General features: G+C 39.9%; 1 protein-coding gene across 2 annotated transcripts; it reads left to right on the top strand.

The window, feature by feature from the left end:
• The first annotated feature begins 56,780 nt into the window (after positions 1–56,780).
• Positions 56,781–112,437, top strand: CXXC4 (CXXC finger protein 4). Of its 2 annotated transcripts, XM_087724173.1 has the most exons (3): positions 56,781–57,563; positions 60,200–61,631; positions 112,161–112,437. In XM_087724173.1, exons 2-3 carry the CDS (start codon positions 60,504–60,506, stop codon positions 112,203–112,205), a joined length of 1,173 nt encoding a protein of 390 aa, XP_087580299.1. In that variant the 5' UTR covers positions 56,781–57,563; positions 60,200–60,503; the 3' UTR covers positions 112,206–112,437. The 2 variants fall into 2 exon arrangements, with proteins under 2 accessions (XP_087580299.1, XP_087580298.1); XM_087724172.1 differs by lacking the exon at positions 112,161–112,437 and having other exon boundaries at positions 60,200–63,420.
• The last annotated feature ends 31,742 nt before the right edge of the window (positions 112,438–144,179 follow it).

The raw sequence follows: 144,179 nt of genomic DNA, 5'->3' as shown, positions 1-144,179 counted from the left end.
TACTTTCAGGGTTCTTCTCATTCTTTTTTAGTTTTAAACCAGTGGTGGGTTGCAGGCAGTACGCTCCGGTATGGGCGTACTGGAACCAGCCCGGAGCACCGGATACCGTTCCGGTACATACAGTGCTCCGGAGGGCCCGCTCGCCCATGCTCCTTACCGTGTTTTAAAGCTGTCGGCGCTGCCACGCACGCGCATGGCACATACAGGGCCTGCACTCCGCTGAGCAGCTGGAGCATCACAGAGGCTTGCAGAAGCATTGTTTCCAGTTACAACACATGCGCACACTGCGTGCACTGTGTGCATGCATGTGGGTGATGCCGGGGCTGTTTCAACTGTACAGATTGGAATGGAATCCGGAACCCACCACTGTTTTAAACTTATGTGTTTTACAGATGTATCTGAAATATAACGATAAAGGGACAAACAATAGAATATGACTGCAAAATATATATGACGCTCAGCAGTAATTAGAATAATGAACTTATGAAAATAATTTATTTCCTATTTAGGCAACACAAGAGATATTAAGATTATGTATTCTGATATGATTACAATGATTACCCATCTTTGCATGCCAATAATACCTGCTGAAATTATGCAGTGATTATACTATTATAGCTTATATGCCTGGCCATCCCATCCACAAATTTCAAGCATCAAAATGCTTGCAGAAGCACAGAAAAGGTAAGTCAAAGGTGGGTTGTTGCCAATTCGCCCCAGATTGGATGAACCGGTAGTGGCGGCGGCAGGAGACACCACTCACCCGCCCGGATGCTTCTGCGCATACACAGAAGCATCGTGTGAGCAAGAGCGCACATGAGCAAAGCGGTGGTAAAATAAATTGCAACCCACCACTGACTTAAGTGCTTGGGGTATGGGTGTTTCACGTTGAAACAAAACAGTTTCTGTGTACAGGTAATCCTTGTCTAAGCAATGCTTGTTTAAGGACTGCAGTTATGACAGTGATGAAAAAGTAACCTTATGACCAAAGGTCACTGAGATGACCTTTGAGGTTTGTAAAGCAAAGGAAAGGTAAAATAAGGTTATGAGCACAGTTGTGGTTTCACTCAGCAACACCTTAACAACTGAGTTGCTGGTCCTAATTGTGGTCACTAAATAAGGATTATCAGTATCATAATACCAGAAGTTGCTTTGCTGCTTTTGCTTTGGGATTACTGTGGCAATGATGAGCAAAATCAGGTTATTTTCTATACATGTTTTGCTTCGGTTGGAATCCAGTACTCACAAATGTTTGCTGCCTGATAAATATTCATAGCACATTAGTTTGTTCTTCTTGTGGGGCTGTTGGTCTCCCAACTGTCACGTTGCTCATGTCCTTTTCTGCAGCTTCTATAATCATTATGCAGAAAGTTTGTCATTTTCTCCCCCCCTCTCAGAAGCGATGCATCTTTGCACAAACATGACAGTGCAGAATTTCAATGGTTGTAGTTCTTCCTATAGCACAGAGAAAATCTGTTTATCTGATGCAGCAACAAAATTGTTCTGGATCATGGAGAAAGATGGGCAATAGTGTTTGCAGATGTACCATGATATATTAACCTGAAAGAGAAGCCCACCCCCCACCCCACCCCGATCTATTGGTACTTGTATTCAAGACATGCTCAACCTGAGATAGTTGTGCATAGTCTTTCCCCTTCTTTGTGCTTCCAAGATCTTTCACTTGGTTGTCTTCCTAATACAAGCCACACAGAGGTGGGTTCCTACCAGTTCGCACCTATTCAGTAGAACTGGTTCGTCAAATCTACCGAACTGGTTATAAGAGGTTCCACCAGTGGACCCGGAAAGCAGGCCACGCCTACAGAATAGGTTCCAAAATTTTTTGAAACCCACCACTGGTCCTTGGATATGATTATTCTACACTATCATGCTCATATTTATAAAACTCAGTGCCTCTGTGAAAGGTAAGGATGACTACTGCATTTGTGGTGCAATCAGAACATTGCGTGTGTTGAAGTTGTTTTAACGCAAACCAAAGATGCCTTTTAAAAAACAAGTTTACATCATATTCTTATGCTTGCCAGTGCTGTGTGTGAGGTAATTTAAGGTGGTTCTGATAAGTGTCGTTGGCATCTTCATATCCAGTCACATGGGCGGCAAGCCACTCCCATCCGGTCACATGGGCGGCAAGCCACTCCCACAAAGGAGGCCACCCCCACAGAGTAGGTTCGAACAATTTTTGAAACCCACCACTGAAGCCACACCTACACAGCTTATTTAAACAAAGTTGAATCTGTTCAAGAAAATCTTATGTTCAAGGAATCCTATGATTTATCATTCTTTAATGAGTTTGAAGGATTGGCAAGACAAGTCCTAGCATTAGATAGAATGAGGCAGTCCTCAGACCAGTGTAGCAGATTGATAATAACTCCAAGAATTAACATCAGACCAACTGTCAGACCTGTCACAGCTTAAACTCCCATATACAAACAGTCCTTGTCTCCATTTTTTTCCAGAAAGTTATAGTTTTAGTTTCACGCTTAGTGGCTAAGATGCTGAGTTTGTTCATCAGAAGGTCGACAGTTCAGAGGTTCAAATCCCTAGTGGTGCATAATGGAGTGAGCTCCCGTTACTTGCCCCAGCTTCTGCCAACCTAGCAGTTCAAAAGCACGTTAAAAATGCAAGTAGAAAAATAGGGACCACTTTGGTGGGAAGGTAACAGCACTCCGTGCACCTTTGGCATTGAGTCATGATGGCCACATGACCACAGAGATGTCGCCAGACAGCATTGGCTCTTTGGCTTAGAAACGGAGATGAGCACCGCCCCTAGAGCTAGAAATGACTAGCACATATGTGCGAGGGAACTTTACTTTTATAGTTTTATTAGAAGTCAAGTGTATTGCAGTAATGCAAAGCCAGAACTGAGAAATGTATGGTAAAAGCCCTAAGTTCAATCCCCCCCCCCAGCTAAGTATCACCTATCCTTGGGCAATCAATGAGGTGCAGGCAAGATATTTTCATAATGGACAGTTCAGGCACAGTTTGGCATGCAGGTGGTATGCTAGTGACCTTGAAGCAGTGTCTTGAGGAGATAAAACACTTACTTTCATTTTCTCCTTCTCCAGCATTCATGGCAGTCTCTCACTGAATAATAGCAAAGCTCAAGCAAGCATGAGGTGACAGCTGACACCAACAATCAAGTAGGAAACAATACCCCCATCAAGGAACTGCCAAACAAACTAATAGTAAACACAGAAATAAGCTCTAAGACTACCCCCCCCCCCCATCATCACTGACAGGACAAGCTACTAGAACAGTGTTTCTCAACCTTGGCCACTTGAAGATGTCCGGACTTCAACTCCCAGCATTCGCTGGCTGGGGAATTCTGGGAGTTGAAGTCCAGACATCTTCAAGTGGCCAAGGTTGAGAAACACTGTTCTAGAATATAAACTGAGAGCAAATCCCACTTCTTACTAGCACTGCTGATGTTACTGAGGACCTTCATTTCTCCCATCTACTCTCAATACCTCTGAAAAGCTCAGGCTCTGTGGCAGATAGAATTATCTTTACCTAAAACCTCCGAAACACCTATTTACGTGTTCTGTTGCACAGATCTACTGCTGGCACTTTTCCAATCTGTGGAAGTGACTCAAATGCCTGTTCTGAAAGCATGTCAAAGTAGTTGTGGGTCAACTGCAAGAGAAGGAGCATCTCCTTTTCTTCTTGGAGCTGCATATTCTTTGTAATTGTATTTTTAGCTCCAAGAAGATCCATGGTGGTAGCATTACTGGAATGAGGGGTTTTTTGTGGGGGGGGGGGGAAGGGCTTGGAGACTTTTAAAATAATAACAGTATTTTCAGAAGCTCAGTGCACTTATTTTAAAGCTCACCTCATAAAAAGGAACAAAAATTGTTGCCCAAATTGTTTTCTTTTTGCTCCAGACTAGTACATAGGTTAGGAGTGTCAAACTTGATTTCATTGAGGGCTGCATCAGGGGGGCCAGGGTGGGCATGGCCAGCTCAACATCACTTACGTCGGGGCACCTGTGGCGGCCTGAATGCTTTACCAGCGAAAACAGGCCCTCACAAGCTTTGTTTTTGGCTGAAGTGACCTCCTGCAAGCCTCTGCCAGTGAAAATGAGATTGAAAAAGAGGGGTGGGAACACAAACAGCCATTATTATACAATTGTATCACAGCGGCCAGTTGTTTCGCTGGATTTGGCATTGGTTACTAGTCGGGCCCCACTCAGGGGTCTAGGATGTCGTAACGTATTTTTGTAATATGCGTGCAGATCCAAGCAGTGTGGCTTTTTGCATTTTACTGATGGTGATTTTGTCAATTTTTAACTGTTTTAAATGTAATTCCAGTGCTTTTGGAATAGCACCCAGTGTGCCAATTACCACTGGAATTACCACTGCTGGTTTGTGCCATAGTCGTTGAATTTCGATTTTTAAGTCCTGGTATTTTGCGATTTTTTTCATTATTACTATTGTTGTTGTTGTTGTTATTGTTGTTGTTGTTATTGTTGTTAATGTTGTTATTGTTGTTATTATTTCTCATATGGCAAATTCACATTATATTTTTTTATTAAAAATATGCCGCCCTATTTAGCCATGTTTTCTAAGCCTCTCGTGTGCGTGCAAGCCACATGTGTGAGCCAAGCACATGTGTGGATGCAAGTGTGCAAAGCGAACCAGTGGTAAACGTATGTGAAACCCACCTCTGACCTTGAGGCATCTGTATTGCAGATTTTACCTTTATAGTAAATCATTCATGCTGCCACGTTTTCAGTAATCCAAAGTCTATGTTAGCTTGTAAGAAAATATCTGTGACACCATTTTCATTGGTGCACATGTTTTAAAGCAGAGTTCCCTCTTTCTTCCGACTCTTTTCCCCTTCTCTTTTTCCTTCTGCAAATGGCTAGCGAGATACGTATTCTGTATATTGTGTCCATTAGTGCTAGAATAAATGCCTGAACTTTATGCAAGTCATATCATTATTTATCTGCAGAGGCTTTGCTTGGCTATATAGTTCAAATTTTAATTTAATTATTTTAATTGGACAAGGTCAATTTCAACTGTAATGCTGGCACGGAATCCCTATGGATTTTTCATAGCAAAATATGTGGGTTTTTTTTAACTATCTGTAGAGGGATCTGCTTCTTATTTTGGACATTTTCAGGAGATTATTGGGCATAGTGAATGGTAAATCTCCATCATCATCACTCCTAATGAAAACCATGAGATCAATTCCTCCTCCCTTTTCCAGTCTTCAAAATGCTTCTGACTGCTCCCCAATCTTTCAAAGTAAGTTTTAAAAGCATATAGCAACTTCACAGGACAGAGGAGAAGAAAAATATTTATTTATTTGTATCCCACCTTTATTATTTTTAGAAATAATCCAAGGCGGCAAACATCCATCACACCTTCCTCCTACTATTTTCCCCACAATGACAACCCTGACAGAGAATAACAGATCAAAGTCACCCAGCTGGCTTTTGTGGCTAAAATGGGACTTGAACACACAATCTCCTGTTTTCTATCCTGGTGCCTTAACTACTTAAGCACCAGTTTTTGCAGTTTTTGCAACAGTATCACAAAGGTGGTGCAGCATGCAGTCCAAAGGGATGGGAAACAAGATGGTTTCCAACTTCACTGAAAATTGTTCTACCAAGGAATCCTTGGTTATAATCTCAAATTTTCCACCATCTTCATCTGGGTATTAGTTTCTACTGCCTTTTGCACTCCAATCCTGTACTCAGGGGTGAAATTCAGCAGGTTCTGGAGAACCGGTAGCGGAAAATTTGAGTAGTTTGGAAAACTGGCAAATGCCACCTCTGGCTGGCCCCAGAGTGGGGTGGAAATTGAGATTTTGCAGTAACCTAGAAATAAGGAGAAATTTTCTTACAGTGAGAACAATCAACTAGTGGAACAGAAGTTGCCTTCAGAGGTTGTAGGAGCTTCATCGCTGGAAGCTTTCAAGAAGAGTCTGGACTGACATCTGTCAGAAATGGTGTAGGGTCTCCTGCTTGGGCAAGGGGGGGATTGGACTAGATGATCTACATGGTCCCTTCCAACTCTGTTAATCTGATGCTCTCAGTTGTCTTACAAGAAACCTTCACCACTCAAAGATTCAGGTGGTGGTATCCAAAGAAATTGCTGATAAAGCAAGTATTACTGCTTTTATTTTTGTGTTGTTATCTTTACATTTGTGCTCTCTATATTTTGTCCAATTTATGACCTCATTCATCATTAAAATATGCTCTAAAACTCAAAAACATCCAGGTTCCACAGTGCTAAACTGGTCGTAGCCCTTTCCAACAGGACCATTAGTCTTGCAGAGAGAAGTTTCTTCAGCACAGACATTGAAGAATCAAACACAAGTTCCCTGGGTCTAATGGATTATACACCTTCCAGGAAGGTATGTCACCCATCTACCTAAATCTCAGGAGGAAATGGTTGATCTATGACAAACAGAACTTCTCACCCTAATTTCAGACTTTTTCCTCTTGGCAAAACCAATTCAAAATGCAACCATGGCACCTACACTGGGCTCTTGATGAATGGTGAGTTTCTCATAGCAGCCCTGAAGTTCTCAGCTGAGCTTATTAAGGAGGCTTCAGGATGGGTATTGGAATCTCCCTGGTCTATAGCTCTTTTATATCTTCCTTCAGGTCAGTTTAAGATTCCATTAGAGAATACAGTACAATGGACAAAGTACGAGCAATACATGGCTTTGTTTCTGCCCAAATATCTTATGTCAATTCTGATGCTAGAGCAAAAGGGTTTCATTGTGGGAATAATGCTGTCACTGGGCAAAACAGCAATCTTCCAATTTCATCTACCTAATCTAAGTAGCATGAACCAGGTAAGTCTTATTATTATTATTGAATTGTGGATAGGAAGGTTATTAAAATCAACCACACATTTAAGAAAAGACTCAATTTTGCATAGTAGTTAAACTGTGACTCCTGCCACAGGTAGAAAGCCATTTGGGTGATCTTGGGCCAGTTACACTTTCTCAGCCCTAGGAAGAATGCAATGGCAAACCACTTTTGAAAATACTGCCAAGAAAACTGCAGGAACTAGCCAGGCGGTTACCAGAAGGTAATGTTGACTTGAAGGCACTACATGCATGTGCTCATATGTTCGTTTGTGCACACACAAACAAACACACAGACCAATTAAAAGCAGTACCAAAAGCCTAGAAGATGTTCTGGCCTAGCAACTTTGATTTTGAGGGATGCATAGTTTTCAAATATGTCTACCTGAAAACCTTTAATTTAAATAAAAGCACATTTTTTCCCCTGTCTCTTCTTTCTTCCTCGTGGAACAAACTGGTGATGATGACGATGACAATGATATTCATTCAGTCATTTCCGACTCTTTGCGATCCTATAGGCCACTGGTCTCTCCACATCTTCCAATCTTGAACGACAACTTTACAAATTTGGAGCAAACTACTACTCCTTTGAGGGATGTAATGGCTCAGTGGCTAAGACGTTGAGCTTGTCGATCAGAAAGGTCGGCAGTTCAACGGTTCAAATCCCTAGCGGAGTGAACTCCTGTTACTTGTCCCAGCTTCTGCCCACCTAGCAGTTCAAAAGCACGTACAAAATGCAAGTAGAAAAATAGGGACAACCTTTGGTGAAAGGTAACAGTGTTCCATGCACCTTTGGTGTTTAGTCATGCCAGCCACATGACCATGGAGATGTCATCAGACAGCGCTGGCTCTTCAGCTTTGAAATGGAAATGAGCACTGCCCCTAGAGTTGGGAACGACATGTATGAGCGAGGGGAACCTTTACCTTTACTTGTCCTTTTAATATATTACTAAGCACCCATCCAAAAATTTTGCTTCCTTTTCTTTATATTTCCTTTTGCAGTTCTAAAATACAGTTAATCTGGGGCTCTGTATCCTGTCAGTTCCTAAAAGTTCATATTCATATTTTGCTTGATTATCTACTCCAGTAAGATCAACATTTTTAAGGTCACATTCTGGATGACTTTCAATATTCAGAACACCTAAAAACCTGGATACAAAAGCTCTTCCAATCTTTCAGTAAGACTGTATTCATTTGTCACACCATTTTCAGCCTTTCCACTAATAGCTCTTCAAATTCTTCATCTGGCTGCCTGCTCCTAATAGACTGAAGAAAGCTCTCACTTGGTTTCCTTCATTTCCGTTTCATTCTTTTTTTTCCACAAAAGGACATTTCCTACTTCAGTGTTTCCTGCCAATCATTCTAAAAGGTTAATTCTGAGTGGGATGTCATAATTAAACCTGCCAAATAGAATAGTACAATACAAGGAACCCAAAAGCTATATTTGGGAAATTCTTACAACTTACTACTTGTATGGCCTGGAATGAAACTACAGAGGATTATTACTGCCAGAGAAAATGTAATGTTAACATATGGCGCGGTTACTTTTATGAAAGTACCATCAGTTTTATACAGCAATTGGCTTAGCATTTCCAGCACAGCACAATAAAATTGCTGGGTTGTTAACTACCTCTCACTTTCCATAATGATTATCCAATCATATAAAACCTACCAGGCCCCACCTTGAGTTAACACTGGAGAATACCCGTGCTGGGTGCAGCAAGAAATGCTCATAAAGTTCCATTTGTGATACCCCATCTGATAACTATTCAGTAACCTGGGCATGTGTTTCTTCAGCACAAAGCTCTGTCCAAAACGGAAAAGAAGTACAGGAAAAGAAGAGAGAGGTCAAGTTTGCTTAAGTTTCATTCTTTCTTAAAGAACAGAGCAGGGGTGTCAAACTCGATTTCATTGAGGGCCGCATCAGGGTTGTGTTTGGCATTGGGGGGGCTAGGGTGGGTGTGGCCAGCTTGATGTCACTGGTGTTGGGGGTGCCTATGGTGGCCGAGCACTCTGCCAGTGAAAATGAGCTCCCAAGCTCTGTTTTCAGCTGAAACATCCTCCTGCAACCCTCTGCGAGTGAAAACAAAGCTGGGGAGAGCCGCATGTGGCCCTCCTGAGCTCTGTTTTTGCTGGCAGAAGCACCATGGGCTGGTCCTTCACTGTTTCCAGGGTGGCCCCGCAGGCTGGATCTGGCCCCTGGACTTTGAGTTTGACACCCCTGAGTTAGAGGGACAATTTGGGATGGGCCCTATCATTAGACAGGAGGAAGTGCCTGCCTCAAAAGTTGAACATTAGGAAGTGGAAAATACGGATAAAGTAGGGATATCTAGATGAGTTTCTATCCACTTCATTGTCTTTGTACCTAGTCATTTCTGTAGTCATTAAGCAATGTTTAAAAATTCAAGAATATAGGTAATACTTTCATGCATAACTTTCCTAAGCACGTAGATTTTGTATACAGTACATCTGTTTTTAACATACACATTTATGCATCCAAATTATAGAGTTGGCCATATCTAATTCACCTTGGCTAATTTTAAAAATGTTAAGTAGGGGCCTGAGATTGGTCATCACCAGAAATTCTAGACTTTTAGTGTATGCTGTATAGCTAAACAAAAAATCATCCTGCAAGAAAGCAATTATAAATGTGTCCACCTCCTAACAAATACTTTTTGGTTGAGCTGAGAACTATGGGATCTTAGCTGTTTCCAAAGCATCAGAATTACTTTTCTTTCTTTCTGTTATTGGTAGTTTCTTTTCTTTTTAATTCATCTAGATGGGTTGGGATAGGAATACTGTGCTCATATATTGCAAACAAAGGTAAAGAAAAACTTATAGATAGAAAGTCATGTACAAATAATATATTTGTTTATTTCACATATTTATACTCATTATTCTCAAAGAACATGAGTTGCCTAACAGGAATAACCATATGTGTGAAATTTAGCAATATCGTTACAGGTTAATACAACTTTTCCAGTATGGTGTCATGGTAAATACAGGAAACTCAATGAGTTTAGGATCATGTTGAGAAAGACTGCTTAAAAATAAAACCTTTCAGAAATTAAAGCATCAAATCAGCAGTAGAAGAAAAATTGCAGTAGCAGTCAAAATATTTAAAATAGACAAAGGAAATAATGAAATACCTTATAATTAAATACAAGTATTTAAAGTTTTTCTGTAAAATGAAACTTTTTAACTTCTGGAAAAATTTTGGTCATTCCTGAGATGTCTTTAGCAACAGAATATAGAAATTTGGATACAGTCATGAAAATAAGCTCCTTTCTGATGGTTAAAAAAGAGGGTCAGGACAGAAAAACACAGATAAGTTAAGAACTGGAAAATATGGTATTAATATTGTGCAATAGGTAGGAATTGGATATGTATATAGCAATAGCAATAGCAGTTAGACTTATATGCGGTACTCAATTGTATCTGTCCGCCCCGTGCCAACTCAATGAAGCGGTAGATGTGATGGGCCGGGGTCTTGAGGCCGTTATGGACTGGATGAGGGTTAACAAGCTTGTGCTCAACCCAGAAAAGACCGAGTGGCTGTTGTGTTTTCCTCCCAAAGATCTTACTAATATTCCATCACTCAGGCTGGGGGGTCAAATTTTATACCCCTCAGAGAGGGTCCGCAACTTGGGAGTCCTCCTGGACCCGCAGCTGTCATTTGACCACCACCTAACGGCTGTGACCAGGGGGGCATTCGCCCAGGTTCGCCTGGTGCGCCAGTTGCGCCCCTACCTGAATCGGGAGGCTCTCACAACAGTCACTCGGGCCCTTGTGATCTCTAGGCTGGAATACTGCAATGTGCTCTACACGGGGCTGCCCTTGAAGAGCATCCGGCGACTTCAGCTAGTGCAGAACGCAGCCGCGCGAGTGATCGCGGGTGCACCTCGATTCACCCGCATAACACCTATCCTCCGCGAGCTGCGCTGGCTACCTGTCGATCTCCGGATGCGCTTCAAGGTGCTATTAATCACCCATAAAGCCCTGCATGGCAGTGGATCTGGATACTTGAGAGACCGCCTTCTGCCAATTACATCCCTGCGACCGATAAGATCCCATAGATTAGGCCTCCTCCGTATCCCATCGGCCAGCCAGTGTCGGCTGGCAACCACAAGGAGGAGGGCCTTCTCAGCAGTAGCCCCGGCCCTTTGGAACGAGCTCCCTGTAGAGATTCGTACCCTCTCCACCGTCCAAGCCTTCCGCATAGCCTTGAAGAACTGGCTCGCCCGTCAGGCCTGGGGACAAGGATAGTTACCCCTCCCGAATGATGAATGTATGTTGCTTACCATTTTATTATATGTCTCTATCTTGTTGTTTGTATTCCCCCCCTTCCCAGTTTATGTGAGCCGCCCTGAGTCCCCTCAGGGAAAAGGGCGGCCTACAAATTCTAATAAACATAAACATAAACATATACCGCTTCATAGGGCTTTCAGCCCTCTCTAAGCGGTTTACAGAGTCAGCATATCGCCCCCACAGTCTGGGTCCTCATTTTACCCACCTCGGAAGGATGGAAGGCCGAGTCAACCTTGAGCCGGTGAGATTTGAACCGCTGAACTGCAGATAACAGTCAGCTGAAGTGGCCTGCAGTACTGCACCCTAACCACTGCGCCACCTCGGCTCATATATCAGTATATGTACTGATAGTAACTACATAATGAAAGGGATTAATGGCTAGGTAATTTGACTGACTACACATGCCTATGTAACGGATATAAACTGTTATTGCTGTAAACTCTATGGAAATGATTATGCCAGAAATGTCACACTATGTCCAACGTTTTTAATATTTACCTAATAAAAACCTCTTTAAAAAGTGAAAATAAGCTCCTTTCGTAGTTTTAAGTAGACATATCTCTGAGTTATTTATTTTATTTATTTATTTAGTTTGCCACTTACGTATAAGATAACAGGAATAAGAATAAACATGAATAAGAACACAGGAAATGGGTACAAATAAATGGGGACATTAGGACAGGGGCGTTAGGCATTTTGGTGTGCTTATACACACCCCTACTGACCTCGTAGAAATGGGGTAAGGTCAACAGTAGACAGTTTAAGGTTAAACTTATGGGAGTTTGAGGATGTAGCAATACAGTCAGGTAGTGCATTCCAGGCCTTGCCCACTCTTTTGCTGAAGTCGTATTTTCTGCAATTGAGTTTGATGTAGTTTATCTTGAGTTTGTATCTATTGTGTGCTGGTGTATTATTGCAGTTGAAGCTGAAGTAGTCATTGACAGTTAGGACATTGTAGCAGATAATTTTGTGTACTACGCTTAGGTCAGATCGTAGGTAGCAGAGTTATAGGTTGATCAAGGCCAAAATTTTGAGCCTGGTGGAGTACTTTTCTCATGAAATACCTCTGGACTCGTTCAATTGCATTAATGTTCGATATACAGTGTGGATTCCAGACAGACGAGCTGTATTCGAGGATTGGTCTAGCAAAGGTTTTGTATGCTCTGGTTTGCAGTACAATATTACCAGAGAAGAAGCTTAGCAAGATTAGGTTAACAACTCTTAATGCCTTTTTGGCAATGCTGTCTCCAATCATTCTTTAGGCATCTGCTAATAAGAAGGTTTTTTGATAATATTGATCTTGGTGTCCAGGACATTTTAAAATCCCTCTAATGATGTATTGATTGTATCACAAAATCCTATTAATAGGGTGATTCAGTTGGGTGCAAAAATCTTGCTAGATGAGAAGATTTCTTCAACTCAATTTGAATATAATCCTGTATAATATAAGAAAAAGTGTCTTGAGAAAATTGCTCCTAATTAAGTGGAGCAATTTCCTGTCCTTGGCAGGAAATCAAGAATCATGGACATCAGGGGGCTGACGTCGTGACGGCATGACATGCAATCTTGGTGCTCTGAGATCACAGTCAATATTTCTGCCGCTGGACAGTCCATTCGGACCTAAACCATCCCGCAGAGATGGTGATTAAGAAGGTCACCTCCTGCTGATATCAGGGACACTGCAAAGTCCCTGAAAGATCCAGGAATAGCCTTTTTTTCTGGCAATAGAAACACAGCTAATGAAGCTGCTGAAGTTGAGACAGCTCTGGAATGGGAAGAAAGCGAAAAGAGAAAGTGTGTCAAATTGGTGAGGAAATTTTATTATTAGAAAAAGAGACTACCCAAAAAAATTAAATTAAAATTGAACATAGAAGACTGTAAGCGGCAAAATTAATGTACATTAAACTTAGAGTGTTATCCTGTTTCTACTTTTTTTTTCATGGATGGAATTTTTGCAAAGGCTCCCTATTTTTTAAACTGAATGGATTAATTTCTTCTTCTTTTTTCACTTTTGCTTATACCTATGGATTAAAATTTTCCTTCTTTTTTTATAATGCTTGATTGGATTGATTGGATTGTTTTTGATCTCCATTTAAGGGTTTTTTCTTTCTTAAGCTTGGAATATAAAGAAGAAAATAAGAAGGATTATAAAGAGGGTTGTAACAACAGGAGGAAAAGCAGTTACACTGCAACTTAGAGGCTGGAGGCTGGATATATTGTTTTTTTTTCTTTCTCTTTGATCACTTGAGATTCAAGGTTCTTTCAGTTTGTTTACTGAGAGTGATAGTAGGAAGAGCACAAGTAGTTTATACAGGTGCTTTTTGGGAGTTCTATCACTAGCTATTGGAGGGAAGACAACATTTTGACTTGAAAGATAATAAATGAACCTGTTTGAAGTTTATTAAAATAGCCTTGAATTCTATTGTTGCAGTGCCTGCAAAATTTGGAACAATGGTGCAGCAGGAAAAAGAAATTGTAACATTGCAAATAATTATGTTTGAAATTCAAAATCTATTAGTTGTGACAGCGAGAATTGAAAAGAGATTGGAGAATATGGAATACAAAACAGAAAAATTTGATGGAAAAACTGAGGATGTTTACCAAATGAAGAAAGTAGAAGACAGAGTTCAAAAAATGGAAGAAAAAATGAGCAAAGATATAAGAAATCTGTGGATACTGACAACAAAGTGAGTGTGGTTGGTAATGGCAAGAGCGGAATATGGAAACAGAGATCGATGGATTGGAACTCTACCACAGACTTCAAGGCAAAGAAGAAGAAAAGAGAGAGAAATTGATGGAGAGAAGGAGAGAACTCTTGACAGAAGCATTAGCGATAACCAAAGATAAGCTGATGGAAAGAGCAGATGCTGGGTTTTGAGCTTTTATGGGTTACCAAAGGAACAACATGTTGCGAAGAGAGATTCACACAAGATTTATTAAGAAAGTAACTAGAATATTAATGTTACAAATGGCAAGAGATATAAGACTGCACTATTACTGAAAAGATACAGGTTGATGCAATGAAAATGTATAATAAAAACTAAGCTAAATTTAGTTTACTAGTAGTATGTATAAAATGAAATGATAATAACTATAGTTAAATAATTATTAATAACGATAACAATACACATAGATATATTAGTTTGATAATATGAAATTTTATATACCAACACATGGAGAATATGAGAGGAGATTTAAAAGCTTTATCTAGAATATGTTATAAAGATGTATTGTGATTGGATGATTTTAAGATGATTTAATAGAATGTTATCATAGAATCCTATTCTAGATTTTGAATATTATATATAAAAGGATGTAAAAACAATTATAGCCAAATTAAGGTTGAGATATAATAATCATGATTTACATGAATATATGTGAATTTAAAATATGCAATTTGATATGGAAAGCAGGTGATGACTATGGAAGAGATGCATGGAAATATTGTAACCAACTTACACATGTTCTACAATTTGTAATGGAAGATGACATTTATATTTTTATGTTTGTTTGTCTTTGTTCAAAAATAAATAAAAATTGTTTATTTAAAAAAAAATCATGGATATTCCAACTGAACAACTTGCTGAAACAAATATTGCAACAGCATACTATTTTTAAACTGTTTTTCTTTCTTTCTACCCTTCACAAAGTTTGTTCTTCTTATTTAATATGTGAGTTGGGTGCCTTTTTCCTTCCTGTGTCATCCTACCTGATGTGAGTATTAAGGTGAGCCTAATAATAGAGATGATGGGGACACGGTGGCTCAGTGGCTAAGACTTGTTGATCGAAAGGTCGGCAGTTCTGCGGTTCAAATCCCTAGTGCCGCATAATGGAGTGAGCTCCCATTACTTGTCCCAGCTTCCGCCAACCTAGCAGTTCGAAAGCACGTAAAAAACGCAAGTACAAAAATAGGGACCACTTTGGTGGGAAGGTAACAGTGTTCCATGCGCCTTCGGCATTTAGTCATGCTGACCACATGACCATGGAGACGTCTTCAGGCTCTTCATCTTAGAAACGGAGATGAGTACTGCCCACTAGAGCCAGAAATGACTAGGACACATGTGCTGGGGAACCTTTACTTTTAATAATAGAGATAGCATATAATCCACAGTAAAAATCAAGAGTTTTGCAGGATGTAAGCTACCTTCAGGTTCTCCAGGATTCTGACCATTGATCTTTAGAACGAGGATCAGGTGGAAACAAATGATTAGCATTTTAAGCAATTAAAGTTTATTTTAACTTGAGCACATTTTTAAAAAAAAAGCAACATCCAGTTTTACTCACCTCTGAATTAGGAAATGATCCTGTACCACAACTACCAACCCAAATTATAGATAGGTCTGAAAAAACCCTTCTAATTCTCATTCTGCAAGGCTGGTCTTTAAGGCACAACACGTGTTTTATACTGACAAGCTGATGTTAACACATTTTTGTTAATAACTGAGTAGCAAAGTTCCTGTAGGCTTGGCATTTTGCAGCTCTAAAATCAGATACCATCATTAGAGTTCATATCTTTCTCTGGGTACCGATAAAACAGATTCATTTTTTTAAAATGCTGAAAAACCTTGGTGGTGCCGTTATACATTTATAAGTTACCTATGGAGCGTTGGCCTTTAATCATTTTTAAGTCTCAGCAAGAGATAGTTTTACGGTATATGGACAATTGTTCCAAAAGCACAATTTGATGCAATTTGTAATGATTGTGAAGTCTTTTGAAGAGGTGCATCCTCTTCTTAGGAAGTGGATGTTGAAGGGTCAAGTAGAGACTTTTTAGAATATAAAATTAGAGCCATAGTTAAAACAATAGAGGGACATTGCCCATGGAGTCGCAATGGGTAGGACATGACTTCACAACTAACAACAAAGTTTGTCTTTTATATACCAGGAAGGAGATTCAGTGGAAAAGAAAAGTATGTGTCCCTTAGACAGATTATACAAATGGATACCAATTGAAATTTTAGATATAGAGTTGTTGGACTGTAAGGGTCCTTGGAGTTCTTTGTCAACTCTGAAGTCATTTTGGAGCATCTTCGGGGGCTGCCACAGCAAGGCTGGTTGGAGCTGTGGGAGTGGGAGTAGAGATAGCTGGAGACCTGTAGCCAAAATAAAATTATTTCTTCTGGGAATCAAGGATGTTCTCACCAGGTGCTGGGGAGACGTGGATTGAAACCAGCTTGGATTGGGACTGTGACCTGGATGGACCATGTGATGGACATGTGGACTGGGGGAAGAAACTCTGAATTTAATTTGGGTGGGGAAAACCTCGGAACCTTCAGAGTCGGGTTTTCACCAGAGATGTCAAAATAACATGCCTAATAAATTTGGACTTTGAGGAGCACCTTGGCCTTGGAGTTTTGATTGTATTCAGTCTGTTGCTTGGAACCCTGTCAGTATTTTAGTCCAACCCCCTGCCTAAAACAAAAGACCTTATACTATCTCAGACAAGTTGTTGTTCAATCTCCTGTTGAAAACCTCCAGGGATGGAGCATATACAAATTTGGGAGGCAAAGCTATTCCATTGATTAATTGTTTTCACTATCAGGAAATGTCTTCTTAGTTCCAGGTTGGATCACTCTTTGATGAGCTTCCACCCATTGCTTCTTGTCCTATCCTCAGGTGCTTTGGAGAATAAATCAGTCCCCATTTCTCCTTGAGAGCCCCTCAAGTACTGAAAGACAGCTATCATATAATCCCTAAACCAATGGTGGGTTCCGGATCCCGTTGCAACTGGTACAGTTGCAACAAAGCTTAGTGTCCACTACATGAACGCGCACAGTGTGTGCATGCATCCTTACCTCCTTGTGATGCCTCCACGATGCTCCAGCTGCTCGGCGGAGTGTCACACAGGCGCCGTTTAGAGTTTTTTTTTTAGAGTTTAGAGTTTTATTGGGATTTATAGGCCGCCCTTTTCCCTGAGGGGACTCAGGGCGGCTTACAACCACAAGGGAGGGGGGGTGCAGTGTCAAAAAAACAAAACAAAATGTGAACAAAGAAAAATAGTAAAAACACAACTTTCGTTCAGCAATCAAACACTCGGGCGGGTGAATTGGAAACCTATCCCCAGGCCTGCTGGGAGAGCCAGATCTTGAGGGATGCGCGGAAGGTCTGGATGGTGGTGAGGGTACGGATCTCAACGGGGAGATCGTTCCACAGGGTCGGAGCTGCAACAGAAAAGGCTCTCCTCCGTGTGGTCGCCAGTCGGCATTGACTGGCAGATGGGATTCGGAGGAGGCCCAGTCTGTGCGATCTAATTGGTCGTAGGGAGGTGATCGGCAGAAGGCGGTCTCTCAAGTACCCAGATCCACTACCATGGAGTGCTTTAAAGGTGGTCATCAGTACCCTGAAGCGCACCCGGAGACCAACAGGTAGCCAGTGCAGCTCGCGGAGGACTGGTGTAACGTGGGCGAACCGCGGTGCGCCCACTATCACTCGCGCGGCTGCATTCTGGACTAGCTGTAGTCGCCGGATGCACTTCAAGGGCAACCCCATGTAGAGCCCATTGCAGTATTCCAGCCTAGAGATCACAAGGGCTCGAGTGACTGTTGTGAGAGCCTCCCGATCTAGGTAGGGCCGCAACTGGCGGACCAGGCGAACCTGGGCAAATGCCCCCCTGGTCACAGCTGACAGCTGGTGGTCAAAAGTCAGCTGTGGGTCCAGGAGGACTCCTAAGTTGCGGACCCTATCTGAGGGGTATAAAATTTGACCCCCCAGCCTAAGCGTTGGTACATTAGCCAAATTATTGGGAGGGAAACACAACAGCCACTCGGTCTTGTCCGGGTTGAGTACCAGTTTGTTAGCGCTCATCCAGTTCTTAATGGCTTCTAGACCCTGGTTCATCACGTCCACCGCTTCATTGAGTTGGCACGGGGCGGACAGATACAGCTGCGTATCGTCCGCATATTGATGGTATTTTATCCCGTGCCTCCGAATGATCTCGCCCAGCGGTTTCATGTATATGTTAAATAGTAGGGGGGATAAGACCGAACCCTGGGGCACCCCACATGTTAGGGGCCTCAGGGACGATCTCTGCCCCCCGACCAACACCGACTGCGACCTGTCCGAGAGGTAGGAGGAGAACCACTGCAGAACAGTGCCTCCCACTCCCACCTCCCGCAGTCGTCGCAGAAGGATACCATGGTCGATGGTATCGAAAGCCGCTGAGAGGTCAAGGAGAACCAGGATGGACGCATAGCCTCCATCTCTGGCCCTCCAGAGATCATCGGTCAATGCGACCAAAGCGGTTTCTGTGCTGTAACCAGGTCTGAAGCCAGACTGGAAGGGGTCAAGATAACTAGCTTCCTCCAAGGCCCGTTGAAGCTGGAAGGCCACCACCTTCTCAACAACCTTCCTGATAAAGGGGAGGTTGGAGACAGGACGAAAGTTGTTTAAAATGGCTGGATCCAAGGATGGTTTCTTCAGGAGGGGTCTCACCACCGCCGTTTTAAGTACGGCAGGGAAGTGCCCCTCCCGAAGGGAGGCGGTCACGACCGCCTGGATCCAGCCATGTGTCACCTCCCTGCTGTTGGCAACCAGCCAGGAGGGACACGGGTCCAGGATGCAGGTGGAGGCACTTACAGCTCGAATGGCCTTGTCCACATCCCCAGAGGCAACATCCTGGAACTCAACCCAGAGATGATTTGCCAAGTGGTCCTCCTGTGTCTCGGCTGGATCTACTGCGGTGGAGTCCAAGTCCGACCGAAACCGAGCTATTTTGTCCGCCAAGAATTGAGCATAGTCCTCAGCCCTACCCTGCAAGGGGTCTCCCGCATCCCTCCTATTAAGGAGGGAGCGGGTTATCCTAAACAGGGCGGCTGGGCGTGACTCGGCGGACGCAACCAAGGCAGAGATGTATGATCTTTTGGCAGTTCTCAATGCCCTAACGTAGTCCTTGGTGCAGGTGGTCAGAAGTGCTCGGTTCGCCTCGGACTTATCGGACCTCCACAGGTGCTCTAGGCATCTCCTCCGGCGTTTCTTCTCCCGGAGCTCCTCGGTAAACCAAGGAGGCCTCCGGGATCCACTGACCTGAAGGCGCCGTGCACTTCCTGCACCTGTGTGGAAGCACCAAAGAGCTCAAATACAGATAAGGAGCTCAGGCGGGTGGGTGGGCCCTCCAGAGCACCATACTGGAAGCACCACTCTTCCGGCCTTCCATAAAGCCACCAAGACTTGGTTGTTCCGGCAGGCCTGGGGCTGTTGATCAATGTCCAGCCCCACCTACACTGAATGGATGATGTGCAATTTTAATAATGTACCTTTATTTTTAAATTTTAAAATGTTTTTTTATCTGTCTGTAAGCCGCCCAGAGTCCCTAGGGAGTGGGCGGCATACAAATTTTATTAAATTGGAAATTGGAAATACCCGGTGCTCCAGGCAGGCACCGGTACGCCCGTACCGGGGCATACCGCCTACAACCCACCACTGTCCTAAACCTTTTCTGTGTTAGGCTAGAGATACCTAGTTCTTTGAAGCATTCATCATACAGTTCAGTTTCCAGATCCCTTGTCATCTCTTTTTCTAGGTCCTGAGCATCTATTTCATATCTTGGTGACCAGAATTGGACACAGTAGTCCAAATGTTGGCTCACCAGTGCACTATAAAACAGTACTACTGGTGTAATTTCTTACGATTTTGATGCTATCCCTCTGTTGATGCAACATAGGACTGCATTGGCCTTTTTGGCAGTTATAGCAACTGCTGACTCATATTTAGGAGGTGGCCACTAGGACACTCACTTCTCTCTCACACATACTATGTCTGAGTTAGGTACTGCCTATGCCAGGGGTGTCAAACTGGATTTCTTGGAGCAGCATTGTAGTTGTCCTCCGTGAGCTGGCCAGGGGGTGGGAGAGGAGGAGATAGAACAGACACCCTCCTGCAGCACCCTGCTGGCCAAAATTGCCCATGGTGGGGGAATAGGAGGTCCACGCATGCCCTGCCAAAAGCTTCTACCATACATGTCAGGTATAATTAAAGAATTAAAAATAAAATTGAAATTCTCTTACCAAGCATAGCTATTGATTAATTGATATACATTGTCAAACAATGTTGAATGGAGTGGGAAAGAAGCATTTTATTTTCAAAAGTGAAAATGTCCTTTCAAGGGTGAAAAACTAGACTTCTAACAGTTATAGTATAAATGAGGTAAATATGCAAATGTGTGCACATATCAGTGGTGGGTTGCAGGTGGTACGCCCCAGTACAGATGTACTGGTGCCTGCCGGAAGTACCAGATCCGTTCCAGTAAAGTGCTACGGAGGGCCCACCCACCTGTCCTCGTTCCTTACCTGTATTTGAAGGAAACAGGCCATCTGTGCATGCAGATGAGCAGCTGGAGCATCACAGAGCGTTGCAGGAGGTAATGATGCACACTGCATCCGTATGCCCGTGTGCTGCGCATGTTCATGTGGGGGCCGCTGGGGCCCTGTTGCAGTGGGATCGCGCGTTTGTTTGTATTCAGCTCACTGTGGACCATAAATTGTCCTTATTACTGATAATTACTCTCAGATTTGATATTGACTGTATTTCCTGTTAATAGTCAAATGTTTCTGCGCACTATCCACCCAAAAGTAAGTCATCTGTAGTACATGTGCCATAAGGAGGTTGGCTGAGCAGGAAACCATGTTAAATCACTAAGAGCCTCCTTCTCTACTGTAAATGTATCAGCGCACCTGTTTAAATGAAGAAGTTCAGAGGTGGTATTCAGTAGGTTCTGACCAGTTCTGGAGAACCGATAGTAGAAATTTTGAGTAGTTCGGAAAACCGGTAAATACCACCGCTGACTGGCCCTGCTTCCATCTTTCTACATCTATTCCCAAGTCCCAGCTGATTGGGAGGAAATGGGGATTTTGCACTAACCTTCCCCTGCCACGCCCACCAAGCCACACCCACCAAGCCACACCCATAGAACCAGTGGTAAAAAAATTGAATCCCACCACTGAAGCAGTTGAAAATCCCTTGAAGTTTTTACAAAATATAAATTCACTGACTTAAGACGCTTCTATATAATTTTTTTTAAATCGTCTGGAAGATTAACTCTATTTATTTCCTCAGGAAACAAAACTGAATACCTTGCAGGTCTTACAGGCTTATTTTGTTTCCTGCTAAGAATTGGGTCTTAATTAACATTGGGTCAAAATCTCTCCTCTTGTTTTCTCAATATTGTCTTCCCAATGAGTGACTCCTTTGTTTTTTTCAGCTTCATTCTCCTGGTGCTTTTCAATTTCCTTTAATGGCATTTGAGCTTATTGATACAAGAAGGAGAAGTGTGGGGTCCCCCCCCTCCTCCATTGCACATTTCACTAGCACTTCATAACCCCTGTCTATCCTAGCTTCCAAATGTATAAAAGCCCCATGGAGAAAGTTCTCTCCTGAGATTTCCCCAGGATTGAGCTGAGGATTCTGCATATTCCTTGGCAGGTGATTGTTCAATTAAAGAAGAGGGAACACATGCTTCAGACATCTCATAGCAAAAGTAAGTGCAAGAACCCCATGAGAGTGCCCTTACAGATAGAATGACTGGATATAATCTGAAGTAATAAAATAAAGCCTAAGAGAATGTCATTGAAATTTTCTTCATTGAAAATATTTTTGAAAGCAATTACTTTTCCGTCATATTGAAGGGGAATGGTCAAAACACTGAGAAAACAACACAGCACTAATACTAGGACCTTCACAGACTTGTTACATCCTTTCACTAAAACGTATTTCATTCTCAATGCTAGGAAAATTTGCTGGTAGATTTACATATGTAACAAGAAGGATTTCCCAAAATCAATTCAGACCAACCTTTTCACAGTAGGATTAGTTGATGAAAAACAAAATAGGGTGAAGATTTATTTGATTCCAATGGAATGGTATAACAGATATGAGACTCAGAGAGGGAATTGTGTTGAAATTCTGTAGTTTACTTCCAGTAATCAACTGTAAACTTTTTATTTGATACCGTCAATTGGAACTTGCTATAAGATGGAAATATTAAATATAATACATAAGAGTACATGTAGCATTCTTTTAATTTTAAAAAACTCAAGGACCTATTTAAATGTGAAGTTCAAGAGTCTGATTTGACAAGCAATTGGGAAAAACAACATCAAATCAAAATGAAAGAAAAAGGGACAGTTTGGGTAATGTTTGTATTATCCTTCAAGATTTCCAAAAGTTTTTGCTCAACTTGGAGATAAATGTGATTATTTGCCATCTCATCCACAAGCCAAAAAAACAGTGTGTGTGCTTTGATTTTTCTTTTCATCCCCACCCCTCAAATCAATATGTGATATAATAATCCCAATTTAGTAGTATTATGTACATATTAATAAGATTGATAACAATAAAAATAAAGCCTTGAAACTATATAATACAATAGCAGAGTTGGAAGGGACCTTGGAGGTCTTCTAGTCCAACCCCCTGCCTAGGCAGGAAATCCTATACTATTTCAGACAAATGGCTATTCAACATCTTCTTAAAGACTTCCAGTGTTGGGGCATTCACAACTTCTGGAGGTAAGCTGTTCCACTGATTAATTGTTCTCTCAGGAAATTTCTCCTCAGTTCTAAGTTGCTTCTCTCCTTGATTAGTTTCCACCCTTCTTGTTCTACCCTCAGGTGCCCTGGAAAATAGTTTGACTCCCTCTTCTTTGTGGCAACCCCTGAGATATTGGAACACTGCTATCATGTCTACCCTAGTCCTTCTTTCTATTAAACTAGACATACCCAGTTCCTGCAACCGTTCTTCATATGTTTTAGTCTCCAGTCCCCTAATCATCTTTGTTGCTCTTCTCTGCACTCTTTCTAGAGTCTCCACATCTTTTCTACATCGTGGAAACCAAAACTGAATGCAGTATTCCAACTGTGGCCTTACCAAGGCATTATAAAGTGGTATTAACACTTCACGTGATCTTAATTCTATCGCTCTGTTTATGCAGCCTACAACTGTGTTGGCTTTTTTGGCAGCTGCTGCACATTGCTGGCTCATATTTAAATGTCTGTCCACTAGGACTCCAAGATCCCTTTCACAGTTACTACTGTTGAGCAAGGTACCACCTATACCGTACCTATGCATTTTGTTTTTGTTGCCTAAATGTAGAACCTTACTCTTTTCACCATTGAATTTCATTTTATTAGATAGTGCCCAATGTTCATGTTTGTCAAGATCCTTCTGTATCTTTAGCCTATCTTCTGGAGTGTTGGCTATTCCTGCCAGTTTGGTGTCATCTGCAGATTTGATGAGTTCCCCATTTATTCCCTCATCCAAATCATTGATGAAGATGTTGAAGAGTACTGGGCCTAAAACAGAGCCTTGGGGTACTCCACTGCATACTTCCCTCCATGAAGATGCAGTTCCATTGAGGACTACACGTTGAGTGCAGTTTGTCAACTAGTTACAAATCCATCTGGTGGTGATACTGTCTAACCCACATTCTTCTACTTTATCTAGTAGTAGGTTATGGTCTACCTTATCAAATGCCTTACTGAAGTCCAAGTAAACTATATCGATGGCATTCCTCTGGTCCACTAATTTTGTCACATTATCAAAGAATGCAATAAGATTAGTCTGGCATGATCTGTTTTTGACAAACCCATGTTGGCTTTTGGCTATTACTTTATTTGCTTCTAGGTGTTCACTAATTTGTTGCTTGATTATCTTTTCCAGAATCTTTCCTGGTATTGAGGTCAGGCTGATAGGTCTGTAGTTTCCTGGATCTGTTTTTTTCTCTTTTTTGAAGATGGGAACCACATCAGCTCTTTTCCAGTCCTCTGGTAGTTCCCTGGTGCTCCAGGATCTCTGAAAGATATAGTTCAGTGGTTCTGAGATCTCGTCTGCCAGTTCCTTCAGAACCCTGGGGTGTAATCCATCCGGTCCTGGTGATTTGAACTCGTCTATGGTAGACAGGTGCTCACTTACCTTTTTCTTCCCTATTTCAACTTGTGTTCCTAATCTGATTTTTATGGTGCTGTTTTTGATAGGTTGGACTGTTTTCTCCCTTTATGTAAAGACAGATGCAAAACATGAGTTAAATAGTTCTGCTTTCTCCCTGTTGCTTGTCACCTTCTTGCCACTTTCTCCCAGCAATGGACCAATTGTTTCCTTAACTTTTATCTTGTTTTTAACATGTTGGAAGAAGCTTTTTTGTTAATTTTTACTTTTGTGGCAAGCTTTCTTCATTATGAGACTTAGCTTTCTAATGGGAAAAAAGCTAACTAATAGGAAAAAAGAAAAAAACCAAGACAGCAAAATAATCCCTCTAAATTCCATTTAAGAATATATATTTTTTCTTTTGCATGGAGCAGTAGCAGAGGAGGCATTTTGAGAACATGAGGGAAAGGTATATAGGTATATCTTCTCCGCATCTGCACTTCGTTCTGTGCAAATGTGACTGGTTTTAATTAATTTATTTTTTTAACCAGGGAAAATGGTACTTTGGTCCTCAGGTTTCTTTTCCAGAATAATTCAGGACACACAAAGAATCATATCCATCTGCAATACAATTTCTGACTAGTTTAAGAAATCACTATGTGTTTTTGATTCTCATTTATCCTCTTGCACCAAGATATTAATTTGAATGTGAGTGTGTCAGAGGTAGGTTCCTACCAGTTCGCACCTATTCGGTAGAACCGGTTCGTCAAATCTACCGAACTGGTTAGAAGAGGTTCCACCAGTCGACCCGGAAAGCAGGCCACACCTACAGAAGAGGTTCCAAAAATTTTTGAAACCCACCACTGGTCCTTGGATATGATTATTCTACACTGTCATGCTCATATTTATAATACTCAGTGCCTCTGTGAAAGGTAAGGATGACTACTGCATTTGTGGTGCAATCAGAACATTGCGTGTGTTGAAGTTGTTTTAACGCAAACCAAAGATGCCTTTTAAAAAACAAGTTTACATCATATTCTTATGCATGCCAGTGCTGTGTGTGAGGTAATTTAAGGTGGTTCTGACAAGTGTCATCGGCATCTTCATATCCAGTCACATGGGTGGCAAGCCACTCCCATCCGGTCACATGGGTGGCAAGACACTCCCACAAAGGAGGCCACACCCACAGAGTAGGTTCGAACAATTTTTGAAACCCACCACTGGAGTGTGTGTTAAAAAAAGTGGAAGCTATATTACATTAACCCATCAACCCAATTGTTGTAAAGTAAGGGATTTTTTTTTTAGAGTTTCAGAGATGACACCAGGGGTGGGCTGCTACGGGTTCAGGAGAACCTGTAGCTAACTTTATGGCCAGTTTGGAGAACCTCCAAATACTAACACCTGGCTGGTCCCGCCCACCCTTCCCCTCCCAGGAGTCTCTACATGGCCCATTTTGGTTGCAAGGTAAGTGCAGAGGCCGTGCGGAGGCTCAGGGAGGGGGAAAAACAGGCATTCCAGAAAGCCTCTGGAGCTTGGGGAAGGCAGTTTTTGCCCTCCCAGAGGCTCGAGGAAGGCCTCTGGAGCCTGGGGAAGGTGAAAATGCCCCCCCCCCAATCGTGGTGCAGGAGGCTGACTAGGCCACACCCACCCAGCAACCAGGCAGAGAACCTGTTGCTGAAATTTTTGAAGCACACCCTTGGTTGACACTTAACAACAGATTCTAGACAATATGTTTGAAATATCCTTCATGCAAAACATATATAGTACACTATCGCTAAGCAGTGGGAATGTTGTTTACTGTTATGAATTTGATACTCTTTGTGGATGTTCAGATGCTCATGGAATGAACTTCCCATCATCCCCCCAATGCTGATCTTTCTTATCAGAAATGCACAGCAAAATCAGGAAAATCTATTTCACGCTATTAAGTTCTTGAATTTGAACCTGTGCTTAAATATTTGCTTAATCTATACATAATATATAAACAGACAATGATTAAAATCTTTCACATATCTACAATTTTCTCTTTGGCAAAAGAAATGCAATGAATGAAGATGTCTTTTCATTTGCGCCATTTGAAGAAAAGAGTAAAATAATGCCTTCATCCAGACAGCCATTGTTGTAGAATCTTCCCTGGGCTTTACTGTCTAGAATCCCATCTGATGAATCATATATTTAGGAGACCTTTTCATCATGAATAAATCATGTGTATGTTTACAATAGTAATATTTTATTTAGCAAAGCTAAACTGTGTTTAAAGACATATAGGATGATATCCTGGATTAATCAAAAATCAATTTGAGCAATAAACAGTTTTCTGAATTTCACTTACTATATATTCACATTTGAATGGAATGGAATGGAATAGAATAGAATTCTTTATTGGCCAAGTGTGATTGGACATACAAGGAATTTGTCTTTGGTGCATATGCTCTCAGGGTACATAAAGAAAAATTAAATAGAATATATTCATCAAGAATCATAAGATACAACTCTTAGTGATAGTCATAGGTTACTAATAAGCAATCAAATTATATTAGGAAACAAATAAAACAATATAAAATTTAAAAATACAAACAACAAGGTTATAGTCATAAGTGGGGAGAGATAGGTACTAGGAAGAAAGAGAAGAATAATAGTAATACAGTCTTAGTAGGTAATATGATAGTGTTGTGGGTATTAGTTGTTTAGCAGAGCGATGGCATTTGGGAATGCCATCACTCCCGAAATATGTAAAAGTGATACAACAGGATGAACAAATGTGCTTTTCGAAACTTGTGCATGAAATTTGTAGGCAGGGCAACTTCTAGAGTTCTTGGCTTGGCCACTAAAGTAGGAATCTGGGAACTGTAGCCCCAACAACATCTGGAAAAGGCCAGATTGGCGAAGGTTGGAATAGCCTATAATGCTCCATTATTTCTCCTTGTTTATCATGACTAACACTGAAGTATAATATTCCACAACTGTTTCTCAGGAATAATAACTCTGAAAGTCCCCTTTGCAGCAATTTCCCCAAGCACCTCATTGCTGCTTCCTCAGTAATTATGAGAACTGCTAGCTCATCCATCATCAATATGAATGCAGCTACCACATTACTCTCGTCTAATTTGCTCCCATAGCTCACTGATAAAGCTATGCTTTTGTGCAGAAGGTCCCAGATTCAGTTCCTGGATTCACCAATTAAAAAGGAACAAAAAGTGCAAGAAAATGGGAAAGATCTCTAAGAGGGACCTTGAAGAAGTATTTCAAATCAATGAAAACAACACCAATCAATGCTGACCAAAGGATTGCTGTGTGTAAGGTTATCCAGCTACAGAGATGCTCCTCCATCACTTGTCTCCCAACTGAGCACTTCCTTCCATCTGTCAGCCAGCAAAAGTGACTTAGAAACAGGCAACCTGGAGCATCAGGCACAAATGAGAAGCTTAATTCCATGCAGTCCTTACTTTGCAGTAAAACATAGCTGTTTCTCCTCTGGCAGTTTTTTGCTTGGAAGGGAGAGGACAGTAAAAGAAAGGCAAAAGTGGATTGCAGCAAACCCTACCTGGAATGGGGAGAAGGATTAATCCCACTCAGTGTTGCCCCACTTCATTTGCAACCAACATTAGATGCAGCTTCAACAGACTGTTTTCTTTAAAAAAAACTAGCAGCATCCAAATCATACTATCCAAATTTGATGGCAAAATGGCCAGTTTCCAGTAGATTATTTTATTTTGTTTGGAAATAAAAAAAAATATGGAAATGGAATTAAGAGGCAAAACTCTCCCATTTCTGTTTTTTTCCCCCAAAACAGTCTGAATTTGCACTGAATTATAGTGCTAGAATCGGGGGCTATTTGGAAGGTATAATTAAGGTGTTTTCCAGAAACAGTCTGAAAAATATTTCCACTCTTTTCTTTTGCTGGATGGAATCTTGAGTTGTGATCCGCAAGTCTGGGCATGCTACCTAGCCCTGATTTAACTGTGGTTTTTGATCAGACCAAAATAAAATCTGTTGCTGATAAAGCTACAACTGAAGAAAAGATTGAGTTGCAAGATGGCTGGAAATACTGGGAATTGTAGCCACCACCACCCTGCCCATGGGAGAAAGCTAATGTGAATTGAATTGTTTAATGTTCTTGCATTAGGACAAAGAGGCTGATGTGCTGGCATACAGATCACTCCTAAAATATGGAAAGGAAAAAAATATGATCCACAGAATTCTTAATATGATTATTGTCTGATATGTGACTCTTGTTTCCTAGGTGATATTATAATCAATAACAAAAAGACTCCAAGAGAATATTAGATGGGGGGTAAGTGCAAGAACTTTTCTAGGGCAATCAATACTAATACCTTGACTAAAGAATTAAATGTATTTAAGGTACCTATTATTCGGGTTCTGGTTCTTTAAAAGAATTACAAGGCAACTTCGACCTACAGAGGCAAGATGTTGTGGCCCCTATCACACTAGGGTTAGAGATAAAGGAACCCCTTTGCAGTAATGAATTCGCTTGCAAGCCCTTGGATCTGATGCTGTCAAAATCTGCCTTGCCATTTTTCAATCTTTTTTTCCCTCTGTTAAAGAGCTTCTTTTTATCATACTTTGTCCTTTGGGCACTGGGGAATTTATTTTAATTTTTTCTTAGTAGTGTTTCTGAACTTACTTGTTGTTAGAAGTCAGTGGTGAGATTGAACCAGTTCGCACTTATTCGGGAGAATCTAAGTTCTAAGCAGTTTGGAGAACTGGTTGTTCTCATTTTGTTTTTCCCCCCACTTTACAGGGCTAATCCTGTAAGGAGGGCAGGAAGGAAACATTCTGGTGTTGTTTCTAGCCTAATCTTTATTGTCCTGCTTACAGACACTGCCTCTCCCGTTAACCCTTATTACATTGGAACAGCTAAGGTGAAGCGCCCATCAACGTGAGTAATGTTGAGTTGGCCAGGCCCACCCAGTCACATGACCACCGAGCCTCGCTTACCCAGCTGGTCATTAGGGCAGAGCACCAATTGTTCAATTATTTGAATCCCATCACTGTTAGAAGTGCTCAGGAGTGCTATCTTATGCCACAGATTTTCCAACCAAATTCTCTTTCATCAAGGTGAGAGGGAATTGGAAGGAAAAACATACAGGAATATTGTTTTGTATTTTGCGCACGATTTTGGACTAGTCATTTTGGACCATTTCCATCCTAACCCATCTTTCACGGATGTTTTGAGGATCTAGAAAAGAGATAATTTCTCTTTATATCCCTTCCTAATTAATAACTATATACAGAGCAATCATGTATGGGGGTGTTTGCAATGGCTTATAGAAAATTACTATGCAACTGCCCTGAAGTAATGAGACAATATTCTTTGGAGAAAAAGTAGACAATAAGATCATAAATACAATGAAAATGGACAAGGGATAAGCTCACTTTCTGGGGTCTATTCTATAGCTAATCATTCGGGGAATTTAGCTAATACATTTTTCAAAGAAAAGTATGGGAACTCAAATGATTCAGCTCTGCTGGATTTCTGCTATGATGAGTTTTAAAAATGGATCTGCCTGGCATGAGCTGTTTCAGCAAACTGACATCCCCGGGTATTCTGTCTTCTGGATCTGTCACAACTTTCTGAGGTGTAAATGGCTTGTTAATAATGATCTTACTGACCTGAAATGTTGTTCATCAAACCCCTGTTGCTTGTACATAAAGCCTTTGGTTGAACCCAAATTCAAGCAAAGTTTTAGAATGCACAGGGGTTGGGGCACATGGGGGGGGTCACACACGCATTGAATTATGAGTGTGGGCACACAGATGCTGTCACGCACACACACACATGCTTTTGGCATGTGATGGCAGAAAGGTTAGCCAACACTGATCTAGACCATGTAGCAACACATTGTGTCATTTTCTCATTTGCCGAACCAAAAATGAAATAGATATCTATTTTTGAAAATAGATAACAAATTTATATCCTGGATAGATGATTTAAAATCAGAACAGTGCCTTTCTTTCCTATTAAGTGGACTTATCCTCTTTGCTATACCCCAGGTTTGAGAGGTTAAGTGCTTCATAAAATGGCAAAATAATATGTTTCAGGAATATAATTCAACAACACACTGAGATAATTAACTATAATATTTCTCCCCAAAGTTAAATTAACATGTGTATTGATCTGAAACCAAAACAAAGATACAACAGAAAAAGGCCACATCACCAAAGTAAGAAATCTAATGCCCACGGTTTTCAAAGAAACTTTGAGGGACAAATGGATGAGAAATAATACTTTCTGATGAATTAATTTCATTTTTAAATCTTGGGAAAGATATCTCACTTTTTAAACATGTGGGCTTGTTTTTTTTTTAAAGGATAAATTCATTGTACTTTCCACAGATCAAATTAGATTGCAATACTGCATTCTAACCATTGTGCCTCCACCGCTCTTAATCATCATCATCATCACCACCATCATGAATACCTAAGTTAACTGTTAAAGGTTGACTCAACCTTTCATCCTTCCGAGGTCAGGAAAAGAGGATTCAGATTGTTGGGTCAATATGCTGACTCTCTGTTTAGAGAGAGCTGTAAAGCACTATGAAGTGGTATATAAGTCTAAGTGCTATTGCTTTTAAGAAGAAGGCTAGCAATTCAGTCAGATACACAGCTAGAATAGTAGACTGGACTCAAGTAGAACTAAAAAGCCCTGGATAGGAAGACCAAAAATATAATAACAGTGAGTTACGTCCTTCATCCATGCAGCAATCTTGACCCACTCTACTTACCAAGGAAAACAGATGGGTGTGGAATGTTGCAAGTACATCAGATAGTTAAAGAAGAAAAAAAGGACATTGGAAAAATATCTGAAGGACAGTGAAGACGATATACTGAAGCTACATACCATGAAGGCTTACTGAGTACAGTAGAGAGCAAACTGGGATATAGGAAAGACTAAATGAAGAATAGAAAAGAGTCAAGGCAAGGAAAAGTATTACATGGCCAGTACATTTAAAAGAAAATAGCAATCATAACAGATAGTACGTCAAATGGCTAAGAGCATTAAAGTTTAAGGAAGAGATAGGAGGTATAATTCTGGTTGCATAAAACCAAGACTTAAGAAGAAATACATACAAAGCCAGGATTGAGAAGACAACAACAGACAGCAAGAGTCACATTTGCAAAGATGCTGAAGAAACAGTGGACTACCTAGTTAGCTGCTGCAAGAAGATTGTACAGGCTAACTACAAACAACACAGTGGTGGGTTCCGGCCGGTACGCCCCGGTACAGGCATACCGGTGACAGCTGGGAGCAGCGGTCACCATACCGGAATGGTGTTTTGGAGGGCTCACGTGCCCGCCCACATTCCTTACTTGTATTTAAGCCAACTGGGCCATTTATGCACGTGTGTGCAGAGTATGGCGTCTGCATGACCTCCGCTGAGCAGCTGGATCGTCGCAGGGTGGTAGGTGCACATGCATGCACAGCGCACGTGCCCGAGGTGGACACGCGGCCCCGTACCAGTTGCGACGGGATCTGGAACCCACCACTGCAACAACAACTTGACAAAGTAGCAGCAAGGATGCTTTGGAATACCTGCAAGAAAACTATTTGCCTGAAAGCAATTGGTGAGACTACAAAATATACAAAGTAGTAGAAAATGAAGAAGCTAAAATGCTCTGAGACTTTGGAATCCAATAGGCAAGCTACTGTCGCTTAACAAATTGAACAGTTGTTAATAAGAAAGAGAATCTGGATGGTATATATGGCAATCCCAGGAGAGAGAAGAATAAAAAGAAAAACTGGAGACCTTCACAAATACAAAGACCAAAAAATAGAGGTAGAACAATGGTGGCAAAATAAAACAAAGATAATACCAGGTACATTGGATGCAATCCCAAAACATTTGGTGTGCCACTTGAACATAGAAACACTCACACATAATTCCTCTTCTTAAAGTATTCAGAAGTCCTTTGGGTAAATATTCTATTAATTTAAAAGGAAACAATCAAATTACATTAGGGTGATCTTGACATTTGCAATATATGTTAATAAATTACACAAAAGGGAAGACTTGGGAAAAGAAAAGTGAAAATTACAACAAGACTATATTTTGATTAAAAATGATAGTCAAATGTAAGTATATACACTAGAGAATAATCTGATTAATTAAGGTGGGATTTATTTCTTAGTAAGTGCATAGGGTTATGCTATAAATTGCATAAATTATTACTTTCTCTGAGTTTGTTTAGAGATTATTTATATGTTTTGTAAAATAAATGTATACCTCCCCCCATTTTTACATTACACCCCCACCCTACCCCACCCCCACTTCACCCTGACATGCACACCACAAAATGTTATGCCAAATGTGTTAATCTTTATGATGCCACAGGATTCTTTGCTTTCTTTTGGCACCCAACAAATATGGGTTATTTGTCTGCTAATTATTCTTAGTGTTTATTCGTATGTTTATTCTAATGAAGGATGCCTAGAAAATTAATTTGATATGTGACATATAAATTATATATATACATACATACATACATACACACAAAAGCAAGGGTGCTTGGAGGAACAGCTTACAGAAGCATTATAATACAATCAACATGTTTATAGCAATAGATGCTATTTGCTCTGTAAATCCCCTCAGTCTTTCTAAGTTTCTAAGTTAGTAGCTACCTATAATGTTGGTACTAAAGTATAGCAGATAACAGGGCAGCTATTGTGACTTCACGTTTGAGATGGTTTGAGGTATGATGTGAACATAGGACCACATGTTCTTACTGGCTATGTAGAAGTCAGGGACTCCAAACAATTGCAATTGAAATTCATCTGCAAATATAACTGCTCTCCTGGTACTTTATGTGGCCTGACATTTTCCAATGTAGAGTATAAAATCATTCTACCTTTTCAAATTGTTCATATCTCAGAATATAGTTTGGGGGGAAGGTGTTGAACACAAGATAGGGTAAAAAACTGATCTGAAATGAAATCTGTAACACTTGTGGTCCTACTTGGTCCTGAACTCAAAGTCATTTGTACTATGGATTTTATTTAAGAGAAGCATAAGATACGGAGCAATAGGACTTATATACTGCTTCATAGTGCTTTATAGCCATCTCTATGTGGTTTACAGAGTCAGCATATCCCTGTAATCTGGGTCCTCATTTTACCCACCTCAGAAGGATGGAAGGCTGAATCAACTTGAGTCACTCAGGATTGAACTCCTGGCAGTAGGCAGAATTAGCCTGCAATACTGCATTCTAATCACTGCACCACCATGGCTTGGTGTTCTACATCAGCAGATGTAAATATCATCAGAGGCTCTCCTTAATGCAATATAATTGAATTGCATGGAACTCTTTAAATGTGTATTAATATGTAGTTTAGAGATTATAAAAAAAAAACAAGCATTCAGTGCAGGATCTAGTCCCTCCCACCTACTGATTTTTTTTAAAAACCCTTTGTGCATTTCTGAGCAGGGTCCAAGTAAAAAGTAAAGCCAAATTCATTTTCCTGCAGAGGAAGTCAAGGCAAATTCAACTTGCCACTTCTGACAACCTGGCTGGAGAACGATACAAATATAGAGGTTGGTTATCCTGGACTAAGATCAATCTGGGTTGCTAGAACAGTTGCTAAAGGGGTTTTCCAGTTTGTTGTTTTCAGTGTAATTAATGTGACTTGTCATCTTTTTTTTTCTAACCTAACCTCTTTCAGCTACATTATCCTACAACTTTTACTTCTCTCCCCTCACATAACACCCAGGGAATGATGGGAATTGTAATCCAAAGCAATTGGAAAGCACCAAATTAGGGAAGGCTGTTACAAGCATTTAATATGGCAAACAACTGGATACCTCTAATGCTATCTAGAGCAGGGGTGTCAAACTCAAGGTTCCGGACCATCCATGGGCTGCTTAAATCAGGCAGGGCTGGCCCCAAAATATCAATGGACCAGCCACAGTGCCTCTGCCAGCCAAAATGGGTGGTGTGTATTCCCCACGCAGCCCGTTTTTGGCCTTCCTGGCCTACAGCAGCATGCTGCTGGCCAAAAATGGGCTGCACGGAGGCCTGGGAGGCCTCTACATGGTCCATTTTTGGCCGACAGATTGCTGCTGGAAGCCATAGAGGGCAAAAATGAGGCACAGGGGGCACACATGCCCCCCCCTGTGCCCCACTTTGGCTAGCAGGGTGCTGCAGGATGTGTCTGTCCTGTCTTCCCCCACTAGCCCGCGGAGAACTACAATGCTGAAGAGTCCTTTGAAGAAATCCAATTTGACACCCTTGATCTAGAGTATGAATTAGCCTGCAGCTTGGCCCGGAGCCAGATTCCAAACAAGTACTTTTTCATCTTCCCAGCATGGGAACCTTTGAAAAGCGTCGCTTTCTCTTACTTTGCAATGTTTGTATACTTTCATGGTGTGATGCTTGTACTCTTTTGTAACAAGGGGTAACGTTAGGTGACTCTCACAGGCAAATCAGCAAGAGCCAAGTGTGACAATATAATATCGTCCAAAGTTATGGCAGATATTTACTGCTCATATCAATCATCTCTCTGAATTAGCTTTTTCTTTAGTCACCTTCAATATGTAGTTTGCTACCAAGATCTGCTTTTAGGAAAATGAAACAATTATTCAATCTTTCATATGAAACATGAATCCAGACCAGTGGTGGATTCTGGCCAGTAGGCCCCGGTACGGGCGTACCGGTGCCTGCTGGGAGAAGCAGGCACCATTCCGATACAGTGCTTTGGAAGGCCCACCGCCTGCCCACTTTCCTTACCTGTATTTGACCCAACCGGGCCATTTGCGCATGCGCACGCAGCGTAGGGGCCTGCGTGATGCTCCACTGAGCAGCTGGAGCATCGTAGGGCTGTGGGTGTGCATGCGTGCACAGCGTGTGTGCATGCACATAGTAGACACCTGGCCCCATCACAGCGTACCAGTTGTGATGCGATCCGGAACCCACCACTGATCCAAACACCAAATTGGCCTAGACAGAGAAATCTTATAAAGCACCTTGTACATCTGATCAAATATTAGAACAAACAGCACAGTTAATAGTTTCTGATGGCTGCAAAGTGAGGCCACCAAAAAGCCAGTTTAAACATCACTGCCTTAGGGCACCTCTCAGCAGTGCAGTAATGAATGCCATAAAAACAGTATTGTCATTAATAATCATTTGAGGGAATAGAAGGGCGCGTTCACAGCAGGCTATAGCCCTTGCTGTTAATGGTGGGAAGACATTCAGGCTTATTTAGAAGTGTCTGAGTTTGATTCCAATGTAAACATTAACAATTTGGCTGATGCATGCAGTGCAAAGAACATTTGTCTTAAATCAGGGGTGTCAAACACGCATTGGCACAGCGTCATCACATGATGTGTCACTTCCCCCCCCCTTCACTAACCTGGGCATGGGCATGGCCAGTGCATGGTGCATCCGGCCCATAGGCTACAAATTTGACAGTCCTGTCTTAAATTAATAATGGCTCACATTCTTCAGAATTCCATTATTTTGTCTGTAGGTCCACTCTGGTTGGCAAAGTTGACCTTAGTTCTCTTGGGCCAACATGCCTTTTCTCGTTCCTAATTCCATGTCCTTGGGTTGTTCTACTGTATGTTCCATAGTCATCTGAGCAAGGCATATGGCAATGAATATGGAAACTTGTGTTGTTGCTATGTGTTCCTCCACCTGTTATTTCTTAACAGGAAGAGCTTCCAAGTGTCCTACTAGAAGTGTTGAATTGAGTTTGGCCCAAGTGGTCTTTTGAAATTCCCCAGTGAATGTGTGGATTAGAATACCTGGTTGGTACTGTTTTTGAAGTTCTTCAGAAGAACATACCCATCAAGAGTAGGGTTCTCCTTTAGCAGTGACAGTGGTCTGGTCTCACTGATGCTGAGAAAGACCCATGAGAAAGTTCCTGCCTGAAGTGTCCTCTTAGGTTTGAACTGAAGTACGGGAAGGCAGTTAAGACTCCAGATCACTGAAAAATGAGAAACAAGACTGACACCTCCTACACACATTGAAAGTAAATATATATGCATGACCACGTTCCATTCTGAAAAATTTATCTGAAATGCTCTTTTCTCTCTTCTCTCTCTTTGGAAGAATTTTGAAAGCAAATGCTTTTCATCAAATTGAATGACAACTTGTGGGGGAAATGCATATTTTTTCCTCTGGCACCAAGGAATAATGTGTTTAGAATAGCAATAATAATGTGTTAAGGGCAGCTCTTATTTGACTAGTTGCTTAGTGTTTCACAGTTGCTGTAGCTGCCTTGCTATTGAACTTAATACTGGGTGTTCTCTGCATTAGTTTAATGTTTTCAGTTAGTAATCTGTCTTTAGCTACTTTTAGCTAGTTGGTGGTAGGGTTTTTTGGGATTGAACAAATCGAAGACTCATACTGTTAATATGAGAATGAAATTCCAAGTAGGTGCCCACTAGTTTGCAACTTTCACCTAGATCTCCCAAGTCATTACACACTCAGCAAACCGCTAAATGAGCTGTAAGCAGAATGGCTTTGTGTGGTGAAAACTGTTTGCAGCTTATGCAAGACAAACCATATTTCTATGCATTGAACTGTACGTGTGTCATTCTCAACTACCTACTTCATTTCCTGTACCATTGTCCATAATTGTTCCAAAGGATTAATTTAACTCTGGGCGTTCTCAGCATTAGTTTAATGTTACAAGAACAGCTTTTCAAAGCCAGAAATGGGAGATGGGGGTGGAGATGGGAAGAAAGTTAATTGGGAAAAAAAAATATCTGGTGTTTTACCCGTAGAAACTGAAGTGCTTTCAGCCACCACAAAGCTGTCTTCACATAAAACCTAAGGGTACTATTTTTCCAAAGTTCTTACTTGAATATTAATCATGAGTGAGAGAAGCAATCAAGACCAACCTCACTTTATTAAAAGTGCATGTGTGACCATGATTAAGGAAAGGGAACATTAATTAAGAATATAAAGTAAAATTCTACTTTTAAAGTAAATAAAAAGGATTAAATTCAGTGTATTTTTTTAAAAAAATGACACAGCTAGAGAATACAACTTATTTGTTGTGATTCTCTTGTGCAAAATTGTTATTCCACGGTTGTGAATCTGAATAGCCTATACAACTATTGCTAAGAACAGAGATACGTTGATTACTAATTTGCTCCTAAGTAACATCTCACTGTGCAGATAATGAAAAAGACTGGTCGTGTGGATTGCATTAAATAAAACATTTAAAACATGTTCCACTGTATTCGGCATTAGTTACCCCTTTAAGAGACCTATGCATCCCGTTTGGCTTTACACAAGGAGGTGAAGATAATGCAGAAAAAAAGTGAATATTAGGTGAAGCTGGTAGCTTTAGTTTGTTAATAATATTTGACTCAGATAATCACAATTAAGAATGAGATGGAATGAGGAGTGGAGGTAGGGGTGAAATCCAGCAGGTTTGGAGAACCAGTAGTGGAAATTTTGAGTAGTTTGAAGAACCAGCAAATGCCACCTCTGGCTGAGTGGGGTGAGAATGGAGATTTTGCAGTATCCTTCCCCTGCCATGGCCACCAAGTCACATCCACCAAGCCATACCATGCCCATCAAGCGACGCCCACAGAACTGGTAGTAAAAAATTTTTGAATTTCACCAGAGTGGGGGGCTAAAGCAGAAATCCTGATTTTATCAACAAAGCTATCAACTGATTAAGAAATCATATTTGATTAATTTTAAGCGGCTTTCCTCCCTGTTTTATTATAAATAAATGCCACTCTGTTTTCATTGGCTCCAAGAGGCTTGTGTTAAGAAACAATATTAAAACATATTATAATCCAAGAAACAAATATTTTCTTCCTTGTTCAGCTCAGCAAGTATTAAGCAATTCTCATTATCCCAATGCTTTCCTGAGAGCAGGGACGTGCAGTCAGGGGATGCAGGGGAGGCGTGGGAGGCGGGGTCTCACCAGTGTCATGAGGAAAAGAAAAGAATTTTTTAAATAATTAAAAAGGCCAAGGTAGTTGCTGCCAGACTCCAGAGTCACAGTGACTCTGAGTCTGCTTAGTGCTAACTGTAGGGGGAGGCGAGAGAACTATGGGCCTCCTTTGCATAAGGAATTTTTCACCTTTTAACCCTTGCTCAGAGTTAAGCAAACATACTGTATAAAAGATAACAGATATAAGTATAAACATAAATATGAACACAGTAAATGGGTACAAATAAATGGAGACGGTAGGAAAGGGATGGTAGGCACGCTGGTGGGCTTATGCACGCCCCTTACAGACCTCTTAGGAATGGAGTGAGGTCAACAATAGACAGAGGTTAAAATTATGGGGGTTTGAGGATGTAAAAACAGAGTCCGGTAGTACATTCCAGGCATCGACCGCTCTGTTGCTAAAGGCATATTTTCTGCAATTGAATTTGGAGCAGTTTACATTGAGTTTGTATCAATTGTTTGTTCATGTTTTATTGTGGTTGAAGTTGAAATAGTCATTGACAGATAATTCGTTGTAGCAGATAATTTTGTATACTACGCTCAGGTCAGACCGAAGGCAGCGTAGTCCTAGGTTCTCCAAGCTCAAAATTTCAAACCTAGTGGCATAAGCTATTCTGCTGTGAGTAGAGGAGTGGAGTACTCTTAGGAAAAGGCATACTTTTCTTTGTTTGGCAATGTACTTAACTATGTGGTTGGTGCCTCTCCAGAAGAACATTTATTTCTATATTGCAGGGTGTTTTTTCTAAGGCGCTTCTGGCCCTCGACATCTTTCATGAAATAACCGAAAAGACTGATTAACCTACCTGATTAATTGGGGAGCAACTTTTTCCATAGTTAAAAAGGAGGTCACTTGCTTAATCTGGTCAATTAATCAGTGGAATGTGGCAACCCTTCCAATAATAGCTCTGGCCATTTCCAGTGTGGTTTTTATGGATAGCCAAAGGGCAAGAAACAATTTTATCTCAATCACATCTTTTTTGAAATGCGAAAACAAAACACAGCAGCATTCAGTCTGGGGTGACATGGACACGCAGCCAACTGTCTCTTGCTATGTTATTTTGGAAATAAGTAATGTTTGCATAAGGGTACCCTGTGGAATATATAGAGCTGTTAAAAGGGAAAGGCTGGGATGAGGTCTTGGAGAAGAGTTTACACAGTCCAAAGACTGAGCTGAGGTGTGAAAAAGAAACCCAAAATAACCTGCCTTGATTTTGTTTCATAAGAGACAGTAAACTTAAGACAGGCTTTCAAGATTGTGGCAAGCTTTTTTGAAGTAGGCCAAGTCAAGAAAAAAAGGCACCATAGGGATTGAAGAATGCTATTTTATTGTTGCAGGATTTGATAACGGTATCTTGAATCTACCTAGCGTTGCTACGTAGATCAGAACCAAAGAAGCTTAATAGCCTCTATGAACTGAAATTTGATCAAGGTTCCAAACTGCAGACAGAAATTTCAGATGTTGAGCAAACAACTTCTCCCAGCTGGGAATATACGTAGGTTAGCAAGATCAGCAAACCCAGCCCCTCTCTTCCACATGGTTTTGATTTTGTACAAAATGGCCAAAAGTGTGTATTATAGAATTGATTCAAGAGAGAATACAGTTCAGCAATGTCTTCGCATGAAGTAAATTTTGTTATTATGTATAAAATTGTATGTGGAGATGTTGCAAAAGACAGTTCGATGTTCAGTTTCAAGCAGTTGGCCATTCTTCTTCATCTGAGTACAAAACAGAATCCCCACCTTGTTGATATCAGAAATAAAAGTTTTGAGTTTGGTATGTTTGTACATCCTCAAAGCCAGGTATATTTGCAAATAATTGACTTGCCTTCTGCATCCATGCAAATGCTGCTATTTTCTACATAAAACATTTATTGTGTCTTAGTTTAGGGCAGGGGTGTCAAACTCGATTTCATCGAAGGCCGCATCAGAGTTGTGTTTGAGTGTGGGGGGGCTGGGTAGGTGTGGCCAGATTGGGTGTGATGATCTCAATGCCATTCATGTTGGGGGTGCCTGTGATGGCCCGAGTATTTTCCCAGCAGAAATGGAGCTCTGTTTTTGCTGGCAGAGGGTTGCAGGAGGCCATCACAGTCAAAAATGGAGCTGGGGAGGGCCGCACGCAGGCCTCCAAAGCTGCATTTTCTCTGGCAGAGACACTGCGGGCCAGTCCTTCATTGTTTCCAGAGCAGCCCTGCTGGTCAAATCTAAGCACCCTGTGGGCCAATTCCATGGTTTAGGCCAGTTATGGCTAACCTTGTTGTCCTCGGGTGCTGAAATCGCAGACACACAGCCCCCACCCGTGGGCCATTTTGGGCCTAGCAGGCCTCCCTGAAGCCTCCTGGGACCAAAAACAGACTGCGGGAGGGGGGCACTACTCCCTATGCCCCATTTTGGGCCTAGCAGGCCTCTCTAAAGCCTTCTGGGCCAAAAATGGGGCATGGGGGGGACAACCCCCAACACTTCCCCCATATGCGCACCTGACTGCCCCGCCATACATGCACACATTTCCCGCATGCACAGCAGACCCAAAGATTGGATAGCCTGCGGGAGGTGCACACGGATGCGCGATAGAGCCGAGCTAGGTGACGGCTCACGTTCTGGAAGAGAGGGTTCCACGTGCCACCTGAGCATGCGTGCCATAGGTTCACCATCATTGGTTTAGGCTAATCAGAATAGCAAGCAAAATTGCCCTTTTCTCAAAATGTAGTTCTGCAGGGCTTTATTAAAGGAGAAAGCGGTGTGAGCACACAATAATCCCCATCATCTGCAATACAAATGAGCGGCAAGGCCTCGGTGAGCACATAAAGAAAAAAGAAGAATGTAGTGGTTCTGATCTGGAATATTATGGTTGCAAAAGCACTTCCAAAACTCTTTATTGTCCTAATAGGACAATGGTGACTGGGAGCAGAATTGTTTCATTGTGTCAGCTTCGTTCAAAACAATTTTTTTTCTAGAGATTAGCAATTTGCATGGAAGCCTCTGACTAGAATACTTAACAGGGTGGGCAGATAGTATTGAGTCTGTATGGATGCCATCTTTCATTCTACTTTACATTGTTCAACTGATTGATGTTGTATTTTTTGTACATTAAGGCCTGTTACTATGGCACGAAATTTGTTTTGTAATGGAAATATTATGGTTAGATATATATTAATGCAGCTTCTTTCTGGACATTTGCTTTAGGGATAGGTTGGGTTTACGTATTGTGGAAGAAACTAACTTGTTTGGTTTTGGTTTTCTGTCTTGTGTGAGTCTGGCTACAATGATCGATGGTTTAGCACCATGATGGTGAACCTATGGCACATGTGCCAGAGGTGGCACACAGAGCCATTTCTCCTAGCACGCGGAGCCATCACCAGTTGCTCTTCTGGGTTCAGGCGCAGCAGCCAGCTGGTCTTCACGCGCATTGGCATGCCAGAAAGCAGAAGAGAAGCTGCCCGGTACACATGCGCATACCAGGAAAATGATCTTTTTGTTTCCAGGGTGCACATGCGCATTGGCCATTTGGTGATCTGGTTCCTGGCGCGCATGCACACACAAAAACCAGCAACGGGAAGAGCAACGGCTGCACGTGCCAAAAGACACAAAGAGGAGCCATCGCTTCTTAGCAGAGCAGAGCTGTGGTTGGGGCTTCCCTCCCTCCCCCCGCTCCCGAGCAGGTTCCTTGCGTGGCCCCAGCTTGGCTCATCTGCTATCCAAAGTGCCTGGCCAGCTCAGGGAACCCAGAAAAGCAGCAGCAGCTACAGGGGGAAGGGCAGGAGCGACCGGGCAGCCACCGCAGCTGCTCCCATGTCAGCGAGCCAGGCCCTCAGCAGCATCTTTATGCGGGTAGCTCACCTCCCCGCCAGCAGCTCCTCCAGCATCCCAGCTGGAAGCAGCAGCACAACAGTCGCCATTACCAGGGGCGACAGGGTGGCGGTGGCGAGAACGGGAGGCCACTACCCCTTTGTCCCTTCCCCAGCAGGGGCAGCATCCCGGTACTTGGGGTGAAAAAGTGGCAATGCTGAGGATGGGCAGGCCCTCTCTCCCACCCAAGCAGGCTTTTTGCACAACTCCAGCCCGTGGCTCTGATGAGAATCCGTGGTCCGGAGCACTGCTGCTTCTAGCCAGGATGCTAGTGGAGGAGCTGTTGGTGGGGAGGTGAGAACCTGGCAGAATATATCCCGGCTGGAAGCGGCAGTGCTCCGGACCGTGGATTCTCACCAGAGCCACGGGATGGAGCTGTGCAAGAAGCCTGCTTGGGCAGGGGGGGGAGGGAGTGAAGCCCGGCCCCGCCCATCCTTGCTGTTAAGTTTGATGGGTGGCAATGATGGAGGCGAGACAATGACTCAAATAACAAGGCTTTATTACACACAGCTAATGCAACAGCAACTCCAGAACCAACAAGCATAGAACAGTTCCCGCTTGACAGCTATTTATAAGCAAGCCATCCGCAGGGCAGCCAATCACTGCTCAGTAACTCTCCCACTCTCACTGCGCGCCTCGACCAGTAGGCATGAGTCGGAGACTTTGTCATGTCTCCGAGGCTAAGACATAACACCCCTTTCCACCAGTTCAGTGCATGCATAATACTGCAGATATGCAGGGCGTCTGTCTGTCTGGCCAGATCTTCTTGGCTTGGCTGGAACTGACGGAGGAGGAGGAGACATCTCCAGGGGAACTGCCCGAGACTGCGCTGACTCTTTGCCCGGCAACTTCAGAGGCAGCTCTGATTCCCAAGGTAAGTTCGGCACTGGAACGATGGACCATCTGGTCAGGCAATGCGGCATTTCTGCGGAGGTGTCAGGGACAAACAGGGGGTCGATAGGACCAACTTGGGAGAGATCAGTTGGCGTCTGCGTCGAGGCCATCCACGGTCACAGCTGATCAATGTGGTGGTGCCAAATGCACCCATCACTCAGGCCGACCCTGTAAGAGCAAATACGGTCCAACAGGACATGCGTGGTGATAAAATAGATAAAATAGAGGGAGTTTGTCTAACGCCTGCCAATAAGCCCAATAAAGGCTTATGGTCTTTCACCAACTCAAAGAAGCATCCGTAGAGGTACTTATGGAATCATTTAATCCCAGCTACCGCTGCTAATGCTTTTTTGTCTAATTGACTGTAATTTCTTTCCAGGGCGGATAGAGTCCTCGAAAAATAAGCCAGAGGTGCCTCAGACTCATTCAGAAGCTTGTGGCTCAGGACAGCTCCTACCCCAAAGGCGACACATCACAAGTCAGCATCAAGGGAAGGTGTTCGCTATACTGCACAAGGACAGCATTGGATGTCAAAAGCTCTTTCACAGCCACAAAAGCGGCTGCTTCTCTGTGATCCCACTTCCAAGTGGCCTTACTATCTAGGAGCCGATGCAAAGTCTCTGCTACAGAAGCCTTATGGGGCAAAAGAAATTTAAGAGCCCCAGAAAGGCTTGCAATTTGGCCTTATTGGTAGGAACAGGAGCCTGCTTAATGGCTGCTATCTTAGAAGATCCGTTTTTGACTTCCAGAGAGCCTCTAGGGGGTGGGGAGGCCATTTTTGCCTTCCCCGGGCTTCAGGAAAGCCTCCGGAGCCTGGGAAGGGGTGCATGCGTATGCACGGGGGTGGTGGTCACATGCGCATGCACATGCACAGTTGGATAGAGAATTGAGTGGGCAGGGGGAGTGCAATAGTGCGCGCACACGCAATTCTGGGCACACCGTAAAAAAAAAGGTTCGCCATCACTGGTTTAGCATATTGTATGAACTCAGTTCTGGTTAAAATCAATAAGCCACAGTGTAACATGATACGTGAACTATGTCACGAAGCTGATTTCAGCCAAATAATTAGTTTGGTGATTTATATATCTGCAAAATCAGAAAAAGTAATGTTGGATTTCATCTTGAAATGTTATCTTATTCTTTCATTAAAAAAAAATACTTGTTGGGTGAGGTCATCTGAAGGGCTGGAGTTAACTGTCCTCACCGTTGATCACTTTCATGATGAATTTCAGTCTGGATACAATCACTTCTAAGAATAAACAGAAACTTAAAATGGAAGCTGTTGTGTAGATGGAGTCCTAAATATGATCTTCATGCTGTGGAAAACCAAGCTTACTCTGAAAATCTGTAATATTTATATGTCGAGTTTCCCTTGAGAATGACATTGAACCTTCAATTGCTTCAGAATTTTGCTACAGTAATGTAATTTTGACAGGTTTAAATATGTGAAACATACCAATTCTTCAAGATTAATACTACTGTTTCCCGTGGTGTTATTCAACATTTTTACTACTGGTTCTATGGGCGTGGCTTGGTGGGCATGGTATGGCTTGGTGGGCATGGCTGGTGGGCACGCAGGGAAAGGATACTGTAAAATCTCCATTCCCTCCCCACTCCAAGGGAAGGATACTGCAAAATTCCCATTCCATCCCAATTAGCTGGGACTCGGGAGGCACAGAATAGATGGGGACAGGGGCAGTCAGAGGTGGTATTTACTGGTTCTCCAAATTACTCAAAATTTCCACTACTGCTTCTCCAGAACTGGTCAGAACCTACTGAATACCACCTCTGTACTGCTCCATCTTGAATATTTGCCAAAGTAGGAAGGGAAGTTATAACCTGAATGAATGAATAATAAAAGTTATTTACTCATTTCTGGCCTTAATTCTGAATTTTCCTCTATGGTTCTAAACATATTGGGATTCAAATACTGTTCTAACAACCCCTAGCTGATAAAATATATAAGTTTATTCAAAGAAAGGTTTTCTTTAATTGGAGTATATCCCCTTTTTAACAACTCCCTTTTGTATGTTTTCATACAATAGCTAGAGTTGGTTGAATGGGGTTAGTGACAAATATTGTAATAAACTAACTAAAATCTGTTGGGATGAGAACCTGCCCACAGATTCATTCATGAACTGAGTAAATCCTATGACTCTCTATGGATCTTTTATGATTACTGTACATGTATTTGGAAGTCCTATTTTATTGCAGGTCTATTAGATGGCAAGACCTCCAAATCATATGTTAAGCATTTTATGAGAATAAGGACATTTGTTAGACTATTTGTTGATCTATTTTTACTGCCAATTAGACAATCCGTAACCCCTTGAGTCATCCTTTCAGAAATATTTCCTTATCAGATTTCTCAACATCTTCAACAATGGTAGAGGTTCAAATGCATTGACTTCAGAGCTGGTATTCAGCAGGTTCTGACCAGTTCTGGAGAACTGGTAGTGGAAATTATGAGTAGTTCAGAGAACCGGCAAATACCAACTCTGACTGGTCCCGCCCCCATCTCTTCTCTGCCTCCTGAGTCCCAGAAGATTGGGAGGGAATGGAGATTTTACAGTATCCTTCCCCGGCTACACCCATCAAGCCACACCCACCAAGCCATGCCTTGCTCACCAAGCCACCTCAAAACCAGTAGTAAAAATTTTGAATCCCACCACTGATCAACTTCACTGGAAAAGATGGGACATATTTAGAGATACATTTGTGTTGAAAACAGTCCATATTGTATACCACAGTCAAACATGTATGATATTTGTATTATGTATATTATGTATTTTGTATTATACCATAAACTGTTTAATATTTTTATGTTATAAAATGCTTTATAAAATATGTCAAGTTTCAGTTCTATGGGAGTCACGGGTCCAGGATTTTGAATACAAAATGTCCTTTGGGTCTCAGTCCTTTTCTCCTTACTGTCAACAATGAAGTGCTGTATGAGTTCTTATATTGGCACGTGTGAGATATCATCAATAAATGGATGATACCCAGTTATGCATTTCTATCCCTGGTGAGACAGGTGATGTGATGGAGATTCTGACTTGATGCCTGGTGTCTAGTAAAATCTGGATGGAGAACAAACTAGGACTGGATCATAGAAAGACAGACTGGCTATGAGTGCAGAGACTTTTGGACTCCAGAGATACATATCATCTTTAATACTGGATAGAATGATGCTCCCCATGATAGAACTGGTTTCCACCTTGAAGCTTCTGCTGGACTCACTCCTTCTTTTAAAGCAGCAGAATTAAGACCTTGGCCAGGAGAGCTTTTGCACAATTACATCTCAGGTGCCAATTGGAACCCCTCCTGAATCAGAAGCTTTGGGCATAGTTATACATGCCCCCATCAACCCCTCCATGATTGGACTATTGCAATTTGCTTTACCCAGAGTTTATACCTGAAGACCATGCGGCTTAAACTGGTTCAGTTTTTTAGTGGCTCCGGCAGGGTGGTGATTTGAGATTTACCATATTTTTCGGACTATAAGATGCACTTCCCCCCACCCAAAAAAAGTGGGTGGAAATGTTTGTACATAGGTGGCAGCAGTAATGGGTGCTGATGGTGCCAATGGGCAGAAGCGATCACTGCTGCCTGTAACAGCTGATCGGTGTTATTCCAGGAGGCAGATCCAACCGCCAATCAGCTGCTCGTGCTAAATCAGGCTGTGCTGAAGCTGACCAGGTTGTTTACTGTTTGCTGCAAGGAGGCAAATTGTTGGAAGATGGAGGAAGATTTTTTTTCTTGTTTTCCTCCCAAAAGCTATGTGCATCTTATAGTCCGTAGCGTCTTATAGTGCAAAAAATATGGTAATTGTATAACACCTCTATTTTGAGAACTCCACTGGCTTCCAGTCAAATTCTGGGTGCAATTCAAAGTGCTGGTTATCATATTTAAAATCCACATTACTCAGGGTCTATAAAATGCCTGGTTAGAAGTGAATCTGTCTGTCCAATAAGAGGCTCTGTTGGACAAGATGTCCCGTTAAAGATCTATGAAGGAATGTCCTTAATGGAGACTTTCATAAAAGTCTTCTCAGTCATACACTCCTCCTATGGTACAATTTGTCCTCACTTATAAGAACCATTTCCTCCCTAATGAGTTTTGCAAAGAAATAAAAACTTGGCTCTAAGTGAGCATATTTGTGGAAATGTTAGGGTTTTTTTTTTAGAATCACTCCTGCTGATTTAGTGCTACATTAATGTACATTTTTTATTGTTCTTCTCTTGTTTACTTGTCGTATGTCACTCACAGTTGTCTGGAGTACAGTGGCATAGAAATACTGTGTCAATAGTAAATAGATTTTAAAACTGACAAAACAAGAAAAGATCTCAAACTTTTAAAAATATAAGCTTAACTTTTTTTAAAAAAAAAATGATATTTTAAAGAATATATCAGTTTTCATTATAGTTCCCTTCTTTCCTGAAAGATAAAGATTTTCCTTTCAAATAAATAAATGAATTATTTAATGAGTAACATAATTTTTACTCAGCAAATGAATGACCATGAACCCATCTCAGGAAAAACCTGCACGTAAGTCCCTGTTCTCTTTTAACTTATTATTTAAATTGAGTGTCGCTGAAAGTGGCAAAAAAGATAATTACTTGGCTGTCCTTCCCAACCCAAAGACCCCACTACATTTAGTGAAACTGCACAATATCTATTGAGTATTAGTCATTTTTTCATCCAGGTTTCTTGTAAAAACATGATGCTTAAATGATGAAACTGGTAATTCTGGATTTTTTTGGTCTAGCTCTGAGGAAGAAGAAGCTTATTGAAGAAGTGAAACGTCTTCGAAGAAAAACCAGAAAGTCCAGTTGCCTCTTTAAAAACCACCTTTGGAACAACTATGACCCCATAGACATAGTGAGGTGAAAATAAATGTCAATCTCTTAAAATCTGGAGATCTACCGTCTTTTTCTTCTTCTTTCTTGGAACCAACTGTGGAACCAACTTTCTTGGGCGGCATACAAGACCAATAAACTCAACTCAACTCAACCAACACACCTTCTTCAGCTGTTATGTTTTTATGGAATAGCTTATGGATTTCCTTTGATGACAGGTATATCCAGTGAGTTCCTTCCAATGAGGGACTTTCTAACTTCAGAGAAAGTTGTTAGGAACTACATGGTTTTTGCTTCTAAGTCCTTCTCCTCTTTCTTGTCTCCAGCCACTTTCTCTTCTTGGCATTCTGTGCATTATTCCTTGCTGTATCTATTTCAAATCCCGAAGTCCTATAGAGCAGTTTGGACCAGTTCGCCTGAACCGATAATAAAAAAGCTACTGGTTTAGCTGGACCGGTAGTAAAAAAAAATGCTACTACTTTGGGTGAACTGTTATTTCCGATGATCAGCTGCGACACGCGATTTATATTAGCAGGATTTCCTGCTTTCTAACTAATCTTAAATCACGTGGCACAGAGGATTAATTCCCCTTGCGGTTCTACTTACCTTTTAGGTGTGCTTGGTAGCAGGCTCCGCCCACCCGCCCAGACATCATCATGTCCATTTTTGATGCTCTGCGCATGTGCGGAAGTCCTGTGCATGCACGGAGGTGGCGCATGTCCTCACATTTGCAAACCGGTAGTGAAGGTAAATAGATTTCACACCTGCTACAGAGCCACCCGTTCTAGATAACTCTAGTATTTGCATGAAGTTGACAAGACGTAGAATCAGTCTTTGTATTATGTTCCACTTTTCTTACCTTCAAAGGGGGAGTGTGTTATTTTGATTGTAGTTCCAGTTCTAATCTGTGCTTCCCAGCAAGCTTCAACGATGGTATGAAGCAATTTACTAGCAAATGTTTGTAAAGGAAAGTTGTTAATGAATGTCTTGTCTTCTAATGCTTGCTCTTTGGAGAATGATTCTAGACCTGTCAAATTTTCCAGCAATTTAAATAACAGTAGTCAATCATTGTGATCAGAAAAGAGCTCAAGTTAATGCCAGGTCTGACTTCTTCATGCTCAGTGAATTTACTGAGGAGAAGGCTGGTGGAAGAAGAGGCTGCTGGTAGTGAATTTTTCAGTGCTTGTGCATTTCTTCTTGCTTTAGTGGGAATGCAGTAAATGTTTAATAAGCTTGTTGTCCTCTTCAAAGCTCTGATGATGCTTCAATGTCCTCTACTAAATGCTTGTGGTACTGATGGCAAAATATATTTTGAATCAATGCACAATTAATACTATTTTTTGCAAAGAATACTTCATTTCCACTATTTCTATTATTTCTCTACATTCAAAACTATTTTTTTCCAAACAGATCAGGATGGTGGGAAGTTCTTCCCTTCTTCCCAGCACAGATTCAGCTAGTGTAGTTTATTGATGAATGGGGGATTTAAACCTGGCTATCCGTAAACATTTGTTGTTGTTAGTTGCGAAGTCTTGTCCAACCCATCGTGACCCCATGGGCAACGTTCCTCCAGGTCCTCCTTTTCTCTACCATCCTCTGGAGTCCAGTTAAGCTCATGCCTACTGCTTCGGTGACTCCATCCATCCACCTCATTCTCTAATGTCCCTTTCTTCTTTTGCCCTCCATCCTTCCCAGCACGAGGCTCTTCTCCAGTGGGTCCTTCCATCTCATTAGGTGGCCAAAGTATTTGAGTTTCATCTTCAGGATCTGGCCTTCTAAAGAGCAGTCAGGGTGGATCTCCTCTGGGACTGATCGGTTTGATCGCCTTACAGTCCAGGGGACTCCCAGGAGTCTTCTGCAGCACCATAGTTCAAAGGCCTCAATTTTTTGGTGCTCAGCCTTTCTTATGGTCCAACTTTCACAGCCATACATTGCAACTGGAAAAACCGTAGCCTTGACAATACACACTTTTGTTGGCAGGGTGATGTCTCTGCTTTTTAGTATGCTGTCTAGATTTGCCATATCAAGCATTATATATGTGCTTCAATGGTTTTTTTTTAAAAAAAATCTTAACTTTTACCCGAATAGAAAACTGATCTATACATGTCTGCTGACAAGTGAGCAACCTGAATTGTGCAGTTTCATACAAGGTGACCACTAGGCCAATCTTGCATATATTTATACAAATGTCTCATTGTTTAAGGGGTTTATTCCCAGAAAATGTGCAAATGATTACAGTACAGGCTAAATTACATAATTAGGCATGGGAATAGGTATGGGGGATGAATACATTTGGTCCCCACCATTCCTATCTTTATACGAAAACTCTCCTGTCTGTAGGCATCAATTACCCAAAATGGTGCATCATAGGATAACAGTATTTGAATTAAGGTACCTAAAATGTGATAACTTATTTTTTTAATAGTATTATTAGTTTATAACACAGCATACAAAGAAAATACAAAAGTAAATTGTAGGGAAAGTAGGGAAGGAAAAAGGGAAAGGAAAAGTGAGGGAAAGAAAAGGGAAAAAGGGATAAAAGGCATTGACTTCTGACTCCCTTTAGTGTAGCAGAATAAGACATTAACATCAAACCTCAACTTTCTACTTTTACATAATTGTATTAACTAGACATTTCTATAACAACAAATCTATCTAATTGGTGAAATCCAAAATCAAAGTTTCATTTTTTGCCCACCTCAAGCACAAAATCCAAAGCACTTTCCAAGTAGAAATAAAAGTATTTGTATTTTTTTCCTTGATCAAAACAGTCAATTTAGCCATCTCTGCTAACTCCACCAGTTTTTGCAGTCCATTGTGGGGATCGAGGTGACCTTCCATTTGCGGGCACAAAGTAGTCTTGCTGCCATCAACATACCGTATTTTTCAGACTATAAGACTCATCAGAGTGTAAGACACACCAAGATTTTGAAGAGGTACATTTTTTAAAAAAGTTTTTGCACTTTTCAGGCCTCCCAAACCCTCTGCACGCCTTGATTTTTGTGAAAAATGGGGCATGCAGAGTGTTTGAGAGGCCTGCAAAGTGCTCCTGGGGGCTGCGGGGGTAAACACAAGCAAAAAATGGCCCTTTTTTTTTTTGCAAAAAACAGAGCATGCATAGGCTTTGGGAGGCTTGTAGAGTGTCCCTTTGGGGCCAGGGGAGGGGCAGAAACGAACAAAAAACAGCCCATTTTTTGCTCATTTTTTGCTCTCCCAGCCCCCAGGAGCACTTTGTAGGCCTCCCAAACCCTGTGCAGGTCCATTTTTGTAAAGGACATGGGGTTTCGGGAGGCCAAAAATGCTCTATTCGATGTATAAGATGCACCCAGATTTTCACCCTCTTTTTTGGAGGGAAAAAGATTTTATTCTGAAAAATATGGTATATAACATCAGCATTCTGAATCCCCCCCCCCCCAAAGATCTTTTTCCATTAGACCTAAAAGAATAGAGTCTGGTTTTCTCTTTCTATTCACTTTAAGAATTTTCTGTATTAAAATATGAATCCTACTCCAATATTTATTTGCTTTATCACATGTTTTACCACAAACGATAAAAAGTATCTTCTTTACATTTCCAACCTTCCTTCCTCCCTCCCTCCCTCCCTCTGACTTTGCTTAGCCATCTAGGTGTTGCCTCTTATGAGGCTGAACTTTGATGGCATAACTTGGGCTTTCAGGATTGTTTCTTGGGCACCTCCTGCCTTTATTCCTACCCCTATTTTTTGGGAAGAGAACACCACAGATGAAAAATCACAATTTCGGTAGTGTAATTTCAGGAGCCTGGAGGGCTGCCAACAGGGTGATGATGGTCTGCTGACTCCTGATTAAAAGCAAACAAAGACCAGGCCAGCTAGAATTGCAGGAAAGTGGGCTATAACTTGTACGAATAAATAAATTACTCAAAATGTAGGGCAAAAGTGGAGTGCTGGGGAAAAAATGACGAACTGAAGGTGGCTCTGCTAAAAGCAAAGCTGACAACCATAGCAAAATGAAGAACTGGTTCTTCCTAATTCCTCTCCAGATAAAGAGAGAACTTGAGATCCCCCATAAGTGTTTCAGACAGTCGCTTCTTGCAAGGAAACTGCAAGACAATGGTTTCCAGCGGGTTTAGGACACCGGGAGACGAGGGAAAGCCGTTTTTGCTCAAATGGCAGTCCGCACCTCTATGGACACTGGGTTTGCTTATTTCCTTTTACAGTCACTTCTTGAAATTGCTTGTTAATGGCTTTTCAGGAATTAGAAACCTTTGGATTCACAGGTTTTACAGCACCAAGTGTGTTTCCTTTAAACTTTGGCCAAAGAAGTTTTAAATGCAAGTTAACAGATTTTTTAGAAGGTTTTTTTTAAAAAAAACACAGATAAACAGCAAGAGGATGATTAGAATGTTGATGTCAGGCCTGCAGCCATCTTTTCTTTTGGATCTTTGGCCTACCACACTTTCTATTATTCTACTATACATTTTCTATTGTGGGAAAATGGGAAGGGGGATTGTATGGAGTTAGATGCTACGTAGGCATAACAAAATTCTTTCTAGAAAGTCAAGGTCATCCTTGGTCTTTGCACCTCTAAACCTGACCGGAATGCGATGGGTGGAACTGCCAGCATGGCAGTGGAAAACTGGACCATGTTATGGACTTGTGGGTGTGGGGGCAAGATATTGAACTTTCAACTGGGTGGGGAAAACCGGGAAGCTTTCAGATTCTGGTATTCCCAGATGTGCCAACATGGCTCTCTTAATAAATTGGAACTTTGAGCAATACTTTGCCTCGGACTCATTTATTTTTGGATTCTATTTGGAACTCTGACAGTTGATTTTGGATAGTTACAAATGGATTAAGAGTTCAGGTAGATCTGGAAAAACAGTATGATGTTAAATATAAAAATCCTTCTAATGGAAAAATCCTTTTTTCTTTCGAATTCTTTTAAAAAAAACATGATAGGGTGAGACTTTGAAGGCTGGAAACTACAAGGATTCAAAAGGAACTAAAGATTACAATTAAAAGAGAACATTCAAAACTAACTTAGTGTACAAAATGGAGGAAAGTACTTTTAACATTAGACATACCAAGGATATTTTGAACAACGAACCGACAAGTTAATTTTAAAAGCATCTGTCATTGTAGATAGACTGTGTTCAAAAAATATTAAGGAAACGAACAAGATATATCAGACAAGACTGAGACATCTGAAAAGTAGATTTAAAAAATATAGGCTACAATAAAGATATGGAAAAAATATTACACTGCATATAAAAATGAAACTAGCTGATGTCTTAATAATTAAAAAGGATATGCAAAGAACAAACCAAAAAAAGTGACCTGGATAACTTTCCTATACTGGATTTACAAAAAAGATCTATTCAAGCTTCGAAGAATTTTGTGAAAAGTACAAAGAAAAGTGAAACAAATGAAAAGAAATCAAATTCTAGGATATTATTTGAAGGACATAAATTGAAGGACATTAGTTGAAGGGATTAAAGAGCAAGATTGTTAAAAGGAAGGAATATAAAGTTTACTTATTTGACCAAGGTTGAAGTAGATACATTATCATCTCTGGTGACTCTTCATGGACTTTGCTAATCAGAATGAGGCTCTAAGGATTTGTTTACAGATAAGAGATGACATATGGGAAAAAGAGATCATTTGTTGTATTTTAAGAAATGAGAAGTTACTAAAATTGTTTATCCTTGTTATGGTGAAGGAAAGTCATTTCTTTACATATCTATTTTTTACTATATTTTTTATTTTCCATACTTTCTATTTTATTTTTTAGCTTATATCCATTTTTTATCTTTTTAATTGTAATGTTTAATAAAATTACTATTAAAATAATGTACCGTGGAAGTAAAATGAGACAGAACAGCGCATAAAAATGTTTTCCTCAATAAAGATAAGATCTTAAAGATCAATCCACTAGCTGAGATAGTGAGAAGCACAAGTTGAAACTACAGTATCTAACTTATCTTCCCACCTTGCTGCCTGGCTTCCATATTTTATAGTGAAAGGATGGACAACCTTTTGACTGTTTGTTGATTAACATCTCAAAAGTCAAATAAAATAGCTTGAGTGTATTAAATACCCAAAGTCTGAGTAATCATGGTAGACTTTAAGAGTAATTGGTAAGGTCTGCAGAATTGCACTTCTCCTAATGAAATCTGGCCAAGAGAAATGCATGTGTCTGGGAAAGGAAGATAATGAGACAATGATAGAGAATGGGGTGAGAAATGACAAGCATGGGAAGGCAGGTTTAATGGGGGGTTATGGGGAAGGGTTTGAGGACAAAGATGGAAGAGTGGAGGAGGCTAGAACACGAATGAAAAAAGGAGATCTGAGGAAAAAAACAAGAAAGCAGAGAATTATGAGAAACGTGAGAAATTACATCTGTATATGGCATGTTCATTATAGGTCAGTTTCATCTTGAAATCTAGAAATGAAAGGAAAACTATTACAGGGAAAGAAAATATAACTAAGGTTCTAGGTTCAAGGTAAGAGGAGAGAATAAGAAATAGATGAACCCTAGAATCTTGAATAAGAACAAGATCTTACATGAGAGGAGAAAGATTAAAAGCATAATTTTGGGTTAGCAACTCAAGAGCAGCATCTTTGTAAAGTGAAGGAAGCTGCCTTAAGCCTGGGAATTAAAATAAGTGACAATGGAGGTCCATGGGAATCTGCGGAAAGAATCATTCCCCCCCCCGCCCCACCTACTGCCGTGATGGCGAACCTGTGTCACGCAGAGCCCTCTCTGCGGCCACATGAGCCATCGCCCCAGGTCAGCTCCTCCGGGCATGCATCCACACCTGCCAGTGAGCTGGTTTTCAAGTCTCTGTCACGCATGCACGGGGAGGAGCATGCGGGAGATGCGTGAATGTGCATGCGGGGTGTGTGTGTGTGTGACAGGAGACTTCAGGGAGGCCTACTAGGCACAAAATGGGGCATAGGGATTGCGGTCCTCCCCCGTTTTGGTTCCAGGAGGCTGCAGGGAGGTCTACTAGACCCAAAACAAGGTGCAGGAGGTTCATACATGTACATGCACATGGGGAGGGGCGTGCAGGGGGGAATCGCATGCACATTGCATTATGGGTGCGTGTGCACACGCATGCTTTTGGCACACAATGAAAAGATTAGCTAACACTGACCTACTGATTCCGTGAGTGTTACTACTAAGTGTATAGTCATGGCTAATGGTATGTAACAATCATTTGGGTTATTATCGCATGATACTTTGCACATTTAAGTCAAATTAGAAAGACACCAGACAACCTGCGATTCATCTTTTCGGAGATATTTCCTTATCTAAACAGAGAAACAAAAAGACCATGAGCAAGCAAAGAATATTAATTAGTGGTCGCAGGAATGACTTCCAATTTCCTGCTGGCTTCCACATTGCCTTTCTCAGAAATCATGCTAACACAACCTGGTAACACAGCTGATTTCAGCAGTGCCCACCCGTTTGCAAAAACAACTGGTATGAAGTTGTTGCCAGTTGTATAGGTGCAGGGACCATGGAGAGGTGGCGTGCCACACAACCTACAGGTTTCAGTGAAGTGTAGAGAAGATGGTTCTGAAACAGCCACCATTTCCCCAAATTTCATTCCTATGGGATAAGGGTCAGCAACCTTAAACACTCAGAGCCATAAAAGTCCTTACCAGAAACCACCCATTCAATTCTAGAGACTGGTTCCCCCCACCATAGAGTCTCCTCCTAGCGCAGCATCCTTTTTCCTCTACCTGTCCTAACCGAAAGCCCTATCAATTGTGGAGTCCACCAGTGACAGGGAGCCACAGCAGAGGGGTGAAAGAGCCACACGCGGCTCCTGAGCCACACATTGCTGACTCCTGCTATGGGAGACATGTAGTCCATGTAGTCTGTAAATTAGTCCATTTGAGTTACCTTGCTTCAACATTGTATGCCCTATTATCTTCCAATTTTGTCCAACTGAAGGCTAGAGGCATAATATAAAGATTAGCCTATGAAATGCTGAAATCAGTTTGTTTTTGCCTTCCCTATTAATTTTTTTTAAAAAAAATATAGAAATAACTGACTAGTATATCAATTTAATTTAATTTGCATTAAAGCTCAGGAAAAGCCTCCTAGGCATTCAATCTGACTGCTGATGACTTCCTAATACAGAAAGTTTGTCCTTTGCCTTCTGGACTTTTATTTTTCAGCTCCCTTCCTAGCATACTGTCTTTAATATTTTCTGGAGTTCTCCATCCACATACTAAGCAGGTCTGACTCTGCTTAGCGGTCAGTTGTCAGTCATGGTTATCTAAACGTTGTCAGGTGGCTTTCAACAAGGGGCATACAATAAAACCCAAATCTTAATCTCTGTGGTTTATCATATTCCTAACCCTTCTCAAAATTAAAGGAAGTTTCAGTGAAACCATGAAAACAGCGAAACTCATTTGAAGAGACGAAGGCGCACCTTTGAACTACCAACATAAGCTGTTTATTGGCTAATAAACTTGGCTACTTTTTGTCTTAGCAAGGGTCACTATCACCTTCTCAACTTTCGCTTCCCAATAACTCGCCGCGAGACGGCTTTGCATTTCAGGCTGGCTGAAACGTTTAGCCTTTGTATGTCAACGGCAGCGACAAAACCAGCAGGCGAAACAAAAAACCCTTTCGCGTTTAAGGTCGCGCTTTGCCTTCTCTCCGGGTGCCAGGTGCCGCGGGAGTCTAAAAACACGCCTTTGGCACAAAGCGCCCGCCGGGGAAATCTCCTTTTCCTTGCTAGCTTTCCCTTCCTTTTCCCGCGCCTGGAATTCGGGGATTGTGGAGAGCTTTTCGGAAGAAGGCTCAGGGGGGAAGGAGACTCCGCGCTCCGACCTCTCCTGGTTTGTTGAAGAGGCGCCGCTTCTCCTTCCCGGAGGCCCCCAGCAAATAGTTGCGCGGGGAGCGAGGCGAAGAGGGCGCTCGCAGAAAGCATCCTTTGGCGGAGCAACAAGGGCCTCCCCGCTCCCTGGGGTCGGGGGGGTTCTCGCCTCTCTCCCGCCCAAGTCTTCCCTCGGCAGCCACCCACAGCACACCCTTTCTCCTCCCCCTCTTCCCCTCCCCGCCCCGGCTTCCCTTGCGCTCTCTGCACGCACGCACGGAGGGAAGTGAATGGGGAATCAAGAGGCTGGAGTGCGCGGCAAGTGGCTGCTCCTTACAAATGAGCCTCCAGGCAGCTTTATCTCCCCACCCTCTCCTGGCCGAAAGAGGAGGGGCAGCCAAATGTGGCCGCTCGCTGCGTCGGAGGGGAGGAGAAGAGAGGAGGGGGAGGGGATTTGTGGTGGGGAAAGAAGAGCAGTGGCCCGTGCGCGCCTCTTGTTCCCGGTGTGATTTGCAGCCAATCATCAGTAGGTGTCCACATCCCCGCATCCTCCTCACCTCCTCGGCGCTGCGGAGCCTTCTCACTCCTCGCAACCCCCCCTCCCCCTTCCCCTCCGCCTCCTCGCTTCCTTCCCCTCCTCCTGCAACCACACACACGCAGGCACGCACAAACAGCGAGGGGGAGAGCGAGTCCCCCCGGCTGCCACCCTCCCTCCATCGCACACAGCGACAGGAGAGACGGACGGAGCGCAGCGCGCAGGGAGAGACCACCGAGCACCGCCGCCGCCGCCGCCGCCAAGCGCTCTCACACATTCACGCGCGCACACACACATACACACACACATTCAGTGCCTGCTCTTCCCTCTCCCCCCCTCCCTTCCCCCCTCCTTTCTCTGCTACCAGAAAAAAAGAGGCACTTACAGGTATTTGCTTAGTGGATCGGAGTCCTTATTTCTTTCCCACCAAGCCTCCCCACCCCCCCCACCCCCAATCCGCATCACCGCCGCCCTGTACAGTTTGTTTACAAGTATCAAAGTTGTAATTTGAGGAGCGGCCAAAGAAAGACACCTCGGGATATTTTTCTTTTCTGTGGTTTTTTTTTTTTACCCTCTCCTTTGTGTTAGGGAGTGATGTGCAACTAAATAAAGACCAAACAGGCGGGTTAAACGTCTGCAAATCCAAGCCCCCAGTTCCCCCCCAAAAATACAGAGACTGGTAAGTGATTGTTTTTGGTTCTTTCTTCCTTCCTTCCTTTCTCTCTTTTCCCTTCCCCCCCTTCATGCGCGCTCTTTCGCTCCCTCTCTTTTCCGCCTCTTGGACCGCTGGGATTGTTAAAGTAGATGAATGCTAAGCTTCAGCAATAAAAGGCGCTGCTCTATTAATTTATTAATTAATCTGCACCAGCCCCTCCTCCTGAATGTTAAATATGACCTTTGATCTCTGTCTGTAGCAGAACAGAAATGCAGTATTGAACATGAATAGTCACATTGATTTAAACTGAGAAAATCGTGGATTCGGAGCTGCTTTTAATTTTCTTTTTAATCTGGCTATAGTTTTAATATTGAAAAAAAAATCAATAGCTGCGCTTTAGACTACTCTCGCCCTCTAGAGATAACATCGATTAAACAATAATGACATGGTTGGTGGCACCATTATATCCCCCCTCGTTTCTGGTAGCCATAAACCTTGCAATATTTGGTGGTGGCAGGGTAGGGGTGGGCTGCTGTGTGAGGGAGAGAAAAGGTTGGAATGGTAGGAAAGAGTGTTTGTGAAAGCAAAGCCACTTTAAGGCTATGAAAAATTGGACATCAACGTACAGTCTCCATAGCCTCCCCCTCTTTGCATTCAATATTAGAACCTTTTACCAATCTAGCACTTTATCCTTAACCAACAAAGCAACTTCTATTAAATAGCTGCTAGTTTCCTTTAAAATAGTAGGTTTTTTTAAGCGTGGTTTTATTATGCGTGGTGACCTGTTTGTGTGTGGGAATAGTAGGATTTGCCACCAAATCCCTCCAGGAAGCAACACCCCCCCCTTTATTTTTCCTGCTGTGAAAATGCAAAGGTGGCTGTGTTCTCATTAAAGGCTTTTAGCATTCAAGGGTGCAGACTGACCTCCTAGTCTAACAAGACTGAGGTGCGTTTACCTTACCTTTCCTTCCCTCTTGATTAGTTTCCCCAACCTTAGGTTTTTAGTAAGGTTCAGCTAGATGACTGTGTGCTTTTGTAGCTGGTAGGCTGGGCTAGAAATAGTTCATTGGTCTAATTATGCTAGTAATTAGTATAATTGATAAGTACTTTTCACCTGTAGGAATGGTGTGACAACTGTTTTAGGCCCTCCAGACTGTCTCTGCATTTAATTTACAATACTGCAAAAATATCCTGTTTTTTATACAAACATATCTACAGTATATTTTTAAAAATTGGATTTATGTATTTTATATATTTTATATAGATGTAAAATCATATATATACATACATACATACATACATACATACACACAAACATACTATATATAGTATTAAACTGGGTTAATGCTTATTTTACTTTCTAAGTATTGCAACTTGGTCTGATCTGCGAACTCAAATCCTCCCAACAATTATTTTAAGTATGACTTGGGAGTGATAAACTCTGTATCTTCCACTGAACAGGTAACGTTCAGCCTTCAAAAACCTTAAGAACAGCACTTCCAGTCTCTATGAGGTGGCATATGCATATTTTGAAATGAACATAAACCTGTGTTCCATGCTTAACTTGACTGATAAATTAACCCATAAATTACTCAAAACAGTTGGGTTCACACAACCCACAAGGCCATAATTTTTCTAAAATCAGGGTTAAAGCTAACAAAACTTTTCTGACCCTGTTTATGTGTCATAAACATACAAAGTTATTTGTTATGTACATCCACAGGTATGGACCTGTGCAGAGAACAGAGTGCCTTGTCGTCTGCAGCCTTCCTGACGAGATTAAACCTGCTTAGAACAGATCAGGGTTTCGTGGCAAGGCAAAGAGATTGGCCCCTGAGAAATTGTTTCCTTATCTATTCTCTGCTGCCCCCCCCCTTTTTTTTACTCTGGCGCTTAATTCCTGGCTCAGAAGGGCATCCTTCACCAAGAGCCCTGCCTTTGAGACGTCTCTTGAGCCAATTCTGCTGAGATCCAGACCCCAAAGGACAAAGTGGCAGCTAACAAATCTCTCCAGCTTCCAATATATCAGGATCTGTGCAGCTATACCCAAGTGGGGAGGAGGAGGGTAAGGCTCCGAGGGGTACAGAGGAGCCTTGCCATACTTCGTTATTTTTAAACCCTGGAGAATACTCTCCCCCTCCCTTTCTGTAGTCTATTTGATAATTTCCTCCTCCTCCTCCTCTCTCTCCAGCAATCCGGCTTGTTCCCACCTTCCCTAAGGTTCAGAAGATGCCCTCCGGTTAGAGGATTTGGAGCCTTCTCGCTAACCCATCATTTGCATGTGTTTAGCCCTCCAATTGCCCTTTCTCCCTTGGCATTTGTCGGCCCTTCCCCTCCCTTCCCCCGCTATTCTCAGCTATTAAAAGCGGGCGAGAGAGGGTAGCCCGCCCGCGGAGGGAGGAGGGGGGAGGAGGCTGCGGTGGCTGGATCTTGTCTTTATTGATTGTTATGCAAATGAGTTGCAATGACTGATGTACGCCTCTTCTCTGCGTGTCTTGTGGATCTGTGTTTTTTTTTTAACCGAACCAAAACAAAAGCACACAAACGCAGCGGGTTCCCCCCGCCCTCTCCCCAGCCTTCCTCCTCCTCCTCCCACCACCCTCCCCCTCCCCCTTTGGCGTAGTAGACCTTTTTTCCGAAATGACTCTCTTTATTTCCAGTGGCGACGGTGCCCGGGCTTGAGAATGCCAAGGAAGAGCCGGCTGCTTGAGACTTCGCCGTCTGGAGAGATGCCCCCGCAAGAGGATTAGAGGATACCGCTTCCCCCCTTTCCCTCCCCCCCCTCCCTTCGACCCCCCCGGCCACCCAGCTCCCGCCTCCGCCCCCCCGACGGCTCCAGTGGCCCTCCTCCCGGCCCTGCCCTTCCCTCCCCTGGCCCTCCCCGGACCCCCCTTCCTCTCCTCCTCCTCCTCCTCCTTCCCTCCCACCCTGCTGCCCCAAGCCCACCCGCACCCCTTGGGCACCATGAACACCAACGTGTGCGTGGAGACGGGGCCCAACCCGGAGGCGCCGGGACTGCCCAAGGAGAACCACCTGCCCGACGGCGCCCTCAACAGCCTTGTGGATTACAACTCGGAGATGGAGCGCTACCGCTCCTTCGCCACCTTCTACAAGACCAACGGCGGGGCCTTCCCGCAGGCGGCCAAGATCGCGCGCATCACCACCCCCATCTTCCCCACGGCTGCTGCTGCCGCCGCCGCCCGCATCGGCATGTCCCCCTGGAACTGCGACACGGCCACGGCGGCCGCCGCCACCGCCATGCTGTGGGGCAGCGGCGCGGGAGGCGCGGGCGCGGGCGTCGGCGGGCCTAACCCGGCGGTCGCCGCGGCGGGCGGCGTGGCCCGGAAAGCAGCTGCCGTCGCCGCCGCCTCGTCGGTCGCCGCGCCGCCGCCGGCTTCCTCGCCCGCCTCTTCCCTGCACGCCGCCGGCAGGAGCGGCGGCGGGAGTTTGCACCACCGGAATGAGTCTCAGCGCCTCGGCAAGCCTGGCTGCGCGCCAGCCGAGCAGCCCACGTTGCAAATGGCCAATAATAATTTCCTCTCCACCTTAGCCCCGGAACACTGCAGACCTTTGGCTGGGGACTGCATGAACAAGCTCAAATGCGGCGCCGCCGAAGCAGAGATAATGAATCTCCCCGAGCGCGTGGGGACTTTTTCCGCTATCCCGGCTTTAGGGGGCATCTCATTACCTCCCGGGGTCATCGTCATGACAGCCCTGCACTCCCCCGCAGCAGCCTCGGCAGCCGTCACAGACAGCGCGTTTCAAATTGCCAATCTGGCAGACTGCCCGCAGAGCCATTCCTCCGCCTCTTCGTCGTCCTCCTCCTTGGGAGCCGCCGGAGGAGGAGGGGGAGGAGGCGGGGGCGGCGGTGGTGGAGGAGGAGGGGGCGGCAGCGGCGGCGCGGGAGGAGGAGGAGGGGGCGGCGGCAACCCAGCCAAGAAGAAGAGGAAAAGGTGTGGGGTCTGCGTCCCCTGCAAGAGGCTCATCAACTGTGGAGTCTGCAGCAGTTGCAGGAACCGCAAAACGGGACACCAGATCTGCAAATTTAGGAAATGTGAAGAGCTAAAGAAAAAACCTGGCACTTCGCTAGAGGTCAGAGGAGATGATTTCTTTCTTCCCAGCCTCCCGCCGTCCCTCGTGAACCCCCTTCCCCCACCTCTTCAGTGCTTCTTGTCTAGTTTCAAGATGCAGCATCCCTTTTCCGAAGCCTCCTTCAGGTTGTGAGGGGGAGGGGAAGAGCCCCTCTCCTCGCCCCCCCACTTGGTTGTCTCTCCGTAGTACTGTGCACAAAGCATAAGCCACACGTCCTCAGCCTGGGGGGTGGTTGGGTGGGGTTGGATTGGACTGCTCTGTCTGGACCCGGTTTTGGAGGAAGGGGAATGAGGAGGCCGGTCCTCTGCAATAAAATCCCTGGCCGGGGCCTTGGGGCGGTTTTCTTTTTGGCGGGGCAGGGAGGGGGGCTTTTTCGACAGGCAGGAATACCCGGAAAGTTTGTCTAAATGGGATTTGGAAAGGAAAAAAAAAATGCCACAAGATCGCTCAATTCCCGAGGGGATTCCCCCCCCCCCCTTTTGTAATCATTACACGAAGATTTCTTCTACTTTTTTTTAAAAATACACATTCCCAAGTTGTATATTACAAGTAAATTGATTGGAATCTATGGTCTATATTTTTATCTGTTACTTCAAGGTGTGTTGTTTGGTGACATGTAAACTTTTTACTTAATGTGAAAGTAATGGTGAAGGGCATTTTTTTTTAAAGAAAGTCCAAACTCTTTAGTAGTCATGAAACTTTTTAAGTTCTAAAATAACTTTGGCAAGTATAGTGGATCCTTTCCTTCCTTATTTGCTGTGTAGATTTTGCTTTTGTTTGAAAATTAGAAGAGTTTACTTTTCTAAAGCTGATTCCACATCTTAAAATGGTCCTACATTCATCTAAAATGAATAACTAGATAATTTTGGGGTTCGGTTTTTTTTTTGATAATTTATTACAAGAAAACAATTGGTCGTGAAGAAGTTAGCCAAGCATACCAAAAGTAATACTTTGGATCATGATACATCCTTACCAAAAATAGCCCTTTGTAGTATATTTTGCAATCTGATAAAGAATATGAGTATTTGTGCTTGAAATGTATATGCATTTATTTTTAAAAACTCAGAATTGACAATGTATCATAGACCAGAAAAGGTATTCAAGTTTAGTAGACTTTTAAAAAGTAAAAGGGATATTCTGGATTTTCAGTTCGTGTATTTAGTTTAGCAGTCAAAGAAGAGAAACATGTAAAATGATTTATAGCATTATTTTTAGATGGAAGAAAAGAGAGGAAATACTTGTAATGATTTAAACCTTGTGATTATTAAAACTATAGTATTACCAGGTAGATGAACCTATCAGATGAGTGTGTTTGATTTGAGAAATAAAGTTCTTTATGGAACTTTAAGATGTAAGCTGAAATTAGCAACTCAGAGTTGCACCTGTCATGAACAGGAGTTAACTTGTACAGGGATTTTTTTTAAAATTTGTGTTAATGTTACTACTAAGTTTACAATTTCATTTAGAAAAAAATAGGGAGGGAAAGGAAAGCACTTGAGTGATACTAATTTTTTCTTCTTCCCTTGCAAAATTGAACTATCCTTTTGGAAAGTTTAATAACTTATTCCGCATATATTTTCCATAGCTGCTTATTGTGCATATATGATAATACAATATCACATTGATGCAACAGTCTCTACAGACTATATTTCAGCTGGTAAAAACAGTTGTATATAAATGTACCTGTTATTTTTGGTTGCAAACACTCCTGTTTATTTCATAGAACGTTACCAAGAATGTATATTGTGATTTTTACAATAAACAGTAAATTCTGAATTTGAACACTAAACCATAACTAAAAATGATAACTTTTTTCTGTTCCTGGGTGCATTAAGTGTACTCTCCTGCACAATTTTCCAATACTCCTCCTTAAAAACCAATCTTGATTTTGCTAACTAGTTACAAACAAGGAAAGACTGCAGTTCTCAGCATGTTTACCAGGGATAGATTTCTTAAAAATACTTAAGATATACTTGAAAACTAATTGGATAAGATAAAACTGACTGCCCTGTTCAGTCTTAACAAAACACTATCTTGTGTTGCTCTAAACAGATATGCCACCTTTGCACAGAAGTAAATTACACTAGAACTGTTTTCATGACTGCACTGCTAACTAGCCAAGCATATTTTACATTAGCTGCTTGCATAGACCAAGGCTATATGGTTAGTTTATAGTTCAGTTTATTATACAAATCCAGACAATGAGATTAAGTCATTAAACCATAACTTAATTTACTGTGGGTTAGTGTCTTATGCAAAGTGTTTACTTTCCAGCAAGTTAGTGCCAGATTTCAACCTTAGCAGTTAACTTGATAATTTCTGAGCAAATGGCATGTTTCTAAGCTTGTATTTGCTGAGATCTTAAAATTCAGGAGAGAAGAAAATATTTACCAAAGAAAACTTCCTTCATCAACTTCTTGCAAATATTGTCCTTCTGTCCATTTAAGGGAAAACTAGCATTAGCAGGAAGTCTGTAGAAATTCTCAGTCATCCAGGTCATGGTTGTCCCAAAGATGCTTTTTCAGCAGGCAACTGGACTTTCATTCAAGAAGTGAAACATCTTCAAAAGAAAAAAAAAGTCGAGTTGCCTCCTGAAAACGCACCTTTGGGATAGCATTGGCAGGCAAAATCTGAAGAAACATTTGAACCTTCTCATAGTTCTCTGCATGTGTGCCTTTGATTTGGCTGAGATGCTGTGTTAGCCTTAGATCATCTCTTTCCCTCCTCCACTGCAGCCTATAGATTGATGGAGTTGATTAGTTTTTGTCTGATGCGATATAGCTCCTATATCCTTAAGAACTTTGGATTGATTTCAAAGTTCATTTTCATCAGTGCATCTGTTTTTTGCAAAGCATCCTAACATATACAACCCTGTTTGAAACAAATACTAAAATCCTGTTGACTTCCACTCTGCTTCTCAAAAAGTAAGTTAGACTCGTAGCTGTAAAGTGCAATGATTAAATAGTTTTTGATAATGAACATACAGACACTGCCCTGACAATAAAGGGGTAAAGGGGTGGGAAAGAAATATATGTAAGAGAAAAGAGCATTCATGAATGACTCTAAGCACATTTTTCCTGATAAAGAAGTGCTGCATCTTTAAACATTTCCTGGGGGAGGGGGGGGAGAGGTGTATGAGATAATTGCACCACAGTTGTGGCCAGCAAAATACATATCACTACATTTGAAAACATCCTCACTTTAGTTACTTGTTTCTTTGTTATATACAAGTACCTGTGCAGGTATAGGTAATTCATGTAATGTAGCATCACAAAATAGCAACTTCAGGTTTAGCATACATTAATGTGCAGTTTTGGAGGTTCAACCAAATTGTTGAGCTAGTTATAGACAGTCTATAGCTAGCTCAACATCTTGTGTGAACCTCCAAAACTGAATCTGTTAAGTCAGCTGTAATTTAGTTAAATGTGGGGAACTATGTTGCAGAAAGACAAATCTTGAGCTGCAGTTTTCCAATTTTGAAAAACAGATCTCTGCAGATTTCAATCTATTTCAGTCTAAATAATGGCAGTCATTTTCAAGTTAGAAAGAAGTCCAAATTTAGCCATTGTCTGTTGAAATTAGGGTTTTCAACCTATTGTTTCTTTTCTTTTTCTACCCATTTTTATTGAGCAGTAAAGACAGAGCACAATTGTCCAGGGCACATAAAGAACTATACATCCAATGTTAAAGCAATAAATTGGAAGCATGTCGAAGATTGGAAGAGCATGTGTGACTGAACTGATGCTTCCCTTGTTTCAGACAGGAAGAGAAAGTTGGAGTGACTTGGTGTCTCTGTCCACAGCTAGCCTGGTAACAAGTCATCATAGCCTAGAGGGGCTCCTGATTTGAACAAATTCAGAACCAGAACCTGTTCTCTTCCTGTTCACAAATATGAACATTTTCTTAAAAAATAGTAAAAGCAATTCTTATTCTGGGTAGTCCTTTACTTAACAACAGTTCATTTAGAGACTCTTTGAAGTTACAACGGCACTGAAAAAAATGGATTATATGACACTTTTTCACACAACCATTGCAGCATCCCCATGGTCATGTGATCAAAATTGACTCAAAATATGGCAACCAACTCACATTGATGATGGTTGTAGTGCCCCAGGGTCAAGTAATCACCTTTTGCAACCTTATAACAAGCAAAGTCAATGGGAAAACCAGATTCATTTAACAACCATGTTACTAACTTAACAACTGCAATGATTCACTTAACTGTTTATAAGAAAAGTTTATAAAATGGGGAAAAATTCACTTAAAAACCGTCTCATTTACTAACATAAATTTTGGGCTCAATTGGAGTTGTAAGTTGAGAACTACTTGTAGTCACAAGCCAACAAAAATCAGATACTTGATGTCTCAATTTGAATTTGAATGAAATGTTGCTTGCATCCTAGCTTTTTTTTAAAAAAGAACACTGCTTTTTTCTTATGTGAAGCTCACCCAAAGAACATTTTGATCACAGTTTTTTTTCCATAAAAAGACATTCTATAACAATATAACAATATAAAAAGTCCATGCATGCGAGGAATAGTAATAAATATACAAACTAAAGATTGATGTCACACACAGCTCTATGTATTCACACCCATCCACAGCATTCATTTAGATTTATGGTAGGTTTAAAAAAGCATAATCATTATTTATCCAGGGAGAGTACTTATTTTTTCCCCATTAGTGTACATTAATATAATTCCTTCTGTAAATTATAGACTATGGGGCATGGCTCACTATCGCCTCTTTCATGAAGTGAAAAACCAAAGGGGATTTTGCATAAGGACATAACATCCATCTTCATGCTTTTTGCTTCCCAAACCCATTCCTATGGAGCAGAGTCAGGCAATCTGGGCTTGGTTTTAAATATTTCAAAACTGATCTCTGGAACTAAACACTCTTCCTGTTGAGCTACTATATTAAATATAGCTTAACTGTCCTACTCTTTAGTTTCCATTTCATTGGACCTCATTACTGTTATTAAGGCCTTCACCATGACCAAATAGTTATATACTACAATTTATTTTTTTGTTCTCATACTGAGGAGAAGTTTCATGTTATCTTCCAGATACCTTCCAGTGATCCATTGGTACTTAGCTTTCAAGTCTGAATAGAAATTCCTGGGTATTGTGTGTGTGTTGAAATAATGTTAGTAGTTATAAATTATCCTTAAAACTTTCACACTTGAAGGCTGATGACTAAAATTCAGCTTACTAAGAAATGGAAGCAGCCATAGAATTTTTCCTTAAGAAAAGGACATCAAAAGAGGTTGGCAATGGACTGTTTTTCCTTGGAAAAATAATGTTGACAATGTGAGGCCACTGAGCTGTGTGGATAGTGATTAGTTATAAAGAGACATTTTCAACTTTTGGTTTTCTGTAATTGTAGATTACATTGTTCCATGATACTCTGCTATATAGGGAGATAGTTTTATGAATAATGCACTAGTAATGTGATTAAAATAGCTACTGGAAAGTCAGCAGAAAAAAACTGATGTGCTCTCTGGCTCCTGTTCTATTGGATACCAAGAAAAATAATCAACCATCATACTCAAATTAATTTTTTATCTCATATTGTATTACATACAGCCATATAATTGTTAAGTTATTAACCTATACCCATAACCTTATGATTCACCTTACCATAACTTGTTCAAATCGATAAAATGCTTTATTGGGGGAAAGTGTATTTCTGTCATTTTTGGGATCTGATTCATTCCGGAAAGGGAGGGGTTTGTGTTTTTATTATTGAAGATTAATAAGTGCCATAAAATTTGCTTTTATTGTTACTATTATTATTTATCAGTCACAAAGCAAAACTGTGTTTTCTGTTGTGCATTTTAGTTACAAATTTTATTGTAACTTGAGGTAAATGGTTTTTCTTAACAATGTGCTCATTTTTCACCAGTATACATTATACATTATAACAATACATGGCTGCTTAAATCAGAGGTAGATGGAATTATTTCAGATTTTACTAAATGTGTGCACATCTTCCACTTCAGTAGATATTCTTTTTTAAAAAGTGTGATTTATTCACCCTAAACTTTGAACTTCACCCAAATCTTTACTCAGATGTTATGGAGCCATGAGAATGCATTTATAGGTTTCAATGTTCTGAAGTGTGGGGAGAATTGAAGATTTCTGAGGGAGGCAGCTGGCAATATCAGACCAAATAGATTAAGTGACAGGAAAAATGGGCCTTTAAATTTTAACATCTTTAGAGAACTTGGTATCCATTTAAAGAGTCTCCATTCCAGATACTTTTTAACCTCAACAATGCAATGTTTATTGTTTAATTATCTACATAAATTATACTAAAAGTTTAAAATGATTAAAGCAGTTTTACCATAAAACCATTCTATATTTAGCCTTTTCTAATACATCTACAGAGCATCAACCTCAGGAGAGCTAATAAAAAGAGTGTAATAGTTAAAACCAAGCCCCAAATCTCCATACCTAAGGCACCTTTACCCATTTCAGGTAAATGCCATTGTTTGATAACAAACACAGAGAAAGAAAGGGTAAACACAAAAAGTTTGTAGTGAAGAGCCACGTAATCAAACTTCTTAAAAAGCCTATGGAGATTCTCAATCATCCAAGTCATAGTTGTCCATGTTTTTTTCAAAAGGCAACTGGACTGTTTCTCCTTGAGGAAGAAGACATTTTGCTTCTCATCCAAGAAGCTTCAACAGTTGTGACTGTATTGTGGGGGGATGGTAGGATAGGTTCTGACAGAATGGTGGTGAGGGAAATAGAAGGACTGTATCTTTTTGCAGAAATTTCTTAAAAAGAATTTTTCAACATGGGAGTTATGGCCCTCGCATCAGATTTCTCTACTGTGAAATAGAACAATCCATTAGATAATCTGACCCCCAAATCAGCTAAGTTAGCCCTGGTGGTTAGAGTTGGGCATAGAAATGCAATAGAAACGGATACAGAGGTAAATAATGCCAGATGATATGACTGCCCACCCCAAACAACACCTGAGCAGCTACATTTGGCTCTCGTTGAATCATCTTCGAAAGCTATACTGTGAAGAGCATGTTATAATATTTCAGTTTATGCATGATACTCTTAAATAAAACCAGAGAAACAATAGACTGCATACTGATGCATGTGGTACATATATGTTAATTATATGGGTATGATCACAGCTATACAAGAGATAATATATCAGAAGGTTTCCCAAATAAATGTCATTGGAATATAAAAATAATTCAACAACATCATTGTTTTCTTCTATTTTCAGTTTCTTTTGTCGAAGCACAATCAGGATTATGCTAAAAATAATTTCAGACTTCTTTTTTCATCCCTAGGAATAAATATGCAATTGACTATTAAAACTCGTGGGACTGAATGGTAGTATTTATACCTAATAATAAAAATCAATAAATCGATTCAACAGATAAGATCCTGAAAAGTTAATAGTGCATAACAATTTTTGCTAGCTTTACTACTTGTCTAATGGCACATATCTTAGAATCATTTGTAATGTATAAATATCCTGAAAAAAGTAGGCCCAACTTATGTATTGCAATATTGAAATGAAATAATTTCTTAGCATCTCATGAAACATCATGTCTCTGCATTAAAATATAGATAGCTGAACTGCTCCAAATTACCAACATTTACTTGAAAATACATGATAAATCTGCCATAGGTGACATAATTTAATTTCATAAAAGATGCTGATAAACTTGAAATTTAGATTTCTAAATTTAAAATGTCTGTCTACGTAGTCTGCTTCTTTGTCAGTCATCTCTTGATACTTAGATAGTTAAACCAATAATTAAATGGTCATGGCAACAGTTGTTGAAAGGGAAAGTAAATGGCAGAGATGTAGAGTAGAAAATTTTATGATTACTTTCAAAAAGAATAACATCAGATCATCCTGTCCAAATGCCTCAGGAGCCAACATCAATGATGATAACATGTAATGTGTCAAGCTATATAAAATATTGTATAAAATAACATCAAAACTGGCTGTTTGAAAAAGGACATCTTAATGAGCCATGCAGATAAATATTATTATTAATTATTAGGCACAATCTGTTCTTGCATTTTCCCCATGATACAGTGATCATGTTAACATATCCTGTTAATACCCACAGTTTAGTTATCTCTCTATATAACTAATAGTAAGATTAGCTTCAGATGAATCTGCTAGTTTTATAGCAACTTTGTGAATTATGTTCACTGACTGTCTTGGGGTGGGGGAAGGGAGGATATTAAAAATTTCATACAATTTTAAAGTTTCATTCCAGGTTACTGTAAAACTGACATGTATTGTTTTTTTTTAAATATTCAAGTTTAGTTTTCCACGCAAATGGTGGACATTTTAAGAATGTCTTGTGAATTCCAGTAAAATTTGCTAACATATTTTCCAGAGGGGACTGACTGTTGGCGTAATCCCAGGCAATTAGTTGTGGCTATATGGAACTGAATGTAAAATGTGTAGTTTTTAATCTAGCTGATTTTGTACACCCATTGCATATATGTTATGGAGCCTGCCATTAAGTAGGTTTATAACAAAATAAACTTTATTGAATTCAGTCATGCATGCTGTCAGGGAAATATGTATAACATCACAATGTGGGGATGAGCTTGTTTTGATTGTTAGGAGTAAATTTCTTAGCTTCATGTGATATTTTTAGGATCCTGCAGAAAGTGGATTAATGTTAGGAAACAGCCTTTTGCCTTTCATATGTAAGAAGTAAATAAGATATTGTGGGTCTAAGTTGGTATTCCACTAGTGGATATATCCTTCCCATTCACAGAAGATTTGTTTCGAGTGCTAAAAGAGCATGGTATAAGAAAATAACCTGAGATATAGATGGCTGTTACTGGGATTATTTGAATCTTTAGAATGCATATACAGCGTGTATCTTCCTTATGGATCAAGTACAACTTCCAAAATATCATGATGTCCAAGTTGAGAAGTTTCCTTCCAGGTTGTGTAAGAATTGTAAATACCATTAGCATAGTTTATTTTTTCACTGACTTCTTTGGATTTGGTCAATGGTATCCTTAAGAGTACTTTGACTAGAAAAACCAAGATGTACATGTTGAACTAAAACCTGTTTCATATGCCCCCATGAGTGACTTAAGCTAATTCATTTATTTATTTGAGTCAATCCTGTTTTCTTCAATTGGACATAAGTACGGTACTTATTATGAATCTTGTATTATGAATCTTTGAAGTATAATAACCAAATTTCATTTAAGTGTGGCAGAACTCCCTAGCTCTGTTTTTATTCATTAAGCCCTTTAGGCTGCCCTCTGTTTTATAGGTATAATTCCTACTGATATGTTTATGGGATATTAGACCAGGATGAAGCTTACAGCTCAAGGAGTACAAATATTCATTGAACTTCATTTCCCTATTGCATTAAAAAGACTTCTATAAGAGAAGATAACTTGATTTAGCAGTATTCAGAGTTTATTGACTTGTCCAAAAATCAATGGACAAAAAAAGAGCTATGCCCTACCTGTCATATAATGACACAAGAAGTCTTTCATAGTCTTAATAAATTTACGTGTCTTATAACAGAGGTTATAGAGGTCAGAGTTGTGAATAGGACTAATATATCTATATTCAAAAGATCTTCATGACCACTAAATATTGTAGTGAGTTGGAGTTTTCCCTTTTTGCTCCCATCTGTGGGCCATGTTCATGTTTGCAGTCCAGATTTGATATTAGTCAGAAAAAGGACCAAGGTAGGAAATGAAACTTTCTTCTAGTTAATTATTCATTAGATCGCTACCTAAATGTATACTCTATAAATTCTAATCTGGCCTTGAAATTGAAAAGGTTGATTATAGGCTGAACTTTATAGAAAAGTATATTAACTTATGTATCACCTATGTAACATAAATCTAATATGAAAATGAGTAGGCTTTTCAAAAAAAATCATGTAGGGAGATAAAAGGTGAATGTCCATTCATTTATCTTAGTTCCCATGACTGCTGTATACCTAACAAAAATTATGCATGTTTAGTAGCATTCACACATGATATGACATCTAATCCAATTGTATAACATCATAGGAGGTCCTATAATAAACAATAATTCATAGTTGGCTTTTAAAAAAAGTTAATATGCCTCTATTGTTTCCAATGCAATTACAATTCAAGGTGATTTACCCTACAAATTATTAGAATGAAATAATTAAACAATAGTTAAAAGAATGTAAAATATTCATTTGAGAGTGGTATAAAGACTATTCAGATTTGAAATGCTATAGGAAATAGCATTCTAAAGTATGAGGCCCACAACATAATGTTCACTTAAGATCTGCTTCTACCACATTGTCTAGTTGACATAAGAACTGCCATAAAGAGTTCTCTGTTCTCTCATACCTCTCTTCCCCATAAGAAATATTTCCACAAACCATAGAGTAAGGCAGAGAAAGTATCCTTTAAGAATGTAAACTTTCATAAATGTGATTAATAGGATTAATAGTCTTAAACAATCTACTGTCTTGCTAATATATGTGGTTTTTAGCTCTTAAGAATTCCAATTCAAACTGGAATTGACAAAGCCAGTACTTGTAGGGAATTCTGGTAGTCAGATATGTATGGAGGTCACCAAGTTGAAAAATAATAAATTTTAAATACTCATGCAACTATTAAGAATTTTGTAAATAGTTCTCCAGCTATTATGTAGATCTGGGGCCTTTTGTACTTAACTTGCACTTAGTATCTATTTGTACTCATCCAGATATAAAGCAAAATTTTACATAAGTAGTTTGTCTTCAGATTCAGAACATCAGCAGCAACAAAACAAAATTTAAAAATTGTTTGTCTTGACTGTTTGTGCAGAAGATGTATCACTTGCTCATTGTATAAATTCATTGCCAGTATAACTTTATAGGATTTTAGATACATCTGGGGCATTTTGGAAGTTATTGCATACCCAACAACTTTTGGTGCAAATTACTCATTGGATCATTTTAAGAGTCTGGGGGTCTGTAGTCTGTACTCAGGCATTTGAATCTGGGTTAAATTTCTAATAGAGATATTCTGGTAGACCTCAGCTTTTACCTTCCAACTTTGTATGTCAGCAGAAACATCTTCAGAAGGATTATAAACCCTGTTGTTTGAATGAGGATATGGACTCTTATGAAGTTGAGGTAAATGCAGCATTCCTAATTTTGGAGAAGTGTAAACATGCTAGATGAATGTAGTTACAATTCCCTGTAAACTGCAGTTCAGAATGAGGTTGGGGGTGATGGTGAATGGGGTTGTACATCCTTTGCATGTACATTTGTATCTAGAGGGCATCAATCTATTCTCCAAAGAAGTAGGAAAAGAAGCAATGGGTGGAAACTAATCAAGGAGAGCTCTAACCTAGAAATAAGGGGAAATCTTTTGAAAATTAGAACATTCAATCAACTTGCCTTTAGAAGTTATGGATGTTTCAGAATTGGAGGTTTTTAGGAAGAGATTGGACAGCCATTTGTCTGAAATGACATAGGGTGTCCTGCTTGAACAGGGGATTGGACTAGAAGACCTGCAAATTCCATTCCAAATCTGTTATTCTATTCTACATTTGAAGGTAAATAAAAAGTCCTTTAATACATATAGTCCTTGACTTACAACAGTTCATTTAGTGACTGTTTGAAGTTACAACAGCACTAAAAGAAGTGACTTATGATCATGTTTCATACTTACTGGTTACATGATCAAAATTTAGCCAATTGACAACTTACTCCTTATGACAGTTGCAGTGTTCTAGGTCATGTCATCACCTTTTACAACCTTATCAGCAAAGTCAATAGGGAGGGTAGATTCACTTAACAACCATATTACTGACTTAACAACTGCAGTGTTTTGCTTAACAAATGTGTCAAGAAAGGTGAAATAGTGCAAAACTTACTTAACAAATGACTTGTTTAACAACAGAAATTTTGGACTCGATTGTGGTTGTAAATCTAGGATGACCTGTATCAGATTTCAACAATCATTGATTGGCTTCTAGCTCAATGCTTTATGATTTACTAGTCCTATATTTCAGGAAATAGCAGATAATTTAAATAAATTCTATTGCAGTTATTAGCACAAAGTCTCCCTGCATTTTCCACAGATAACTCTTAATTTCTTTTTTGTTTTAAAACACTTTCCACTTGTTCTAGAGCTGTAATGGCAAACCTATGGCACGTGTGCCACAGGTGGCATGCAGAGCCATATTTGGTGGCATGCCATCCTTCAGCTCCAGTGCGCATGCGTGCTGGCCAACTGATTTTTTGCCCTTGGGGAGGGCCAGGGAAGGCCGTTTTCACCGGCCAACCGTTTCTGGCTGGGGGAAGCCGTTTTCACCCTCTCCAGGCTTCACAGGAAAGCCTCTGGAGCCTGGGGAGAGGTTGCGCATGCATGCTCAGGTGGGCAGGGAGATTGTGTGGGCACATGCATGCATGCAATAGTGGGTGCGTGTGCACAATAGCGCATGTGCTCTTTTGGCATATTGTAAGAAAAAGCTTCGCCATCACCATTAGCAAGACTATAATTCCTTGCCCACTTGCTGTGGATCAGGAAAATTAGAAAGCTAGATGAATAATTCTGGCCTCGATCTCCTGCCATGATGGTTTCCCACCTACAGAATTTTCCTTCTGAAGGAGCAGTGACCAATATATCTGTCATTTAAAGTAGTACAGACACAAGCAATTTCAACAGTGATGAAGTCTTCAATTAGAGAGGTGGACAGGGAGAAAGCATTAGAATGCTACTGTGATAATACTTTAATCAGGTAGGAAATGTCTTCTAATAAACAGTTATTAAATGCATAAACTACAATAACTGAAGAGAACTTCCAGTGGGTTCCCTTCTTTACAATCGTAATGATAACAATTTCATTAAAAAGATCTTGCTTCCTTTATTTTTATGAAATGGATATAGTTAGAATTAGACAAATTATATTTATGGTAATCTTTTTAGCATAGCAAACAGGTAGAGCAAATGTAATCATTCCCCTTGAACCCTAGTCACAGCTATTGCCACAGTATATATGACTTACCATATTTTGTCCCGATAAGTAGTTTTGGAGGCAGTAGGCCAGGCGTCACAGTTACCATTCAAGACACATTTCATTGTTTTTAAAGCTTTGTCATGCTAATAATTTATATTAGTTGGATTGTACATTCAGATGGAAAATATTTATCTCATAGCTTCAGTTGTACAACTTATATCACTGTTACATGGGATTAAAATGCCAAATGTAGAATCTTCCGGAACGTGCTTATAGACGAAAATTATGTACTAGATTAGGGAAAGGATGCAACTAGATTTTATGTATAAAATCTGTGATTATACTGGCTCTCAGTGTAAAATAATTCTAATTGTTTTCCTGCACAATCTTCCTCGTTGAATAATTCTCAGAAATTATTTGCTCCATGGAAAACATGTTATAGCTAGGAAAAATGAATACTCTGCATTAGAATATTAGCTGATTTAAATCAATATTTTCTGTACCATTTTTTCAAAGCAACATCAAGAATTCTAAGCTAGGCTAGTTAAGACTAGGTTAAGCAAGGCTGGCCTAGGACTGGAAGTGGTTCTCTAGGATTCCAGATTTTTTTCCAATACTAAACCCTAAACGTGATGTTGCAACACTGAACTATAAGAAGCTGGTTAAATGTTTGCCAATGAGGCAAAATCAAGTTTAGAATGGCTAGTGTAATGGGAGAAAAATTAGTTGATAGGATCCTTTTGAGACATTATTTTCTTGATCTGATTCTCACTCAACTATATATTGTGTATATGATAAATCCATGTGATTAGATCCATCACATCATCTTGGGCTTGAATGTTGAAAAGAATTTTGATTCTGCAGAAAGATTTGAATCAAATGCAACAGTCATCTAAAGCTAGTGACAATGACAGAAAAATGTTAACACATATAGATAATGCCATGGTGCAGGTCCTGATCTTTCACAGTTGCATCCTTATATGTCAAATACAAATATATAAGTTGTAAAGTTTATATTGTGATATCATGGCACGCATTCACGACGTCATACTTGTTGCCCTCATGAATGTTTCTGATGCCCACATCACTTGACATATTCACCTAAACAGCTCAGAGTGGCTTAAATCATGTGACTTGGGAACAGCTTTACAAATGTAAGGTACCATAGTTTTGTTTTAGGAATTTTGGACACTTCAACTCCTTTATTAGCCAACTACCACGTTTCCAGGATTTATTACATTTATAAGGATAGACAATAAAAATGTTGCAGTACAGTTGTGGTCTGTAGGGCAACTGCTGTCCTCCACTAGATTAAAGCTTATGTTTTGGCTGTGCAGTAGAGCTCTGAGCTAAGGAAGCTATACAGAAGTCCACTTATTGGGAAGTTTTAATTATTTGCATCTTAGGAGCTGGTAAATATCTCTGAAATGAGGGAGGGAGGAAAGGGAAGGGAAGGAGGAAGGGTTTTCAATGCCACTAGCTTCCACAAGAAAATTCAATGGGGAAGCCAACAAAAAGTTGGAAATTGCTCCCACTCAATAATTTTTTTGCCTATGTTTTTCAATTTAAGATAGAGGTATATGTCTGAAACATAATCCAATGGGTCACAGGCTATTTAGTATCCTATTAAAGTTGGCTGCTGCTTAGAAGACATAGTTATTCTTCAGTTAAAAGTATTTTATGTGATTGTGAAAATGCACATACATTTTAAAATGCTGTATGTTTTGACAGTTTTGTATATCAATCATCTACAACCTATTGTCCTACAGACAAATAGCATTTGTAGCTATTATTATCTGAAATCATCTGGAATTGATTTGAAGAACATCAGGTAGGGGAAATCTGCTGTATAGAATCAATAATAAGACCTAGTCCTATAAATATAACTTGGACTTTTTAGGTATCTCAGCCCTTTTGATTTTAAATAATAAACCTTTCTTTCTCTGTCTCCTTTAAATAATCTAAGATTGCTTGCTCAGAGAATTTCATCCAGAGATGTTCTGAAGAGTTGTCATTTAAAAATATGCAATGAGAAGGAGATTCCAATATAAATGTGGAAACAATTTTCAGCTTCTATTAAAATCCAGATCATTCATTTAGTGGACAGTTTTAAAGAGCTTGAAAAGAGTTTGCATTCTCCATTTTTAATAAAAAGCTCTAAGATAATTCAGCATATGTCAGGTGACATATGGAAGTAAGTATATGGAAATCATTGGAAGAAATAAATAATAGCATTTTAACTGATGCTAAATTTGACAGAGAATCATCTTAATTTTCCATGGTGTTTTACTTTGCTCAACAAACCATGTGTCCATTGTGTGACTTTAGAGCAGTTGAACCAATGAAATTCAGAGAGATAATGATGCATAAGGGTCATCATCAATACCTTTGATGTCACAAATGGGCTTGCAAGCATACGGCCAAGCACCAGATGCACTTAGTAATAGGGCCAAAGTTGGCCATATTTCCAGCCCATTATATTCTTTCTCTCTACCAGTGCAGCATATAAGACTTTCTGAAGTATCCTGATTTTAGATCCTTATTTGTTCTTTTAGCAATATGGTTTCTAGTATTTGTAAACCTGGGTGTTATCCTTTTTTAATTAAAAAAAAAACCTAATGAACTGTATATTGCTTTGAAACTAATGTATGCATGTTTATCAGGGGTGCGATCCTACCGGTTTAATAAATGGTTCTCTTTGTGCACATGCACTTGACATGCCTGAGATGTGCTGTGCGCACATGTGCAGTTCACAGGAAAACAACTGAGGCATGGCAATCCACTCTACTGCACCTGTCAGCTGGGCTAAAAAACAAGGAAATATAGATTGAGTATAACCTACCTGAAGGTTGGAGCAAACCGGTTCACTCTCAGCTGATCTTCGGAGCTACCGCTACACCCAAACTGGGCTGATCTGGTAGAATACCACCCCTGATGCTTATTAGTATTTTCTTGTTTTTATTTTATATTTTCTCCACATTGCTATTTTGTTTCTGTTTCATGCAAACACCTGTCCTGAAATTGTGCAGGGTAAACTGATGCTCCCCCTTCTGTATCATATGTTTTCCCTTGTTTATTGAGTTATGTTCAGCCATACTTCAGATATGACAGCCATTTAATAATCCTGAAGCTGTAGCTCTGCAGGGGCTAAAAAGATCCCAGCAGGCTTGTTAACTTTTGCTCTGAAACATTATGGGAAATATTTTCCTGTCCTTGAAATCCATGGGCTTCTGATTAATTTATTTTAAGGCTGTAAAAATCCATAACCAGGTATGTGGGAAGCATATTGAATTGCTCTTCCCATTCAGTTATTTAAGTTCTCTCTACCCATTCCCAGGTTTTACATAGCCATTTAAATTCTTGCCATGTTGTAAAAGTAGCATTGACCAATATGACTGCATCTCACAAATGTCTCATTGAAAAATCCGCAACAATATTTAATTGGGTTTGGGTTTGTTTGTTTTTTTAAGAAAAGTGTTATGTATCATTCCTGTCTCAGGAGAAATATAATCTAAACAGGGGAGGGCTTCAAAATGTTTAGAAAGGGGTTCTCTGCCTGGTTGCTGGGTGGGTGTGACCATGGTGGGCGTGGTGTGGCCTAGTCAGCCTCCTGCACCACAGCGGAGGGGGTGTTTTTGCCCTCCCTGGGCTCCGGAAACTTTTTTCGAGCCTCCGGGAGGGTGAAAATGACCTCCCGATGCCCTCTGGAGACTGGAAGCAGGCCCTTTTCCAGCCTTCCTGAACTTCCGGTAGGCCCGTTATTCGCCCTCCCTGAGCATCCAAAACGGGTGGCATGGGGACTCCTGGGAGGGGTGGGGAGGGATGGGGAGGACAGCCAGGAATAGGATTTGGGGGTTCTCGGAACTGCACAGAATCTTAGCTAGAGGTTTTCCCAAACCCCTGCAAGCCCCCAGCAGCCCACCCCTGAATCTAGACATTTTTATAAATATACTGAGGTTGTCCTTGTTTAGATTCCTTCAATAAAAGAAGTTATTTAAGTACAATCTTTATTGTCATTGTACGTAAATACAATGAAATTGGTTCAAATGGGATATGAATCATATTCCAGATGCAGTGAAAACCAAGTCAGTCTTTAAGGGAAAAGAACACTCAAAGAAAAAGTTGTTGAATCGTAATCCCTACTCCACCCCAACCGTGTTTTTTGTTTTTTTTTTGAGAAAAAAAGCTGAAGGAGAAACAGAGTCAGCATTTCTGGTAATAAATTACTGTGGGTAGAAGTAATGGGAAACAGAAACTGTTGATATGTTATATCAGACAATTATAGTGTACTGTTTGTCTAAAAAACTCATCTCAAATGAAAATCTACTATAGAATACATTCTACAGGGTTATTTAAATGCATGCCAGGCAGCATGTTTTCCACATGCTGCTCAATTAGCCAGCCTTATTATCAACTCAGTATTTCACTTTGGAATAGAGTTTGGGAGCCTGGTTCACAGATGAATCTATCATTCTCAGTACTTGTTGGGTACATGAATGTCAATCAACTTCACTTCAGTCGGTCAATGAACCCATCCTTTTGGTCGTGTGTGTGTGTGTGTGTGTGTGTGTAAAATGTATAGATATGTGTATGTGTGTATTTACGTATAGGTGATCTATTTAGAAATGACATGAACATTTTATTCAGGAAATTATAAAGCGATCATATTCATGATGCATCATTCTATACATGCAAGTGTATAGAATATAGAACCCTAAACACTCACAAATCCTCAAGTGATGAACACGCATTTGTGAATTAGATCACACTGTGCAAGTGAGTGATTAAAGAATGGAATAGGGTCATCCTGTATTGCTGTGCAGGATGCAACATTTGATCCAGTGGTGGGTTCCAAATCCCATTGCAACCAGTAGAGTGCAACGTGGCCTGGCATCCACCACATGAACCTGTGCAGCATGCGTCCTTACCTCCTGCGATGCTCCACGATCCCTCCGTGAGGCTCCAGCTGCTTGGCGGAGCATCGCATAGGGGCCATACGCTCTGTGTGCATGTGCAGAAGCGCCGAAGAGCTCAAATACCAGTAAGGAGGTGGGTGGGTGGGCAGCCCCTGGTGTTCCTGGCAAGCACTGGTATGCCTGTACCGGGACGTACCGGTCGTAACCCACCACTGATATGATCCCTAGATGAGTTTTGCAAAACTTCATTTTCTATTTTCAGCTATCAATGGGCTCTAGGAAAAAAATGAAGCTGAGGTAATGTTTTGTCAGTTACTGTATTCATGTGAACTTAAGAATATATGGTTCTGATGAACCTGAAAGCTTGGTCATCATTTTGTGTCATTTAAATGATTCTACTCAAGGTCCTGTTGTAATTTGGATGCTGGAATTTTTCTCATGACCTAACATTTCTGCCTTTCAATTTTATGTATTTTGAGCATGTTCATACTGCTCAGGAGGGAAAATAGTATTACATTTACATGGGAGAAGCTGATGATATTGCCACTGCTCTCGAAAGCAAAATTATTTCCATTAAAAACTGAAAGGAGATGTGAGGGAAGAAAGGGATATGGAATTTCATCCCATATTACTTTTTGAAGGGCAGCAAAAATAATCTGAATTAAGATTTTATGTATTATTTGTAATATGGTCTGATTAATGTTTGTTCTCTCTCTCTCTGTAAATAATGTAATGATTAAAAAGCTGAAATAGGAGTAGAGAAATGTAGGTTCTAGTCCCTCCTTGGACATCGATAACTGAGATGTGGCTAACTTTGTGCCAGTCAGTTTGCTAGGAAGTTAAATTAAGAAGTCCAGTTAAATTAGGAAAGGGGTGTCAAATTCGCATTGTCACGGAGGCATCACATGATGTATTGGGACTTTTGCTAAACCAGGCATGGCGTGGCCAGCGTGTGACATATCCGGTCCGCGGGCCACGAATTTGACAGCCCTGAACTAGGAAATCAAAAAACATCTACCTATCAATCCACATGTGACAAACATGGTAGACTATAAATAGAGCTTTACTTGAGAGGATTGATTTGGGATGATGATGATGATAATAAACACACACACACACACACACTTATAGGGACAATGGAAGGTAGGAAATGATACATAAAAATGTTAAACAAATTAAAAGCGGACTGTATTATAGAAGGGAATAATGATAGCAGTTGGAAAGACATCAATACTGTAGATGCTGTCTCATGAATTTTGGAAAGCATGCAGGAGAACTGAAGGATAATCAAAAATCCACGGGCAAAATGCTTGGAGCACAACTTTATTACCAAAGACTTTGATCTTTGCAGCAAAATTGAGGCTTGAGCTGCTGAGGATAACTGTGGAATCACAACATGAGCCTGTGGGATTTAACCGGAAAATAGACCTGCCACAGATAAATTTCCATAGAGGCAAGTTATGGTACACCAAGAGCCACACTAGCTAGGAGCAAATAAGAAACAGTAGGGAAAAGGGGGCAGCCTGGTTCAAGAATACAATGTTTTCTCAAGTAAGGAAGGGGGAAAAGATACTTAGAATCAGAAAAGAAATAATTTATCATACCTAGGAAATTGCTATTATTACCTCTTATTTACTGTGTGGAATGGGTCATGTTAGAGAACAGAAGATTAAAAAAATTGGAGCAATCTTATATAACAGGATCTATTTTCTGTGGTTTTCTTATAAATTCAGGTGCACCTTTCTATGACGGGGAATATTAAAATTTAAGTACTAGGTGGCATACATACATTTAAATAACTAGGCAAGTAAGGGAATTTAGTACTGAGATTACAAATATGAACCAAGACAAGGATTTTGAGCACGCTTCACCCAATATAAATCCCAGTGACTTTTCTCAAATTATTTAAAAAAATCAAGTGTAAAATCTAAAGAGGTAGGGAGGTTGCTTGAAGAGAAAAAATCAAGGCGCCTTAGGCTCTTAGTAGATTGTTTTTCTAGAAACTATAGTCAAGGCCAAACATTTGACAGTAACATTCCTTGCCTTCTCTTCCCCCATTCCTTCTTTGTGGTGTCAAAAAGTAACTTAATGACCAATCCTTGTATTTACAACCTTCAAATGTTTGGAAAGCAAAGGTAAGCTGAAGTAAGACTGTAAACCCAGTCATGGTTTCACCTAGGGATCACTTCCCTTAACCACTGAGTTGAATATTAAATGGGAACTGTCTGTACTATACATTCAGGTTACATGACTCAGGTGATGTTCACTGACAGTAAAAGTGGTGAGTATTGAATTGTTTAGGAAGGTTGTTTAACTTGGGTCAAACTTGATAAGATAACTCATGTATTAATAGAAAGCAGAAGTGTGCTCCTTTAATATTGATCTAGATGCAGGGGGGAGATAGGTCTTTAACAGAACTTCATGAAATTTACAAAAGTTTAAATTTTTCTTATCCTGCCAGGAACCTTAGCAAAATCCTATCCCAAATCTTAATGTTAAACTGTTTACAATTTCCATCTAAAAACTTTCTTTAGCTCAGTAACTTCAAGGAGCCACATTGCCTGCTGCTGAATCTAGTTATGTGGTTACTTAGTTTGATCAGGATCATCTGAAAGTGCTGATTCATATCTCTTCTACTAAGATTAAAATATTTCTTTGCTGCTAGCTGATATCCTAGTGGCAACGTGAATAAAGGTTCTTTGTCTATGTGTACGTGACCAGCTGCTGTACAGCTGAATACAGAGTAAACAGGTGGCCACTCAGGTGTGAGCAGCACCTGTCTGAGGGCCCAGTTGCGACATGAATGTCTTTTAAGGTGAAACAGGATAAAATGCATGCACATGTGTTTGCTTGTTTGTATATTCATTACTCTTGGGCATTCATGTTGGAGTATCACATTTTTCACAGAACTCTTATCTTTTAAGGAGATGGTATTTAAAGTGTATCCCGGCTTCTTCGTTTAAGAGATTGGATGTTCTTATAACCCATACATCTGATTTAGAGAATTTAGACAACTTAAATTCTATGTATCTGGATTTTGCAGCAAGTGAAAGATCTTTTTTTTTTAGTGATTGAGAGTGTTGTCCTGTTTGATTAGAGCGCTTTAGAGGCAGAATAATTACTGTAAAAAATCCTACCCTGATCTAACCCCTGCAAAAGAAAAGCTTCAAGACAACTTGATCATGTTGAAGGAGGAGGAGGAGGAAAAATACATTCTTTAGTGTGTGCTAGGTTTGTTTTTAGTTATGCAAGTTCCAAGGGCTGGAACTTGGAATTAAAAAATGAAAATATAGGGGGACACTGTCGATCAGAAAGGTCGGCAGCTTGAATCCCTAGTGCCGCATAATGGAGTGAGAACCCATTACTTATCCCAGTTTCTGCCAATCTAGCAGTTCGAAAGCATGTAAAAATGTAGGTATAAAAATAGGGACCACCTTTGGCGAGTAGGTAACAGCCCTCAGTGCACCTTTGGTGTTTAGCCAGCCACATGACCATAGAGACTCTTTGGACAGCGCTAGCTCTTCTGCTTTGAAACGGAGATGAACACCACCCCCTAGATTCGGGAACAACTATCATATATGTGCGAGGGGAACCTTTACTTTACCTCATCTTTCTATTTATGTAAATTAGTAAGACTCATTATATGATGGAGGAATTTAAATCCAGCATTTATGGAACAATTTTTTTTAAAAAAATCTAAATTTGGTATATCCATTTTTCTGTATAAAAACAAGTTTGCCATACTACCTTTTAGAGATAGCTGTAACTAAACACAGTTATCAATCTTTTTCCAGTATCATTAATTTATTGAGGATAGTTAGAGGGCATTGGTGGGTTCCGGATCCCATTGCAACTGGTATGGTGCAAGAGGGCCCAGCGTCCACCACATGAATACGCGGAGTGAGTTCAAATACAGGTAAGGAGGGTGGATGGGCCCTCTGGAGCACCATACTGGAACGCTACCTGGTGCTCCCGGCAGAAATTTTGAGTAGTTCGGAGAACTGGCAAATACTACCTCTGGCTGGCCCCAGAATGCGGTGGGAATGGAGGTTTTGCAGTATCCTTTGCCCACCAAGCCACGCCCACAGAACTGGTAGTAAAACATTTGAATTTCACCACTGATCATCAGCATAGAACAGAGTTCCCCAACCTTTCTGGCTTTGCAGACTGGCACCGGGGAGCGGGGGATGAATCCGTGCAAGTGGTGGTGTGCGGGCGCATGTCTCACCCGCCATTTCTGCAGCTCGATTCGCTGACAGCTCATAACCTGATGGTGGGCCATGGCTGGAGATTGGAGACCCCTGGCATAGAAGATTACTGATGACTCTCAGTTCTATTATGCTTCATTATCCATTTCCAGAGAAGCAGTGTTCGGTTTCCTGAATATATGATGAGGGAGGAGTTTCTGAAATTAGAAGAGATTGATGTCCAGTCTATTTTGGGATTGTCATCCTCCTTCCTGGAAGAACAATCTCATGTTTTGGTAGTATTCCTTGTGAATCAGTGGATTCAAGATGGTGATTATGGTGAGGAGCAGCTATGTACAACGATAACTAATAAATCGCCTATTTCTTTTTTTCAGCAGGATTTATTTGGCAGTGGTTATCCAGGTTTTCTTTGCATTTCATTCTGATTGCTGCACTGTAATACTAGGTGCTATTTCTGAAAAGGTTATAGGATTATACTGCAATATCTGTACTGGTTCCTAGTTACTAAAGGTCAGTTTAAGGAGTTGATATTAACCTTGAAAACTTATGTAGTTTAGGACCTGAGTTCTAAAAGGTAGAATTGCAATTATGAAATAGTCCAGTTAAGATCTGTAGGAAAGTCTCCTTTGAAGATGCTTCTGCTGTCTGATTAATCTTTCTGGCTTGTAGGAGGAGAGTTGTATTTGAAAGAGAAATCTGCGAAGACTGATCTCTTTCTTTGGGATTGAGGTTATATTAACTTTTTAATGTTCTACTTTAAATACCTGCTGGAGTAGAAATTTGGTGTAGAAGACAGATAAGTAAATACATCTGAATATGAAATTCATGAGACATTCATATGCTGAAAATTATCCCATTTTTTAAGGCTAGTAGTTTGAACCACCAACGCATAGTTTCATTTATTTCTGAAATATGCCAACTTTGCAGGATAGGGTATTTCTAGCAGAATAAGGATTCTTGGCTTCATGAATTATTCCACCTACTCACTCATCTACAGTATGCTATTTATCTGCTTGATTTGGCCAAGAAAGAATCTAAACATCCCTTGTTGAGGCCGGAAAATTGGCGGTGCAACACAATAACATAACAGGGTTTTGGCCAGCCATCTAGATCTGTTGCACGCTTTTCTTTTACACTTTTCCCCTTGGTTATTTTTGGAACCACTTGGGCCTGGTTCATACTTGCCAAGATGTTCCTTAATCTGTCACTTCTTGCTTACAGGAAAGTTGATGACTTACAGCTCGGTGTTTGAGTGGAAGTGAAATGATGGTTAATATAAGCCTCTTGCACTTGATGTCTAATGGCTCATCACACACATACTCTCAAGAACTGAACATGAACTGAACATGTGTGTGCAGGGTTCAGGTGCAATTACGTATCATGAACCACTGTTTAAATAAGCCATTCACTCCCAGTGATTTTAATGCAATTGTCTAAAATGAATGTTGGCTGTCCATGGAATTTAGAGAATTAGGGATGAGGAACTGATACAAAATTCTTTGATTTGCAACAGCAGCCTAATGTTACTTTGATATTTTAATTCAGTTTTATGCAACTGAAAATTCTGTTTTCTTTTCCTTTTCCTCTCCCCCGTTCATGTGTTTTAAATAAATAGATAAATAGACATATAGAACTCAGTGGGAACAATTGTTCTGGCTTCCAGTTTGACCATGAAAGGCAATCTTAAGGAAGAAATGATATACTTTAATTGGGTGTTTAGGTATGCTAGAACTATTTATCCTCCTATATATTGTCTGGCTTTTTCTTTTGTCCTCAGTGCAGAATGGCAAAAGATTCAAGTGAGTATAAAGGTTTTCCATTGTAGGTTTTCAGCAGGTTTCCACTGGTATATGACTATGTTTGTATAGATGGGTATACATATATACACATACAACAAATTACACAATTTGTATTAGAATGCATGCTATAAATTATTGTCACACTTTTGCCAACAATTAATTAGCTTGCTAATCGGAATGTCATGAAAAACTATAAAATGCAGTGGTACCTCGGTATACAACTGCTTCAAAATTTGTCAAATTTGGTACTTGACACATTTTGACACGAAAATGTCCTGATACTTGTTGTTTGCGTGGTACTCAATGTGCTGCAAAAGGAAAAAGGGGGATGGTTGCAGAGAACGGACAGTAAGTTGGCCATACTGGGAAAGTCATTGCAAAAGGAAGAGAGGGATGGCCACAGAGGGCAGACAGGAAGTCGGCCATGCTGGGAAGGAGACCGACATAGAAAAGGGGATAGACAGGAAGTCCTTCCTGGCTGAAACAAAGGGTCATATGGTAAGACATGTGGTTTGATTGTTGCTCATTTTTAATACTCGTTGCGCCTCCCAGAACCAATTAATGATGTCTACTGAGGTACCATTGTACTTTGTTGAGAACACAGTAACTTATGTCCAAAACATTTCCCCAATCTACTATAGTTTTACTTGTTCAAAAAACAAGATTTGTTTCAGATAGATTTATGCTTTCTTGCAATTTCTAGTAATCACTGCTTTGTTTTAATAAAAAATATGGTGAGATGCTTACAGATCAGCCTCTTTTATCAATATAATTTTTACCTTTTCATCCCCTTTACATTTTGTCTGTCATTCTTACCAGATCATATGTTTTTCAGGTTTTTTTTTTCACTGTGTAAATAACTTCCACATTGTTTCTTTATGCTGCTAAAAACTGTTCCAAGAAGTTGGTTTTGTGCCTGATTAATATGTCCGGGCCAGTCCGGACTGTGCAAATCCAGCTTGTGGCAGAAAGCCAAGAACAGGCACATCCCGAGTATGGAATTAGTGCAAGAAGACTGTGTATATGTCAAACAACATCAAACTTGTTTCCATAGCATGCTCTCTGATAATGTAGTTATTTATAGTATGTAGTAGGAATATTTCTAATGCACCCAATACCACAGATTTCTGCACAGATGACAAAATTATTTAAAAACTTTATACATTAAAATCTGTAAAATTATAAAAAGAATTAATGATACAGGGAAATCTTTATACCTATGGTACCCTGTTTCCCAGAAAATAAGACCTCCCCAGATAATAAGCCCAATCGGTCTTTTGAGCACATGTGCTAAAATAAGCCCTCCCTGAAAATATTGCAAAACAGCAGAAGCCATGAGGTGACCACGCTCGCCGCCTCCTGCACCTCAAAAATAATAAAACCTCCCCAAAAATAAAGCCAAGTGCTTATTTTGGGGGTTAAAAGAAAATAAGACCCTCTCTTATTTTTGAGAAAACATGGTAATAAAATCAGAACTATAGAACCAACCTGCTGTAGGACTTTGTTAACAGAAGCAATTCGACCTTTAGATATTGATCTTGAGAAAAAGTTAATCTTAAATTCAAGGCAATGAGGCTTGCGCTAGTTACAGAACTATTCATTTTGAGCATGAATACCTTTGTATTGAATGGAATATTTAATCACTCTACATGCCACGTGTTCACAATAATGTAACATATTCGGGGAGCGGAGCCAACCCTGACCCCCAAATCTGATAACTTTAGAGAAGTTAGATAGTAATAGCCCTTTGTTTCAGTTAGCACTATATTATTATTAAGTGCTTGAAAAAACAAAGTCACCTGACTTTCTCCATCTCAGCTTGAATTTGAGCTTCTTAAGATGGAAGGCTGTTTATATTGGTAACAAATGTTGGTTAGTCCAGTTTTTTCCAACTTCAGATCCATCCTATTGAAAAAAATGTATGCCAAAGTGCAAATTTCAATCCGCTGGGACATCTCATGCAAGTATCTAATGAGTTTGCTTTATAAATGTTATAGTGCCACATTTAGTCCCATGGAATAAAAATTATATCTTCCCAAATTCTCAGCCAGCAATTCAGCCATCCATTTAGGAAGTCTGGGAATTGCAGTCGGAACACATTTGGAGAAAATGTTTAGGAAAGCTGGATTTTCCTCTATGAGGTAATTTGTTTTGAGACTTATTTGGATTTGTCTGGTGGGGGGAGGTGAGAGAAGCAGAAAGGAAAGAACAGAGAGAAAGTTAGCTGTGATCTAACTTTCTTGGGGACAGATTAGAGAACGCTCTAAAGGAAACAAGGCCAAGATTGAGATCATGGCACAGGAAAAGAAATATTGATTCTCCTGTGCTATTTAGTATTTCCTTCCAAAGCTGCTATTTGTCCTGAAACTCCCTAGGGATATGTGTTTCCTATAAGCTTTTCCCTGCATGGCAAACATCAACTGGAGAAAATTTATTTTAAGGAGAAGAGTCGGAGATTGTTCTATATTGGGGTGGTTGCTTTCCAGTTTAATTACGTATATACACACAACGCACCCCTGACGCACGCGCACAATAGCTGCTACATAAAGGAAGAATAGCAAGACAGATCAAATTACTTCTCTGCAATGGTAATTTATTTATCTATTATACTGACTTCCCAAATAAAATAGGCAAATGTTGAGAGCTTTTTTTGTTTTTACAGTTTCTGTATAATTACGGAAATCAAGAAAAAAGTCTCATGTTTGCATTGAAAGATATTGGTTTGTTCATAAAGCAAGTGGAATTCTATTGTAAAACTAAAAGTAGCCCTCGACTTACACATATTCATTTAGTGACCATTTGAAGTTTCAACGGCTCTGAAAAAAGTGACTGAGGACCATTTTCCACATTTACTTACCGTTGCAGCATCCCCATGGTCACATGATCAAGATTTTGGCCACCTATCAACTGGTTCATATTTATTGCGGCATCCCAGAATCATGTGTTCACCTTTTGCAACCTTCTAACAAGCAGAGTCAACAGAGAAAACCAGATTTACTTTGCAACTGTGCTACTAATGTAACAATTACAGCAATTCACTTAACAACTGTGACAAGAAAGGCTGTAAAATGGGGCAAAACTCACTTGCTTAGCAAGAGAAATGCTGGTCTCAGTTGTGGTCGTAAGTCAAGAACTACCTGTAAAAATCAACCGATACCACAAAATATAATGTTTTGCAATGTCATATCTCCATTGAGTACAATTTTAATTGCAGTTTTGCAAGTCACATTTTTTTAAAATGTTGCTCTGATAACAGGCAAATTGTTTTCTGTCCTACTATGGATGTGTATTGTTGGTTATCTTTTGATAGATTTGGTATTCTTGTCTATAGGAAAGACGCAAATGGAGTTTCAGCTGGTCTTACCATGCAAGTGTTAAGAGGGATTGCTAATGTGAACTGAATAGGGCAAGGTTGATAACATGAACTTGTGGGCTGCATGTGAAAGCTAATTATGATACCAAGTTTTTTTAAATTTCAAAAATATTTATTTTATTTCAATATTTGTGTTTTTGAATCTTTCGTATTGTAAATATCCGTTTTATCTTTTGGTTGTAAACCACCCAAAGATTCATATAAGATGGGTGGCTATAAATAAATAAAATGCAGAAAACTCTCAACTTGCTCCAATGATCTGATATCTTCTGCATTTTTATAGTTCAAATATAGCAGCCCAATTCTGATTTAGTTTCAGTGAGAATGAAATATTCAATTAAGGTCTTGTTTCTGATGCCAGATCACACTAAATTATTTTTTTTAACTAAGGGGGTACTTCATGTTAGATTTTATGCATCGTGCTAAGTCAGAATGTTGCTTGTTTGGTGTTGACTTGTCAAGTTGTATAAACCACCAATTGTGTTTTCTCCCAGTAAACTATGGTTAAAGGATTTCTGTTTTAGTACTAGGTGTAATCCAGGCTATTGACTTTTCTATGTCTCCTCTATTAAATTTCTTAATGATACTTCTTTTTTTGTTCTCTAACAACAAGCCTGGACAGTCTGGGAAATTAAAGCAATGTGTGGTTGCCAGATTATTGTTTCAACTCTTGATGCCTCCTTTTACCATATCATTCATTCATTCATTCATTCATTCATTCATTCATTCATTCATTCATTCATTCATAAATTTTATTGGCCACCCATCTTACCACAAGGCAACAGGGTGGCTTACAATCCTAAAAATCTATTCATATACATTAAAACATAAATAAGTTAAAATCAACCAATAAAATCTAATAGTTAAAATGTTTAGGGGATTTGGGAAGTATAGTTGCCAAAAATTGGCAATGTCTGTTGCAGTAACCTAACATACATGTATGAAAATTTCATAGGCTGTCCCAAGATACATAATTCGCAGGTTCTTAACTAGGAAACACATTTTGCAATTAGATCAAGAACTGCTGCATTGCCTGGTCCCCAGAAAGCTGCCACCGGGATATCACAGCCAATTTAAACAGTCTGTTGTTACTCCTGTGATCTGATGGGTTGTATGATAGCCTTAAATGTATCCTGCTTCTGTCAGATATAGTTCACAGCTTTCCTCAGTGTGAAGCCTTCCAGAATTCATATCCGGGATGGCTTTTCGGAGTTGTAGTTGTTCACATTTTGAGAGCAGCTGGTTGGAGGAGAGCTAGTGTAGAAGATTTGATAAGGGTGTTTATTTTTCAGCACTATTAGAACTGACTTGAAAAATGAGGTTGATCATATCCACTTTACATCATTAATATCATATGAATCTCTGCAAGCTATTTCTTTTATGACAGGAGGTTTATATGTATTTTAACAGCAACCTCCATAGGAAACGGCAGTGATTACATTGCATTATGTCTGACAGCATCTTTCTGTGACTTTTACCCATTGTCTAATAGAAACATGTAACTTGCAGTGTTTGCAGTGTGATGTGTCACACATTTTGTTATTCTTCATATAGATGTTCATTATCTTAGCTGGATAAAATAATACGGCTATTGTTTTAGATTGAAATCCCAAGGTTACGATATTAAAATTTATCAGCATCATCACAGTGTTAATGTCATTTAGCAATTAAAGTTCTGCATTCATATCGGAACTCTGAAATTTAACTCTCCCTGAAAATCTTAAAAATTATTTAAAATTGTTAAGTAAATGAAGACTGGGAGCTAGGTATCCCTTGGAAGTGGTTCATTGTTTGTTCCAGACATCTTAATTTCATGCAGATTTGCGAGTAATCCACATTCTTATCATATGACGCATTGTGCCAATACTGTACCAAACAGAAGAAACCATTTCTTAATAATGGTAATATGCACTGAAGATTACGACACTGAAGAGTAGAGCAATATAAGCCCACAGGATATTACAGGACAATTAAAGAAATCCTATTAGAAAATTAACAGCAAACAAGCCTCATGAAAGCATTTATGAGAAATGGTCTGTGTCTTGTGTTCTTTTTATGGCAAATAATTCAAATTTTATATTTAAAAACATTGTAATTTACAAAAGAACAGAAGTATGCGGATCAGAATTAGTGTGTACACATTTCCTAGTTTTTTACAGTGTTCTGTATATTTTCTAGGGCAAAGTGCTGTTGAAAAGTTGAGTATTTTCCAGACAGAATCCTACTTTGGTAATTGCAAACTTACTTCAGGAAAGAAGGCTGGCTTGTTTCTTTTTTAAAGCTGAGAGGCATGGCTAATATTTTAGAGGAGAAAGACAAGGTTCAAAACATGATTGAGTAATGGGCAAAATAAATAGGGTGGAATTTAACGAATGTAAAGCTCTGTATCAGGGAGGAAAAAACAAGAGGCACAAGAATAGAAGCAGTGGGGGACCTATTATTGGCACTAGTATGTAAAAAAAGATCTGGATGTTCTTATAGACCACAAGTTAAACATGAACTAACATGATGCAGCTGCTGAAACGGATTATTTTAGGGAGTTTCAACAGGAGTCCAGATTCTTACTTGGCCAGATTCCACTTGAAAGGTTATGTCCATTTCTAGGCACTCTAGTTCAGAAGGAACAACGGCAAAATGGACCAACTTCAGAGTGTTCTGACCTAGGCTTCCCAAGAGCATGAAGCAAACAAAAAACCCTTTTATTAATTTACTGTGAATTTTGCTCATTCACACCCAGCAAAATTTTTCAAGGGAGGATTTGCACTCACAGACCTTATCTGGCTTAGAGAGCTGCCAGGCCGATATTTGCAAAACTTGGTAAGGAGTCTCGGAGAGTCACAAACCAATTAATCAAACTAATTGTCTCCTGAAAACTCCACTCTCCTTTCGCACCTCTTTATTTCCTCTGGGAGGAGCTAGTCATCATCCACTTGAGGCCTTACTCCCAAGTCAACCCCTTATTTAGCTGTTCCCTTCATCTGGCAACTTTGCCTATGTGCACACTGGGAACAGGCTCCAGCTGTTAGTCTGCCTCTGAAGGCAGCTGATAACTGGCATATGGCTCTGGCCCCCTCTCTGCCTCCAACACAGAGCCCTCATCAGAGCCTTCCCCAGACTTCAGGACTGGCCATGTTCCTCCCCAACCTCCTCACTGTCCGAATCTACTGCCAGCTTTTCTGGCCACTATCGGGCCACAACACAGAGGAGAGCTACCATTACAGGTGTCTGGAAATAAACTCTTTGAGGAATGCAGTAAACTTAGCCATAGAACAAATTATTGAGGGAAAATCAGGTAATAGTCTTCAAATATCTAAAGGCTTTTTAATAGAAGAGGGAGTGAATATATTCTCTATTGATCCTGTGGGCAAGACTAGAAATAATGAATTAAAACTACAGGTGAACCTTGACTTACAATTTTCCAATGATAAGCAAGGCTGTTAAGTGAATTTTGCCCCATTTTATGACCTTTCTTGCCACAGTTACTAAATGAATCATTATAGTTGTTAAGTTAGTAACACGCTTGCCAAGTGAATTTGGCTTCCTTGTTGATTGTTGTTGTCAGAAGGTCGCAACAGGTGATCACATAACCCTGGGACATTGCAACCATCGTAAACACATGCATAGTGATATGTGTCCGGATTTTGATCACATGACCATGCGGGTGCTGCAACAGTCATAAGTCACTTTTTTCAGTGTTGTTGCAACTTAGACCAGTCACTAAACAAATGATTGTACATCGAGGACTATCAGTATAAGGATGAAGTTTTTCCATAACTATTCCTGTGGCCTTGATAACTAATGTCCTGGCTTCTTCTTTGGTAATCATCTTTTCCCGCAGCTTGTCAGGCTCTCATCCTGTTGGATCCAATTCTTTGTATCTGTTTGCCATCTGGAACTGATCATATTCTGGAATGAGTCCTAGGTTATAACTCATTAGGATTGGATATTTCCTAATTCTTCAGCCTGATACCTACCAGTGATTAACAAGTGGTCTGATCCACAATCAACACATGACAATGTTTTGCAGTTCACAATGCAATTTTTCATCTATCTAAATAACATATAATCTATTTGATTATGATGTTATCCATTTGAAGACATCCAGGTGTAGGGCCATCTTTTGTGTTGTTGAAATTGTGTTAGCAACACATTTTCTATATAGAAGGGTATCAGTTGTTCTCCAACATCTTTGTATTTTTTTAATGCATGGGTGAATCATATTAGAAAGTTTAAATGCATTAATCTTTTGGTATGTCATTATGGTTTACTCCTGGAGTGGGTTGCTGCAAGGGTTACTGCCAGTTTGGTGCACACGTGCTTTGTTTGCATGCACAGGACATTAAGAAATGCTAAAAAAAAATCATGCTGCGGCGACCAGGGAACCGGTTCAGGGACATGGCGAGCCTGCTGTCCCTACTGATTCAGCGACCCAGTCGCCAATTTCCACAACCGGTTTGCCTGAACCGATGCGAACTGGTAGCAACCCACCTCTTTTACTACCATATTTTTCAGAATATAAGACGCACCTTTTCCCTCAAAAAAGAGGCTGAAAATCTGTCTGCATCTTATACACTGAATACAGCATTTTTTGCCTCCCGAAACCCTGCCCCCTTCACAAAATGGCTGTGCAGAGCCTGTAAAAGGCTTTCAGACAGCTCCTGGGGGCTGGGGAAGGCAGAAATGAGTGGAAAATGGGCTGTTTTTTGCTCAATTTTGCCCCCTGCAGCCCCCAGCTCCCCTAAGCCTCCTAAAGGCTATGCATGCTTATCCCCCCCCCCACCCAGGAACACTCTGCAAACCCCCTAAAGGCTATTCATGCTTTTTTTGTGGGGGGGGAACGGGCCCATTTTTGCGAAAAACGGGCCGTTTTGGGGAGGTTTGCAGAATGCAAAAAAAAATTTTTTCTTTAATTTGCCTCTTCAAAACCTTGGTGTGTCTTATACTCCGGTGCATCTTATACTCCGAAAAATATGGTACCTATTAGATGTGATTTAGCCTGACAAACTAATGTTAACAATGGTTTAATTAGTAATAGTAAATAGTTTGGTGAACTTTCCGTCAATGAATATGTTTAAAATCATGGCCATTTCGTTTTGGAGATCTGCAGTGAAAGAGGATTAGACACAGTATCTAGCTAGTCTTTTCCAACCTTGTAACTGGATCCAGATCACACCACTTCTCAATTTTTCACTTTTCCCAAGCGTAAGGTTCTCAACAGAACAGTGGAAGATGATCAACAGCAAAAAATAAACATTAAACCCTATCTCAGTCTCCACAAACAATCATGTATTCTTTTTGCTGTGTCAATAATACTGGTTTACAAGGAGAAAGCCTCGGAAATGAAACAAGCTTAATTTTACCAAAATTGGTTTACTAAGAAAGGAAAACTAAGTCCTGAGTATTAATTGGCTCCATTTTCTAAGATACAGCTTCAGGTCAAAATTGCATCAAAATAATCCCAAATTTTAAGGGGCGATGTGCGATTATGCTCCATAACCTGACACGCTCTAACATCAGATTAAACAACAAGGTTCCATCTTTTTTTGGGATGTAAACTGCGCTTTTTGGCTTTTCTCTTGTGAACTGCAGTAGGATCGTCCCTGGGGAGATTCCAGCAGTAATCAGCAAGTATGGACGGACTCCATTTCCCTTGGTATCTTTTCTCCATGGCTGCGATATTCTGGTGGAATCTCTCCCCATGCTCACTACACCACAGTTCAAAGGGAAATATGGTAGTCTAAATGCAGATGTAAGAAGTGAATTTTCAGTGGCATGTTTGCACTAGGTGCTTTATAGGACCTAAGTCAGTGATGGTGAACCTTTTTGGTACTAAGTGCCCAAACCAGAACGTGCATGGTATGTGTATGTGCTGGAGTGCCGGAAACCCGAAGACCAGCTTGCCGGTGCACGCATGCCTGTTTTTTGGCTGTTTTGCGGCACCCCAGCACCCGCCAAGACCAGTTCCAGAAACTAGAAGAGCGGGTGCAGGTCCACAGAGAGGGCTCTGCGTGCCGCCTAGGGCACACATACCATAGGTTCGGCATCACGGACCTAAGCAACTTTCCACGTGTTTTTCATACTCATCTGCCTTGCTGTTCTCAAAGTGAAGATAAATTTATACACTTTCATTTGGTACCATTTTCACTGTTCTACCGTACTTTGTCAAGAAGTTATGAGGCATCATGATCATTAGATACTTCCTTGTAGGCAGATATACTCGCCTATGTAGAAATCTTTATTGTGAAGCAGTGGTGGGTTGCAGGCGGTACGCCCCAGTACAGGCGTACCAGAGCCTGTCCGGAGCACCGGGTACCGTTCTGGCATGGTGCTCCAGAGGGCCCACCTGCCCGCCCAAGCGCCTTACCTGTCCTTTAAGCCTTTGGTGCTTCCGTGCATGTGCATGGTGCGTATGGCACCTGCGCGATACTCTGTCGAGCAGCTGGAGCATTGCGGATGCTTGTGGAGGCATCGCAGGCAGGTATGCTGCATGCACGCAATGCGCGCGTCCATGTAGCCAACGCCAGGCCCATTCCAACCGCTATAGTTGGAACGGGATCCAGAACCCACCACTGTTGTGAAGTATCTTGAAAACTTTAGCCAACCATCCCCTTTATTACTTATTTTCTAATTCATCTAATCAAAATATGTAAAATTAATACATTTTATCTCGGAAGTCGATAATTTCCCAAAATTTTTATACCAGTCTAATCAATGTTGAAAACCACGCAATGGGTATAGATTTATTTATTTATCTCCTTGTTTTTCTTGGTGGAATATGTGTTTGTGTGCTTTGAAAATGATGTTAAAAAAATAAAAAGAGTGCTTAAAATGTTCCAGTTTTTCAGCGCTGCTGCTGTCGGTTTTTCTCTCTCTGTATCTAGTTAACTGGAAGAGAGCGGTTTTATCCAAAATAAACCTGTGATTGTTTTGGAGTAAAACTGACCTTTTCTTGCCTGAGATTTCATGTTTGGGTGACGCACAGCTTCTCTGACCTCATTATGAAAGTCACGTGAGCAGAATCTATCCTGTGAATCTTTTGTGAATCCAAAAGGCATTATTTAATCCAAATGGGGAGAGATGCAAAGTGCCATTCTATCTCTCCCGTGTTAGAAGTAAAGTCGTTCTGTCTCATAAGATACTGCACTGTAATCCCAGCAATTTAGTAAAGGGGATGACCTGGCAGCTGAAATCTGCTATGCAGAATACCTTTTTTCACACAGCATTGTGAAGTCTTTGGCCTCCACTATTTCCTTTGAGGTTCTCTTGACAGTCTCGTTTTGTTCATATTTATAACAACATAAGGTTGAATGCTGAAAAAGTCACACCCCTCTGCAATGTGTTGCCCAAGGCAATTTCTTTGAATCGTGTTGTGGTGTGGCTGTGACAATAAGCTGTTAAAGTCTACCAGTGTAAAGAGCACTAGGTTCCAGATGTGTTGTCCCACCAGGGCTTGTGTAGTCAGGCTCATCAAAATACATTTGCTATGATTAATTCCATTAAGATTTATTTAATACCATGTTGCTATCTGTGTTCCAATTTCAGAAAGTTTTCTTCAGCTGTAAGTGAGGATTACCGGTAGGTTTTCCTATCTCACACTGTTTTCCTATCTCTTTAAAATTAAAATAGAATTTCTTTGAGGGAGAAGTCAAAACCCACTTTTTCTTGTTAGATGAGGAAATTGATTTTTAAATACAGAAGATTTTTGTTGTTGTTGTGATGTTAGTTTACTGATATCTTTGACTATTTCTTCAGAGTGCACGGTTTTCAGATGAAGGCTTAGATGTTACGGCTTTAAATGCATCAGAATTGCTGTACATTTTATTGTTCCATATAGGAAAAAAGAACTTTGACACTATTTCTAAATATTTGCCTGCAGTTCAATGAAACAAGTATATGTGTCTCTATAGTTATTATATATGATAACCTGCATACTTTTCAGTCCTTTTCATTTAAGTGAGGGGAAATCACATTTGTAAGATATTTAGTCTAAAACTAGAAGTGTTATACTATATAGCAGCATTGGCAAACCTTTTCGGCATTGAGTACTGAAACGGGAGTGTGCACGCACATGCACATTTCATTTCATTTACATTTCATTTATTATATTTATATGCTGCCCTTTTCCCCCGAAGGGGACTCAGGGCGGCTGACAAATCAAATCTGGGAACGGAGGGGGGGGGGGGTACAGACAAAAAAAAAAATGCACCGGGTGGCTGCTCTTCTGATTTCTGGCATGCACATGCGCACCAGCCACTTGGTCTTCTGGTTTCTGGCACGCATGCATGCATGAAGACCAGCTGGCCGGAGTGCATGCTCATGCCGGAAATTAGAGCAATAGCCACCTAGTGCATGCATGCTCACCAGGCAGCTGCTCTTCTGGTTTCCGGCGCTCTTGCGCATGGGAAGACCTGCTGGCCAGCACGCCGGAACCCAGAAGAGCAACGGGCGTCGGCTCGCGTGCCTGGAGAGATGGCTCTGTTTTCCACTTCCGACACGTGTGCCATACATTCATCATATAGGGTCTTTTAATGTCTTTAATGCAGGTGATTGAAATAAATTTATGGGTAAACGAGAACTATGTAGTGCATTCCTGCCATTTATTTTTGAGTATGTATTTCTGCATACACTGTTATTATCAGTACATATCTGAAACACACAGCTCTTTTTCTGGGTGCTATTTATTTATAAAAATGTAATTAGTAGTTTCCATGGACTTACACAACAACCCTGCCTTTGAGCTATGCTTATCTCATTTATTTTATACAAATCATAGGCAGCCCCTGTGATCCTTGACAATATTAAATGAGCACTTTAAAAATTCTTTATACTTGTAACAAAATAACCATGCTATTTTAAATAAAACCTATATAGAAGAACATCAAATGTTTGTGTTGGTGTTAGTGTGAAAAGGATAACTTCAGCTATTATAGGCATTATTAAATAGAACAAATAGAAGGAATTACAGTAATTTGATAATAGAGTTCCATGCCTGAATTGGTATGCTATGATTTGCTCTGGGTCAATACAGAAATTCCCCATTTCCCCAAGTCTTTACTATTGTACAGATATAATGGGATAATAACTTAAAAAGAGTCTAGTCAATTGCTAACTGGGAATTCTGGCACCTGTGAATCTAGTACATTTGAAGGGCAACAGGTTGGCTGCTATATATCTGAACAGCATATTAAAAAGATTGTGCAATGGTCTACTTACATTCTTCTTAATATGGTGCAATGCATTGTATTTCAGTATAAATTATTTATAATGCAACCTTTAAAAATATAAATTAGAATGTGCACATTTCATTCAAAATAGCCTCCCCTTTTCTTTAGTAAGGAGTGTGTGTATCCCTGTCCTCATTATCCCACAAAAAACAATTCCAGTCCAAAAATATTCCTGGGCACATCAAGTTGCTATCTTCCTGACTATCATTTTAAAAATAAAAACATTACATATTTAAAACCAATAATTGACTTAGTGAATTAATTTTATCATAAGCCTGGTTACAGTACGGAAACTGCTTTGGTCGCGCTGATTAATGATCTCTGGCGAGCCAGGGATAGGGGTCACTCCTCTATCCTAGTGCTTCTTGACCTCTCGGTGGCCTTCGATACCATCAACCATGGTATCCTTCTGCGACGGTTGCGGGAGGTGGGAGTGGGAGGCACCGTTTTTCGGTGGTTCTCCTCCGACCTCTCGGACAGGTTGCAGTCGGTGTTGGTGGGAGGGCAGAGATCGACCCCTAGGCCCCTCAATTATGGGGTGCCGCAGGGTTTGGTCCTGTCCCCCCCCTCCTATTTAACATCTACATGAAGCCGCTGGGTGAGATCATACGCCGGCACGGGATTAAATATCATCAATATGCGGACGATACACAATTGTATCTGTCCGCCCCGTGCCAACTCAGTGAAGCAGTAGAAGTGATGTGCCAGTGCCTGGAGGCTGTCAGGGTCTGGATGGGAACGAACAAGCTTGCACTCAATCCCGACAAGACTGAGTGGCTATTGATGCTCCTCCCAAGGATGGTCCAGCTATTCCATCTCTTAGCCTGGGGGGTGAAATTATACGCCCCTCAGAGAGGGTTCGCAATTTGGGAGTCCTCCTGGATCCACAGCTGACACTAGAACATCCCCTGTCGGCTGTGACCGGGGGGGGCTTTGCCCAGGTTCGCCTGGTGCACCAATTACGACCTTATCTGGACTGGGAGGCCTTTCGGATAGTCACTCATGCCCTCGTCACCTCAAGACTGGATTACTGTAACGTGCTCTACATGGGGCTGCCCCTGAAGAGTGTTCGAAGACTTCAGCTAGTCCAGAATGCAGCCGCGCGAGCAATTGTGGGTGCACCTAGGTACACCCATGTTACACCTATCCTCCGCAAGCTGCACTGGCTTCCCATTGGTCTCCGGACACGCTTCAAGGTGCTAGTCGTTACGTTTAAAGCCCTACATGGTATCGGACCTGGCTACCTGAGAGACCGCCTCCAGCCAGTTACCTTCCAAAGACCTATTAGATTGCACAGACTAGGCCTCCTCCGGATTCCATCTGCCGGTCAATGTTGGCTGGCGACCCCCCGGGGGAGGGCCTTCTCTGTAGCTGCTCCGGCGCTATGGAACGATCTCTCCGTTGAGATCCAGACCCTTACTACCCTTCTGCAAAGCGACCAAGACCAGGCTGTTCCAGCAGGCCTGGGGCTATTGAATTATCCAGCCCCATCTTAAGTTATGAATGTTGTTGAATTTTTAATTGTTGTGTTTTATTTTTATATTCCCCCTCCCTTCCCTTTTTATTTGTAAGCCGCCCTGAGTCTTCCGAGAGTGGGCGGCATACAAACTAATTAAATAAATAAATAAAATAAATAAATAAACTTTAGGACTTGAAAATGTTAACACCAAATGTAATTCCAATAGTTCTTGGGGGGAAAAATGGCATGGATGCACAAATAACAAAATGCTATGTTATTATTAAATTTACTGTGGCTGTTATTATATTCATTATAGTCCCCAAATTTTCTTCCCTAAACAAAGGGTTTTGTTTTCTATCCATTTCTCGTGTCTTTAGAATATCTTTATGTATCTAGAGGTATTTTGTACTGTGTTTTTCCTTTGTTTCCACCGTGCCTGGTTGCTCCTGGTTCCTCATCTAAAAAGTGAAATGATAATTATTTTAATAATAGGAAACCAGAAAGACTAAAGATTGCTGGATTATTGATTGTACCAGAGACAGGGTTTATGTTCAAAAAAGTAGAGGTACAGGCCATGATCAGAGACAAGAAAGACATGTCATTCACATGCATCCTTTCAACCCTCTTGTAAGTCAGGTTTATATGGAAATTATAGGCTCCACCAGTGGTGAAATCTATTTGTTTTTACTACCGGTTCTGTGGATGTGGCTTCGTGGGAGTGACTTGGGCATGGCTTTCTCAGCAGCCCCCATCCCCCTGTTTTGGCATGGCAGGCATCAGGGAAGCCTGCTGGTAGCAAAAATGGACCCCCACTCCAATGTTTCCAGAGAACCTATAGTTAAAAAAAAACATGCTTAAAAAGTTAAAAAAAATAGTTCCAAAGATCAGCTGTGCGATCATTGGAACATTTTTTTAAAAAAACTTTTAAAAATATTTTTTACTACCGGTTCTGGCAAACCGACCCGAACTAGTAGCATTTCACCCCTGGGCTCTACCCTTGAAGAGTTCACCAACATTTTCTTCTGCTTCTTTCAATAACTTTTTGATGTGTTTTTTGTTCCTCATCAGCTTGAATGGAACTGACAGAGTAGGGAGAGGAAGTATAGCACCACTATATACGCTTGCCGATATCAAGTAACTTAACAGTGATATGGCCAGTATATAAATAAAATAAATAAATAATAGATAATACTTGCAAATATGCAAAAAAATTTAGGTGCCAAAATGCACCCCAAAATTGGCTTTGGCTTATTCATAGATAGGCTTATCTGCAAGTAGATACAGTAATATATTTTTTAAAGGACCCTTATTTCCCATATATTTTTGCAGATCAGCCACTCCACAGATAAGTAGACCCTTGAATTTTTAACCAAAACACCATGAAAAATGCAGGTTGGCTTATCTGTACATGGCACATTTTTCATGGTATTTTGGTTCACATTTCAAGGGTAAGCTCATCCACAGAGGGGCTTATTCATGAGTATATATATGGTAATTATGTCGTATTGCTACCGCATCTTTTTCTCTGAATTGTGGAGTGAACCCAAATCATTTTGCCAACAATTAGAGCCTATGTTGGAATGTAGTTCCAATACAGCTTCCTCTGATTTTCACCTTCAGGGAAGATGCCCTTTTTCATTAAAATGGAAAAACAAAGGGGAAAAAAATAGAGCAATCTTTCTCAACTTGGCATCTCTGGATGACAGGGGACTGCAAATCAGCACATCTGGAAGATGGCAGGCAGGGGAAAGCTGACAGAATCAAAGGCTTAAAGGTTATCAAGCTCACATTGTGCTAAGTTTTCTAGAGTGCCCACACTTTGCAATGTAACCGAACAGCAGGATGGTTGAGTTTCCTTTGGGGAAGGAGTCCGCTGTTTGTCAGTATTTGCACCTGCCGAACCCCGAAGGCTGCTTTAAACAATGCTGATCAATTCCAATTTTATTCCTGGTTTCCCTCCCCCTCACTTCCAGAGGAATCTTTCTTTCCTGTCACTCAGGATAATGATCCCTTTGCAAGCGTAGCCCAGAAGCCAGAAACTAACTGTAATCTCATCAAGACTTTGATTCCTTAGCGGAGACTGGTAAATTTATACAATCAGAAAAATGGGGCACCTTCACATCCCATGTTGGTTTGCTCAGCCACCAAAGTGGGTAGATTTTCTTCTCCTTTCAATTTTTAGAATCTGACATTTTCCTGGGGAAAAAAATCAAATAATTTGATGGCGTGAATTGAGTTTAAATGACCTCATTGCTTCCCCCCCCCTCCTTTTCCTTTGAATCTGGACGTTTACTGTTGCTACTTTTAAACTGAGAAAAGAAAGCTATGTTCAGTTTCAAGACCAAGAGTTTTGTTATTATTAATAATAAACTCTGCAGAGTTTTGGAGATGCTGTGTGCCTATTCCACATTGTGTGTGTGTGTGTATGTAGGTGCATGCTGCTAAAATAAAAAGGGCCTTTATGTATTTAATTGGGTGCAAAAATTCAGTCTGCAAAACAAACATTCTAATACTAGCCTCTTAGAAGCAAGTCCCTTTTATTACTGTGAATAGTGTAACCTTGTAGAGACCCATATGGAATTCAACTTCTTAACTGACTTATTTTAGTTTCTAGATGAAAATAAAGAATGGTAACCGATTTTCAACCAGCCAAATAATAAATCAGGACAGTCATAGTATGCACCAGAGCAACTATTTTAAGCTGTGCTGTGTTGCAGCTGTTATGTGGAAAAACTGTATCCGTGCTGTATGGAGTTTCATCCACAACTCCCTAACTTTAGACTACTTTGAAACCCCATCCTCCATGTTTCTCTTGTGTATAGTCTGTTTCTATTTATCCAACCTAGTCAATGAGTTAATGGGTATGTCCAGAAACCCTAACAATTTTGCATTACTCAACTATTTTGACCATCTTTTCCTAAGACATTGTTCTTAAAAGTAAGGGGGGACATTTTAATATCTCTAGAAGCACTGTAGATCATCTGTACGCAGTAAAAAAAAATACTGTATAATTCCACATTAACAATCTCTGAAAGTTTGTACTGGATAAGGGATTTTTGCCTGTATCTTTTGGGTCATAGAATACTGCATTCAGTTTTGGTCACCACGATGTAGAAAAGATGTGAAGACTCTAGAAAGAGTGCAGAGAAGAGCAACAAAGATGATTAGGGGACTGGAGACTAAAACATATGAAGAACGGTTGCAGGAACTGGGTATGTCTAGTTTAATGAAAAGAAGGACTAGGGGAGACATGATAGCAGTGTTCCAATATCTCAGAGGTTGCCACAAAGAAGAGGGAGTCAAACTATTTTCCAAGGCACCGAGGGTAGAACAAGAAGCAATGGGTGGAAATTAATCAAGGAGAGAAGCAACTTAGAACTGAGGAGAAATTTCCTGACAGTTAGAACAATTAATCAGTGGAACAGATTACCTCCAGAAGTTGTGAATGCCCCAACACTGGAAGTCTTTAAGAAGATGTTGGATAGCCATTTGTCTGAAAGGGTATAGGGTTTCCTACCTAGGCAGGGGGTTGGACTAGAAGACCTCCAAGGTCCCTTCCAACTCTGCTATTGTATTGTATAATGTAGCTTTCTTTAGCCTGATGCATAGATATTAGATTTGTTAGACCACATCCCTTTTGGTTTAGTGTGGCTAAGGTTCATGGAAATTCAGTCGTATAGAACCTTTTATTAGTACTCTCTGTGGGTACCAGGTTGTTCTGTGGCTAAGATGCTGAGCTTGCCGATTAGAAAGGTTGGCAGTTTGGTGGTTTGAATCCCTAGTGCCGCGTAACGGAGTGAGCTCCTGTTAATTGTCCCAGCTTCTGCCAACCTAGCAAGTAGAAAAATAGGAACTACCTTTGGTGGGAAGGTAACAGCATTCTGTGTGCCTTTGGTGTTTAGTCATGCCGGCCACATGATCACGAAGACATCTTCGGACAGCACTGGCCCTTTGGCTTTGAAACTGAGATGAGCACCGCCCCTAGAATCGGGAACTACCGCGCATGTGCGAAGGGAACCTTTGCCTTACTCTCTGTGTGTACTGTATTTCTAATCGTATAATCCCCCAACTATATGGGAGGCAATTCTAGGTACTGCACCACAATGTATCTTAACAGGGTGTTACAATAAGACTTTTATAATTCCTCATGTTGATAATAAGCCTAGATTTTGTGAAGCTCTTTCCGTAGAGCAGAACACATCAGAGCTTAAGCAGACAACATAGCTGAAAAGTTTCCAGCTGTCACTTGTGATCTCCAAGCCCCTGCTAGGCATGCTTGAAACTGAGGGTGGATTATCAAGAGCTAGCAGGCCCTGCTGCGTTCTCACAACTTGCTGGCTCTAGTATGTTGAAGAAGAAAAGAAAAAGAGCTGGGAAACTAAGAATTTACCATGCAAAAGTTTTGGCAACTGTGGTCCTTTGGTTTTGCTGAGAGAATCTAATGGACGAAGTTTGTCTTTTTAAAACAAAAACAAAAAATGAGCAACATTGTTTTCATGGAATATTTTTGTTTTTCATGTTTGACTTCTACTTATAAATTGGAATATATGTTGTAGGTAGAGAATTGTAAAAAGAGAGGGAAAATGTTGTTTCAGAAGAAAAATGGAATTTTTAAAAGATATTTTTCAATAGCTTACTGCAATAGTGGTAATTATGTCTTTGAGTCCTTCCTTTTAGAAGTCTCTTTGGATGCATCGAAATTGCTGTGCATGGTTTGAAATGTAGTCTCCTTTTATATACAACTTCCTGATAAATTATATACCATATCAAAAGTGGATTGCTCCCGGTTCAGCCCGGGTTGGTCAAACTTGGTAGTAGCAGTGGCAGGAGGCTCCGCCCACCTGCCCAGATGCTTCTGCGCATGCACAGAAGTGTCACGTGCACTAGCGAACTGGTAGTAAAAATAATGTAAACTCACCACTGACCCATATATCTTTTTTTTATCAGTAGTCAACTTACAGTCTCTGCAATGTTGAACATATATATACAGTATATACATCGTGTTTTCCCAAAAATAAGACAGGGTCTTATTTTCTTTTTACATACAAAATATGGCTTGGGCCTTATTATGAGGGGACGGTTTATTGTTTTGGGGTTGCCGTGCGGCTGTTGCAATAGCGCAACACAGCCATTCGCCCATGAGCTGTGCCCGGCTCTTTGGGAGCCCGCTCGCAAGAGAGCAGCCGCCCAGCAACCCCCCTCTTCAGCTGTGCACAGAGCCACTCACCAACCTAGCGGTATCCCAAAGGCGCTAAACAACGCAATCACCTTTGCCTCCCTCCCGGTTCCTGCGGCTTGGCACCTTCTGGATACCACTAGGTTGGTGAGCGGCACTCTGCCTGACCAGAGGTGGGGGGTTGTCCAGGGGGCTTATTTGCGGGGGAGGGCTTATATTTTTGCCCACCAGAAAAATGTGGCATGGCCTTATTATCAGGACATGTTATAATTTCAGGGAAACACTCTGTGTGTGTGTGTGTGTGTGTTTGTGTGTGTGTGTATCATGATCCAAATAACTTTGCAAGGCATCTTTATTTTGTCACCTGCAACAGCAAAGAACAGAAGTAGAGAACATGCATCGGCAGCTTGTATATTTGGCTCGTGTACTAAAGAAAATCCTGAGGTTCAGAATATAATTAAAAGGTGGCTGAGACAGTGTCTTTGGAAAGTAATTCATTAAGATATTTTCCCCTTTCTATTTAACCAGAACAGTAAATCTATCGTGTTTCCCCCAAAATAAGACAGGTTCTTATTTTCTTTTGACCCCCAAAATAAGCACTTGGCCTTATTTTTGAGGAGGTCTTATTATTTTTGAGGTGCAGGAGGCAGCGAGCGTAGTCACCTCATGGCTGCTGTTGTGTTGCAATATTTTCAGGAAGGGCTTATTTTCAGGAGAGGGCTTATTTTAGCGCATGCTCTCAAAAGCCTGATTGGGCTTATTATCCAGGGAGGTCTTATTTAAGGGGAAACAGGGTACATTTATTATGAAAACCATACTATTCACGAAAGGCCACTGGTCATTAAAAGATCCATAATAGCACAGTGGTTGGAATGCAGTTGTATAGTCTAACTCTTCATTCCACTGCCAGGCGCTTGATCCTGACTGGATCAAAGTTGACTCCTATCCTTCTGAGATCGGTAAAATGAGGACCCGATTGTTGGGTACAATATGCCGCCTGTAAACCATTTAGAGAGTTCTGTAAAGCACTATAAAGCAGTATTACAAATCTATTGCTATGAACACTATCACAGATGATTCTGTAGGATCAGTTTGTGGCTGAAGAACAAATAATACAATAACTTTCCTGAATATCTCTATGAATGGCTGCCGAAGGAGAGCATTGCCAAGTTCTTACACAACATGCATTCATTATAGTGGAGCTTAAGCAAAAAAGCTTCCTGATATATTGTGTCCATGTTATTATCCTGTAATTTATTGCTGTCCATACGGATGAACAGTGAAAATCTTTTGATATCAGCCCATTTTGTGGGAGTCAGACTTCCTTTCAAAGATCAAATTCTCAGTTTGGGAGTACGTCTGGCAGAATGTTGATTCCAGAAGTTCTATGATTCAATTTAGATCAGACCTGTCAAACTGATGGGGCGCAGGTCAGATGCGTCATGCATAGGCCACGCCCACCTCAGCTCCGCGAAAGAAAAAACCATGATACATCACATGACACAATTGAGTTTGACACCTGTGATTTTTACTAACTAGCTCAATTTCTGAGAAGACTAAAACAGCCATAATACATATGCTTCAGGTCTTTTAAAACTAAAGTAAAAATGGCAATGGAAAATCTCTTCTATTCTGCCAAACTATATGTACATGAGTTGAATTTCACTGTAGAAAGGTTTACCTTTACTATAGCATGCTTTGCATAGATTTGTCTAAAAGAGACTAGAAATTTAAGTTAACATAAAATGCATATTTGAGAGACTTCACTGATTCCAGAGTTTTGTAGTATAATGTCCCATTGTTGGACCAACTAATTTACTTTTAGTTCACACAGTAAATGAATTATCCTGCAAGTTACTCTTGTGATACGCAAGGTAAATATTAGCAGAAAATGGAAGTTCTTTTATGGCAGAATATGAAACTTCTTATCATAGATATATATTCTTCTACCAGTTTATGTTCTTGGAAGAAGATTATTCTATATTTGGTAAGTTTTAATTGTTTCTTTGGAAGGGTTCTTACAATATAGAATTATGAATGGATTTTTCCATTTCTTAAATTTTTTTACTAAGCAGACTAATTTAACTGCTTCTATTTTGGAAGCAGAAAAATAAGAATAAATCCCTTAAGAACTTTTTAAGAAACCTTGTTCATTAGTTTATTGCACATTACATTAAGGAGTAGACATTTTTTTTTTACTTCCTAGGTTTATTCAGATATAATACATATATATATACTTTGGTAATGTAATGTCCCTCAGCCTATTACAAACTTCCCCAACCAGCATACCCTTCAGATTCAGAATTATTTGAACTTTAACTCCCAGGGTTATAGACATGCTAAAAGGGGAATCCTTGGAATGGAGATTTTCATCTTTTGTGGATATCTGCGTTGCAGAAAGCTGGCCTGAAGAACTTTTGGCTCAAGCACTTTTCCATTCCCTTTTCATGTTCTTTCGTGATTTCCTGCCATCTAATCTTGATTTAAGGGATGTGGTGGCTCAGTGGCTAAGACGCTGAGCTTGTCAATCAGAAAGGTCAGCAGTTTGGTGGTTCGAATCACTAGCGCCACCTAACGGAGTGAGCTCCCTTTACTTGTCCCAGTTTCTGTCAACCTACCAGTTCAAAACCGTGTAAAAATGCAAGTAGAAAAATAGGAGCCATCTTTAGTAGGAAGGTAACAGCGTTCCGTGCACCTTCTAGGTTTAGTCATGCCGACCACATGACCGGGGGACGTCTTCGGGCAGCACTGGCTCTTTGGCTTTGAAACAGAGATGAACACCGCCCCCTAGAGTTGGAAATGACTAGCACATATGTGTGAGGGGGAACCTTTACCTTAATCTTGATTTGTCATTGGGGAAAATTGTTCTTTTTTAAATACATTTAGGTTCAGTTGATTTTAAAGAGGAAAATATATAAAATATGACTTATGAAGTTGAGTCGGATGTGGGAATTAGCTTTATTAAGACAACATCCTCTGATGTTGGTTCTCTGGTAAATCAATGAAGCACCACATATCCAAAAAGGGATGTTGCTTTTGAAACGTCTATTAAAAGTTTATATTACACATGCTTAGATACTGGCAAGACACTTATTAAAATACTTTTTGTGGGCTATCATCTTCAACAAGCAGTTTAACTAATAGTGCAATCTTAACATGAATTTATTCTGAGATAAACTCTTTTTAAGTCAATGGGAATTATTTTGCATTCTAATTGTTTTCATTTGTAAGTTGATATAAACATCATTAAAGATTTTGGAAGTAGTATTATATGATTGTTACTCTGCTTGTTTAAGTATTCTGTGGCAAATTACTGCATATTCATCACCAAAAAGTTGTGATCGGTACTTCTCCAAGGTATTTTCTAGGTAAGGGGACTTAGAGTTGCAATTATGAGACACAAGAGGCTAAAATTGAATTTTTTCTTCCCACCATAGAAAAGGTCTAGTTAAGAGGTTCAAAGCTCTCCAATGAGAATTTATATAGAACAAGAAACCTTTGATCTTCTAAATATTGCTGACTATGTTGATTTGATCAAACAGGAAAGTTATTTTGCTAACATTTAGAAGCCTTCAGATTCCCTATCTAAATTGGCAACATTATTGAAATTGCATTATTGGAAAGATCAGCCTCAGACTTATATCCACTATTTGGTCTATGACTCAGATAGAACAAATATTTACCCACTCTTCTGGATGCAGAATTCCCAACACAATGTCTAGCTTTTTTGGTGGTCTTTAATTGTGATGGTAATAATCTTCCTAGTACCGTGTTATACAGTAGAACCTCTGGTCACGACCATAATTTGTTCCATAACTGATCACAAAATGATTTGGTCGTGACCCATACCTAATTTTGGAAATTTGGGGCTTAGAAAAAATATGGTGTGGAAGGGGAAATCAGCTGTGGGGGGGAAAAGTGAATTTTTTGGTCGGAACCCGATTTGGTCGTGGTCAGAAGCGTTCATGATCAGAGGTTCCACTGTAGTTCCATTCCAGAGAAAATGCCCATCTAATACCTTGTCCCACTTAATTCAGTACAAATACCCTATTGCCCTCCTCCTTCTTAAGAAGGAACTGAGGAGGCTGTATTCAAACATATCTGAAAAATACTGGGATAAGTTGGTCTGCAGTCATAAAAGAGAGCATTTTTTTTTTGCACATAAAGTGTGTGTTCTGTTTACTATCCTTATACTCTCGCAGCGTAAATTTAAAAAAAATGGCTTAGGAGCAGAATGTAGGAGATCAAAGTTCTGCCCCATTTATATCAGGCCCTTTGTTCAGTCCATGTTAAAAATGGGCAGGGCTTCCATCACCCAGACACACCTGCCATTTTGGTGTTGTTGATTGCTCTATTACAGGGGTCACCTGGGCAACTTTAAGACTTGTGGACTTCAGCTCCCAGAATTCCTCAGCCAGCTTTGCTTTCCTCTCTACACACAGCAGTTATCTCTACACATAGCAGTTATCCTGTAGTACAAAACAATATTGGCAGTTAAGCCAATCAGGAGGAAACAAAGCTGTACATAGATAGCAAGTGAGGGCCTCTTAATACTTGGCAACCAGTAGGAGAAAAGGAAGGCAATTTACAAAGGGTTTATCTTTGAGCACACAGCTAACTAAAAGGGATGTCATTTGAAGTTTAGGATGAAGCAAAAGTTGCTTCTGAGCTAAACTCTTTCTGGCAACTGAAACCACATTTTGCTAGCTGATTTCAAATGCTGCCAGCAGAGAGATCTGTCAAGAAGAGAGAGATGCCCCTCCTCCAGAGATAGAGAAGATAAAGGACAAAAGGAAAGCCAAATCACACCCCATCATTCACCTCAGAAGACACCTACAATGACGTACAAAATTACTCCATGCTAAGGATAGTCCTATCAGTTTTCCACAAACTGGATTTAATGGAATCTTAAAAACTGCCCCAAAGCCCCCACCACTTTGGGATTTGGTAGAAGTTCAAGCAGCCAAATCACAGTTTCGTTTAAATAAACAAAGAGAGAGTCAGAGATATAGTGGCTAAGGTGTTGGATTAGGAGTAGGCAGATCCAGGAACACCCTCAGTCATGGAATCTCTCTGGGACTTGAATCTAGATGCTGTTTATCAGTTCAACCTACATTGTTGGGTTGCTTCAGTTCAATTCAATCTTTATTGTCAGTGCATACCATGTGTACAATGAGATTGGTTGAGCCTCCCTTAGTGCACCCCTACCCAACATAAATACATATCACAGTGAAAGAAAGAAAATCCCTAACCCAATAAATCATACTAACAGCACAACAATATACATATATGTGCTTAACATTAAATTATAATATATTGCACCAATATGAACATGTTGCACAGCCCTGCAAGTCTATCGTACTACATACATATGATGTTACGTTGCATTCAGGAGTCTGACAGCCCACCGATAAAAATTGTTCTTCAGCCTGTTTGTACGACTGGCTATGCTACTATATCTCCTACCTGATGGTAGGAGAATAAAGAAGTGCTGACCACGGTGTGAGTCGTCCCTGAGGATTTTCCTCACTTTCCTGAGGCAGCGAGTCCTAGCGATTTCATCTAGTGACGTCCGGGGACAGCCCACGATGTTTCGAGCTGTGCTCATCACCCTCTGTAATGTCTTTCTATCTGCAGTTGTGAAGCCAACATATCATGTGAGGACGCTTTATATTGTGAACCAGTAAAAGGAGGTCATCAGTTATTCCATCTTGTTCTTCCCCAAGACCCTAAGGGAGTGTCTGTTGGGCTTTCCTGGCCGCTTGGGTTGTGTTGTTTTTGCAGATGAGATCTTCTCTAAGATGACTCCCAGAAATTTGAAGGAGGGGACTCTCTCCACACAGCCCCCCTCAATGTAAAGTGGGGCAGGTTCCTCTCTCTTCTTCCGGAAATCCAGCACCATCTCCTTTGTCTTGCTGATGTTCAGGTGCAGGTTGTTTCTGCACACTCTATGGATAATTTTTGAACCTCCCCCCTGTATGCTGCTTTGTCTCCACCTGTAATGAGGCCCAATACAGTGGTATCATCCGCAGACTTGATAATCACAGTGGATGGGTCAGAAGATACACAATCATATGTGTATCAATTAGTACAGGTATGTGCTGAGCACACAGCCCTGAGGAGAGACAGTGCTGAGCTTCAGGGAGGAGGATATGAAAGACCCAGCCCTCACAGTTTGTGGCTAGTCCATTACAAAGTCTTTAATCCAGTCATAGCTGGAAGAGGGAAAATTCAAGTCAGTCAACTTTTCGATAAGGATGCTCGGCAGAATGGTGTTAAAGGCCAAGCTGTAGTCTATGGAAAGCATTCTGACTTATTTTTCAGGTTTCCCTAGATGACTCACTATGGAATATAAAGCAGTAGCTATGGTGTCCGTCTGTTGACCTATTCCCCCTCTAGGCAAACTGGTATTGGTCAAAATCTGGTGGGAGGCTCTGGGGAAGGATTGGAATAAAGTTAGGAAAAATAAAAATCTATCAAATAAGTTAGAATGATTTTTTGCTATAAACCAGCCGCCTTCTACCTGGCACCTTCAAAATGTCTTGGGACTATAATATATTCCCCAAATGCTAGCAAAATGGACTTCAACTGACTGGGAATTATAATAACAATGTACCTTCCCCAATGGAGAAGCTATAGATTAATGGGGGAAAGTAAGTTCTGTGTACCTCAGATATGAACTTTTTAGACAGAAAATCACGCCTTGAGCTTTTTCTCATTTTTCTTGCAAAAGTGTTCTACAAACAAGAAGGAAAATGGATTAGAGATTTGGATGATTTTCTATGGATTGCCAAAAAATTTCAGAATAATAATAACAATAACAACAATAATAATAATACTGCAAATTTGGGGAAAACATTTCTTTCAAGAGTGGTCTTATGTTGATTGTTTATATGTCATAACTTTTATGTTATTCAACTGTAAAATATTGTTGTTTATTGTTGGCAAGATATTTGTGCCATTTTCTTTTTGTGTTCAAAGTGTTTACCTCATTCTATTGTAGATTTGTGCCTGAATATTCAGGTCAACTTAGCCTATCACTCATGGATTGATATAAATAATTGGTGCATCACTTAGGCCATGATATCATTGGCTGATTCCACTTGATAAACTTTAGACTAACAGCAGGTAAAATATAAAGATCTCTTCCATGCATATTTACCACATGCTATAATTGCCAATAGTTCACCCATTGATGTTTTAAAATTCAAAAAAGTCATATATTGCTAAAATGACTGTTTCTTTAATTCATTAATCATCAAGAAATACTACATACAACTGGGACAATTAAAAGCACAATTGACGTGAAAGAAAGCCAAAAAACAAAACAATTAATAGAAACAGAAGAGCACATTTTGCAATGCAATGGAAAGAAAGCTTAACTTGTTTTCTTGCTTCTTTTTTGTAGAGAACACCTGTTCCCAGCGCTGAAGCATTCCGATGGTTCTTTTAAGCAGTAGCATATCTTATTTTCAAGGCAGCCTGAAGTGAAAGGCAAGCTAAAGTCTTGTTTTAAGAAATCGCTTAGTCTACCACTGAAGAATATTATTTTCATTTATGTATAGGGGTTTCCTCAAAGAAAAAAAATCATAACATAGAGTGGTCTCCAGGTAAGAGGGAAGACAGTACATTTGAAGAGGCTGTATCTGATGAAGCAGAACCTCCCCCCCCCCCATTGAAATGCCTGAACATAAGATAGTACTGTTTTATTTTCTGTCCCATCATATTCACCGTCTGACAGCATGTCCTGTTGTGTTTCATCTTGTTTAGACAAAACTTCTGCCATTTCTTAGCAGCTGCATTCTGGGCATTAGTTCCTCAAGTCTTTAATGACATTCAGTTTCCTCTTGAAAGGCCCTCTTAGACAACATTCCATATAAGAGAGCAATTAACCAGCTTTTGAGAGCTACTGTCTTATCCGGAGACCACCATATCTGGGATCCTGACAATTGGCCAGTTTGCTCACATTCAGTACACCAATTCTTTTGTTGATGTAATTTAGCTATAACTAGTGAACTTGTTGTCTATTTTTAAAGTGGCTGTTAAAAACAAAATTATACGTTTGGGTAAACCCCTGCTATAAAATAATGTATCTTGACAAAGTACCATATCTCTACTTCATTTTTCCAATGATATGTGTTTTGGTACTGTAAACTGTACAGATAGCCGCTTGTATTTTGTGTGTTTAGACACGAGGAGACAATCACATCTGACCAACTATGGAGATTAACCCTTTGTTCACATCAGTGTGCTTCTGCAAATTAAATCTGGAGCAATAAATTTAAGCATTAAGAATCTTCCTCTTTTACTCCCCCACATTTTTTTGTTGTTGACAGCTGTCCAGTACCATCATCAGCAACAGTACAGCTGTATTCTTACCATACACTCTGCTATTACTACCTGGAACAAAGTTGTTCAAAAGATTTAATAATGTCTCTTTCAGATATTCCCAGGACATCCTATTGTATGAGTGGGAAGATACAGACAGTAACAGTTAATCTTCATAAGCATTATTTTATAGGAATAATTATGCTCGCCCATTGATTCAGAAAAGTTTAATAAAAATCAGTAAACTGCACTTCCTATAAAATAAGTTTTAAAGCAGGGATAGGCAACTGTGACCCCTAAATAACCTATGAACTTCAACTCCTAGGCTCAGGAATTCTGGGAGTTGCAGTTTACAGGTCATAAAGGGGCCATAGTTGCCCACCTCTGATTTAAAGTATAGGCAGACATACAGTTTAAATGTTGCAGAGCTACCACAGAATGTTATCCAAAATGAAAACAATTTCATATGTTGAGAGGAACAGGAAATCTCTCAATGTATTTACTTACCTCCAGAGGTAGGGGTGGGGAATGGTGGCCGTTTTATGACTTGTGGACTTCAACTCCCAGAATTCCTGAGCCAGCCATGCTGTTGAAGTCCACAAGTTATAAAGGAGCTATTGTTCCCCATCTCTGTTCTAGAGGTTGCTTTATAGATCTTTTATTAGGGGAAAAAGATACCTGAAATTATTTTTCTCAGTTTATAATATTTAGCTCTTAGACTAGTTTGTAAATGTAGGTGAGGTTACTTCTTTTCTTCTGTCTGAAAGACATGAAACTCAGAATGTCTTTTAAGTTGTTTTTCAAATGTTAGCACTTTTAATAGAATTGAAAGTTGAAAATAGATTGTGATCTTTTTCTCTTCATCCTGATCAGACATTTAATTTATTATTACCCTATTCAGAAATAACACACGTATGTGGGACAGTTAAAAAAATATCTATGCAGATTTCTTCATGGCTATAGCCATCTCATCAAAATTTAGACTTGAAAAGTAGTGGATTGGCAGAAAAAAATGTGATAGGAAGAGTGCAGTGTTAAGGGAATTGCATGGCTTCAATTTGCCAGCAAATAATTTCTTTTTATAATTTTTTCTTTTAAAAAAATCTGTCTTTTGTGATTGCCAGAAAGATTGACTTGAAAAGACTGGCAGTTTACCAGAGTCTTAAAACATAGAAATTGTTGAGAATACACATTTACATTTTTTGTTCTTTATTACTAACATTACCTTTCCCCAACATACTTTTCATTTGTTCATAATTGCCCTGCCATATTTAACAATTGTAGATTTTTCTGACTTGCAACACATAATACGTTGGTGAAGATTTCTTTTTTAATCCCATAATTGCAAGTACAGAAATAGGATCTTACTGGACATCCGTTCTCTCTATGTGCAGTTCCTTATTGAGTCTTTATCTTTAAAACCGAAACTATATTCCAATGTTTCCCATTAGAAAAATACACAGTTGAAATGTATGCAAAGCTTAGGACTTTGCATAATTTATTCCACTTGTGGAACATCTTGTCACAGAATATGAAATTTTCAATGCATAATTCTAATGTACACAAAGATAGTAATAAGATGAAACATCTACATAGCATTTTTCTTTCAGCAGTTTGTTATATTTCATTTTGTTTTGTCACAGACCAAAGACGGAAGCTTGAAGGTACTTTGGCCAGTAGCAGAGTATTACAATTTAAAAGAAGCAGAAAAGGCCATTACTATGAATCATTTCCCTCTCTCTGACTTGTTTTCAACAAATACATTTTTTATCATTTTTACTATCGTTTAACTTAAGATAGAAATATTTGTGATCTAACAGTAAGAGAATATCTGATTCTCCCCCCCCCCCCAATACAGCAAGCCCATGAGGTATAATTCTGAGAACGTGACACCTATGGAAATCCCATTGAAACTGCAGAATTTAGATATTCAAAAGATGCTCTTCAAGTGCACAGATTTTTATGAGTTACATCTTGTTATTTTTTCAAGGCAAAGACCACGCTGTTTCATATTCTTTTTCTTATGGTACTTTTTAGCTTTTTTGGAAAAACTTATTTGGGTTTTCTATTGTTTGAATGAATGAAATATGGTGTTTCTGTGAAGATCTGTTACTATATAAAAGAAAGGGTTATTTATAACGCAAGGAAATTGATTGAGAGAATATTCTGAAGATATCTTAACTTTCAGAGGGGTTTTTACCTTTTCTTTATTTTTTTTCTTTTGACATGCAAACACATGCAAATACATATGTACACACTGATTTGTGAAGGATTGGGAGAATGACTAAAGAACTGGCAGGAATTATTAGCAGAATAAAAATTGAACCAAGTTTGAGTGATATTAGAAGGGATGATATTTTTTAAAAAATCTTTTAGATGATAGATAGTTCTAGCCGTATAACTGCAGAAAATAATTCATTTTTACTGTGAGGCAATTGATTATATGACTATTTTATTCCTGATGTTATTTTCTTTAATAAGTTCTGGCCACTATTCTTCAGGAAGCTTTAGGATACAGCCTCGAAGCTTTTAATCCCTAGAATTCGTATCTGATGTCTCTGTTGGCCCATGCTTTTGTCTCTTGTGACGTAAGAATTTGGCTCTTCAGATTGGCTGCACCTCACAAACCACGAGTTGTGCTCCAGCAGCTTTTACTCTTGGCCAAAGGGAGGATGTTGGACTACATTTAGCATCTGCTTCCCCCTCCATTTGTAGTTGACATGATACAGAATATCCTGTGCAATAGGTAGGCTTTCCAAAATACTCATAGGGATGTCCATTTGGGTAAAATAGTACCCTTTCTTAATTTTAAATCATCCTAGATGAGGTTTTTTTTCCATTCCAAAATGTTAGGATAATACCTTCATTATGCAACCTCATGACTTCAAGTAGTCTGAAGCGGAATCAACATGATGGTTGTTTTTCCTTTTTGTCATTTCAGGTTTTTCTGTGCTAATTATTGAGCAATTGAGTTATATGAGGGCCATTCTCTCCCCCCCACTTTCAAAATAAATTTAAAAAACAAAACTAAGTATCAGTATCGTGAATGGTGGCAACATCATTTCCCACCTCAGTGTTCAGCTGGCCTTGTTTTGAATAATTTTTGTTTCTACTGTTAAGGAGGAGAGGGACAAAATATCAGTTTAGGTTCCTGTTGGTGTACAATGATTCATAGCAATGTACTTAACTGTTTAATATCCAGATGTTGCATGTGTCAGTATGGGGTTTTTTGGGGATTTTTTTTTCATTTTTATTTTTAGAAAGCTGATGAATTTGTATATTGTAATTGTGATTTTTTTTACATGTCAAATCTGAATTGTTAAAAATATCAATTGCATAAAATATAAATACAATTATTTCAATTCCCACAAATTTCATTTAATTAGGTAGTAGAATTCTGCAGCTTTATTAATATTTTTTTTAAATTTCATTGAAGCAGCATTTGTATGTCATTGTGCATTAAAACATTTTGGTTGCAAACATTTTGAAAAAAGAAATAAGTTTTCAGATTTTTTTTTCCTCTTCTCTGTTTACTAACAAATTATTTGCAATGTTGATTATAGTTAAAGTTTTCAATCTTATTTCTGTTTACCACACAATGTCCTTAAGGCTGCAATCCTGAATGCAATTACTTGATGGTAAAATGTATTGAAATCAATGGAACGTCTAAGTAGACCTCAATAGGATATGCTGTAAATAATTTTAAAAATATATGATATGAAATGCAGTACCTTGTGGTAGAAAAGCAGGGTAAAATATTTTAAGTAATAAATTTCATATTTTTGCCAGAGTACTCCTTTACTTTTGAAAAGGGGACAACTTTGCAGGAACCAGTGATGGAATTGCCAAGATTGTTACTCTACTGAAGTGAGAAGGGAAGCTTAACATAATTTGTGCAGCAGTTCTGTGTCTGCCTAACAATATTGATATGCTCAGGATATAGTCAACAGGATATACCTGAGTATCAGTTATGCCAAATTGTATCATAGCCCAGGTAAACCTGTACCATTATCCATAGACATTACAAGAATGAACTACAGTCATTTCTATAAGAAATTTCTTTTTGTGTTCCCTCCACTCCACCCCTTTAGGTACCTCATAAAATTAACCGTAAAAAGGAATCTTTAAATTGGCTATATCTATAATGAATTAATAAGAAGAAAAATAATTAAATGAACGTTCAATCCAGGGTAAAATACATCCAGCCAAATCAACAATGGGTCTTTGATCATAGCTGGATGCGTAGTGATACTGAAATGGTTGGTTATGTGTAACAGCTAAATGTTTCAAATATTGTTTTGATTAAATTTGGCAGTTCCACACTGAGGTTTGCTGTTTCCTGATGCATAAAACACACCTCGAATGTGAGAAAGTATTCCATATTCACAGTTACAGAGAAATAGGTTTACTTTTTTTTCTCGTGCGAAGAAACGTAGACCACAAAAAAGTTCACAATTCACACTGTTCTCCTATTTCTGAACTGTGCAGTAATCTATTAAATTTTCTAATAGATCTTGTGTAAAGTGTATGTATGCTTGTGCAATTATGAAAAAGCAGTTTTGGAAAATGGTGTATTTATTTCAAATCACTTATGGGGCATGTACAAAACTGTATAAAAAACATTCAATTTGCCCAGTAAAGTTGTTTTTGTGATATTTCTGTGTTGTTAAATAAAGGAATTTAGTACTCTAAAATCTCTTTTTTCTTTCACTGGACAGATTTGTAGTAGGGATCTTAAATAATCAACTTTATATTTTTTGAGAGCCACCACAATAAAATAATTCAAAAGGTTCATATCTAATTCAATAAATGCAAGATATCTGTGGTACAATATTTGTATAATGTTTTTACTTTTTATTGGATTTGGATGAATGTTTGGCATCACCAAAAGTCTATAGAGATTCTCAGTCATCCCTGGCTGTCCCAAAGGTGCTTTTTCAGGAGGCATCTGGACTTTTTTGTTTTTTCTTTGAAGACGTTTCACTTCTCATCCAAGAAGCTTCGTCAGCTCTAACTGGATGGTGGAGAATGGAAGGATTTATACTCCTTGCAGACAGCTAGTCATTTGCATCATTTTAGAGGGTCGTTGAAGTACTTGGAGATTTATCTGTATCCTCAGGTGATCTGAGTAGTGCTCCTGGTCCCTATAGTCTGCAATTTTTTTCCTCTGGAAATCCGTTCATACTCCCACACTATTTGAAGGGATATGTGTTCATCTCAAATTGGATAGCTAAAAGTCTAAAGAGATCCAGGTCATGATTGTCCCAAAAGTGCTTTTTCAAGAGGCAACTGGACTTTCTTGTTTTTCCTTTGAAGGTTTTATTAATATAAATCCTTTCATTATCTACCATCCAGTCACAGCTGAAGAAGCTTCTTGGATGAGAAGTAAAATGTCTTCAAAGAAAAAAACAAGGAAGTCCAGTTGCCTCTTGAAAAAGAACCATTGGGGCATCACCAAAAGATTTCTTAGAAGTACATAAAGTTTTAAACAAAGCTTTGCATTATAATGAATTTATTGATCCAGAATCAAGAATCTAAAATTGTCATATAATTAATCACACAAAATATATATGCAGATAGTTGGTTTTCTTGCTTTATGATAATGCTATTTAGACAAATGGAAAAATATAGGCATTTTTTTCTCTTAACTTTTGGTTAATGATGACACTATTCCAATAATAGTTTTTGCATCTGTTTTACTGCTTCCTAGTTCAAAGTCCTATTTACTTGCTGGCTTGTAAATTTCAAGAAGTAGAAAAAAAACAGGTTCTTCCGCTCGTAAATCCATAGTGTGGTCGTTACCAATTTCACATGGCTTAATGTTTTCATATAGGGACTCAGTGGCTAAGGCGTTGAGCTGGTTGATCAGATTGTCGGCAGTTCAACGGTTAGAATCCCTAGTGCCGTGTAACGGACTGCGCTCCCGTTACTTGTGCCAACTCCTGCCAACCTAGCAGTTTGAAAACATGTAAAAATGCAAGTAGAAAAATAGGAACCACCTTTGGTGGGAAGGTAACAGCGTTTCATGCACCTTGGGCATTTAGTCATGCCAGCCACGTGACCACAGAGACTTCTTTAAACAGTGCTGGCTCTTCGGCTTTGAAACAGAGATGAGTACCGCCCCTAGAGTTGGGAACGACTAGCACATACGAGGGAAACCTTTTCCTTGACAGTCCTTGATCTACGTCATGGGTGTCAAACTCGTGGTCACATGATGTTTCGTGACATTTTTTCTCTTCACGGAGCTGGGGTGGGTGTGGCCTGCGCGTGACACATCTGGTCCATGGACCACCAGTTTTGACACGTCTGATCTAAGTGAAGGGTCAATTTGGGGTATATCTTTCAGGGGTCTGAAATCCCATGACAGCATATTTTTTTGTCCTTTTGGACAGTTTTTGACTCCTGGACCCACCCACCCCCCCCCCCCCCGGGATTTCTCCCTGCAGTTTTCTAAACAAAATTTTTCAGAAGTAGTTTTCCATTGCCTCCTTCCTAGAGCTGAGAAAGAATCACTAGTCCAAGGTTACCCAGTTGGTTTTATTCCTAATTAAGGGCTAGAACTCAAGGCCTCACCACTTCTAGTCTGATGCTGTAACTATTATACCAATCTGTTGTTATTGTTAATTTAAATTATGATCCCATCAAGTAATAAAAGCAGCAACTGTTTGTTATTAAAGGTTTAGACAAAGATAACATGATTCAATTATTTTTCTTTAATTCTCAACATCTTTGAAGTAAACTTAAGAATTTTTTAAAATGTTCAGTAAAAATAAAGGCATATTTATGTATTTATTTGAAAATGTTGTCTTGCTACCCATATGCCCATAGTATCATATACAATAACCATAGACAGCTAACAATCAGGAACACAAAAATAAAACACAACAAGTTACAAACCCTTATGCACTACCCAATGCCATAACGCTATCTTCTCAAAAACACAAACACTAGACTCCCAGGGTCTTACAGTTTACATTTTTTGATCTTTTTGGAGGGATCAATGATTTGGTGGATTTTGTAGTTAAGCAGATGTCTGGTACTAATTTTAAAATGCTTAATACAGTCTTCCAGAAACAGATGTAACCTGTTTCAGTTCCTATAATACCCCCAGCCCAGGGGTGAAATGCTATCAGTTCAGACCGGTTCGCCCAAACCAGTAGTAAAAAAAGCTACCAGTTCTCCCAAACTGGTAGTAAAAAATGCTACCAGTTTGGGTGAACTGGTATTTCCAACGATCAGCTGTGCCATACAATTTATATTAGCAGGATTTCCTGCTTTCTAGCTAATCGAAATTGCATGGCACAGTGGATTCCCCCCCCCCCGCTGTTCTACTTACCTTTGCAGGCACATCAACAGGCTCCACCCACCTGCCCAGATGTCATCCCGTCCATTTTTGACGCTCTGCCCATGCAAATCGGTGGCGAAGATAAATATATTTCACCCCTGCCGCAGCCATATGGTCCAATTCCAGCATACCTAGAAAATACCAAGTTGGATGAGATATATTAAGAAAACTGTAGGATACGAGAAGTATGAGTCTAAAAAGTTTCATTTTTATTATAGAGGTTAGTGTAAGTCAGAAACATTTCTTTACACCCATGCTTTACACCCTGCCAGTTTCATCTAGATAAATTGTCAGTGCTAATAAAAATTATCTATTTCAGTTTTTTCGGGGGGGGGGGCACAATATGAAAAATATACTTAAAACAATATACCCCCAACTTACCCCCAAGTCACCTTGGAACAAGCAATAGCAATAGCAGAGTTATATACTTAGACTTGTATACCATTTCATAGTGCTTTACAATCCTCTCTAAGTGGTTTTACGGAGTCAGCATATTGCCCCCAACAATCTGGGTTGTTAATTTACCGACCTCGGAAGGATAGAAGACTGAGTCTACCTTGAGCTGGTGAGAATTGAACTCCTGGCAGTCTGCAGAATTAGCTTGCTATATAGCATTCTATCCACTACGCCACCACAGCTCATATCCCTTGACAGCTCTTAACAATGAGCCTGGCTCCAAAATATGCTAAACATCTGTTTTGCCATGCCCTATGGAAAGATGGGGAACTTTCTTATGGTTAAGGATCAAACTTTTTTTATCTTATGGCAACTGCAGAAAATGTAGCTAATGATGTCTCAAGACCAAAATTGATTCCGGAGCAAGGGATTGATTTGGGGAGTTAGGTAAAATGCCGCTGCATGTAACTAGGGCCTAAGGAGGTAGCTCAGGCTTGGTCATTAGACAAGACTTCTAATTTTTTTAATCTTTGACCAGAGGTGGATTCCTCCTAGTTCTCAGAACTGGCAGCGACCCAGGCCTGCTACACCCCTGAACAGGTTCCCTTGCCGCCGCTGGGCTGCCGCCATTTTGGTTTTTAGTGACTGCGCGTGTGCGAAGAACAATTTACATTGAATAGTGCACAAGCACGAGTTGCGATCCGGTAGTAAAACTGGCAGCAACACACTCCTGTCTTTGACCGTCTTTCCAGCTTTTAACATAAGGATACAACCACTTAGAAATAGTTAATGGACTAATGACTGCATCAGAGGCAGTTTGGTTTAGTGGTTAAGGTATCAAGCTAGAAACCAAGAGATTGAGTTCTGATCCTGCCTTTGGAAAGCCAGCTGGATGATCTCTCAGCCCAGCCCATCTTCCAGGTATTGTTGGGGGGTAGGGGGAATAAGAGGAAGGAGGTATATTTTCCACCTTGAGTTATTTATAAAAATAATCTTTTCTTTATTCCTGTCAGAAGCACCTACAAATTAGAGACATAAAACATTCAACATTTTACATGTGCTATATTTCCTTGATCTGTTTTATACCTATTTTATTCACTCACTTTTGAATGTTATAAAAATAATAAAGGCAATATAAATAAATAAAATAAAAATAAAATCCTGTTCAAATAATCCCTTGACTTCATTTTAACATCTTTCATTGTATTGCCCATTTCATTTTCTCCTGCCCAGCTAGAGCTCTTAACGATTATTTTTATCTGAACTTCCAATGACTACCATTCATTAGGACTTTGATGCCAGCTTCTCCATTTGTCATCATGGCAGCAATGATATTTGGTTTACATCAGCTGTTTGGTTACCAAGGAGGAGTTATCCCCAGGGACACTGGGATGCAAGGGACCTCTCACTTCTTTTCAAGCTTTAAATGTCAAATTGCTTCCTGGGGTGAATATCTCTAGCCCTGCTGAGATTTTTATGTTGAAGATTTGTGTTTAGGTTAATCATCCACAGTAATCAGAAGGGTGTTGCGTCTTTTTCAACTAATATATTTTGTTAAACAGGCATAAGCTTTCAAGAATGTCAGCTCACTTTGTCAGATGCATAAAATGGCTACACTGGTGTAGAATTTAAATTGGGGTGATGTAGGGTAAGGGAAAGGAAGATGGTTATGGAGATGCAGGTTACATGTGAAACAGTTTATACATACCTGATCAGCTAACAAGTGCAATGTGTTAAGTGTCTTGAGACCTTCTGGGATTACCTGAAATCTTCTGATGTATGTGAGTTCATCAATCTCTCATTTAATGGTGCTGTTAAACTTCCACGTTCTTCAAAGCAGTCACCCTGAGATCTGCCATAGAGTTCTTGGGAGGGTGAAATGTCATTTGGCCTTGTTCTGGGTCCTTATGTCAAACTTATGTTCATTAATTCTTTTGCACAAAGTTTGTCCCCTCTGTCCTACAGAGAATCCGGAGGGACATTGCTGACAGATGATGCCATATATCGCATTAGAGGAATGTGAATTGGCATCTAATCTTGCATACACCGTAATACTACTGTTGGAGTAAATGTGAGGGCATAGGATATCTCTGAGTTCCCATATAAACATGATTGTCCTGATGTTTCTTGTTTGTGAGACTGTCCTTTTGGGTGGGAATCCCCTGTCTTTCAGGCTCATCCCAGTGTTAACCTTACATTAATCTAGCTACTGTATGCATTTGATGATGTGAATTACAGTTCATGAAAGCTTATGCATTTTATTAAAATGTGTTAGTCAAAAGATGTGCTGCCAGATTCCTGATTTATTACCACCACAGACTAACAGCATTCTCCTCCTACAGTATCTTACAACAAAAAGCACTATCTCTTTCAATGTCTGTGACCCATCTCTGATAGAAATAGCAAGGCAGGCATCCCCCATATGTCATATCAACACCTCCCTGTGTGTTCCATAGGACTGAAACTATCCGCCAAGCATCCCACAAGGTAGGAAAACCCAAGGAGGCTGAATTCCATAGCAGGTTATGATTTGTCACTCTTTTAGGCATTGTCCAATGGGCCAGTAGAAAATTTCATCCCCTCTGTTATACTGGAAGACTAATGGAAGACCAATAAAAAAAAGAAAGAAGTAGTGTGTTACCAGGCATCTGAATCCAATGACTGCCTCCAATTCACTGTCCCAATGATGAATCAATTTACCAGTGTGAACCGATGGTTTAACCCCTAAAATCATTTGAAGAAGACACGGGTTAGCAGAAGAGAGAGGAATGAGCAATGGTTCAATTTTTTTGGGGGGGGGATAACCTTTTTGGCATGTGTTAAACAATTGAATACTGTTGGCAAAATTCAAACAGGTGTTACACATAATAGGCTTCCTGAAACCCTCCCAATGTGTGGAATTGCTATTTTTAACCAATATTACTGTTAGTCATGCTGTGTCAAAATTCTGGGATCTCCCCAACACATCTGAAAGGAAAACGTATGAGTTACATATGGCAAAATAATGCCGTTGGCAATAAGAATTTCATACAGCAAGACATCTTTAAAAATAAACTATGGTTGAACATCAACAATATTTTCATCCTAAATGTACAATCATATTCATATTTCCTCCTGAGCCACCCTATTTCTCATAATATCTATAAGAGGATGGCTTCTTGCTTTGAAACTTGTGCACATCTCTTTCAAGAACTAAGGTTTCAATATTTTCTAGAGTGGTGCCTTCAACCTTGGCAACTTTAAGATGTGGATTTCAACTCTCAGGATTCCTCAACTAGCCTAGGTCAGGAATTCTGGGACCTGAGGTTCTGACTCCTTAAAGTTGCCAAGATTGAGAAACGCTGTTTTAGGGTGCAATTTTAACTGTATAGAGCTTTGTCTCATCTATAATTTAGAAGGCATTCCGGGCTCTGGTGTGCTGAGTCCCCTATAACCTTTGTGTGTGGCTTTCTCTCCAACTGTATGGATAGATCTGCTTTATTTCTATTCAGTGGAAAGGAAATTGGGATAGCCAGATGGTGAATAGCTCAAGGCCACCCAAGTAGCTTTCCTTTGATTTGAACTAATATTCCCTGCGTGCTGCATGCTATTCATGAGACCAGATTGGCTCTCGGTGTAATCTCATGTTTTCTCAAAAAGGGAATATAATTCTTGAGCTGCACGTCAGGAAAAACGCCATGGATTCACACAAACTCGGTGGCTGCCCAGACAAATTTATTGTAAGAAAAACTGAGCTGCTTCAATGTTATTTAACTGGTACACAGTTTCTTCTAAGAAGCATTTATCCAAGGAACTTCTCAGCAATTATTAATAGCATGATCCTGCACAGTTCCACATGCTTGCTCAGAGATAGTGATCATCATTAAATTCTCACTTGGTAACTAATCAAATTCTAATTAGATGCATAACTCTTCCTTAAAAGACAATTATTAGTATAATTATTTGGATAAGAAGGAAGGACTGGAATGAATCTTAGCAAAATTGGGCCCTATGGAGGTCATCCATGTGATATAAACAGTTGTTGGGAAGGGAAGGGAAACAGTATTTGGTGGAAGGGATATGCCACCTGATGATTAATTTCAATTGATAGACTTTTAATCTTCTCAATTAAAAGATGCTGTTGCACAAACATTCCATTGTTTGAACTCAAGCAGGTATATGTGACCATTTTGTGGGTGTGTTAAGAAGAGACAAAGATAGAGCAATTACATAATAAGAGTTTTATCTGAAAACATCTTTCCATCTTTCTTTTCAATTCTTTCAGTAATACCAGTCAATGATTTAACCAACTTGTTTTATAATAACTCCTGCAAAGCAGGACATTATATATTACATTCAGGTGATTGTATTTTTGTAACATGACCTTAGCAATATAGTATACAATCTTTATACTACAAGTACTCTATATAACATATTCTATTTAGAATAAATAAATATCAATACTGATTTATTGATATTGTTATCTTAGTATTGCAGACAGATTTTGGGGGGGAAATGGCTCTCCATAGCAGTTATTAAAAACATGGTTTCTAAGTCTAGTTTATATTATGGTACATCAAAGTTTATAAACTATTATGGTACATATTATTAAATATTATGGTACATATTATTAAATATTATGATACATATTATGGTATATCTTATGGTATATGTTATTAAATAACAGAACATTCTCATGTAGAATTTATTAGCATCTCTAAATATAATTCTACAAAATTATGAGCTCCTATATCTTTAATTATGATATGTACAAAAACTTGGCATCTTGCTTTGAATGCTAAATTCACTGAATATGTCCATCTGTGAGAAAGAAAAAGAACAATATGAGTGTCCAGTTTTCATTTCTTAACTACACAGACAGTACGCAATTTACTATGGATCCCATAGCATAGCGACCATTTGAAGTTACAATGGATTCCCCCCAAAGGAACTTGCAACTCAGTTCTGATGGCCACCCCAATAAAGTGACCACACTTCAAATGCTTTGCAACTGGACCATACATACGGTTGTTTGCATCATCCCACGTGATTTATATTTGTGCATCATAGTGAACAAAGGATTCCCTTAACAACAACTGCAAAAAACATTGTAAAATTGAGTCAGTTACATGAACAGGGTCCATTATGTTTGTAAGTCAAATAGTGCTATAAAATGGTTATAGTGCTATAAGAAATTGCCTCTGCCATTTTGGGGTTAAACTTTCATAGCATTAATCCAAGCTTTAGTTTATGCTTCCAGTGCTGCTGCTTTATTCTAAACACAGGGCTATTCCTATTCAAATCACAGAGTCAAATGGGAACATTGCCCAAACTCCCATGTCATAAAAAAATAAGCAGATCTTCCTTCTTTACTGGATAAAGCTAACACATTCCAAATAGCAGCAAATGAAGATTTGGGGATATTTTTTTTCAAAAAATTGCAAACACATCCCAAAACCCTGATGGCTGTAATAATAAAACATATTTCTCATTGGAATCCAAATAGTATGGTTTTACTGCACATTTATACAGCTATCCGAGGAGGGGAATGGGGAATACACATTTTCATGAGTTACTTTCTATGTGATTCTATTCCTGCAGATACACATTAGGTGCTTGCTGTCAATCACCATGACTTTCCATTGTGTTTCCAAAGAATAAAACGAAAATGAATGCACTCTTAGGGAACTAATGGGGCATACCCATCTTGAATGTACATGCATGGAACCCAGCAGGGTATAAATTGAAGGATGCTGAAGGAGGTGGTAGAAACGGACTGATTGAAGTGCTAGATTTAGATGAGAGACATCAAATGTCCATGTATTATGGAGTCAATGGGCAGTTTGGGATTAGTCATTATCATTTTATCTATGTAATGTACACTACAAAGATATGGCACTAGATTGAGGTAATCCTCAGAGAAAGTATGATGTACATATTTGCAATGTCAATAATCTTTGCATATGCTTTCATGGTTGCTGAACTATATCTGCATTACAATGTTTGGAATATATAAAACAATGCATTTTGGTTCTTTAGATGTCCTAATGTGAATTCAGTTATATTCACAACTCTGTATGAAAGGATAACTTAAGGCAGAATGGGAGTAAAATGAGATACTTCGCCTTAATAATAGAGATGTGAAATTCAGTCCTTTGCATGTTTACTTGGAACTTACATGAATGTTGCTTTCTCCTTTCTGTTGTGACCAATTCTGTTCTGTACCAATTCTTCAGATAAAATGTATTTTTGTGGCAGTTTTGATGGCATGCATTAATCTCCTTTTCATGGGATGTATTCTTCAAGCCATCTAGATGTCTATGCCTGGTAACATGTACCAATCCTATAACATACACTGGACTGTCAAGATAAACTGTAAATCTTCACACTAAAACCATACAATTCTCCTAGTGTTTTGATTTCTCTGTTCTTCAGTTGGTTTTCCCAGTTGCAATGTATGGCTGTGAAAGTTGGACCATAAGAAAGACTGAACACCAAAGAATTGAGGCTTTTGAACTATGATGCTGGAGAAGACTCCTGCGAGTCCCTTGGACTGCAAGGCAATCAAACCGTTCATCCTAGAAGAGATCAACCCTGACTGCTCTTTAGAACGCCAGATCCTGAAGATGAAACTCAAATACTTTGGCCACCTAATGAGAAGGAAAGACTCACTGGAGAAGAGCCTAATTCTGGGAAAGATTGAGGACAAAAGAAGAAGGGGATGACAGAGAATGAGGTGGCTGGATGGAGTCATCAAAGCAGTAGGTGTGAGCTTAAATAGATTCCAGAGGATGGTAGAGGACAGGAAGGCCTGGAGGAACGTTGTCCATGGGGTCACGATAGGTCAGACACAACTTTGCAACCAACAACAACAAAAAATTATTCAGTTGGTACATATGTGGTAAATATATTTGATACTGGTTTATCAAGAAAATTCTTTGAACGGATATTGTATTTCTGTTTAGCCTTTCTGTGAAAATATTAATGCTGCTCAATGTGTGATATTGAGGCTATAAAGAAACTTGTGACAAGCTTTCAGGATCAAGTTAACATTCCTAAAATGTAGTTTTAGAACAATGGTATTCTTTGCCCTGATATGTTAAACAATAAGCACAATGAAAACAACTTTCTTTTTCATTTTTGCTTAAATGAGTGACTGTATTACCAGCCATCTTTTCCGATCTGCCTCCATTTCCTCAAAATGCAAGCCATGACTTACTAAACAGCCAGTCCCACATTTTATTATTTTATTTCATATTTGTTCAGCCTCTCAAAAAATCAAGGCTCCTCCACAAGAATGGCATTTCAGACAATTTCACTCTAAAAGCGCAGATGTGTGAGGTTAAACAAAGCTACAATTAATTCTGGGCCTGCCTAGTTTGGCTTGTGAAATATAAACATTCAAAGGAGAAGAGAATTTTGGCTTCTATGCTGTTTTCCTCTCCATTCTTTTTTTTCCCCCTTCCCTATTTCCTTGAGAGCCAGTTTTAGTCCTCTTATTAAACACTCCTATCGCAGAAATGGCAACAGGAAAAGACAACTGCTCTGCTATTAGAAACATTTTATAATGAATGAAGGCAAAAATACATTCTTTACAAGCCTGGAAGCCCTGCTGCTTATCCAAACCAGTTAACATTAATCCTTATAAACTGTTCTAGGCCGATCATCCTTTACCACCAGATGCACCTATATAGCCCTGAAAAATGATATATTAGAAAGCAAGGGAGAATAACCCTACTTTGAAAAAGAAAATCATATTGGGGGGAGACGTAAAAACCCCACATAGATTGCTGTGAGGGATGATGTGTCACTTTTTCTATGCATACACAGTGGTGCCATCAAGCTACAATCTTAGGGAAGATTCCAAAGACCTGCTCAATAAAAATGAACAATAGAACCCTGAAAGGAAACAGCTACTGGTTTACCTCATTTTGAAGTCAAGTCAACTTGACATCTCAAGGATGAGAAGCAAAGATCATTTGCAAAATAGAGAGCTATGGAGATAGCAAAGGTACTTATGTAACTTAGATTTTAGTTTAGTTTTTTTTAAAAAAAAAATCTCATACTAGCTTTTGATTTATTATGCCCCCTAATTCTCACTCTTCCTACAATTTCTCTAATGTCATTTACCTTGCAAGGGAATAGTGTGATAGATATGTAAAAGTAAAAAATCAATTGAAGAGGAAGCAACTACATGGACATTTCCATGAAATTTTCAAAGCACAATATAAAAATGGTTTGCTGTTGCCTTCTTGAGTATCTTTGTATAGGAATGGGCCACAGCCAGCTTGCCACAGGACAACTCAACAATTCAATTTAATTATTTAAAATAATTAATTTTTATCATTCCCATTTCATTTTGTCCCTCCTCTAACATCTTTTCTTTAATAATTCTATTCCACCATTAAAAAAAAAATAGTGTGCCTCTTGTCCTGCGGAGAGTTGGCCATGGCAAGTTGTCCCACGGTGAATTGGCCATGGTGACTTAGCCATGGCAAGTTGTCCCATCCTACAGTCTGGTGGGATTCAGTGAATGTACACATGCATCTAAAGCCCTTGCACTTGTGCTGAAAATGGAGCATTTAGAAGCTCAGATGCTTACCTTCCAAATCAGCAACGGTAAGTAGAACAGCGAGTGGGGAGAAATCACCTGTGCCACACAATTGAGATGAGCTAGAAAGCAGGAAATAAAGGATAGAATAGGGCGGGGTGGGTGGATTGAGCTAACTGATCATCGGGGTACTGGTTCACCTGAACCAATCCGAACCGGTTTAATACCACCTCTGCCTGGAATGTCTTGCAAGTTTCTCACCAAGGAACTATTCAGGTCAAGGTTTGTTTGTTTGTTTGTTTGTTTGTTTAATCAACCAATACAAGTTAGGTGTTGCAAATGCTGTGACATTCCAGCTGCTAGGATTGTGCAAAGCCTTCAATCTGAAGCTGTGTCAAACAAATCATTCCTTCAGGATGAATTTTCTAATTATATCTCTAAATCAATTTGAGGCTTCACAGTAGATCAGGAGCTTTCAAGTATTTTCAAAGATCAGATGGATCTTTTTGCACATATAGGCATACATTTATTGAATCAGATAAATACTTTGAATTGAATCATATCATTGAACTGAACCCTTGAAGCAATTTCAATGACTTAGGTCTTTTAAAATGAATTGAAAACATGGATTTAATCACAAATTGGAATCAGATCTTGCCTGATTTATACATTCCTACTAACTATCCATACATAAAATGTGAAGCTATACCAATGAACGCAAAAGTTATCTGATGATGGATCACTACAATTCTCTATCTAAGCCAGCCTTGTCTACTTCTAAGCACATGCAACCTCAGGGCTACACATGGTCCTTTGATCCTTTTTGAAAGCTCTGCCATGCCCTTTTCAACAGCAACTGACATCCTGAAAAAGCATTTTGAGGTAACATACCTCAAAAACTGAAATTAGGAAGCCTTAAATTAATCTCTAATCATTTAAACAAAGAAATTCACACACATTTTCCCCACACAAATTAGGGAACAAAACCAACCACATTTACATAATGTCCCCAACCACTGAGGTCCTTGGTTTCCCCAAAGCATATTATGGTTCCCAGACATCAAAACATTACTCAGTCCTGTTTTGTTTTTCCTGGCAATTAGGTTGTCAAGTTGGTGTCTATGCTATAATTTGCTAATGTGACCATCTACTGGAGATGCTAGGGATTTAATTGAGAAGATCTATTAAATGGTAGGGAATGTACTCTGTCATTTAGCAAGATTATTTCTTCCCAAAGAGCTTAGGTATGGCAATATTGGAGGAAAAAATAGGATAGTACTGAACATAGGACCCTGGTTTCACAGAATGAATGTTGGAATAAAAATATTTTAAAAGCCATTTTAAAAATGCTGTATGCAGAAAGGAAAATAGACCTCTATTTAATTGCTCACTCCCTACCATAAAGCATGGTGTTCAGAGGGCTTAAGTGTCAAGATTCCAGTTTCAGACATACATGAGGGACAGTTCTTCATCATATATAATTGATGTTGAACTGAAAATGCACATGGCCATTGAACAAAGTGTGTCTGAAAATGATAGAGCATTTTAGATCTACAGGGTTTGTAGATTTGCTTTATTCTTTTTATATTCCAATGTTTGATGGTAGGACACTTAAGGTTACTACAGTGTTTAATCCAAAAAGGGAGTCATACAGAATCATTGATTCATATCAATATCATTAGGGAACTTTTTGTAAAAATTCAACTGAGAGATCTGTAATCAAGGTCTAAGGAGAAGAACTGACTCCAACACAATCCTACCAAGACCAGTTTGATGTTATTGTTGGGACTTCCTAGGTTCAGGTATCTTCCATCTTTATTTCTAGAGGGAGTTACACTTCCCCATTCAGAAGTGGTGTGTGATCTGGGGGTCATCTTGGACAATTGATCCTCTTAGAACCTTTTGGAGGGAGACCTTTTGCACAATTCGATCGGGTGTGCCAATTTTACCTCTACCTGGATTGGGTGATCCTCAGTTACTCAAACCCTTGTCTTCTCATGGCTCAATTATTGCAATGTGGTCTACCTATGGATGTTCTTGAAAACTCAGAAGCTTCAACTGGTACAGAACATAACAAAGCAGTGGTAAGCCTTGGAATGCCCATGCGTTATGGGTTGCACTGGTTGCTGGTATATTTGTAGGTGTGATTCAAGACTGGTTATCTCTTATAAAGCCGTATGTAGCATGAGACCTGGTTACCTGAGGCATCACCACATTTCCTGTAACCTCTGCCTAGTTGTTAAAACCTACAGAGTTGGTGCAGTCTGGTTCATCTCACTCAAACATTGTTATTTCTTAGACCTGGGAAGCACACCTTCTCTTTATCAGAGCACTCAGAGCACTTGCCCTCTGCAATGAGGTCATCCATGAAATCAAGATGGCTTCCACCCGGAGGATGTTTAGAAGGCCTTTGTAGGGAGCAAGGAAGATAAACTTGACAGAGATATGCAGAACCCGTTGCCTATGTCAGACATGTGAATGCTTTACAAGTTGACAGCCTAGGCAAAAGCAGCAGAAGCAATTTTTGACTCCACAAGGAGATGTGGCAAATGCCCTCCCTTTACTGAACTCTAAAAAGGAGGAGGGGGTAACAGAACAATCAGACTCTCATGATTCTGTTATTATCTGTCTTGGGGAAGGGTTGTGCAAGGTTTCTGACCACTTTAGGGTGAGATAAATCCTATGAAACATTGAACTAGTGAGTTCTGAGAGTGTTTCAATTGCTATAATAAATATGATTCAAATAAAAGATGCAGCTCAATTGCAAATTTTAGTTATATGTCTCTGGCCAATGATTAATACACGATATCCTAATGTAAACAATCTCTGCAACTAAGACACATCAGTGCTAGATTTCCATTTCATATAAATTCAAAAGCTCTTAGATTCTTAATTCTAGAATAGGAGTTTTTTCACTTCCATCAAGCTTGTATAAGTCAGACTATTAGCCTAAAGAAAGCTGATATTTAGAACTTCACATGCATCTAGAGAGTTACAGAATGAAATTACAGGATATATGTACTAATAACGTATCCTTCCTTTTTCCTGAGAAGTTGATCCTTTTAAAATATGATTACAAGCAGAAACCAGGCATTAAATTAAATGATCTTTGGAGACACTTCCGGCTTTTAAGATTTTATTCTTTATTTTTGCGATTTCTGCAGCTAAAGGAATATTTTCAGACTTAATGCACAATATTCAACTGGCAATGAAAGCTGGTGTCAACTGGATCAGGTCGGAAATCTGTAACTACCTGCAGTTTCTTCTAAGAATATTTTCAGAAAGACCATCTTACAGAACGTAAAACCTGTATTTCTGTAGACATTTCAAATGCTATCTAAAGCAAATATGAGATACGTTAAGCCTTTTGTAAACTTTTGGATAGGAGGATTGAGAAGATAAACCATTATTCTTTTTCTCTGGTAGGGTTTGAAAGCAGGAAACGTAACAAGAGCAGTTCCAGGACCAGATGAATCCAGCCGGGCACATTATCTTTCTCCTCACCTGGAAACACTGATGACGTGGCTGTTTATGATAGCACACAATATGAGCCAGGCATGCATACCACACACACTTTGACAAAGCAAACAAGAGAATATGTCTTGGGGTCCACTTGCAAAACTGAACTCAGAGAAATTTGCACATTTTCCAATAAACTGCTTTAGAACTGGAGTTATATGCCAAGGTCCATTATCTAAAGCATCATAAAGTATCTGCTCTTCATTATCTTAGCTGGAATCAAGGGCCAAGTGGTTCTTTCTTCAAAAAGTGTGCAAATGTAGTCCACTTGGTAACATCAGAGGGAAAGAAATGACAGCAAAACCCAGGCCAACAGTAAGAATAGAATAGAATAGAATAGAATAGAATAGAACAGAACAGAACAGAACAGAACAGAACAGAACAGAACAGAATTCTTTATTGGCCAAGTGTGATTGGACATACAAGGAATTTGTCTTTGGTGCATAAGCTCTCAGTGTACATACGAAAATAAAATACATTCATCAACAATGTAGTGAGGTTACTAATAAACTATCAAATTGTACTAGGAAACAAATAAAACCAATATAAATTGAAAAATACAAACAACATGGTTATAGTCATAAGTGCGGAGAGATAGGTACTAGAAAGGAAGAGAAGAAGAATAGTAATACAGTCTTAGTAAATTATTGATAGTGTTGTGAGAATTAGTTGTTAAGCAGAGTGATGGCATTCAGAAAAAAAACTATCTTTGTGTCTAGTTGTTCTGGTGTGCAGTGCCCTATAGCATCATTTTGAGGGTAGAAGTTGAAACAATTTATGTCCAGGATGTAAGGGGTCTGTAGATATTTCCCAGTCCTCTGGTATTTACAAGTGAGGAAAGCCACCAATCCTAGAAGAATGCAATATTTTGGGAGATATTTTAAAAAGGAAAGATAAAATATTTCCCCTAAAAGAGAAATATAAAATCTTAAGGAAGACAGAAACTCAAGAGCTTCATGTCCCTGCCCCAGCAGATATTTGATGCCCATTAAGAAAGACTGGGCCATCCTATCTACAAGACAAAAGCTCCGGGGTAATGGGATTAAGACATGACCCTCCAGGACATCTAGCAGCAGAGTTCACCACGTGGCAAAATCTCCTACAGACATTGCAACACCTAGCAAACTTCAACCAAGTTCAGACAAACATGACCCCATAAGAATCTGACAACAGCCAATAGAATATGTGTTCTTGCACAGGAACAGGAAGTTCAAGTTCAAAGCCCAAAAGAAGATATAACCCCCCTCCCCTCTCAAATCCATGTGTTCAACTGCACCAGAGAACCGTGTGCTTGGTGGTTCTCTTTCATCATTAAACCCTCTTTCCAATCAGCCTCCAGCCTCCATTTTGTCTCCAACGTCTTTCTCCTAGCTTGGAACTAAACCAGATGGATATTTCTCCCAACACAAGAAAAGGTGTTACCAGGGGCCAAAATAAAGTAGAGTTGCAATGGCAATGTTTTGACCCCCATTCTTTCGCTTTATTGCAGAAAGAGTTATGAAGTCCTTTTCTTCTTCTTCCATTCAATCATGCCCAATCTTGATGACTGCCTAGTCACATCCCTTCACCCTTCCTAGGGCTGAAAGGAAGTGATTAGGCCAGGGTCACCCAGCTGGCTTTGTGTCTAAGGTGGGTCTAGAACAGGGGTGGGATTCTACCGTTTCGGCCCAGTAGCTCTGAAGATCTGCTGAGAGTGAACTGGTTTGCTCCAACCTTGAGGTAGGCTTGTCAACCCACCTCCAGGTTACACTTACCTATATTTCCTTGGTTTTTAATCCAGCTGATCAGGGCGGCAGAGTGGATTGCCGTGCCTCAGCTGTTTTCCTGTGAATTGTGCATGCGTGTGGAGCACACATCAGGCACGTCAGATGCATGCGTGAGTGAAACACGCATTCAGCCAACTGGTTGTTAAACTGGTAGGATGCCACACCTGGTCTAGAACTCCCAGATTCCCAGTTTCTAGCCTGGAGCTTTAACTTCTATATCAAACTGGCTTTCATGAAGTCCATAAAGCCTGCCCTGTATCCAGACTAATTTTTATCTCTCAGGGATGGTGGAGCATTCATTTCTTCACCATTCTTAAAATAAGAACCTGTTGATGCTTGAAAATTCTGCTGTCTAAATGATGACATATGAAGGGAATTTATTATTATTATTATTATTATTATTATTATTATTATTGTTGTTGTTGTTGTTGTTGTTATTATTATTATTCATTTTCTGTGTTTTAATGTTCTATCATTGTTTATAAAACACTTAACATCAATGGAAATGTAGCAGCATATAAGAGGAAGAAAAAAGGAGATTCAGCTGACAGTCTAGCTAGTTTCTGCCTGAGGAATGAAGAAAAGGCATCTTCTTGTTCATTTTAGACAGCAAAATTACTCAAGAAAGTTCCTAATTTAATTGCCATTATGTGTTTTCTTCCCTTTTTGTATAGATTCATATAATTTAGCCCTTTTGATTGAGAATTGTTCATGTCAAACAATAATAAACCTACATAAAATGAACCAATAGTTTGTGAGAACACTCAGAAAATAAGACTTTAAGAAAAAGGTCAGAAGTTCTGAACTAAAACTTCCTACATTCTATTAAATATGACCACTGCTGGGGGATGCAGGGAGTTATCCTACATCAATCTGACAGGCGCAATAACCAGTAGCATTTGTTGAGTTGAAATCACAGAAGAGTTTATTATTATTACCTCTATATAGGAATCTAGTCAACTAATGGTCAAAGCTAAACTGGCACTAGATAAGGGACAATGGAATTCATGGACTGGAACTGGACTTATGTCTCTTGTGGTAACACAATGACTCCAAACTGATGACACATTTAACCCCACCGTCCAGTTCAGCCTGCTCTTTTTCTACACAACCTATGCTATACCAATGGTGGTTTTCCCCCATCAAATCCTATAATGTAGTTGCTCAGTACTACTTAGATATGGAGGTAAAAAAAATTGACCTCTTATTTACAGATCCTCAAAGTGAATAGTGGAGGTCAAAGATCTCAGAATATTGTGTGAAAAGAGCACCCTGCCTACAAGATTTCAGCTACCAGGCCATCCATCTTACTAAGCTGCTGTTATTACAGCATGATGTCTTGTGAGACATACTCCTTCACTTTTAATGAGGGAGGGGCGGAGGGGGAGGGAAGGAGAGGGGGAGAGAGAGATTTTGCATGTCTTTCATTTGGATTAAATAATGCCTTTTGGATTAACAAAAGATTCATAGAATAGGTTCTGTTCACATGACTTTCATAAGTAGGTCAAAGGAGAAGCTGTGTGTCATGCAAACATGAAATCCCAACCAGTAAAGGCAAGAAGAGGTCAGTTTTACTTCAGTCACGGGCTTATTTTGGATAAATAAACTCTCTCCCAATTAAGTAGAGAGAGAAACCCACAGGAGCTCTGAGAAACTGAAGCTTCTGAACACTCTGTTTGTTGCTTTTACATTATTTTCAATCTCTAAGAAAACAATTTCTTAGATCACTTGGAGTTCATATGACTTGCATGCTGCTGAATAATCATCCCTAGATTCACTTTTAATTAGAGTTAACGAATAGAAGTCCTGAAGGCAAAAACTATCTGATCTTTCTCAAGATTCTTTCAACCAACAGTTTGGTGCATTGAGAGATCTTAACTGATTTTAACACCACGCAACTTAGGATAAAGCATGCCAACCATGCAAAGCCTCAATGTAATCAGTTAAAGTGAGGAAACATTCGCATGAAGTTTAGGATTCAAAAGCTAGTCTCCTTCCACCTCAACATCTTTTGTCGATGAAAAGGATGGCTCTCACATTATTGCCCTTCAGCAGAGCAATAAAGTAACATGGTTTTTCCTTGGTCATCTGGAAGCAGAATTCAAAATGGTTTCACGCAGGCAAAAATATATCAGTTCCTAAATGAACTAACTAACGACTGACGCATCAGGGAATTGCGCAGCACGTGTCCAAATGGAATCAGGGACGCGGACACGAACTTGTAGTTTTATATAAATACATATATTTTGTATCTATATATACAGTAAACAGGATAGTCAAGCATATCACTACATCATGAGGTAAATCACAGAGCATACAGAGGTCACAGAAGAAAAAGGTGAGGGAAAATGGAAACTCCCCCTCCCCACCCGTAGCAACCAATCACAGCACAGATCGCCTCATGGAATGGAATGGAATAGAATAGAATAGAATAGAATAAATTCTTTATCATGCAGAAGCTGGCAAACTCAAACCAACCAACCAACCAACTATAATTGTGTGTTCTGGCTCATTATACAACCCCACTTTTCTAGCTTCTAAATTTAAATATCTTAATATTGCAGTATGCTACTGGACTATATGGCACTGGAAATTGTGGTAACAATTATCAACCAGCTTTGAGTTCCAACTGTAGAAATATGAAAAATATCTGTTTGATAGGCACAGAATAAAGTTCTCTTGGTCTTGGGCTGGATGTGAGGAAGGTTTAAGTCCCAGTTGGAGCATTATTTCAAGAGACTAAACTCTCTTTCATCTTCTCCAATTTCTTCACTTCATTCATTACTAGGCTAACAGATTATTGTCTATCTGTCTTGGCTTTCATTAGGCTCAGATTTCTCTTTCAGGAACTTAGCAAGCAAGTATCTATCTCCAAATACTCCTCAGAAACAGGTTTTCAGTACTGAAGAACTGGGTTGAAATATGAGGGAGGGAGAAAAGTTCACAAATCTGGTCAACGGATTCTTAATACAAAAAAACAATTCTTTTGAATTGAAACCAGCAATTTAAATTATAAGGAAGGGTATAGAGGAATCTTTTATAATGGAGGATGAAGTTAGAAAAAAAGCTGTTTGCTTCTATATAGGATATTGAGATTCTAGGAAACAATTTCTCATTACCTTATAGGCAAGTAGAGGATGACATTGTACTCCCCACCCCCAATACCCAGGGGAGCAAATTCAACACCCAAGAAGAGAATAAAAAAGATCACAGATAGCATACATTCAATGTATGCTAATTTATTTAAGTAAATGATTTGATACATAATTTCAACAGACAATGGTTTTTATAATAAGGATGCTATGATCAAATGAGCCTATTCCTTCTTAGTTTGTTGTTTAGAAGCTGAAGAAGTGTTTCAAAACCCTGGTACTTAAAAGAACTTTATTCTTAAACCAAACTTGGACCGTCTGATTCCCCATAAATACTGTGTTTATTATATTTTTATTTGTGAGTTCACAAAGAATAAGGGGATGCACTAAGGAATTTTCATGGATGCATTTACAGCAATCTGCTTTGGATAGACAGAAATCTATTTTACATTCTGAATCAGAAAATAACTTTAACCATTCATGCTTTGTAATGCAGCCATGTGTTATGAACTGGGGGGAAAAACCATATATTCTGAATCAGATAGTTACAGAGTTAAGATACATATTTTCTAGACACAACGGGTAATAAGAATGGATGGATTTTAATTTGTCTTAATTTCTCATATTTCCAATGTAAAGCTCAGTTTTTCCCATTTCTGCATCACTTTGAGATCTCTTTTACAATGTTTCTAATTTCAAGTGAGAACAAAAAGTATTCCGGTGAAACAAGAAAAGGTTTTATTTGACTTGCTCAGGTTTTTTAAAAAAAATTATTAAAAGGTGATGAAAAGTCTGTATGCAAACACCAAAGTTTTAGAAGATAAAGTAAGAGTCAGAACAAAGTTCACAGTTTATTCATCAACAGGAACCAAAGTAGAAAATTTACATACAAATGTGCATAGTTCCATAGAGGGTAGTAAAGAATATGCAGCGATTATAACACGAGTTTCAGAATAGTTTGTTCTAAAATGCAAATTTAAAACTACATCTTTTCTGGACAATGGCTGAAAAACTCTACCTCCTCTCACAGATATTTGATTACCATGCATTGTTTTTCATATATTTACCGATAACAAAGAGTTGGTCTTAAATTCCCAGCCAAATTCCTGTCAAATATAAACTCAACTCAAATCATGAGAAAAGCTAACATGTATACACACATCTTCTGGAATAGTGAGTTCTTATTTCTCAAGGAAAAATATTTGGGGTTGAGAAGTGAAATAGGAAAGCCACCTCAAAGCTAAACCATCACTCTGATGAGACTGGAATTTGAAGGGCAATGCATTCTGTTTCTAAAACTTTCCAATTTGTTTCATTCTATCTAGGTTCAGCTCTTTTCTCACTTCAAGCCCTTTTGTCCTTAGCTTGCCACATCCTGGCTAATAGTGTGCGCACACCGAGACTAAATAAGGCCAGACAAGCAGGCAGGGGATTTTCTGAGAGTTGTCAGGTGGATTGTGATGTGCTAAGTGGAGTGTGTAGAGAGAAGAGATGGGGAGGGAGAGAAAAGGAAAGGAAGGAGGGAAAGAGGAAATCTGTAGGGCGGGGTGCCAAATCAACCTCTGGTCGGGTGACAGCCTCACAAGGACACCAAGCCAAACGTGACTGACTGAAAAGTCATTCCGAAGCCGAGCGCCATCTCCCCCCTCCTTTCTTCCCTCCTTCCTCTTTCTCTCTCTCTCTCTCTCGCTCGCTCCCTCCCTCTCTCGCTCTCCGTGTCATCTCCAGCAAGGATTTTCAACTCGGCTGCTGAGTTGCTGCTTATCAAAAGCCAGATAAAAGTATGCGCGGATTAGTGATTGCCTCCCTCCTTTCCTCCCAATAAGGGGGGTAGGGAGAGAGAGAGAGAGATCCTCTCTCTGCCTCCAAGTTATTGCTTTTATATGCCGCACCTCTGTGCATTCAACTGGAACAGCTTCCTTTACGCATTGAAGTGAAAAGAAAAAGGGAGGAGAAGGGAGCCAGCCAGCGAGGGAAGAAAAGAGCACCGAACGCCGCTCCCTCTTCTTCCCCCTCCAACCTTTCAGGCCTCAAAGAGTTCCGGACTTAAGAGGGAGTGGGGGAGCAAGAATCGGATATTCTCCCTTCCCCCTCTACCCTCCTCTCCTCTCTTCCCCTCCCCTCTCTCTTCCCCCCTTCTTCTCTCCCTCTCCCTCCTCTCTCCCCCTCCCTCTCTCTCTCTCTTCCTCTCTCCCTCTCCCCCCCCTCTCGTTGGGAGCATTATTGACGATTCTGGTTTCGTTAGAGCAAACCCAGGCAGACGGGAGGTTGTAACTGATGAGCTGAAATGACTGTATTCTGACAAAAATAAATGAATTTGGATGGATCTCCCTCCCCCGCTGCATATCCCAAGCAAGGAACGGAATGAGCTGGTATCACCCGTGCCATCCTTTAAAAAAAAAGCATAAATAGGACATTTATACAATAAGTAATAAAGAAACCGTTTCTCGGAACGGCAGTTCGCTCGCTCCGATCTGATGGATGGGTTCTCCAGTTTCACGTGGCAGCCTTGAAGGGCTTTGGTTTTTTTTTTGTTTTTTTTTTGACACCCGGGGACTGGGACCCCTTCCCCCATCTTTTTCCCACACCCTTTGACACCCACAGTTTGACATTCCCTTTTATGAAGTTCCCTCCCTCATTAAAACGTGGATTTCTTTTCTCCAGCAAGCCCACAAGAGGTGGGGGAGGGATGGAAGGGGAGAAAGGGGGAGGGGGAGAGAGAGAGCGAACATTTGTTTGAGGAAGCCAAATCCTACAGCGCGGCTGCCCTTAATATATTTGAACCCTAATTGCTTTTAAAACCACCAATCGATCGATTAATTTATGGATCGACCGGCGATTAGTAAACCGAGCTGCACCCAAGGTGACCCATCCCGGGCGAGCCCTCTTTCTAATTGCCGAGAGGGGGCTGGCCTGCCTGTCTACGGGTGCGTGAGAAGAGCGCGCGGGGGGGGGGAGATAATTGAAACAGCTACATTTAGGTTCCACCTTAACAGCGCACCTTAAAAGATTATCTCGGTTATTTCACAGGCACCGAGCCGGCACTAATAGTGCAAGGCAGATATTGAAAAGCAGCGCAGGGCCAGGCAGATCTATTAGAAATTCCCATCCACGCGCCTCATACATATTGATTTCTGACACCAAGCAGCAGTGAAAGCCCCCATGGGAATAATATATTTAGCAGGGTTCGCTGCGAGAAGGTCACAGGGTGCATACAGATTAGCTCCAGAGGACCAAGACACTAGTGCTGGAGCCAAATGGTAGATTTTATATCATTTTAATCTAAACTTTTAGAATCCTTTCAGCTCTTCCTTCTCTGGGTGGCAGGAGGAAGAGTCCTCTCTCGGCTACCTTGCTTCTCCCCTCCCCTTTACTTTTAACTCCCCATCTCAGTAGGTTGCTGGGGAAGGAAATGCTCCTTGTTCTAATCTAAAGCAAGGAAAGTCAAGAGCTCCCCCCCCCCTTTAAAAAACATGGAAGGGAAGGGGGGGTGTTCGTCATCTGCAATGAAGATATTCTAGCTAGCTGAAAGATTTCCTTGCATTGTGGAGATTAAGATGACGGGGACGGGTGGAGAGAAAATGCACCAATCTAGTTAATGCTTAGAAATTCAAATCCCATTTACTTTGTTTGGCCCTGTTCCCACCCTCAAACCACACGCCTTTTGGATTTCTTAAAGCTTTAGTATAGCCAGCATTGCGTGGTGAACATGGGATAAACAAACATAACAGGAAAAAACCCAAACCACAAATGATTTTTAATTACTTCTCCAGCTTATTTGTTTGTTTTCTTGAAAACTATTTTATTATACAAAGAGTTGCTGCGATTGTGTCCTTGAAAGTGATACTTGTAAAGGTTGGGAGATGCCAGGAGTGCCAAAAAGGAAAGCTTTGGATTGACACACTTTAATGCATGAATGAAATATAGTCAGGTAACGAAGGGAATGAATTAACATTTTTCTAAAGAGACACACGTAATAAAAAAATATATCCATACAAACCTTTGGTATTTAAGTTGGACATATACTGCCCTTGGAAAGGTTAACTTTTACAGGGTAAACAAATGAGCAAAACAAAAAGAACTCTGTGATCTTCAAGAAGAGAAATCCCATTTAAGCCTTATAACCAGATCTCTTCCTCCCTGTCGATTAAAATATTCAGTTTGAGTATGGAGGTCTTCACTTTCCCTGTATTAGGAAAATCAAGACAAGATATTTTCAGAAATATCTCTTCTTGGGAAAGGTGGAAGAAGGAGCTCTATGTTTCAAAATTATAGAGGAGAAAGAGAAAAAAAATCTGCTTTCAGTAATTCCAAACACCTGACATTTAATTCATGGATGAAGTGGCTACCTGGAGACAAGTAGATGGGTATGGATTTTATATATTGATTTTTAAAATTATTTGTCATGGTGTGTTTGTCTGCAAAAAGATAGGACATCACGTCCTAAATGATTATCTGAGAAGATGACTTCTTAGGTGGAAATAATTAGAAAATATTAACAAAAATGTATGTTCTCTCTCTCTCTCTCTCTCTCTCTCTCTCTCTCTCTCTCTCTCTCTCTCTCTCTCTCTCTCTCTCTCTCTCTCTCTCTCTCTCTCACTCACTCACACACACACACACACACACACACACCATAAAGAAAGAAATTGCTTCCTTTATTACTCATAAACTGCAATAAGAAATAACAAAATATCAGGAAGAAGTACCTCTTCCTGCCTATTAAAATGAAATATTAATATATGAGAAGTTGGAAGGGAGGCAAAGAAGACAGTCAGTCTTAAAAGGGAGGAGGGAGAAATTAAATTCTTAGGGGTGAATTAATGACAGTAAAATCTGCAGCAAATCTTTATAACAACAACTGAGCTGCTATCTAATTCCTTGGAGCATTTCAGTTGCAAAAGTACACTTTGATTTATTTTAAAAAATGGAGAGACTTTGAGGGGTTAAGGATGGAGAAATAAAACTGCTCTGTATTGTATTGTTTTGAAGTAGATGCCAATTTTGATAGAGCCTTTTTAACAATGTTCCTTTCTTCTGTTTCCTGTTCCTATCTCAGATAAAATCTTAAAACAATTCAATGCTTTGCTTTGCATTATTTAAAACGACAATAGTAATTATACCAGGATAATATCTCTGTATATATATTTATAAAGTTTTATATTTTTCATTTTCATAACATATATTCACATGTATACTATTACATAACTAACATCGTATTATATTATTAAATGTTTACATCAATTCATCTTACCATCAACTCCCCATAAGAAAAAGGAAAAAAAACCAGTTATTGGCTCTTCTGCTCTCCATACACTATATTTGTGCGTTCACTTTCTTCTCCGTCTCTCATCCTCCTCCCTACCTCTTTTCTTCCCTCTATCCTCCTTCCCTTCTCTACTTTCCCTTCCTCTCTCCTACTCCTCTCTCCCCTTTCCACTCCTCATTTCTCTCCTCCTCTTCTCCCCTCCTACCCTCTCGCCTATCCTTCTCTCCTTCCCTTATCTCTCTCCTTTTCTTCCCACTCTTCATCTCAGTTGCTTGGTGTATTTCAGCTTCTGAGCAAGCTCCATTTTATGTTGATGGTATTTATAATTCCTTTTCAATATACCTATTTAATTTTAAACATATATTCTCCTCTTTTTTTAAAAGAAGAAAAGAAAAATAGAACAAAAAACTATATATATACTGTACAGTAATTGTACTTTTAAATCCCTCCCCTCCCCCAGCCTAATTTTGGTTCAGATGTAGACCTGGTTACAATTCCCAGCTATTCTCATCACTATCCTTATATAATTATACACCGTTACTCGGCCCAATTTGTGATTCTGCCTTTAAGTCTCAATAGTTTCCCATTATAAGTGTATTTCATGTTCCCTCTCCAATTTTTCCATGTCTTGGATTAGATTATCTTTAGTTGTCTATGAGCAGCAAACCTCGCTGTTCAATATTCATTTCAATTCCCATAATCTATTGCATAGAATAACAAATGGTAAACATCTCGCTTTATTTCATCATCTTAAAAGTTCTATGTATATCCATGTTTCATATATTTTAACCCATGTTTAGTTGTCCTTCTGCTTTTGTTTCCAGTTAATTTGCCATTCAGTTCAATTATCATGTATAAAAGTGAATGGGAAACCTCTGCTTTTCAACCTCCCCATGTCAGTTTCATATTTATCCAAAGTCCATATATTTTGGGCTTTGTTTAGTTGTCTTTCCATTGTTATATTCAACCAGTTAGCAACTCCATTTTATTGTCATGTTTTCACAACCTCCCCACATCAATATCAATATCATATTTATCCATATTCCATATATTTCAACCTTTGCTTAATTATCTTTCCATTATTACATTCAATCAATTAGCAACTCCATTTTATTGTTACATTTAGAATTAATACCCTTAGTTTCATATTCTCCCACATAAAACGTCTGGTTGTCTGATTTTTTC

Source organism: Thamnophis sirtalis, unplaced genomic scaffold (genome assembly GCF_051295495.1).
Source record: "Thamnophis sirtalis isolate CommonGarterSnake01/CBP01778 unplaced genomic scaffold, rThaSir2_p1.2 scaffold_10, whole genome shotgun sequence".
Classification (NCBI taxonomy): Eukaryota; Metazoa; Chordata; class Lepidosauria; order Squamata; family Natricidae; genus Thamnophis; species Thamnophis sirtalis.
Note: the sequence above shows the minus strand (reverse complement) of the source record. Positions and strands in the feature narration are given on the sequence as shown.

Coding starts and splice junctions, on each gene's coding strand:
- CXXC4 (XM_087724172.1), top strand. CDS start 60,504: ATGAACACCAACGTGTGCGTGGAGACGGGGCCCAACCCGGAGGCGCCG.